Raw genomic sequence first — 144,179 nt, forward strand, 5'->3', positions numbered from 1 at the left:
CAAAACCACAAGAACACTTGTTTTTTCCCTCTGACAGTGCCCAGCTAAAGCTGGGTTACATCCAAGAGAGAATTCAGAGATGGCATTGGGGAAAATCCAGGACATCAGGATGAGGATCTGTCCCTGAAGTGTCTGAATTTTACCCGGGGAAAAATTAATTAATCGGGAAGACAAAAAAAAATGACCCAGCAAATTCCCTCTATGTGTTGTACCAATTGAAAGCAATGTTAATGTTGATTTATTGATTTGGAAAGGTACTTACATGTATAAAAGCAGCAAGGGTTCGTCTATAGCATCAATAACGTAACAGACCTGCTGCCTCTAAGCCTTTTATCAGTGAGTAAAATTCATCATGCGAGAGGGACACAAAAGGAAAAAGAAAAAGCAAAACCAAAAAACAGCAACAAAAAACCCAGGAAACTTTACTTTTCCTTTAAAAATATATATATAAATAAAAAGAGGAAATGCTGTATAACGAGCCAATTATCCCACAAAGAGCCAAGGAGTCAACTAGTTTGGGAATCAAAGCAGCGATGGGATGGAGCAGCGAGATCACAGGCACATCTGTGGCTCAGGGAGCAGTTACTTGAACAACTCCATCAATCCCTCCAATAGCCCCAGAAGCCAAAGAGAGTTTCCCCAGGGACTCATCCGAGCAGCTGAAAATAGAGAGTATTTCCCAGACATTCCCAACAGGAACAGTGGGAGCAAGGAGCAGTTTATAGGGGCGAGAGATGATGCTTTAGGGCTGGCTGAATAAAAGCATGGAGAACCTGGGAATAAACTTGGAACAGCCTTCCCCAAATCCAGGGGTTTGATGTGTGTGTTTCATGGCAGAATTTGGTTTCTGAAAAGCCCTGAAGGTCTTAGGTCAGAGTTGCTCAGCAAAAGAAGACACTTATCAGTAAGAAGAGCTTTTTGGGGCACTGGTTTAACTTAGGTAAAGCGTGATGCCAAGTGAAAAAGGGTTTCAGGAGGAAAAAGGTTGAAAGGTGTGGTCTAGACAATAGAGTAGTGAGGTGGGTTGCAAACTGGCTTAAGGAGAGAAGCCAGAGAGTGGTAGTCAATGGTGCAGAGTCCAGTTGGAGGCCAGTATCTAGTGCAGTGCCTCAGGGGTCAGTACTGGGGGCAATATTATTCAATATATTCATTAACTATTTGGACGAGGGAATTTAGTGTACTATCAGCAAGTTTGCTGATGACACTAAGCTGGGAGGAGCGGCTGACACTGGAAGCTGTGCTGCCATCAGAGACCTGGACAGGCTGGAGAGTTGGGCAGGGAATAACCTGATGAAATTTAACAGGGGAAAGTGTAGAGTCCTGCATCTGGGCAGGAACAACCCCAGGATCCAGTATAGGTTGAGAAATTACATATTAGAGAGCAGTGTAGGGGAAAGGGACCTGGGGGTCCTGAGGACAGCAGAGTGACCATGAGCCAGCACTGGGCCCTTGTGGCCAGGAAGGCCAATGGCATCCTGGGGTGTATTAGAAGGGAGGTGGTCAGTAGATCGAGAGAGGTTCTCCTGCCCCTCTACTCCACCCTGGTGAGACCCCATCTGGAATATTGCGTCCAGTTCTGGGCCCCTCAGTTCAAGAAGGACAGGGAACTGCTGGAGAGGGTCCAGCGTAGGGCAACAAAGATGCTGAAGGGAGTGGAGCACCTCCCTTATGAAGAAAGGCTGAGGGAGCTGGGGCTCTTTAGTTTGGAGAAGAGGAGACTGAGGGGTGACCTTATTAATGCTTATAAATATATAAAGAGTGAGTGCCACGAGGACAGAGCCAGGCTCTTCTCGGTGACAACCAATGGTAGGACAGGGGGTAATGGGATCAAGCTGGAACACAGGAGGTTCCACTTAAATTTGAGAAGAAACTTGTTCCTGGTGAGGGTGGCAGAGCCTGGCCCAGGCTGCCCAGGGGGGTTGTGGAGTCTCCTTCTGTGCAGACATTCCAACCCGCCTGGACACCTTCCTGTGTAACCTCATCTGGGTGTTCCTGCTCCATGGGGGGATTGCACTGGATGAGCTTTGCAGGGCCCTTCCAACCCCTGACGTACTGTGATACTCTGAAATATGCTGGATACCAAGCGCCTGGGTGGACATCCCCGGGGACAACATGGGACAGGGCTGGCCACAGTTTTTTCCCAGGTCACTGCAGCTCCTGCTTGGTGCCTTGTCCAGAAAAGATTCATCAGTGGGTCAGAGGCAGGAGAAAATCCCCTTCCACGGCAAAGGCAAACCAATAACTCCAAGGCCTGCTGTTCAGAGAGATGTGGGAATAAAGACATTTTTCAAAATAAGAAGCAGAAAATAAATAATTTTTTGTGAATCTAGCACAACCCAGGTCAAATAGCCAGGGTAGAAAGGACTTACTTGTCCAAGAAAATCTGTATAAGTTGGATCAAACTTCTCACCAGTTTTTCAAAGGAGGAAACTTTGCTTCTTGTGCAAATTCTGCCCCTGAAATTATTCCAGGCTGAAGCAACCCAGAGACAAAAGAAAAACAAGAATACCAGTCAATTTTTTCAGGCTGGACACCCCTTCTCTGCATCTCATGGACCTCCTGGATGGAGCCCCTGTGCCCCCCAAAATACACCTCTGAAGGATGGGGTACCCCATCTGCGGTGGAGAAGAGGGACATTGCTCTCTCAGCTGACAAATTATCCACAAGTTGTACAAGCCACAGAGGTTGTTTCAGTTACTAAATGATTAAAGTGTCTAAACTCTGGAGCAATGAGGATGAATATGGTTTGAAAAACGGGATATTTGGAGAGGCCTCCCCCAGCATCTCTCTGAGCCATAGGAACCCTCCGAAAGAGCCCCAGATAAGTAAGACATCATTAATAAATCAATGACAGGGAAATGAAAATGGAAGTAAATGAATCAGCGAGCTGATCGGGTCACAGATGAAAAATAGCACATCTGCTGCCGCTTTCAGTGCATTAACAAATAAGGCCACTGGCTCAGACACACTAATGCTTGGAATAATGAAGCTTCAAGACCGATTAGAGCATAAATCACATTTTTTAAAGCATAGCTGGTCCCTCCCCGACCATCGGGAGACATATTTGCTGTATCCCACGTGTTCCCGGCAGCTGCGGGCAACACCACTGCTACGTTCTGCTCCCGGTTTCTATAGGGCTGAATCCCACCAGCTGAATGCACCAAGCTGCAGCCAATCCATACGTTAAATCCTCGCCAGTGAATGCCTGCGACCTCCTACACAGACCCACTTGCCAGCTGGATGGGACCCAAGTGCATTTCCCTCTTCTTTGCCCACTTGCACTGATTTTAGGTTTTATTTGGATTGAAGACAGCAGCAACCGCAGGCTGCAAAATCATCTGCTCCATTTTATCTGCATGGATTTGGGGAAGGGAGATGGAGAGGCTTTTCCTTGGTAACATAGAAATGTGGAGAACAGGGAACAACCCCAGCATCTGGAGTATCTGTGTCCAGTTCTGGGCTCCCCACTTTAAGAAGGACAAGAAATCATTGGAGAGAGTCCATGGGAGGGACACAAAGATGCCGAGGGGTCTGGAGAGTCTTTGTGATGAGGAGACACTGAGAGAGCTGGGGCTGCTCAGCTGGAGAAGAGAAGCTGAGAGGGATCTTATTGATGCTGATAAACATCTCCAGGGTGGGTGTCAGAGGATGGACCAGACTCTGTTCAGTGGTGCCCAACGCCAGGGTGAGCGGCAACAGGCACAGACTGAAACACAGGAGGCTCCATGTGAACATGAGCAGAAACTTGTTTGCTGGGAGGTGCCAGAGCCTGGCCCAGGCTGCCCAGAGCGGGTGTGGAGTCTCCTTCTCTGAGACATTCAAACCCCCTGGACCCACCTGTGTGATCTGCTCTGTGACCCTGCGTGAGCAGGGGGGTTGCACTGGATGATCTCCAGAGGTCCCTTCAACCCCAAACACTCTGTGATTCTGTGATTAACTCACACGGTGTCCCTGGGGACCTCAGATTTGGGTGCAGGGGTACAGGGGTGTCCTTGCAGGTGGACCCACGTCACATATCACACATCACGAGCTGACACCAAACAGCGACAGCTCACAGACTCCTGCATTTTTCATCCTTCTCCCTGTTCATATATCTCCATCCCTCCGCTATGGATCACGGTGCACAGCCCAATGCAGAGCTGCAAAGCCTCTTGCTCATCCATCAGCTCCATGCTGGCTGCCCCACTGAAAACCAGCCTCTTATGGTGTTTTGGGGACACAAATCTCGAGATGTCAACACCATCCAGACACCCACAGAGGTGACCAGGAGGTCTCCCCTCCAATTGGCTCCCCAGTTTCTCCCTGTGCATCCCCATATCCTCCATCCCCTTTCCTGGACACCGCGGTCACTCACGCGTAAATGAGGAGATCTATAAGCTAATCAAGATGCTTCCCCTCCGGGCTTGATAGAGAGACAGATCGTTACTGGTGTTTCTATTTTTAAATAGACGAGAAGTGCCTGGATATTACAGCAATAGGGTCATCTGTGTCCCCAGCTTCAGAGTCATGACCCCGTTTTTCGATGATCAAGGTGCAAGAAGAGAGGCACAGCCTGTACGTGGAAATTCAGCACCCAGAATATCAGTGGGAAGAGGCAGTTTTTCAGCCCATGAGGGAAACTGGACTGGACAACCACCCAGGCTGTTAAAAGACAGAAAGGGTATAAGAGAAAAAGATAAGGCCCAGGTTCCTGGCAATAGGGACTATGGAATGGACCACCCTCCATCACAGAACCATTTTGGTTGGAAGAGACTCTCAAAGTCATCAAGTCCTACCGTTAACCCAACACTGGTACTAATCCATGTCCCTAAGAACCTCATCTACGTGTCTTTTAAACCCCTGTGGTGACTCCAGCACTGCCCTGGGCAGCCTGTTCCAATGCCCAACAGCCCTTTGGGGAAGAAAGTTTTCCTAATATCCAATCTAATCCTCCCCTGGTGCAACTTGAGGCTATTTCTTCTCATCTTAAACATGCTACTTGCGAGACCAGCACCCTCCATGCTACAACCTCCTTTCAGATAGTTGTAGAGAGCAATGAGATCTCCCCTCAGCCTCCTTTTCTCCAGGCTAAATGGACTAAAACATCCCATCTGGGGACACGCTGGGGCTGACCTCGGGTCTCATCCTGACACCGACCTCCTCCACTCAGCCCCGAGGCCAAGGAGACAGAGCATTTTTCCCCAAAATTATTATTATTCCGCAGCGGTGGCCATGCCACCTGCCCATTAAACCCAGAGCAATCAGAGCTTGTTCTTCCAGCCCCATTAAATCACATTTAAATGAGGGCAACGCTCTGTCTGGGGTCGGGGCTCTGCAGCCACACGTGGGATTATTGTATGACAAGACTCCAGAGCCATTATGATTTCCTGCGCCGCCGCTATCCAATTACTTCAGTACAAATGCCTCTCCCGCACGCTGAATTGCAACCCTTGCTCCTACCGGAAAATAATGATTCTGTGGCCTGATTGCTGCGGGCTGAAGGCAAACGGGAATTATCAATTTGCAGGAAAGGCTGGAAGGGCCAATATTGCTGTTGGATGGCGTAAGGATGCTGGGCTCGGGGTTTGCAAGGAGATGGTTTAAAATGTGGCAGTGGCAAAGAGCTGCTGGGGAATATCAGGGAGTTTCTGACCCTGGATGAAGAGGTCTGCTCTGGCTGTGAGATGCTCCATTTATTCTGGTGGCAGCTGCCTCTGTATTCATACTAAAAGGCAAAGGATCAGGCAGCTACATTCATTCATTACAAAAAAGCGTCACGAATGAGCCTGCTCGGACCGAGATTACCTGTTTGCAAGTGATATTAATCACTGAAGCAAAAACTAATTATGTGGTTCACTAGTTTTCCCTTTCCCTTTGACGGCTCCACCGTGAAACCCCCGGATCTGATGGGCAGGGAGATGCGCTGTGGCATCGCCATGGCACAAAATGCCTCCTCCTTCCAAAAAGGAAAGGTCAAAGTGATTTAAGACTTAAAAGGGGCCTACATGCATTTTTGGAGGAGAATAAGTAAAATTCATGGGGTTTTAAAGGTCACGCATCTGCCAGGGTAATGTGGATGCACTTTCACTTTGGGAAGTGTTTAAAAACACAAATTTTGACCTAAAAAGAGCACTTTGGATGTGCTTTCAAAACACATCCATCCTTTGTGTCTAGAAGACCCCTCTGCTTGGCTGGTGTGGCAGGACAGGGTGCTCACGGCGGAGCAGGGGCTGCTGGAATGGAGCCCCAGCAAAGCATTGGGAACGGGGAGAAAGCGGGGGAGAAAGGGGAAAAGGGGAAAAGGAAGAGGGGAAAATAGGAAAAGAGGAAAAGGGGAAAAGGAAAAGCGGAAAAAGGAAGGGAGAAGAGGGAAGGGAAAGGAGGGGAGGGAGGGGAGGGAGAAGAGGGAAGGGAGAAGAGGGAAGGAATAAACAGAGCAGGGGGAAAAGGAAAAAAGGGAAAGGGGAGGAAAGGGGAGGAAAGGGGAGGAAAGGGGAGGAAAGGGGAGGAAAGGGGAGGAAAGGGGAGGAAAGGGGAGGAAAGGGGAGGAAAGGGAGGAAGGAAGGAAGGAAGGAAGGAAGGAAGGAAGGAAGGAAGGAAGGAAGGAAGGAAGGGAGGGAGGAAGGAAAGGGGAGGAAGGAAAGGGAAGGGGAGGAAGGAAAGGGGAGGAAGGAAAGGGAAGGAAAGGGAAGGAAGGAAGGAAGGAAGGAAGGAAGGAAGGAAGGAAGGAAGGAAGGAAGGAAGGAAGGAAGGAGGGAGGGAAGGAGGGAGGGAAAGAGGGAGGGAAGGAGGGAGCGAAGGAGGGAAGGAAGGAAGTTTGGTTCAAACATTTTGCAATCCTGGAAACAAGGCAAGGATAGGAGCAGTGAAGGGACTGTGGGTCTGAGCAGGAGCAGCACAGCACCTCAAGTCACTGCTGAGCACTCACCAAAGAGGAGCAAACCCAGAGCATCACTGATTAAGTGGGTTAATTCCCACCCCTAAATGATTATTTTATCACCAAAGCATCTCAGCGAGGCACCGGCCCTGCCTGCTCCCCAGCCCGCCTGTGCCAGCGACAGCCTTCCCTGAAGAGCTCCCAATCTAGGTCAGAGCTGCGCTTTAAACGTCATTCAATATTAAACAAAACTAAGGCGTCACAAATAACACATCTTGGGGGGGGGTGGATCCTGCTTCTGTCCATCAGCTTTGTGGGAAAGACAGTCTTGAAAAAACATGGATAAAAGGTTCTAATGCTGCCTGGGTCTCCAGTCTGGCAGAACCCAAAGCAATAATGATCTGCCCTGAAAATATTTGATATATTACTCAACCTCATGCCTTATGATGGTGGCTTTGTGTCGATGCTGGAAAAAAACAAGAGTTAGTTTTGTGCTTGAGCTTCACGTGTTGAACAAGGGGCCAGGCTGGACGGGGCTCTGAGCAACCTGAGCTGGTGAAGATGTCCCTGCTCATGGCAGGGGTGGCACTGGATGGGCTTGGAATGTCCCTTCAATCCAAACCTTTCTATGATTTGTTAACACCAGTGCGATGGGTCTGGCTCTGCCAAACCTCCAGGCATCACAGGCGGGATGAACCCCCGTGTGTGCAGGCAGCCCATGGGATTTTGGAGGTAATGTCCATGGGGAAAAGCAGCAGTGCCCCGTATCCACAAGCAATTGCTCTGAAATAGCCATGGAGGGGCTGCTGGTGGGTGCAATCGGGGTCTCTGAGGTTGGGGTTTGCGAAGGAGATGGCGTTTGGTTCAGCTTCGCCGCTGCCTGCCCGCTCTCTTCCATCCCAGCCGCGGCAGCGCCTGTCGAAAGGGGTTTCAGACCCGATAAATCCAACCTCAATTTAGTGCCTGTTACACTCTGCAGGGAGAAGGATGCCCCTGTCCAGAAAAATGCAGTCGCTGATTTTCATCCTTTTGATTTATAGAGCTTCTAGTTGAAGAGATGTTCCTCTCCTCTCCAAACGAAGCAAACGCTGACAGCTCCATCCATCACCTGGGCTGTCAGAGGCCCAATGCTTTAAATAAGCTATTAAAGTGAGATCTAGCTGGTTAACAGTCATAACAGATCAGAAATCAGAGAGTTTACTTACTTCAGTGCCCAGTAAAATTAATTTCCTTTTAATGACCTGGGGCTGGAGGGAGAGATCGCTTCAGTCTGGGAGATGCGAAGATATTTCTGACCCCAGGGCTGGCTGGTACATCGGCTATCAGGGGAATGTGTCTTCGATACTGATGGCAAAGCCTAATTAATGGTCTCAAATGCCAACGTGCTTGGTCAGGTGAAGGAGGCAGCAGCACTTTCCCGAGTAGCCCCTGGGGACCCCTCCGTGACCCATTGGGGATGCGCTGGGATGAGAAACAGGGATAAATTGAAATGAAACTCACACAACTTCACTTTAAATAACTTCTGTTATTTGTTACCATCACTTGTTCTGCTTTTTGTTTCCCTAAAGCAGATGTTTGTTACTTATAAAATGAGCATTGCAACAGATGTTGGAGATGAAAGTTGTCTTGTATAATTAACCCATGAACTTGTTTTGGTGAGCCTTAAAATTATAGTGTTGAAAGAATTAGTGCTGTTATCCAAAGTTTATTGCATATGTACAACTAAAGAAATAAGCAGGATCTAGGTGTGATTATCTAAGGAAAAGTCCTACAGAAGATGAAAATTGAGGGTAGTAATTAATTATCTAAAAAGAAGTCTATTACTGTATGATAAAACCGTCAAAATAATAATGCAGAAGATCAATAAAGCTAATCCTATGTCAGAGCTCGAGAATTTAGAAATTGCATTATTTTGACCCTAGTGTACAATGGAGCCATTCAAAACATATTTAATTAATGAGTTATAGTACTTCTTAATTAAAAAGTAATACTATTCCTGCTGGGCTGGAACCATGGTGGGGCCAGGTCCTGCACTGCTCTGCACAGCAAAGCCCACCGCATCCTCAAAGCAAACAACAGCGGCGGCAACATAACACGTTCCTCAGCGCTTTGTTTTTCTCCCAGCAGGAAAATCCCAGCACTTTGTCTTTTTTAGTGCGCCCGGCGTCCTTGTCATCTTTTCCCTTTCGATTTCCACCAGCCCATTTCATCCCTTCCCACCCCACCATCTGTCTTGTCCACCTTCGCTCCTTAATCCAATCTCCCCACTCCTATCACCTTGCCTCTGCGCTGCTGCTGATTTATTTCGGAGCAGCCGGTTTCTGCACCAGATGGGTCAGAACACCTGCAAATTGGCTCCGATTTGATTTCTAGACATGAAAGGGGAGCTGGGGCAGGAGTTTACTGGAGGTGTCCAGCAGGAATGTCTCCATGGGCCTCACTGAGACAGACCATGAGAGGGAAATTGGAACCCCAACCATGTCCCCATGCTTTCGCTTCTGGATAATTAGCAGACACAATGCCTTGGGGGAAAACCTTTTCTAAACCCCCTGCTTGGCTTTAAGCTGACCACCAAAACAACCTGCTTGGTCTTTACAGCACTTTTTCCCCAAGCTGGCTGGTAAGCATTGGTTTCCAGCAATCAAAAAGCTGCTTTTTAGCAGCAGAGAAAGCCTGCTTGCTGCTCAGTGAATATTTAGTTCCTCCAGAGCAGCAAAACGCCATCTGAGCTGGTCCATCAGCCACAGCTACGTCAGTATGTCAGGACAGGGTTGCCACCACCCAACAGCTAAATGCACGAGTGGAGCAGAGACCTCCAAAAGCACTTACCTTTCTATCCACATAGATTTGGTTCCACGGGCTCTGTTCCCAGCCCAGCAGAAGGTGGAGGGCATGGCGCTGTAAGGTGCTGCCTCCTCCTTGGAGCACACGTGGGAGAAAGCCCTCATGTCCTCTCCCTTGGGACCTGCTGTGCTGCTGCAGGGTTGCAGGAACATGCTGCGCTGCAGAGGTGATGCTAATAATTTATTAAGCTGGGAAGGGGCTATTTTGACAACTGGTAAAGGCTGAATCATCTCCCAGTTGCTTGCTTGCATTGTCATCGGGGCACAGCTGTGCTCCTGCTCCTCCCCACACTCAAGGGGACAAGTCCACGGTGACCACAGGTGGTGGCTGAACTTTACTTTGGGTGGGATTTCTGCCTTCAGATGAATCTATGAAGCATCACTGCACTGAGTACAGACCCTGGGGAAGGACACGGCCAAGGGACCACACACTGACCCCATGGGACAAAGTACAGCCATGCCACGGCCAGGGATCATCTCTCACCCTCAAAGCAGCCTCCATCTTCAGGAAACCAACTGTGACAAAAGGCATCCAGGGCTGACACCATCAAGTGCACCAAAATCCGTTCAACCTGGAGAAGAGAAGGCTCTGGGGAGACCTTATTATGGCCTTTCAATACTTGAAAGGGGCTGGTAAGAAAAATGGGGACAGACTTTTGAGCAGGGCCTGTTGTGACAGGACAAGGGGTGATGGGTTTAAACTAAAGGAGGGATATTCAGGCTGGACATGGGGAAGAAATTGTTGGACCTGAGGGTGGTGAGAGCCTGGCCCAGGTTGGCCAGAGAGGTGGTAGATGAACCATCTCTGGAGACACCCCAGGCCAGGCTGGATGGGGCTCTGAGCAACCTGAGCTGGTGAAGATGTCCCTGCTCATGGCACGGGTGGCACTGGGGAAGATGGGAAGATCCCTTCCAACCTGAACTGTTCTGTGATTCTAAAAGCAGAGCCCATGTGGAGCTGCTCACCTCCAAGGGCTGTCCCTCCATGCAGAACAGGCTGGAACAGCAGCCGCTTCATGATCAATTGGTGTTAAACGCATAAATCATTCCTTGTGATTCTCCCTCTCGTGCGGGCAAGAGCGGTCCCAGCTCCTGCAATCCCACCAGCTTGGCCAAAGCTAACCACCATGGTCCCTGCAAAAACAAGTGGTGAAACCAAGCACTAGGAAGAATTTAGGAGGAAGGACATGGCCAGGTCTGCAGTGGTAAATTCACCCTCCCTTTGCCCCTGTCAGGAAACAACATTTGTTAATACGTGAATTGGCTCCCCCTCAGCATTAATTACACCGTCACTCGCTGCGTGTTGTCTCCGCAGTTGGTTTTGCAGTGAGCGAGGGAAGTCGCATCCTTGCCAGAATTAAACGAGACGTGGGGCCCTTGCCCACCTTGAAATGAGTTTGTAAACAGGGATATTTGCTGCCATTTGCTCTCATCCAGGTAATGCTTCTGGGCAAAGAGTCAAGCCTAGACCTGCTGTTGCACAACTTTGGTCCCTTATTAATACCTAAAAAAGCAGCTTTCCTCCATTTGCTTCCACTACTGCTTATTCCCCTCCTGCACAGGACCAATGCCATCCTCCAGATACACACAGCCAGACAAAGGAGCTTGTCAGGATTATAACTAGCCTGCAAATAAAAGAGGAAAAGGTTAATTTAATTCAGATCAGTTCCCAGATCATGTTTACAGTGCAGCCCCGGGAAGTTTCACACCAGCACGGGGAGGTGGATGTTGGGCAGCAGCACAGGACAAAGCCAGCGCTGCCAGGCTTAGTTCAAAGCAATTGCAAAAATACAGCTTGATTTACACTAGCGCTAAATCTCACTAAAGACTCGGGAACAAGTAAGATGTGAGGATAATCCAAGTCTACCAATATTTCTTGTTATAACTATGGAAATCTAATTACAGGTGATCAAAAGCATCACAGGCACCTGGACCACAGCCTTGGACCTTCTGCCAGGGGAGATGCGGAGTGAGCTGTTCTCAGGGGCTCCTTCTTGCTCTGCTGTTTGCTCTGTCAAAAAAGAAGATAACAATAATAATAATAAATAATCAAGGTCACAATGTGAGGGCAAACGGCTCCTTTTGGGCAAGGAGACAGGGCAAAGAGAGGGGTCATGTTTGGTGATGGGGAGAGCACCCAGCACCGAGGGAAGCTCAGCCAGACAGTGATGAATGGGCAAGGCAATGAAAATATACAGCCGTATTTATTACCACTGGTCATTTCTGACAGCAGAATGTTAATAAGAATACTAATAGTCAATATTTCTTCAGGAGAGGTTTCATCCATTTTTAGCAGCTTGCTGGAGCACAGTAGATGAGTTTCTTATGGGCTGTTTCTTGCGGCTGCCGACATGATGTGATGAAATCTGAGCTCCTCGAGCTACGGTACAGTGCGGCGGCACAACTTTATTGGGCTTTCAGAAATCCAATTTTACTGTGTCCAATATTGTGAGTTGATTAAACCTGATTTGAATCGACAAACGTCCAGGAGGGTGGGTGACAGCTTGCTGTGAAAGAAGGGAAGAGAGTTTAATAAACAGGCTTGGAGATAAAAATCTACTTTTATTCCAATAAAAACTCCTGTGTCAGAAAGCTGACGGTAGCGTGAAGGATAAGAGAGGGAGAGAAAGGAAAAAAAATATCAGACTTATCCAAGCCAGTGAAGACTCAAAGATACATTTCCTTCCACCTGCAAAAGCCCAGCTGGGCTCGAGAATAGGCTGTTTTTGGTTTAAGGTGATGGACCACAGGTCACCACCAATACTGTGGAAGACCCTGGGATGGAAAGAGGGAAGTGTAGTTCCCCTCTGCCCCATGTACTGCACCTTCATCCAGCCTTGCCCAGGGTTCGGATGCAGCTCTTGGGGTGCTGAGCATCAAATTTCACCTCCCAAAACCCAACTCATCTCTCACATCCTTCCTGATGTAGCTGTCTGGCATCATAAAATTGTTCATCCCCCCACCTCAAACGTTGCCCCCCTAGTCCCCAGGAGAGGACAGGGTGCCTGGCCATCCCTCAGCAACCCCTGTACCTTCGCATCAGCCTTGAAAGCCTCCAGTCAAAGAATCGCAGAACAGGTTGGGTTGAAGGCACCTTCCCAGCTCCCCCAGTGCCCCCCCTGCCATGAGCAGGGACATCTTCACCAGCTCAGGTTGCTCAGAGCCCCGTCCAGCCTGGCCTGGGATGTCTCCAGGGAAGGTTCATCCACCACCTCTCTGGCCAACCTGGGCCAGGCTCTCACCACCCTCAGTGACAACAATTTCTTCCCCGTGTCTGGCCTGAATCTCCCTCCTTTAGTTTAAAACCATCACACCTTGTCCTGTCACAACAGGCCCTGCTCAAAAGTCTGTCCCCATCTTTCTTATCAGCCCCTTTTAAGTACAGAAAGGCCACAATAAGGTCTCCCTGGAGCCTTCTCCAGCTGAACACCCCAGCTCTCTCAGCCTGTCCTCCCAGCAGAGCTGTTCCAGCCTTGGGTCATTTCTGTGTCTCCTCTGGCCCCTCTCCAGCAGGTCCATGCGTGTCCTGTGCTGAGAACCCAGAGCTGGACCAGCACTGCAGGGGGGTCTCACCAGAGCGGGGCAGAGGGGCAGAATCACCTCCCTCCACCTGCTGCCCTCGGGGCTTGGGGTGCAGCCCAAGATACAATTGGCTTCTGGGCTGCAAGCGCACGTTGCCGGCTCATGTCCAACCTTTCAACCCCCGGCACCCCCAGGTTAAACCACCTGAGCTGGGAAGATCCCCATTTGTCCTCCCCTTCCCATAAACCCAGAAATCCACCAATGCTCCAAGCATCGCCTGCATATTAACCCGCAGCAGTCACTGCGCTATAAATTCCCCGTTTCCCTCTCCGGTAGAGCTGTTCAGCACTGTCAGAGCCATATATAAAACCTTCTCCCATGATTTAGATTGTGTGAGGGGGAGATTAAACAGAAATGGAGTGCTCTGTGATAGAGTCTATTTTAACAGCTGCCCAAAAACTGCGGGGTCCAGGCGAGCCCCTGCTCTGCATCACCTTGAAAACCACTGCAAGGGTGGGATATCGGGAATATGCTGTGTCGAGCCAATTGGAACCACAGAATGCCATACCTGGAGGAGAGGACGGAGCAGATCAGAGCCCCAGCTCCTGCCAGACCCTGGTATTGAGCGGGTTTTACTGCCCTGCAAAACATATATTGTCCTGTCCTCTGCAAGCATGAGAGTCCTTTTATTATTCAGGCTGCATCCATGCCGATGGCTCTCTCCCAGGCAGCTAAAGATCACAGCCAGGGCTGCTCCAGACGGTCACTGTGACTTTTTTCATAAGGTGTATGTTATCAAAACCTACGGGCTTTTCGCAAAAGGTTTAAAAGAATTTTACAGCCAGGGAGTGCAGATATAAACTGTTATTCCCTGTCATCCTAAAGAGACGATAGGCAGATACTGATTCATTCTCCAAGATGATGCTCATGGCTGTTCGAACAAAGCAGAGTGCAAACTTCAACCAGCGCCTCCCATCAGGTCACCAAACATTTAGCTTTCCCTAGACATCCGTTTTGACATCTGGTTTGAACAGAGAGGAGGCATTTGAATGTCCCCCCCCAAATCTCCAGGATTTGGGCATCCTACACAAATCCCCCCCAGTGCATTTGCTAAGGAGGCATTTTGTGGGTATGTGGGTGTCCTGTGTCCCCGACACGTGGCAGATGGACACATCCAGCATACCCCAGCCCAGCTGCTTGCCATCCCACCTCTGCCCAGACTTTAATTAAATATAAACACTAAGTACTTCGCATCAACCAGAAAAACCCTGGTTATGTTTGGTTTCGGTCTCTTTTGGAAAAAATATTGCTGCTTTAGCGCAAGCAGATAAGGCAAAGCTCAGTATTTGCTACAAAACTTGCTTTTTGAGTGGCAGCCAGCCCTCACCATCGGCTCCCACCGTCGCTGGCTCCTCTCCAGCTGCATCTGGGCAGCTACCGAGGAAGCCAGGGCAGCATTGTGCTGCAGCTTCCCATTTCAGAAATGTTAGGTTATCACATGTATAAGCCTCCCAAACATCCATCTAGACAGTGGGTGACACCCATCACCTTTATCACCTCTGGCCGGTGAACTCACATGTCGGGCGAGGACAGGGATGCAGAGGCACAGGGACAGCTTTGCTCGGCATCCCTGGTCCCTTCCTAGCCGTAGCTTTTTAAATGTTTTGCCCTTGACAGCCAAAGCAAACTTGTGACATTATTCTGGGAGCTGGGGATCATTTACGCAGCCGTGACTCTGCGTTTGGAGAGATGTGATCCGTGCATGCACTTTTCAGTGCCACCTCCCCACCTTTCCCCTTGGCTGGATAGGACCACACACCCAAACGGGTGGACCATCCTCTGGGGAAAGAGATTACAGACATGGGCTCCATCCCAACCTCAGGCTTGTTTTATTGCCCTCGTGGCTATCATAACTCAAACATACCACAGGATCAGCCTGCCCGTCCTTTTCCATCCTCTCCCACCCATTTCCCTCAACATCACATTTTCCCTCCATCACTTCCAGCTCTCTCCCCTTCTCCCACAAAACCTGGAGCATTTCCAAAGCATCAGCCCAAGAGGTTGCCCCAATGGGTTTTGATGTGCGGGGTATTGATAAGTATCTCATTGCAACCCCTGTGAACGCAAATCCACGTCCGGGGTTCAGGGCAGTTATTGCCAGGACTTAAACCCCACAGGGATTTAAGGCAGGGTTCACTGTACATGTTCAAACCCTCCCTGTCCTGATGGGGCTGTGAAATAGGGGTAACATCCCTGTAGGCTAGAAGTATTCAAACAAACTCCAACTACCCTACAATCAAAGACTAGACAGCTTTCTTTTCCCACTAGATTATCTAGCTATTAATAAGACATTTGCAAAATCATCTGAGGAGTGCGGGGCAATAAAGGAGGAAAAAAAATCCCAAGACTTGGAAGTTGTAGCAAATAGGTGGTTCAAATTGGACTTAATAATGGACTAGAGGCAAAATTTGGGGGTTTGATAGTGAATTAGAAATAGTTGGCTGTTAAAGTCCTTCTCATTTGAGAACCAGCTCCCATCCAAACACACACAGGTTTTCCTGGGAAAGCTGCATCATTCCACCTACCAGCGGCTCCTGGTCCTCCACAGCAGCCCCAAATCCCTGCAGAAAACAGAACTTTTGCTCTATCAAAGAGAATAAAGAGAGAAAAGAGACAACTAACTCTTCTGTTGAGAAGGAGGAACTGAAAGCATCCTTGGATCCAGCATGGGTGCAGGATCATGTGGCCAAAATCCCTACCCCGGTCAGCAGCATCCCCTTGCCCCATCATCTCCTTTCCCTCCAGCATCTGACCCCCTGCCAAGTCCTGCCTGCACAGGACTTTTTAGTTTGTTCCCTTATTCCATTTTCCTGTCCCCAAACCCCTCAGGATTTTTAAGCCAAATCAAAACCCTGTTTTGGGGTTGTTTTATTTTTAATTACTCATAATTAAGTGATTCTTGGCAGGGAAGACCATGGAAACAGCATTATCCCACAGACAGGAATTCAGCTAGGAATTTCCTCTTAGCCTCCTAGCACTAAATACATCTGGAAAAATGTATAATCACTTTATTTATTACTGCAAATATTTCTTTGGAAATACATCCCTCTCGCAGCACCCCGGGGCCTTTATCACAACAGCCTCCAGCAAGACCTTGAGCTGCACCTTTGGTTCATTTTTGTTTCATTGAGCTCTACTTTTCCTCCTGCCAAAGTTACTGAGAAAAACCCTCTGGATTTCATTGTGGTTTATTTTTTGGGGGTAGTCTATTTTTCAGGGCAATGGCTGGTAGCTAGACAGCAAGAAAATAGCCTGTGTTCACACAGGGCTGTATATTGCAGGAGTTCAGCATCTGCTGAAAGCTCATGGGTTTGGGCACCATCATCATGGTGCTGCTGCTCTCCTGTGAGTTACAGTGCAGCCGCGACAAAGCCCCATCAGCCCTCGCTGTAAAAGCGAAGTGGCTTTGCCAGGGGGAGGAAAGCAATAAATCTCCAGTGAAAATATCTTCTAAGCCGAGGACCTGCTGAGCTGGGTTTGCTCGGGTGCTGCGTCTGAGTTTTGCTTCTGAGCATTGCGGTGGCTCTGGCTGAGCAACGGTGCTTGACTATAGAATCACTTTGGTTGGAAGAGACCCTCAAGATCATGGAGTCCAACCATTAACCCAGCCCTGGCACTAACCCATGTCCCTGAGAACCTCATCTATGTGTCTTTTAGACTCGTCCAGGGATGGTGACTCCAGCACTGCCCTGGGCAGCCTGTTCCAATGCCTGACAGCCCTTTCCAGGAAGAAATTGTTCCCAAGATCCAACCTCAACCTCCCCAGTGCAACTTGAGGCTGTTTCCTCTGGTCCTATTGCTTGTTACTTGGGAAAAGAGATCAACAGCCCCCTGGCTCCAAGCTCCTTTCAGGCAGTTCAGAGATCAGAAGGTCTCCCCTCAGCTCCTGTTCTCCAGCTGAACCCCCCAGGTCCCTCAGCCGCTCCCATCACACTTGTTCTCTAGACCCTTTATGGTCTTGTAGCTTCTCATATTCCTCGGCACAGAGTCTGGGGCTGCCTCTGAGGCTGGGTTCTCTCTAGGTGGGTGCAGTGATATTTGGTAACAGCATTGCGATGGGGTGCATTGAAGGGAACCAATAGCATGGGCTCGCAGCAGGTGCATCAGTCACACAACCTAAGGGCTGGTCCCTCATGGTGACTTGATCGTGCTGTGCCCCTGTAGCTCACATTGAAACTTAAACATGCCCCACTAGGAGCTTTGCAAACGAGCACAGCATACCAGGAGGGGAGAAACACAGAATCACTGAGTATCCCATGCACAAACCAATGAGTCCCCATGGACTCAAACAGCCACAAGCTTTCTCACACACTTACATTCACCTGTGGCCCCATCTGGCCTCTACACACACTACATGTTCAGCCTTAAAAATGAAAAATAACTCTAAACGTTCACCAGCAGTGCTTTTAACTGTATTCCTACCAGCAGCTTAATTCTGGCGGAGTTTACGTGACAAACATCATACACATCAATGACAGCCAAAACTGCATCCCACACCAGTCCCAGGACACATGCCAGACCCAAAGGCTGGAGATATGCAAGGAAATGGGGAAATCCAAGCTGTTCATCAGGAATCTCCTCCTGCCCTTCCTTTTTATTAAGACCTGCCCTCAGCCTTGGGTCTCCAAAGCACAAAACCCTTTGGAAGAAGTAGCATCATTTCCCCGTGCTCCAAAGGGGAAATAACCCCCAAGATCGCTCTTTTCTCACATCTCACAGCATTTTAGGAAGACCACATGGGTCTTCTGGGGCAGGTAAGAATGCAACCAGGGCTAAAACAGCCTCAACGTCACATTTCCACACTCAGGACTGTCACCCGGAGATGCTCAAAGGATGGATGGAGCAGGTTGAATAGGGTGGGCTGCTTCCCAAAACTTCAGCGCATCTCAGGAAAGCATCACCCTCCTGCCAAACCCACAAAATCAAAGAAACTGTGCTCACTTAACTCCAACATATCCCGCCAGGCTGGGTTCCTTTGAGCTCATCACAATCACAGCTTTGCACTAGAGTTGAGCTCCACTTTTCCAAATAAGCTCAAGGAAAAGCCTGTATCCAGGATTGTCAGATCTAAATATTCATAAGTCATGAGACTGGCTTCAAAGAAGTCGACAGATTTTTTAGAAGCTCACTCATACGTTGCTATTATTTAAAATTGTCCTATATTTGGCTTTCTTTTGATGTATCTTCTCTTTGGGTTTGTGTTTCTCCCTGTAACCATATGGGCTTAAAAAAAAAAGATAGCAGCAATTCTGATGCATTCACACAGCTCCAGATGTTAATCCTTAAAACAAAGCAGATAAAGAGAGGGGAAATAAGGAAAAGAAAAATCAGGGTGAAGCCACAATAGCTGGTGAGAAGCTCCAGGAATCCTCCTCTGCACCCAAAATCCTGTTCTGGTACCTGGAGCATCTTGGAAATCCCTACCCTACACTCAGGATTGGTGGCAGGGACAAAGATGTCATATGCATCAGGTATCTTATTGCTCTCCTGGATTTGCTTTTTGATTTGTTAGAAAAGCAGGAGATGGCCATAAACCTTTGCAGCACTCCCCAAATTGGAGCAATGACGGAGAGAATCCCAGCCCCTGTGCCAGGTGTCTGCCTCATCCTGCCATTGCATAGGAAAACGCTTTGCATAATCCGGTTAAATAAAATTGATGTGTTGCTCTGCACGGGGCCGGTGGGAGCACCCAGCTAATCACTGGGGAACAAAAGCTGCTGGGACTTTGATCGCCGCTGTAATATTCTCCGAGGAGCAGCTTTACCTTGTAAATCCTGGAATACATCGGTTTGATGTTATCGCTGGGGAAGAGGGAAAGAAGAAAAGAGAAAAATTGAGAAATAAAAAGCAAATAGCTGGGTGCAGAGTGCTTGTGCATTAACAGACTAGGTGAAAAAGGACATTTCTTACTGGTACCAGTTGAAGGAGCAATCAGGCATCCCTGCACATCACAGCTTCATTCACATAAGAACTGGAAGTGAAAAACCTCCTGGAGCCAAGTGGCAGCCGACATGGTGCTGCTAATAATGTCTAATTAATCGCGGATAGCAAGGAAATTCCAGACAAATAGAAAGATGGTTTAGTGTAGATCCAGGCTCAAATAAGGCAAGGTGAGTAATCATCAGGTGCCTGTTCCAGGTAGAAAACCACATGCGTTTGTGCAGGATTCTACACATAGAATAAAGAAATGCAAAAACAACAGGTTCCGCTGAGCGGTTGTGTAGGGAATAAGCAACAAAAAAAAAGCGTTGTCGTTCTTAATGAGATAATGCTCAGGTTTACTAACACTGTAAGGAATGCAGAGAGACCTCCAGGAGGGTTTTGACTTTGAACACCCTGACGTTTGAAAGCAGGAACTTCAAAATATCAATAAACACAGGCAGAGTGGCTTGTGGAGTGGTCAATACCAGACTTGGGATTGGGGGAGCTCCCTGGGGCTCAGCATAGAGCCACTGCCTGGGGACCTGCTGGTAATGAGCTGGAATCCATCAGAGCATCTCTGCTGCGTCCATCTGTATTGAGTAACGAGGAAAGCAGAAGGATTATTAGAGCAAATGGGTTTGTTCATCAGGCTGAGTGCAGTCCTGGCCATGTGGCTGATGGCAACGGGGGAATTTGGAGTGGGGGTCTGCAGGCAGGAGAACCCCAATCCCACTTGAGGAAATGACAGAGAGATGTGTCAGGGGAAGTTTAGGTTGGACATGAGGAAAAGGTTCTTCACCCAGAGGTTCTGGACACTGGAACAGGCTCCCCAGGAAGGTGTCACAGCCCCAAGCCTGACAGTGTTCAAGAAGAGACTGGACAACGTCCTCAGACACATGGTGTGAACTGTGGGGTGTCCTGTGCAGGGACAGGAGTTGGACTTGATGATCTGGAATCTTGTGTCCAGTTGTGGCCCCTCAGTTCCAGCAGGACAGGGAACTGCTGGAGAGAGTCCAGCGCAGCCACCAAGACGCTGCAGGGAGTGGAGCATCTCCCGTGTGAGGAAAGGCTGAGGGAGCTGGGGCTCTGGAGCTGGACAAGAGGACACTGAGGGGGGACTCATTCATGGGGATCAATATACAAAGGGTGAGTGTCAGGAGGATGGAGTCAGGCTCTTCTTGGTGACAATGGGAAATGGGTACAAACTGGAACACAGGAGGTTCCACGTAAATATGAGAAGAAACTTCTTCCCGGTGAGGGTGGCAGAGCCTGGCCCAGGCTGCCCAGGAGGGTTGTGGAGTCTCCTTCTGTGCAGACATTCCAACCTGCCTGGACACCTTCCTGTGTAACCTCATCTGGGTGTTCCTGCTCCATGGGGGGATTGCACTGGATGAGCTTTCCAGCTTTCCCTTCCAAGCCCTGAGATTCTGGGATTCTGTGATCCTGGTGGGTCCCTTCCAACTCAGGACATTCTATAATTCTATGGTTGAGTTCACATCAGCAAAACCAGTAACCCTCATTACTTACCAGCTGCTCGGAGCCTTGCAGGTAGGAACAGGTGGTTGCAGGGGTGGGATGTGATCTTACATCTCTGTATCCCACTGAGGAGCTCAGCAGGAAAGTACATGCACAGATCCAATAATGACAATTGAAAAAGCGCAGAAAAGCACAAAAATAACTTTAAGGCCAGAGAAAAATACCATGTAGAAAGGCTCATAAGGATCTAACAAAGCTCGCAAACAAAGACGAGGTGTGATCTCGGGGGAGATGCATTGGTGAGACACAAGCTCAAAGCAGGCTGGCATCCTGGGTTTTGATCCCTCGTGTCTCAGACCCATGGATCGACGGTGTCCACTGAGCCCCAAGCCCTCCTGGGCCGAGCTCACAAGTGGTGCCCCAAGAAGGGAGATTTGGGGATCACCATTGCAGCAGGAGTGGGCAGCATCGTAGGTAGCACAGGCTCTCAGCCCCTATCTCCTCCTCCACCTCCTTTTGGACAAAACAGCACGCTGGTTTTGGGGTGAAACTGGTAGATCACCAGAAATCAACAGAGCAATTGCTTCAGGGTGGTGATGCTTCGGGTTTTTTACCATGCAGGGGCTCAGGATAAGAGGCAGCTCAGCTTTGGTGCATAATCTTGTCAAAAAGAACAGAAACCCAGTGGAAACTGCTGATTCTAGTGAAAAAAGAAAATCAAACCACCAAACAGAAACAAACCAAAAAAACCCCAACAAGCAAAAAGAACCACCTTAAATCTCAACCTTTGAGACACGAGCCACCCTGTAATACCCCAGTACAGCTTCAGCAGCAGGTGAAGACGTGAGAGTTCAACCCTCATCACCTCCCTCTTGAAAGAAGAAGAGTTTTTACAAGCCCTGGGGCTGGAAAACGCTGGTTAGTGCTGCTCCATGCTCTGCAGACAGGGGTCCCAAAGGAAAATTGTGCATCGGACGAGGCTGCTGGAGCAAAGCCTGGGCTACAGCATCCATCAGCTGTTCGTGTTTCCCACTGTGAATTTATTCTTTGCTTCACAACATTTGAGAAATCCATCAATACGAGCATGTCTGCAGTTCAGAAGGGCAGGACCCAGCTGCTTTCATCCTTGCTTGTAGAGCACAGGAGATGCAGAGGAATGGGGCTGCCGTACACAAAGTGACATTAAGGGTGCTTTATCCTCCCAGCCACGCTTCAGAGAACTCCTGCCAAACCCCCACATACCTGTTTGCAAAAGCTTCCCTTAAAAAACAAAAACTGAACAAAAACGCCCCTACAAGCAGATCCAGAGAAGCACAGCGCAGTGTTTTTACCGACCTCTGCAAAGGGACATTGATCTACATTTGCTGAGATGAGGATCCAGGGCCCTATTTCCTCACAGGCTCTGTGTTTATTAATTGCAGACCTTGAATACAAAGTATGCCAAGTCTTTCCAATCTGCAAACAGTGTCTGGGTTCTCTTCCCAGCCAGCCCGGCATCGTGAATCACTTAAAAATCTTCAGGCTTTCGAGGATACTTGTGTTGTATTTGCTGGCACTGGTGATGTTTCCAGTAAGCACAACCAGAATGGAGTCAGTGACCTGAACCTTTGAATCTTTCTGGAAATATCGCCTTAAAGATGGTTTCAGTATTTTAATTTATTTGGCTGTTTGAGATAAAGTTTAAAACACAGAGTTTCTGCAGAACAAACCGTCCCCATCGCTTCTGTTTGGAAGCTGATGGAAGGGCGATGGTGCACATTGCAGTTTACTCCGTCCAAACTGGTTGAAGTTTTCTGAGTGGGGAAAACTTTATCCAGACCAGGTGTATCTCTATTTAAAGTAACTACAGCAGCAGAACCTTGAGTTTGTGAGCAAAGACCAACACCAAATTACCTTTCCTGGAAACTAAATGAGACAATGCTTAGGATGAAGGCAAGAAAGTTGTTTATCTTAAATACAATACACTTCCACTGAGACTATAGATGCTGCCTCTTGACTGTAGGGCTATGAATTATTTACATTTTAATAAAAAAATCTCCTCTGCCTGCAAATTCTATCCATGTGAAAAAGCAAAGGGGTTTGGATATTTGTGCTCTTCCATACACTGGAAGGCTCTGCAGAGAGCTGATGGTGTGCTCTTTGTGGCCTGATGGCTTGCAGTGAGTCCACCCTATGTGGGACACACCAGAGCTACTGCTGCTGGGTTGCACCACGCACGGACAGACCAAACCTGAAGCTTCTCAGCTTCCCTGGATGTTCCTTGTCTGTCCTGACACATCAAAGTCAGGCTGCACATGAGGAAGAAATGGTGAGAGCCTGGCCCAGGTTGGCCTGAGAGGTGGTGGATGAACCATCTCTGGAGACATCCCAGGCCAGGCTGGACGGGGCTCTGAGCAACCTGAGCTGGTGGAGATGTCCCTGCTCATGGTGAGCACTGGGGGAGACGGGAAGACCCCTTCCAACCCAAACTATTGTGTGATTCCATGAAGTCCGTGAAGCATTTGCCACACACATGCCGCTCCCTGACTGGGGAACCTCACCTTGGGTAGGAGAACAGGCATCCACCTTCGCTGATGCTGCCCACACAGCTCAGGAGCCTGCAGATCACCACAGCAAAGAACATCTGGCAAACGTGTGCTGGGAAGGACAGAATTCTCCTTGTACATCGGGGACAGCCTGTAAAACTCACCATTTTCTTCACTGGAGGCTCCTGGCTGTCTAGACATGTTCGATTACATGCACTCAAATCCCCAGCTGCTCCTGATCTGGCTTGAAGTCGCCCTCCTGGCTCTTTTCCCACAGAGGGGGTGACTGTCCCCAGCCAAGGGAAAGGCTGGATGATCTGGACATGTAGGGTCTGGCCAGGGACTGGGGTGGTGTATCCTGATGGGAACGGAGGGTGAAAACAAATCTTACCAGAGGGACAGGAGTCCTGGGGGCTCACAAAGGGTGAAGGAATAAGAGAGACATGAAGGAAGGGGAACATTTATTTTCTGCTTGCAGGGAGAGGGGATAAAACCCTTTAGTCAAAAGCCAAATTTTTGTCAGAAAACCCTCAAATCTTTGTTTCACCCCCCCCCACGCAGGGCTGGGTAGCCCTGTAATGTCTATTTGTTAGATAGGAAAAGGGAAATGAAATATGTCCAACACAAGGGTAGAGCAGAGGAAAGCCTCAAGTCAGACCTGTTGACTTGCTGCCTTCCCCCAGCCTGTTCACTTTGATTGAACAGACAGGAATAAAGAGGAGAGGGGATGCGCCACAGACCTGAGATTAGCCAGATGTTCCTCATTGCTGAGCTGGATATGTGGTCTTTGCTCGACAAGCAATTTGGCCCAAATCCCACCTCACCCCCAAAGCTGAGGCCAAGCCCCTGCTCCTCCCCTTACTGACACACCTGGCTGTGCAGCTGTTCTGCAGAACCACAGCTGGATTCCAGCTGCCTGGGGCACACCTCCCTCACCTTCACACGGTGATGCACACAAGAACCACAGAGAAACCATCTGTGATGAAACGCACCAGCATAGACCTTCTCCCTCTCTACAACTGCATGAAAGGAGGTTGGAGCCAGTGGGGGTCGGGCTCTGCTCCCAAGGAACAAGTGACAGGATGAAAGGAAACAGAATCACACAGAATCCCAGAATGTCAGGAGTTGGAAGGGATCTCAAAAGCTCATCCAGTGCAATCCCCTCATGGAGCAGGAACACCCAGATGAGGTTACACAGGAAGGTGTCCAGGCGAGTTGGAATGTCTGCAGAGAAGGAGACTCCACAACCCCCTGGGCAGCCTGGGCCAGGCTCTGCCACCCTCACCAGGAACAAGTTTCTTCTTATATTTAAGTAGAAACTCTTGTGTTCCAGTTTGCACCCATTACCCCTTGTCCTACCATTGGTTGTCACCGAGAAGAGCCTGGCTCCATCCTCCTGACGCTCACCCTTTCCATATTGATCCCCAGGAATGAGTCCCCCCTCAGTGTCCTCTTGTCCAGCTCCAGAGCCCCAGCTCCCTCAGCCTTTCCTCACACGGGAGATGCTCCACTCCCTGCAGCATCTTTGTTGCCTCAAGTTGCGCCAGGGGAGGTTTAGATTGGATCTTGGGAACAATTTCTTCCCTAAAGGGCTGTCAGGCATTGGAACAGGCTGCCCAGGGCAGTGGTGGAGTCACCATCCCTGGAGGGGTTGAATAGATGAGGTTCTTAGGACACAGGTTAGGTGTGGACTTGGCAGTGCTGGGTTAACAGTCGGACTCTACCATCTTAAAGATCATTTCCAACCGATTCCAGGATTCCACACCAGGCAGCACCAGCCCTTCTCTGATCTGTGGGCTCCACCTGCCCCACACCAGCACAGCCCCATCCACCCTCTGCCGTTCAACCGAGGAGCTGGGGTCGCTCCTTTGGAAGGGGCAGCACCAATCTCCAGAGCTTCACTGGATTCCAAGTTTAGTTTGAGACCAAAGTACAGGATTCTTCCCTTCTCTGCCTCCCACTAATGTCTTTGCAGGAGACAATTTCCAGCAGAAGCAGCAAATTTCCCCCTCAGTTCAAAGGCCAGGGCCCTGTAACCTGCTGTAGGTAGAGCTTTAAGAATACAGCATCTAAGGCAAATACTCCACAAAATGTATTTCTATATGTACGTAATTACATACATGCCTGTACATAATTTTAAGCAACTGGGGGTTCTACTGAATTCCTTTCTGCTGTTAAGCGTTTCCTCATCTCCAGCCTGTCTCCAGACAACGGTTTTCAGTGAAAAGAAACATCAGGCTCAGACACTCCTGTGTCAAACTTGTGTCTGCCTTAGTTTTACATGAAAGAGATTTCTTAAGTTCTTCCTAAAAATACACATCCATACCTTGAAAAGGGAAGAGAAAAAACCTGGGAACCTCTCGCAAAGATCATTTTCCAGCAGTAACAGCTGCAGTAACTAAGAAGTGAAGTTTTGCAGCCAGGTAACAGAGGCAGGAACATATAGACCCACTATGCAAAATCCACACCAAAAATACCCCAACCAACCACCACCAAAAAAACCACTTGTGGAGCATCTTCCCTGTAAGGTGTTTAACACTCTTCAATTAGAAGGACACCCGATAACCAGCTGGCAGACAATCACATCTAGAAAAAGTTGCAGATATCCTCATTTCCCTTCCCTATGCTCATGCAAACATGTTTTTTCCCTACTTAACGTTCATTTAGACAATTCATTTTAGCTTTTTCTCAAAAAAACCTAAGCTTATGTACTCCCAGGAGCTGCATACAAAAAGGGCTGAATACACAGATGCAAACAAAACACTGAATTACCATTATGGAAATTAATTGTAAGAGTCACAAAGCGTATTATTCCTGGAAATTGCTTTTATTTAGCAATTATGTTAACACCGCAAGAAGGCAGCTGGCACCAAAAACAAGCAGTTGCATTTAGAAATCGGAGTGAATTAACTGGAGTTGAATACACCTGAATACACTCCACTACCTTGAATCCTCAAAGACTTGGGGTTTTGTTTGCCGAGTAAAAGAAAGGGGATAAAAGTATAGGAGAAACCGCTTATTTTTGAAGTTATTTATATGTTGTTGCAAATCAAAGTTAAATCCTGACAACCAACCAGCATGTAAAAAAAACTGAAGGAGTCGGTGACAATACTGAGATAATATTTTAATTTCTTTAAGGTTTTTTTTCCTGTAAAATGGCTTGTACTTCCACAGGTACAACAGCAAAGAAACTATTTCAGTCCATTTCACACGGTGAATATAGCCAGAAGTTTTATACCAACAGCTGCTAACACTGTTTGAAGGTAAACATGACTTTGTCATACTCGCTGCTCCTATGGTTGTGTCACAATCAGCAGCTTTCCTGGGGCTCTGCGCTCTGTATTGAATCCAAGAGGAACGCGATACGTGTCCCTCGGCACTGCGACACAAACACAAGGGACCTCAGGTGACTCGAAGACTCGTTTGCCCACCAGGAAATAAAAACGCCTCATCCCACGGAAACCTCGACAGCCACCGGTTTGAGCTGCAGTTCGGTTGTTCCAAGCAACTTGTGGTTTTGTTCTGCTGCCAATAAATGGAAACTCCAGACAGAAGGTGAAGTTCTGTGTTTGCCACCTGCTGCGGTCGACTCTGCTGTTCTGGCAAGACCAAAGGTTGTGCTGCGGGCGCTAGGATGGGGTTTGCACAGAACTGCTGTGATTTCAGCCTAGAAATAACCCCCCTCCACCCTTCACCCCCCCCAAAAATCAGCCTTAGCTTAAGTTTTTCCTTTTAATTCACAACATCAAGTGCAAAGACTCATGAGGAGCGCTCATTAAAAAATAAACAGAATGAGAAACACCTGTAGAAGACATTTGCAACTCTGATTTATATTTTCCTTGAAGAGATAAGCAAGCCTGAAGGTTTAATTCTCTTCCTTGCTTTCTTTCCGAGTTATGCTTACTTGTTTACCTGCAGCCACGTGGATCAATAGAAAATGAGGGGAGCCAAGAGCTCCCAAGAGGCTGAAAAATGAGTGGAGGAGGAGGAGGAATCCTTGGCCAGATGCTGCAGAATCGCTGGGCCGTCCACACCGATCCAGCTCGAGAGCTGAACTGATTTCTGTTCCTACCCATTCCTATCAACAGCTCTACCTGTCGATTCCACTTCGCATCCAAAAGGCAGCACGTTAACAACAGTCTTGGGGAAAAACAAGACACAACCACCCGTGGCAGAACGTTCCTTTACAGAGAACAGACAAGCACAGCTCGTTTCTACAACGTATCTGCAGCTCGACTTTAAGCAACGGCAAAGCCAGGTCAGTTTTCCTACCGCACTAAAACCCCATATTTAAGTGCCTCTATCAGTTCTCACAACAGCCAGATCACCACCAACAGTTCTCCGACCCCAGAAAAGTGTCAAGACTATGAGCTGGATGGACAGAAACACGACCATCTTGGAGAAGCTTCCTCCACTTCCAGAAGAATAAAACATAAAATAAAATAGTGAGCAAAACCAGCTACTGCAACAGCCCTGAAGGCAGAGTGACCACAGTTGAAACCCACAGTTTCGTTTGGGTGGTGCGTGGAGTTGACAAATAAATCACATTTCTGAAACGTAGGATTAAAACGCAGCATCACGTCAACTCTTTCATACAACCTGGACCACGATTCAAAAGAAGAGCAACGCTCAGTCATCTATTGAGACCTCAGCGCTCTGCCATAGAAGCCGCTAGAAGAACGGAAAATGTTATAGCTCCCATGTACGTGGATACGATCAGACTCAAAAATGCTTGTAGCTCTAAGCTGGTTTTGAAGCATTCAAATAGAATCAGTAGTAACAGGTGAAAACAAGAATCCTTACAGAACGCAGTGCCAGCATTTGAAATGGTGTGCAAAAAAATATCACAGCACTGAAATAATGAGAGAGAAGCTTTCAAAGCAAAGTTTGAGGGTGGTTCTCAAGTTTACTTGCTCCAAACAGAACCAATCTTATTTATCCAGAAAGTACTTTCTCCTACTGAGTTACCAGATGTGTGTTTACAACGAGGGGAGGAAAAAAGGGCTAAGCAACCAAATGGTCCATTATTTCATAAAAAGCAGCATATATGGCAGTAACAATTGAGAAAAATCATGCTAGAAACTCTTCAGCCTTCCCAGTAAATCCAGCTCTGAGGGACTCGCCATCAATTTGAACAGCGGTTAATGGCAAAGTACCTGGATTCATGCAAAGAACCTGTGGAAGTTTGTTTCCCAGATAAGAGTTTTCCTCCCTGCGGTATTTCTTGTGTTATACAGAATTGCCAACAGTGAAACAACAACAACAACAATCTTGCTTAAAGCCCGATATTCTCAAATAATTCAGCCTGAATTCCCCAAGGAACGTTTCCTGGAAGAGCGTTTTCACGGCACCTCTTGTGAGAAACAACGTGGAGTATCTCACCGAGTCCAATGAGAGCGAGGTGGAGGCGAGAACGCCTCTCACTGATGAGGTATATGCTAAATAGAAGTAACGCTGTGGTATGTATAATATACGGGACCTGAGGAGCTCGTACTGAACATCGACAAGGAAGAGGCACCGTCACGTTCACCACAAAAACCAGGACAAGGAAGCGAAGGCCAAGGGCGTTTCTTCCCAGTCCGGTTGGGCCGCCGTTCTTGGTGAAGATGAACCACAAAGTTGTCTTGTGGGAGGATTTAGAATATGGAATGACAAGAGGATCTCATTGCAAAGGCACTAGGAAGAAGCATATAGGTTTAGGTTAACAAGATTCATCCTATTTCCGATCACTAAGTGGGAGAAGAAACTGCAAAGGTTGGGATTTTCTGAGAAAATGCTGCAGTTTTCTTTTAAGCAGCAAAATAAAGCTATTTTCAAATTATTAAAATGCTGAACATCCATACAGCAGAATTATATTAAAAACAGCAGCAGACAAAAGTACATCCCATCACCATTGGCAAGGGACATGTAAAATGTTTATAAGGTTAACTATAAAACAATTTTACAATCAAAATATGAACAGGCCAATTCAAGTATATATATACAGAATATATTAAAATCATATAAATTATATATTTATACAAAGGGCACAAATATAGCAAAAAAGCTATAGTTGATTCAACAGAACTGAGCTTGAATGATCAAATTCATCTAGAGATGTTATGAGTTTCTCCCAAATTCCTTCTTTTTAAACCTGGACAGATTGATACCTCAGATACCAAGAGCACAGGAAGCAAAATAACAAAACACACAACCCATAAATCAAAGAGTTATTTTGTATGAAATGAAACTAACAGTGGGCAGGGCACATCTCATATGAAATTCTGATTTAATTATTTCCATCGTAAACATGGATCAGCTCTCTTAGAAAGTCAGGAATTTCAAGTGATCCGCTTCAGATGTACCACCCTGGTGCATATATTTGATTACATTTGAATGTTGTTTGATTTGCAAACATTTAGGAAAAAAAAAATGGATACAAACACATCTCAATCTGCAAAAAAAAAGGTGACAGATGGCAGCAAGTTGAAAACTGAACAAAAATACTCGGCTGAACTAGAAATGATGCTCTCCTTACAGCATTTTGGCTAGTAAGTGAGCTTAATAACTTATTTCAAATGCTTTTTTATTTCAAAATATAACAGCATATAACCACAAGCCGCTGAAGTACTTGAGAATCTACACAGTCCCATCCATAGGCTTATATTTAAACCCGACCTAAGTGCTTGCCTGAATTCAGGTCTATGTTAATAAGTTCTGTATAAGTTGTACCTAAACCTTCCCTCTTGCTGCGGGACCACCCCTTCATTAATGAGGTTTTTAAAGGCTCATTACATCTCAATTAACCCAATGGTCCTGGGCGTGCAAGGAGCGGTTATGGCAAGCTAAGTTAAGCAGAAATTAAAAGGCCAGACTACACATATACAGAACACTGGCTTAAAAACCAGAACCAAGGATGTGAAAAAGTAAAGCAGTTTGAACAGATGCAGGTTAAATGGGGGAAAAAAGTAAAGAAAGAAAAAAAATCAGCCATATACCATACATAATGAGCAGTGGATATCTGTTACACTGAAAGGAAATCAATGCAAACAGGATTTCCTCAGTTTCAAGTAATCCTTGATGCCTTTTTGGCCAGCTGTGTTACACTATAATAGATATTTTAATAGCTTTTATACTCTACAATTTAGGCAGCTAATTTTTCTCTTACATATCCAATTATCTCTAGTGAACATTCACCTATAGTTCTCCACGTATTCTATATTAGCTCCTTGAAAAACTATTCAAGTTCAATTATATTGCAAATTAAAGACAGTTACATTCTGTATGTTCCTTCTAGATTTGAAAAATAGGTTTTAAAGGCTTGTCAAAGTTTAGAAGAAAAAACCTTTCCATTAAAAAATCTTAGCTTAAAAAAAGCATTAAGACACCTTTTTTTTCTGATCCAGGGTACTAAGAAAAAGATTACAAATATACTACAATTTGACCAAGAAGACTTCATGAATATGCTGCTTTTGAGCATGCAACACCGATATCTGTCAAGTTCCAGGTATCAATGTATCCCAATTCCACCACAGTCCATCACCATTTCCTCGTGAGATGTGTCCCCCATCCCCACCCTACCACCCTATCAATAACCATTATAAAAAAGGTAAAATCTAGAGTTAGTGGCAGAATCTTCACAGTAAATCATGAAAGAAAATGTTGTTGTGATCGTCAGTCAATCGGCCCCTGAAAAATCAGCTTGATGCAGTTGTGTTCCCCGGACAGTTGCGTTGCACAAAAAGGGCAGGCGGCGTGAAATGCGTGGGTACCGTGGGGCAGCGGGATCTGAGACCAGTATTTCGCAGACTTCTCTGAGCACACGTGTCCACAGGGGGTGAAAGCATGAGTGGGAGGCCCAGCATCCACGTAAAAACCCGCTTCACAACCCAGCCACAGAGGCACGTAGGGGCCAACGGTTCTGCACATGGGACACTCCCGCTCGTTGGCTTCCGTGTCGCTGCGGTGTCCCCAGTTGTGGTAGCCGTGGACATGGCCGCAGCTGAGGTACGCCCAAGGCTGCTTCTCTTCCACCACATCTTTACGGTTGATGCTGGGAAAAGCTAAAGTGTTTAAGCCGACGGGACACTGCGGCCTGGCGGCGTTTATCTCCTGTCGCAGGGCTTCGATGTGTTTCTGAGTCGGGGCGTGGAACAGTCCGTCCGCCGTTCTCCACAGGAGGGTGGCTCCGCACAGGTCGATGAGAGAACCATCCTGGAGGACATTGGTCTCATTTTCTACCTGGTGGTGGAACGCAGAAGGAGTTAAGCCCGAGAGCTTTTACAGACAACTGAGTTAGTTCTGTGAACCTGCCACCTGCCTCACCAAATTGTTATCCTCCCTGGCACGCTACTGACTTTTCACAGAATCCCAGAATGGAAGGGGTTGTGGAAGGGACCTGGAAAGCTCATCCAGTGCAATCCCCCCATGGAGCAGGAACACCCAGATGAGGTTACACAGGAAGGTGTCCAGGCGGGTTGGAATGTCTGCAGAGGAGACTCCACAACCTTGCTGGGCAGCCTGGGCCAGGCTCTGCCACCCTCACCAGGAACAAGTTTCTTCTCACATTTAAGTGGAATCTCTTGTGTTCCAGTTTGCACCCATTACCCCTTGTCCTACCGTTAGTTGTCACTAAGAAGAGCCTGGCTCCATCCTCCTGACACTCACCCTTTCCATATTGATCCCCATGAATGAATCCCCCCTCAGTGTCCTCTTGTCCAGCTCCAGAGCCCCAGCTCCCTCAGCCTTTCCTCACACGGGAGATGCTCCACTCCCTTCAGCATCTTGGTGGCTGCGCTGGACTCTCTCCAGCAGTTCCCTGTCCTGCTGGAACTGAGGGGCCACAACTGGACACAAGATTCCAGGTGTGGTCTCCCCAGGGCAGAGCAGAGGGGCAGGAGAACCTCTCTGACCTACTGACCACCCCCTTCTAACCCACCCCAGGTACCATTGGCTTCCTGGCCACAAGGGCCCAGTGCTGGCTCGTGGTCATCCTGCTGTCCCCATGACCCCCAGGTCCCTTTCCCCTACACTGCTCTCTAATAGGTCATTCCCCAACTTATACTGGAACCTGGGGTTGTTCATGCCAAGATTCAAGACTCTACACTTGCCCTTGTTATATTTCATTAAATTTTTCCCCACCCAGCTCTCTGGATGGCAGCACAGCTTCCAGTGTCAGCCACTCCTCCCAGCTCGGTGTCATCACCAAACTTGCTGACAGTCACTCTATTCCCTCATCCAAGTCATTGACGAATATATTGAATAACACCGGCCCCAGCACTGCCCCCTGAGGCACTGCACTGGATACAGGCCTTAACTGGACTCTGCCCCATTGACCACGACTCTTTGGCTTCTTCCCTTCAGCCCGTTCGCAGTCCACCTCTTATTGTTTCCTTGTGGCCCACCCATTTGTTTGAACCCATTTCTGGTTTCTTATCCTACATTTAAGATTATATTTATATATATATCTCAACCTGTGCTTGTACAGGAGGTCCTAAATCTGCAACTGTTACCTGCTACGACAATACTAATTATGATATAGTTTTCCTCCCTGAATTGATTACTAATGTAGTATCTTGCCCAAAAAATTAACTTCTCAAATACCCTGTACCACTGAGTGCCCTATTTTTATCTGTCAAATATTAATTCTCTATGTGGCTCTGTCATGTTTAAGGTAATATTTGCTGAAATATTCTATCAAGACTGAAGAGGAAACTTGCCATTCCTTAAGGGCTGTATTAGCTCTCCTGGAATTTGACTGGCAGAGGCTGTTCACACAGCAAAAGACCCTTTGGGACTAAAAAAAGACCCTTTTGGACTAAAAAATGATCCTTTAGAACTAAAAACATTTTCAAGGGATTATGCCAAACACATGTAGTACTTTCCTGAAATACTCTTATTTTAATGTCACAAACATATAAGCAACTTGTGCTACTGCTACCAGTTCGGTAGTGATGAATACCTATTGAAAACGTTCTTTATGAAATCAAAGAGGAAAACAGATGTACTGCCTGGCTTTATACATAGAAAATGCATAAAGAATACCACTAAGGCAAAACAAATACCCTAAACATTAAGTAGGTCACATGAAACCATCATGTGTGTTTAAGAATACTATGAATGACAACCAGTTTGGCATCTACATTTTAATCTAGTTTAAATTCACAGATTAATCGTGGATCATCCTTGCTCGAAACACCTAGATGGTACAATACAGACCACAGATAAGAGGTCACCAATGTTAAGTGCTTCCAGCAGAAAAATCCAGAGGTTGAAGAACAGATGAGAAAAGCTGTGATTTGATGCACTTTTCAGATAATTCCTTCAAAAACAGCAAAGCAGAAGCCGTCTCATATGCAATGTGTTCAATTCATTATACAGCATGCATTTGGTTTTATGAACCCAATCAACGAATACTGATCACATCACACCAGTGTGCCATGTAATTTTATTTAAATGAGAATTCAAGTCATTTTGGAGGCAGAGAAGGGAATTTATTTGTTTTAGCGTTGCCTTTCTTTAGCAGCACTACGAAGGTGCTTTACTAACCACGTACAAAGGGCGCGATTGCAACATCATCTGTCCCATCCCTGGGGCGATGTTTGCCTGCCTCCATTAAAGTGAGAAAGCAATTTCTGTACTGAAAGCAAAACAAAACAATCCAACTCCATTTTCCCAACTCCTTTAAATACTCGGTTTTCTGCCCCTTCAGTGCGAGTGCGTGGGATTCCTCTAACAACCAACCAAGCTAATGGGCATTCAGTTTTGGCACTGAGAGGACGTTCCCCTCACCATGCACACTTTCTTAGTCTTCAACCTCTAGCAGATGGATGATAAAGTTATAAAAGAGGCACCTTCAGCTCCTGTGAACATCCTCTACCTTCCTGAACCCTAACAAAGAAGGAAGAGGTGAACCATGAAGGTTTTTCCAGGCAGTAGAGCGTTCTAACGTACCCAGGGGCAAGGAGGACTTCCGACTGGAAATATGGTTGTCTCTATATTTCGCTGGGCTATTTCTATATGTTCGTGCTAGATTTGTTTCCTTTGAAGGCAGAGGAAAACAAAGGATGAGCAACAATAGCTTTCTCCTTCCTTGGTACCACAGAGCTTGGGAAGGGGAAAAAACAAGGGCTCTAGGGGAATTCTCTCATGGAACCTCTCTCCTGCCACAGGTCTCTTTTGATAAAGGCAAAGGCCATCCTGCTCCACAGGAGAAAACAGAAATATACTTAGCAGGGCTTCTCTTCGTAGTGGCCGGTAAATGGGACAGAAGCGGCTTTATCCAAACTGGTGGACTCTTACAAAAGTACCACAAAAGCCAGTTCCCTACGCACCAACTCCAACATGTCCCCATGTCCCAGGAGAACATTCCAGAGATGGAGTGTATTTAGTTTCTATATCCTATGCTGTTTCAGTTGGAAAAGTGACATTAGCAGAAAACACAAGTGTTGTCCTCTCTAAGCAGAAACAGAATAGCAGCACAGAATTCACTGGAACACACAGGTATTTAGATTATTTCAGTGCCTGCTATTTAGGGACCACGCTATTACCCCACAGCCACTCCACGACTGCATCCCTTCAGGCCAGGAAAACGAGCACCCCTTCACAGAACCACAGAATGTGAGGGATTGGAAGGGCCCTGGAAAGCTCATCCAGTGCAATCCCCCCATGGAGCAGGAACACCCAGATGAGGTTACACAGGAAGGTGTCCAGGCGGGTTGGAATGTCTGCAGAGAAGGAGACTCCACAACTCCCCTGGGCAGCCTGGGCCAGGCTCTGACACCCTCACCAGGAACAAGTTTCTTCTCAAATTTAAGTGGAACCTCCTGTGTTCCAGTTTGAAACCATTACCCCTTGTCCCATCATTGGCTGTCACCGAGAAGAGCCTGGCTCCATCCTCCTGACACTCACCCTTTCCATATTGATCCCCAGGAATGAGTCCCCCCTCAGTGTCCTCTTGTCCAGCCCCAGAGCCCCAGCTTCCTCAGCCTTTCCTCACACGGGAGATGCTCCACTCCCTTCAGCATCTTGGTGGCTGCGCTGGACTCTCTGCAGCAGTTCCCTGTCCTGCTGGAACTGAGGGGCCACAACTGGACACAATATTCCAGGTGTGGTCTCCCCAGGGCAGAGCAGAGGGGCAGGAGAACCTCTCTGACCTACTGACCACCCCCTTCTAACTCACCCCAGGTACCATTGGCTTCCTGGCCACAAGGGCCCAGTGCTGGCTCATGTTCACCCTGCTGTCTCCAGGACCCCCAGGTCCCTTTCCCCTACACTGCTCTCTAATAGGTCATTCCCCAGCTTATACTGGAACCTGGGGTTGTTCCTGCCCAGATACAAGACTTTACACTTGCCCTTGTTATATTTCATTAAATTTTTCCCTACCCAACTCTCCAGCCATTCCTTGTTTTCTTTTAATTACCAGCTCCTTCCAACTCACCAGTTTCCCCCTTTGTTGAGCAGATCTGGTTTCCCGGAGCGTGTACACATCGCCACAGACTGAGATCTCCCGCCAGACTCCAGGTTTGGACTCCTCGGTGAAGCCTCCTTTCGGATGCATGACCAGCACCCCATTAGTTGTCAATCCATCCATGTGGCCATCAGGATTTTTCCATTTTGCCGCTTTTTCCTGCATGTGACAACCACCCCAGGAAAGAAACACTTTGTCTAGAAGTACACGGGCTAAGGTTTTACACACTCAAGTTTTACTAGTGTTGTCTAAACCATATTCTGTCACTGGCTGGCACTGCTTAGACATAGATTTACAAAAAACCAACATTTTTAAGAATACCTTGTGCCAAGGTGGTAATATCTTTTGCTCATGCATCTTGAATTACTATTCAATCTTAAATATTATTATTTTTAACTCAGTTGAGTGCCTTTGACTGCAGGTTAAGGGCACAGAGGTGAGGCACATACTCCTAAACACCACACTGGAATGTCATGACAACAGGCACATCTTATTCCATAATGCTGCTCCATGGTCTTCAGCAGAACAGCAACAGCAGCTTATTCACAATGAGTGTGATGAACACACCAAACAAACCTAAAGAAGATCCACTAACAGTTACTAGAGTAGAGCTGCATTGTTAAAGGCAATTACGACCATGAGTCCATGCTGGTAATAAATCAGGCACATAAAACTACTTAACACTGCAGCTGGTACGCTGGAGCAATAAAAGTCTAATGACAGTATAAGGTATCAACTAGTAGAAGGAAATTTTGGGGCTTGAAAATAGTGGAGAGTAAAAAAGAGAGTTTGCTCAGACATAATTATTAGTAGTACTTACACCAAGAAATATATTTTTAGACGAGTCAAATCCAGCTGCAAAAATCCTTGCGGTATATGGTGGGCTCCTGTCACAAACAATCCTGCACGCAAAACGGGAAATGGTGCTTTGCGTAATCTGGGTTTCATCGTTATTTTGAGTTCCAGAAATCGTATCTGTTACTACAAAGTCTATGGGGCTTTCTGTCGACCTCCCAACCTGCAAAAACATGAAAAGATAATGGGATAATTAGAGAAAGCCATAGAAATATCAAGCATTAAGGACACAATTTTACCAAGGTAATGTCGATGGCGTCGGTAAAATACTACCTATTGAATTTTTGGATGGCAAGATGCAACTAGAGACTGGTCTGTATTTTCACATTTGTCCTCGGCAGAAACACATCTCTGACACTGCAAGGTAAGTTTTCACTTACTACAACTGCTGTATATGCTGCAATGAATTGTTTGCTGGAGTACTGTCAACAGTACGAAACTATTAATACTATCACCTTGGTTATTTCATAAACTAACTGCAGCAAATTACTCACCACTATATTCCATCAATTAAAAAAATCCTAGCTTGAAATGCCAAGTTTTATTCACATTTCTAGTTCCAAGTTAATTTGCCATGGAAATAAAGGACTTTTTTTTAGAACCAGAAGTGGGTTATTTTGGTACATCTTAACAAAAAGCTGCCCACCTTCCTGCTTGCAGAATTTGTAGTTCCAGAATAAAACAGTTTTCAGGTAAAACCCACAATATGATGAAATTTATTCCTAATCATGCACATGCATAACTAAAAAAAGGTTAAAACTTTCTTCAGCAGAAATAAGACACAGCTGAACAGTAGACAATATTTTTCTGTATGGACATCTGTACATTTTAATCTGAAAACTGGAAACATCTAGGCATCTGGAACAGAAAATCTCATTGCAAACATTAGTTTTATAGACACACTGATCAAACAGAAGAAAATTAAGAATATTCTTCACATGCAACTACCTTGAATATCAAGAATCTACACTTATAGGAATAATCTCCTTGCTAAACATCATCTCATCGTCCTCCCAGAAGTTACACTCTGCTTTGCTTCTTGCTCTTCAAAACCATGTGTGGTTCTATCATGAACAAACATCTCTGCAAACTGAATTTGCTGTGAAGAAACGTTATTCGAGAGCTGGAAAGTGACATTTTTAATACTTAACCCTTGTCACAAATGAAGCGATAGCAACAGTGCAGGGATTTCTCCCATACTTCTGCTTTCAGTTCTACTTTGCAGCATTAAATTCAACCATACGCCAAAATTCATGTATTCAGAGACACATCCACTTATTTTCTCCATCTCATGGTTCTCAACCCCTGGATGGAACAGGATGAACTTGCCACAGAAGCAGCATCAAGGAAATACTGAAAAAGCACTTCAATTTTTCATAGAAAGTAAAGTGACTACTAGAACACCCAAGAGACTGAGTTCAGAAACTATTTATCATGGGATATTACTGATTTATATAACTTGACAAGCTGAAGCTAAAGCTTAGAAAGCTACATTCCTCTTCTTTTTACAGTTTATTCCTAACAGGGTTCTATGTCCCACCCAATACAAGTCCTGCTGACAGCACCAAGCAGCACGAGGGACCTGATTCATAACTTTGGACCATTCTCCATCCGCACGTGAAGTCTCTTAAAGGATAATCAATAATGAACACGAAAGAAATCTGTTCACAATCAGTTTCTGCCTGTTGCAGTCTCTCACCTAGATCATTCTCAAAGCTTTTAGATGCAATTAGAGATAAACCTGCCATATTTTCCCTCAACGGATGAAAAAACACACAAGTGTTTGCTCACAATCGTCTTCACATCATAGCAATCAGTCAACATGAAATACAAATATGTCTGGATATAAGCATGAAAAGCACAGAACCCCAGAATGTCAGGGGTTGGAAGGGACCTGGAAAGCTCATCCAGTGCAATCCCCCCATGGAGCAGGAACACCCAGATGAGGTTACACAGGAAGGTGTCCAGGCAGGTTGGAATGTCTGCACAGAAGGAGACTCCACAACGTCCCTGGGCAGCCTGGGCCAGGCTCTGACACCCTCACCAGGAACAAGTTTCTTCTCATATTTAAGTGGAACCTCCTGTGTTCCAGTTTGTACCCATTATCCCTTGTCCCATCATTGGTTGTCACCGAGAAGAGCCTGGCTCCATCCTCCTGACACTCACCCTTTCCATATTGATCCCCATGAATGAGTCACCCCTCAGTGTCCTCTTGTCCAGCTCCAGAGCCCCAGCTCCCTCAGCCTTTCCTCACACGGGAGATGCTCCACTCCCTCCAGCATCTTGGTGGCTGCGCTGGACTCTCTCCAGCAGTTCCCTGTCCTGCTGGAACTGAGGGGCCACAACTGGACACAAGATTCCAGGTGTGGTCTCCCCAGGGCAGAGCAGAGGGGCAGGAGAACCTCTCTGACCTACTGACCACCCCCTTCTAACCCACCCCACGTACCATTGGCTTCCTGGCCACAAGGGCCCAGTGCTGGCTCATGGTCACCCTGCTGTCCCCAGGACCCCCAGGTCCCTTTCCCCTAAATTGCTCTCTAATAGGTCATTCCCCAACTTATACCGGAACCTGGGATTGTTCCTGCCCAGATTCAAGACTCTACACTTGTCCTTGTTATATTTCATTAAATTTTTCCCTGCCCAACTCTCCATCCTGTCCAGGTCTTTGATGGCAGCACAGCTTCCAGTGTCATCCACTCCTCCCAGCTTGGTGTCACCAGCAAACCTGCTGATAGTACACTCCATTCCCTCATCCAAATCATTGATGAGGGAATCATCAAGCCATATACTAAGCTTTTATTTGGTTTTAATGTCTCTGAACTTGCATATGATATTTTAAGCAATTATTTATATATGTAATTTTGTAATTTGTGTCACAAGTATTTCTACACAATACCAATTATTTTAAGTATTTGGTTTTCCTTTTTCTCTGCCTCTTGAAAAAGCCTTTTAGAGGACCAGACTCATGTATTGTGCTACATTTCAACACTGGAAATTCTTCGAAGAAGTGGCCTTGAAAACATGGCAATTTCCTCATGCTCTGTAGCAATTAAAATGCTGGGTTTGCCATCACCAGAAAAGTCCCTCAGGAAGAAATGAAGAACTTTCTATTATCATATCTGTGTCATATTCTATATAATTTCACTAAGTTGCTTCCAATAGCAAACCATAAATCTTCCAACTGATTAGTAAGACAGGTTCTGTTGTCTACACTAGAGGTTATTGTTAAAGGCTGTGTAGAAGCCGGGCAGTCAATCCATTTGCTGGTGTGTACTGTCAATCAAAGAAATGCTATCAAAAATGCTCACTCCTGAGACAAAGCAAAACCCAGACAACCTGCCAGCAGATAATTTAACAGCTGCAGATCCTTGAACTTCAACACAATTTCACTCTGATGGTAGGGAGGATTGGACCATGCTGTTCTTTAGAAATGCACCCGCTTCTTGTATAAACTTGTATTGATTTAGGGTATTTAGGGTTCCTTGTTGCAGTACGAAAAGGTATAATCAAGCCATTCCCGTCTAATCAAACCATGAAGGAACAGTTCTACTCCAACTGATGCAGCATGAACACAATAGTTACAATACTCTGAAGAAAATCATTTTGAACAGCACCTAGATTTTGGGAGATGCCATATAGAACACATTAGTACATTGTTATTGTTATTGCATGAAGAAAACTGATGTGGGTGTCACTAAGACAAATGTACATTTTTAAACAAATTTCACTATAGAATTACATTTAAAAACTCAAAAACCAAACTGCACACAATGCAGCAGAACAATAGTTCAATAAGTACAGTGGGAATAAATTAAAAAAATACTCAATGTTGTCTAAGGAAAAAAAAACCAAACTGGTAGAAGAACAGGAGATAGAGCTACTTCCACATGAAAATTCATCCTGCATCTACTGAACATGTATATAAATCTGCATGGGGGAGTGGGCAGTGCACGTGCATGGTGCTCTGAACCACTTAACTACATGAATAAATTTCATTTTATTATGGAAAATGTCAAGAAAATGGGTATTTAGATAGCCCCAACACTGTTCTTCAATGCCTTCTTCCATATGCGCCTCACTTCAAGAAGCAGCACGAGGAGATGACACTTTTTGGGTTATACTCTTGGAAAGCATAAACCAAGAAGCTATTCTGGATTTGCCGTCTTCAAAATTTTCCTGTTTGTTTCTGGAAAACTGCAGAACACGAGTCACAAACATCACACCTCTCCCATTTTCCATTGAAGAAAAGGACTGACACTAGACTCGCACAGAAAAAGGTGACAGCTTTTCGGTGAGCTGTGGATCTCCATTTTCACAAGAAATCAGCTCTAAGCCTATGGATTCAGTCCTCACAGGTTACAAATGGTACCCTGACCCACAAAACAAAAACCTCTGGCATCCCTTTTCCCTATTTTGGCCCTTTTTCTCTTTTCAGGTCCCACTGATTAAGGTGTTACTACCAACTGTCGTTCTAAGCTTCTCACATTCTTTACTATGGTTACTTTAGTGAATTTGTGTAGTGTTACTATCCCGTTTCATGGGGTGGTGAGGAAGATTGAGACTAAAAAAATAAAGGCAAGCTAAGTGATGTACCCAAGATAACACATGTTATCAGTAGCCAAGGCGGGGCCTGAAACCTCAAGATAATCCTGTGGTCCAGGCCTTATCCATCCCTTTTCAAATTCCACATCTTCGCCAGCGTTCTACAAGAGTCAGGAAAACACATTTGAAAACAAAACAAACTCCAAGGACTGTCTGTTTGAGCAATGCCTGATCAACAGTCAGGTTTTATTGTGTGGATCAATAAAGACAATGTGGAATTTGCCATCAGGTACCACAGGGCAGCACAAACCAGCCTTCAAGTAACTCTTCTCTGACGGCCAGCAATCAGATTATTGAGAATAATTAAAACCTAATGGCTTATCTAAATAATGGAAATTTCTAGCATGACTTGAGCAGTAAAATATTGTCACAGCCTGCAAGACTATGATTCCTTTTCCTTTACCCATTCTCACGGCTATCAGCCTCTCCAGGCCAATGCTTGCAGTGCAGTTCTCAAAAGACACAGAGTGAGAATACAAACCAGGACACAGAGCTTGAGGTGATGCTGAGACCAAGTCACAGCATGACCACCTACACAGAAGAAACAGACTGCACCAAAGAGAGGAATTTTAACACCACAAAAGCCTTAACCTCTACACATCAGCCGTTTCAGGGGGCACCAGAAGAACTGAGAAACTTTATCAACAACACGATACAGCTAAAAATATTTTATTGGTATTAGAATAGAATTACAGAATGATTTGGGTTGGAAGGGACCTTCCCAGCTCATCCAGTGCTCACCATGAGCAGGGACATCTTGACCAGCTCAGGTTGCTCAGAGCCCCGTCCAGCCTGGCCTGGGATGTCTCCAGGGATGGTTCAGCCACCACCTCTCTGGCCAACCTGGGCCGGGCTTTCACCACCCTCAGGGCCGATAATTGTACAAGATGTGCCCAGTCAGGGTGAGGCAGCCGTGGAGATGAATCATATCAGACTCTTCTCAGAGGTGAAGAGACAGATATTCCCACAGCAGAAATGGTCAGATCTCTCGCTAAACTCTGCGTGTCTTGGAAACCATCTAGTTTGACCACAGAATCATTTCAGTTGGAAGACACCCTCAAGATCGAGTCAAATCATAACCTCACTCTAGCACTAAAGCAGTTACAAGCCAAACCAGTCACTATCTACAAACGTATGGCAGAGAATTGTCTGAACCATACACGGCCTCTCATGGGTAAAGTAGCACATGGGCCAAAATTAGGGCTTTTGTGACATTTCACCTGACATCTGAGAGCTGCTGGGGGGGAAAAGGAACGGTCGGTGCTTGTACAGCAGCACAAGAGATTAGACTGGAGATTAGAAACCAATTCTTTGCAGAGAGAGTGTCAGGCATTGGAATGGCTGCCCAGGGAGGTGCTGGACTCACTGGCCCTGGAGGTTTTTAAAGTGAGGTTGGACATGGCACTTAGTGCCATGATCTAGTCAATGGACTGGAGTTGGACCAAGGGTTGGACTTGATGATCTCTGAGGTCTTTTCCAGCCCAGTCAATTCTGTGATGTGCAGCCCAGCACCAGCAGGTCTCTGTACTACCTGGTGCAAATTCCTCCTCTGTTGAGCATCACCGGATCTCTAAGGGGAGCAGGGGAAGATCTGCTCTTAGCTGGGCTGTGCTAAGCTTAACCAGCTCATTCCTCACTGAGCCAAACCCCTGCTTTAGATCCAAAGCATCTTTAATTAGCTCCCTTAACCTACTGCCTTAGACAATGGTCACTTGAAGCTTGGTCTGTGTAAAACTGCTTTAAAACTGCTTTGCCTGTGCTAGATCTCTTCACCTCGGGCTGCTAGATTTCACTGGAGTGACAGCTAAGCACTCCAGCGTACCTAATTCTTCATCAATACCCTCCGAAATAAAAGCTGTAACCACCACTAGCACATTATGCAATCAAGAAAAGAGCTGTCTATACAATACGACCAAAGTAGCAGCTGTTCTGCTTTATTCATTTTTCAGTGTATACAAGAAGTGGAAAAATTCCAGCTTTCAGATTTTTTTCCCCCCCAAATTTACATACAGAAGCGGCTTCACTAGAGCTACTCAAGGCACAAAAGCATCTTGCAGAGAGAAACAAGTATCACGCAGTAACTAAAAAGGATGGGTTATATTTTTTCCTTTTACTAGTTAACATAGAAAAACCTCTTTCAATTCACTCTGGCTGTGTTCTCCCTTTCTAACTATCTATTCACGCAGCATTACATGAGCCAGACTGCTTTTAATCAATTCCTATTTGGACCTAAACTGTTCCAAAGTCACACTAGGAAAAATAGTATATAGAGCAAAAAACCCCAGAATCTACATGAGGCAACAACATTTTCATTTTGACAGAGCCATTTCCTCTTCTGTCAACACCACTCAACTGCTGACCCTTCTAAATATGAAAAGAGGGATAACAACTCATTATAAGATGCTCTAATTATAGAGGTCGCTGACAAGACAGACCCAATTAGTCTAGACTGGAAAAGGTTGTGTGCATTTGTTTTGCTCTGAGCTTGAGGTTTAAGATAGTACAGAATTTTTGCTCTCTTATTACATATATATAAAAATAACCATCGCACAAGAAAACAACTTAAGTTACCAGAACACTTGATGATGCTGAAAAACACAAATGTATATATGGGAGAGTGAAAACACATTGGATAGAAGGTAGCTTAAAGAAACCCGGCACAGTCCCCTACGCCATTCGATATATTTGCACACTCTTCAGGATCAGTTTTATCGTTCTGTCACCAGTTTGTCTCCTTCAGTGCACAGTTCCCTTCCCCATCCCATGTCCTACTCCCACCCATTTCCTTTTGACTCCAGCTACTTGATTAACTGGAGGATGAGGGTATATTCTTGTGCTTATTCATGAATTCAAACAGACCACACATCCTTTTCTGGTACTATTAGTACAGTTGCTACACTGTCCTTGCAGAAAAAGCAGAGTACAGTGAAAGCAATAAGGTAGGAAGGATATTAACAGACACTGGCTTGAAAAGAGCAAACGATGCAAAATATCAAAGTGTTCCCATATTAATGAAACAGAGTTCAACTACGAGTATTCCACAGATCACAGAGAACATCCAGAAGAATATAAGGCAGAACTGTGTGGTTCCATATGTTGCTTTAAAAATACAATAATTTTTAAAAGCATGTATTGCATTGAGCCTTACCTGAAACATGTCTGTATCTTTATCATGAGTGTACTCCACTACAACAGTCTGATTTCTGGATAATGTGTAAGAGATACTGTGCTGACCTTTACAGCTGATCGCCTGTTGAATAAAAAAATATGGCTATTATACACAAAAATATTATAATCAAATTCACTTCACTCTATAAACACCTTTACTATGATCAGGAAAAGCAGTGTATCGTAACATTTTATTACAAGGCTGGCTAAACACATACAATAGGATTTTTCGGTTTCAGTGGAAAACCCCATGCTCTTCTTAGTTTAGAAGCACTCAATACCAACCATTTTCATAGCTTTAGACTAAAAACACATGGTTTTCTCTCTGAAATTATATTAAATTCCTAACCCTCATTGGGACTCCTATGTCAGGAAAGACTTGGGGTTTAGGGTTCTTTGGTTTATTTACTTGTTTTTAAAGCAAGTGAGCGGTACAAGTGAATTACAGTTGAAAATGCCAGGATTTCAGGGGTATCGTTAAAGCAGATTTCATCAGAAAGAGCCCAGCAATTTGACATAAATCGTGATGAAAAACCAACACTTTCAACTTGTTTTTTCTTATTACAGGGTAATTCTTACTACCTATCCCAGAAAACTGATCTCTATAGATACGGATATAGCATCAAACGGTCCCAACGCAGAAAGAAACAGTGAGAAACCTTTTTCCTTGATGAATAAACGCAAAGAACAGTTGCCACAGCAAAGAGCTGTAAAAAGAGGCAGGACTCAGCGATCCCCTCACAACCCCCAAGGCTCAACGCACAAATTCTTCATGGTACCGATGATCCTTTCTTAAGCTTAGACTTAACACTCACTTTGAATCATTAAGTGATGTCAAAGTGAAATTGTGTTATCTATACAATGGAAATGCACTTGCAAAAGCTTCAGGACAGAGGGGAACAAGCTGAAAAACTCAATCTATTGGCTAACAGGGAAATAGATGTAAATATGAGATCCATATAGCCACACACAATTATGAAACGTAATGACGGTTATTGCTCAGAGAACACTTCGCAGACACTGAAGTGTTGAATTAATAAGTTAATTAAAGCTTTCTCCAGTTTTCTGCTAAGGCGGGTAATTTTATAGAAAAGGTTCTCAGTAGCTCCATTCCAAAATTCACAGATAGGGATGATTAAACTAAGCAACTAAATCTTTTCTACTCATTCGTCTCTCACAGAAGTCTAAATGATCCCAAAGCTACAGATCGATTATTTAACAAATCACTAAAATCTTACTAAATGTTGGAGGTATTAGAAACATCTACACACATACTAAAAGCCTCCTAAGTGTTCACAAAAGTATTCCACACAGAATTATTGATAATAACATGATGGAAAAGCTGTTTTTTGTAAACCTCATGCATTTATAGCAAAAGATTAGAGACCATTGCTGAAAGCTCTTAGCAGCTCCAACACCTGCTGAAGATTTAGGCTTAGGTGATAATACCTGGAGGCAAAGGCTTGGGCAAGATGACCTTTCCCAGTTCTTTTCACAAAACTTTAAGCTATTAAGTCTAATTTCCCTGATTTTGTTCCAACTGTTGCAACAACAGTTGAGAAGTGAGGTTAATGTATTTGTTAATCATCGGTACATAGACTCTATATTTCCCAATTTGAATATATACATTAATGTGACAGCACCAATCACCAGCAGACGGGTAAAATTCCCCAGCACGGATACATGTCCTAAGCTCTGCTCTTGTCAGACAAGATACTGGAGCAAATAGAAGCTTTGGGGAGACCAAGAAATGAGAATTTCAAGGTCCGATGGAAAAAGCAAGAGAGGAAATGTAGGAACTTCCAGAGTTACTTAGTGAGGTCATGTCCTACACCTACAGAACTTAGGAATTATTATATTAACATATCTAAGCCCTATCAGGCTGACCAAGGTCAGCATCTCCTCTGAAATATTAGGGTAGGACAACCTTTTTCTGTGTTCATCCTATTCCCTTCCCCGTCCTATTCCCTTCCTCTTTGTTTTCCACTATTCAAATCCAGTTATTTACAGTGTGAAATGCCTCATTTAATTTCCTGGAACTGTGTAATCATTATTTTCCCAAAGCTAAGAACAATGAGAAATGTTTCAACTTGTGTGGTTTCACAGTCTACTCATCACCAACACAGTTGCTCTGAATCGAAGACATTTTACAGGCATTTTAATTGCCGGTCTCCAAGCAATTGGCCATTTCCAAGTCAAAAAAAAAAAAAATCAAAGTAGTATGTCAGGAACTATGCAAAACAGAAGAACTATGAACTATTCACAATGAATCATATAATCACAGACTCCCAGAAAGTGAGGGATTGGAAGGGACCTGGAAAGCTCATCCAGTGCAATCCCCCCATGGAGCAGGAACACCCAGATGAGGTTACACAGGAAGGTGTCCAGGCGGGTTGGAATGTCTGCACAGAAGGAGACTCCACAACCTCCCTGGGCAGCCTGGGCCAGGCTCTGCCACCCTCACCGGGAAGAAGTTTCTTCTCAAATTTAAGTGGAACCTGTTATGTTACAGTTTGAACCCACTGCCGCTTGTCCTACCATTGGTTGTCACCGAGAAGAGCCTGGCTCCATCCTCCTGACACTCACCTTTTATATATTTGTAAACATTAATAAGGTCCCCCCTCAGTGTCCTCTTGTCCAGCTCCAGAGCCCCAGCTCCCTCAGCCTTTCCTCACACGGGAGATGCTCCACTCCCTTCAGCATCTTGGTGGCTGCGCTGGACTCTCTCCAGCACTTCCCTGTCCTGCTGGAACTGAGGGGCCACAACTGGACACAAGATTCCAGGTGTGGTCTCCCCAGGGCAGAGCAGAGGGGCAGGAGAACCTCTCTGACCTACTGACCACCCCCTTCTAACCCACCCCAGGTACCATTGGCTTCCTGGCCACAAGGGCACAGTGCCGGCTCATGGTCATCCTGCTGTCCCCCAGGACCCCCAGGTCCCCTTCCCCTACACTGCTCTCTAATGGATCATTCCCCAGCTTATACTGGAACCTGGGATAGTGAAAGGTAAATACCTTAATAAACATTGTTGTAAGTGGAATGCAGCCAAAGTCAAAAATCATTAAGGACTTGACAGCTTAAGGTGCTACAGAACCTTATTACTACAAATCCCAAAAAGGTCTGGAGATCAATTGCCCCAACCCCATTCTAATTCTCATTGGTTTGTAGCAATTAAAATAATGAGGTTGCCTTTTTACTATTTTTAGCGTTCAGATTTCTAGACTTCGTTTTCTGCCAGGACGCTTTTCCCCCCCCGAGAAAACACTGATGCTGTCACACAATGGCACTGGCTCTCACACGACGCACGGCAGCACCACGAGTTCTAATGGATGGCTTCAGAATTTCAGGCTGGACACCATGAATTCCACCTTCCAAGCAGGAACTAAACCATGAAAGAACAAAAATTGGCCACTGAAACTTACTTGTATCTCCCCACCAAGGCTGCCGAGACTCACCAGAGCAATAATGAGCATTTTCAAAGCCCAGAGTCCACTGAAGTTTTGAGTGTGTGGGTCAACATCAGTTTAATTTGAGAGCGGTTTCCACATGACTGTTAGGTTTTTACAAGTTTAATAAAAATCAGCAATTGAACACGGGGAAAAAAAGCCTAAATTAGTTCCCAACAGAAACAAATGCTGGAAAAACCTCTCTAATGTATATAGCTTGAGCCTGCCAAACAAATAGGAAACATGTGGCTCCAGCCCATCCATAGCATATGGCATCTCTTGGCCAGTCGGAATGCTGGTGGGAGATACAGGCTGGATTGACCCAGCAGTTTGTTTTATATGGTTAATTGGCTCAAGCTGTGGAAGCCAAGTAATTCCCTTTGGAGGAAACAGATAGCAAAGTGGAGACCGAGAAAAACCCTGTGGAGGAATAGAGAGAACAAACAACAGCAGGAAGAAATATCTCCAGAATAATTCCACTGCTAGTTACTCTGTGTCCACATTGGGACTGAGGGATTTTTAGAAGTCCCAATGCCAAATGAAAGCAACAAGGGAAGCCTGAGGTACAATATTCCCCTTGGCATGAAGGGACACATTTCCCCAGCGTCTTTCCACGACAGAGCTCGTTCGCACAGTAATCCATCCACTTCCAAAGGATGACCATGAGCCAGCACTGGGCCCTTGTGGCCAGGAAGCCAATGGTACCTGGGGTGGGTTAGAAGGGGGTGGTCAGTAGGTCAGAGAGGTTCTCCTGCCCCTCTGCTCTGCCCTGGGGAGACCACACCTGGAATCTTGTGTCCAGTTGTGGCCCCTCAGTTCCAGCAGGACAGGGAACTGCTGGAGAGAGTCCAGCGCAGCCACCAAGATGCTGAAGGGAGTGGAGCATCTCCCGTGTGAGGAAAGGCTGAGGGAGCTGGGGCTCTGGAGCTGGACAAGAGGACACTGAGGGGGGACTCATTCGTGGGGATCAATATGGAAAGGGGGAGTGTCAGGAGGATGGAGCCAGGCTCTTCTCGGAGACAACCAATGACAGGACAAGGGGCAGTGGGTACAAACTGGAACACAAAAGGTTTTACTTACATTTGAGAAGAAATTTCTTCCTAGTGAGGGTGGCAGAACACTGGCCCAGGCTGCCCAGGGGGGTTGTGGAGTCTCCTTCTCTGCAGACATTCCAACCCGCCTGGACACCTTCCTGTGTAACCTCATCTGGGTGTTCCTGCTCCATGGGGGATTGCACTGGATGAGCTTTCCGGGTCCCTTCCAACCCATGACATTCTGGGATTCTGTGACTTTCAAGTCACAGGACAGCATGCACGCTCCAAGCCTCACTACAGGTTGAACCAGTTGACCTTAGCAGGAAGGCTCCACTCCTCTCCTCCCCAGCACTCAAAGTACATACTACAGCTCCGCACCTCCAGCCTTGAAATTTGTGTTCCAGTGATTTAGGATCATCAAAACTGCCATATGTTCTCAGGGACTGCAAGGAGCTGCATCTGAGAAGCCCCACTATACCACCCCCACACTAACAAGGCCTAAGCAATGTGTTGGGTTTTTTTAAAACTTTGCTAGTAGCTCACTTTCAGTTCCATCCTTCCTGCTGGCTGGAATTACACACAGCCTTGGTTTTTCCCCTGCCTACTTACACACACTTTTCATTCTTGCTCCTTTCTCTCCATTTTGAGAACAACTCATTCCAGCATTCTGCACACACAATCAAAGCAGCAGCTGAAGGCTACAGCTTATAAATCTGGCGGGTCTCGGAGGAACAAAAATCAAACAGAACCTGCTTTCCCAGCAGCAACGCTGCAACTCGGCAGCCCCTGGAACAGCCCTGCCCACCTGAATTATTTGCTCTGGAAAGGTAACTGATATCAGTTTTACCACCGTTTCAACAAGTGACAAAGTAGAATTCCCTCACTCCACATATAAAAACACCTTGCAGGTAAGGGGAATAAGAATGAAAAGTGTGCGTAAGAAGGCAGGGGAAAAACCATGCTCAACAGATGCTTTGGATCTAAAGCGGGGGTTTGGCTCAGTGAGGAATGAGCTGGTTAAGCTTAGCACAGCCCAGCTAAGAGCAGATCTTCTCCTGTTCCCCTTAGAGATCCAGTGATGCTCAAGAGAGGAGGAATTTGCACCAGGTAGTACAGAGACCGGCTGGTGCTGGGCTGCACATCTCTTGTGCTGCTGTACAAGCACCGCCCATTCTTTTTCCCCCCAGCAGCTCTCAGGTGTCTGGGGAAATGCCACAAAAGCCCTAATTTTGGGCCATGTACTAATTCACCTGTGAGATGCTACATATGGTTTCAGCAATTCTCTGCCATACATCTGTAGATATGCAACTGGTTTGGCTTGTAACAGGTTTAACGCTAGAGTGAGGTTATGTTTGGACGCAACCTCGAGGGTGTCTTCCAACTGAAATGAATCTGTGGTCAAACTAGATGGTTTCTGAGACACGCAGAGTTTAGCGAGAGATCACACAATCCCAGAATGTCAGGGGTTGGAAGGGACCTGGAAAGCTCATCCAGTGCAATCCCCCCATGGAGCAGGAACACCCAGATGAGGTTACACAGGAAGGTGTCCAGGCGGGTTGGAATGTCTGCACAGAAGGAGACTCCACAACCTCCCTGGGCAGCCTGGGCCAGTGTTCTGGCACCCTCACCAGGAACAAGTTTCTTCTCATATTTAAGTGGAACCTCTTGTGTTCCAGTTTGAACCCATTATCCCTTGTCCTACCACTGGTTGTCACCGAGAAGAGCCTGGCTCCATCCTCCTGACACTCACCCTTTCCATATTGACCCCCACGAATGAGTTCCTCCTCAGTGTCCTCTTGTCCAGCTCCAGAGCCCCAGCTCCCTCAGCCTTTCCTCACACGGGAGATGCTCCACTCCCTTCAGCATCTTGGTGGCTGCGCTGGACTCTCTCCAGCAGTTCCCTGTCCTGCTGGAACTGAGGGGCCACAGCTGGACACAAGATTCCAGGTGTGGTCTCCCCAGGGCAGAGCAGAGGGGCAGGAGAACCTCTCTGACCTACTGACCACCCCCTTCTAACCCACCCCAGGTACCATTGGCTTCCTGGCCACAAGGGCCCAGTGCTGGCTCATGGTCACCCTGCTGTCCCCAGGACCTCCAGGTCCATTTCCCCTATGCTGCTCTCTAATAGGTCATTCCCCAACTTATACTGGAACCTGGGGTTGTTCCTGCCCAGATTCAAGACTCTACACTTGCCCTTGTTACATTTCACTAAATTTCTCCCTGCCCAGCTCTCCAGCCTGTCCAGGTCTCTGGATGGCAGCATAGCCTCTGGCATGTCAGCCACTCCTCCAACCATTTCCGCCATGGGTCACTCTCTGGGAATGTCTCAGTCTCTTCACCTCTGAGAAGAGTCTGGTATGATTCCTCTCCATGGCTGCCTCACCCTGACTGGGCACATCTTGTACAGTTGTTGTCCCTGAGGCTGGTGAGAGCCTGGCCCAGGTTGGCCAGAGAGGTGGTAGATAAGAATACACAACACTTTCTTTAAAAACAAACAAACAAACAAAAAAACCCACCAACAACAATGATTCTTAGCACTCTGCTTTTTTAGAGAAGATGCAGAAAAAGAACAGCATGCAAAACTTAAATAAATGCCACGTCTTCAGCAGACTGGACATGGGCAGCACAGGCGGCTCTGGCCTGGAAACCAACAGAAAGGTCAGTACGGCTGAAAAACTGGAACACTTTCCTCTTGCACAATGACAGATTTGTGTCAAATATCTCCAGAAAAGCCTTTTTATCAACCAATAAACCACAAGGAGGCAAAACAGTAGCAGACCACCCCTTCTGCAGGAACATACGAAGTCTGTAAAATAACCCCACCTAAGATGGTTACACCAGTGCTGGATTTCTCCAAGTGCAACAAGAAAACCCAAGTTTTCCTTGCACTACTTTTTTATGGGCTATTCTTTGAGATCTCTAAAAGCTCCCGGACATACTGATGAACTAGTGGATATTCTTCAAATTTGTCTTCTCTAATAGGCATGCCACTGTTTCAACCAACAACAGACACAATAGCATAGCAAACATTCTGGCTTAAGGATCAAACCCAAAGAAAGGCTTGCAAAGCACATGTTGTTTCTTTTTCCCCTCCCCAAAAATTCTACTAATTGTTTTAGTAAGAGATTCTCCATTTATCTACTGCACAGATTCACATCGACCCTCAGCCAGATGTTTCCTATCGAGGAGCATCCTTTGCTCTCTCCTGCACAAAGCTGCTCATTTCCCTCAGTCATCTTCAGCCCAAGAGTTCGAGAACAGGGCACGACTACATTAACTTAACACTATGAGGTCAAACCTTCCATGTAGGAGCGTGTCAATGAATTGGAGAAGCAGATCCCCAAATTCGCACAGCCCTTAGGCTGCCGCTTCCAAGGCTTGCAGGTTTAATCCGCTTCTAGAAATTGAGATTTAGCTGCTTTCTTCTGGTGTGCAATGTTTCCAAGAAAAAGAAAGCTCTGCATTTGGAAATCTAAGCTTCACAGTTCACTTGTGCCTAGCTAGCTCCCCAAAGATCATGAGACGGATTAAACATCATTATGGTACCAACTCTCCTGCCCTATAGCAGAAGCAAAGGCTAAAATCCATTAAGAAAAAGAGGCAGATGTCTCACAGGAAGGGCTGCTCCTAGAATCGGAGTTTTAGTTTAGTTAATTAGGTTGGATTAGGACAATAAAATGATTTATGGGAACACTTTGGTTTTCTTTGTCGGTAGTCAGGCTGACCGACACTGCGCTGACGTGTTTAAAATTAATGACAGCAGTGCCTTCATGAGTTAAATGCTTTTCTTACTTGGCTGCCGGCCTTCCATTTCTTTTACAAAAAGAGAACACAAGCAACACTCAAGGACGTCAGACAAAAGGTCTTGCAACTTAAGAGAAAAAGGGAGCTTTAGCTAGCAAGGACAGAATACTTTTGAAGCAAAGAACACATCACATTTCCACAGGATTTTTGGCCAGACCGCCAGAGCCAGCAGACATGAGGTTACTGTGAGAAAACACACCAAAAGCTCATGATCATGACACCGATGTTTTGCCCACATCAGAAAAATATGCCCACTTAGCAAGTTTCCCCGTGAAATTATGACAAATGTCAATTCATATAACGTTAACTAAATGCTGTTTGCAATTTCCCTCTGCCTCCACTTAAACTCAACAGTAATCGTCCGGAATTACTGCTTCTGTAACACTAGATTTCAATAACACTGAAAATTCACACTGACCTCTGGCTACTAATACCGCTATTATATATAATTTTCCTCTAGCCTGTTGCAAAGAAAATAAAGAGACATTATCAATGGGTTTCATGTCCCTGCAGGAGGGGCCGAAATAACCGTACCAAGCAGAATCACAGGCCCAGCTGTTGAAAACATCTGCATCTGCTTCCTGCCCCGCTCCCTACAAACCCAGTGTTCTTCCTTCCTTTCCTTACAAACAAGTGGAACATTAGAGCTGCAACACCATCTCTGCACGCATCTTTTGAATACCAATGCTAAGACCTTGCCCGTCTCTAATATTTCAGCTGTCAATGTCCTCTCGACAACTAAACGAGTGTTAGGAAATGGTCAAAAAAGGCCAAAGTTGGCAAACACAGATAAAAGAATATGCCACCGTAAATAAATTAAGTTTTGTACACAGCACTTGGGTATTTCTGACAACAAATTTTGATGCATATACTGAACTGCCCACAGGCAAATGATTTCTTCTTCTCCAGTGCACGGTAAACAGAATAAAGCAATGCTCGCCCTCTGAAAAACACCAATTAACTGCAAAAACACTACAAATTCCTTACTGGCTTCACGCAGTTTAGTTCATTCGTTAAATGACGCAAGCACTAACAGACTGGGGAAAGTCAAAAACGCACAATATTTGGATAATAGATACCTGACATTTAAAGAAACAGTTTAAAACTCTCTATGTGTGGCACTGCCTGCAATCCCAGTCCCAACAATTGAGTTTGTGTGTGAAACCTGCAATCCACCTTTCTTCAATTCGCCAGCTGCAAATCACCTCCCTTGAAACTCATGGTACCTGGGCTCTATACAGAAGAATAACATCAGCAAATAGCCTGATTTATTTACACTTCAAACTTTTATGGCTTTCAAGGCATCCATGAGTTTGTTCTTATGTTCCCTTTCATGCTGGGCTTGGAGATTTGAGGGGGAAGGGACAGAAGGGACACCACATTTGTCTCTCGCGTACATCAAAGCCATCTGCTCCAAGCGCACATGTGGGGTTGTGTGCTACTACTGCAGCAATTGGCCATTTATCAACTCAATAGGCAGATGTTAAACGATTTTCTCCATTTGCTGGATTGGTGATGCTGTGCAATTTTAGACAGGCGGCCAATGCAGCACACGCCGCCCTTTCTGCACGAGATGCCTCCAAACACACCATTCCCATCATTGTTTTGGTTCCTGCAACAAGTAAGGAGGCAACAATTTAAAATATTTCTAGATAAGCTACTGTAAAGCTGGGTCAGGACTGACAGACACTTGACTACATGCTGTTATTCCAGGGAATAACATAGAGTTACTCCTACAAAAGCAAATATTCAAAACACATCTTCAAAACGCATAATGGGTGTTGACTGAATTGCACAGATTCGAGTTAGGGGGCCCAAACCAGCAATGTTGCAGCCACTAGACTCAAGTCCTACCTTTATACTCAGTACTCCTGACCAGCTCTGATAAAGAAACCCATGCTGTTGCATTTCATAATTCAAGGTGTTAAAAGCAGCTTGAAATACATGGCAGTTTATACTAATGGACAGCTAATATGATACAGTAGCTTGGGAATTGCTTTGTAAATCACAAACTTTTGGTGGTTGTGAATCGCATTCTGTGATTCTGTGAACACTTTACCCCCCTAACCAGTGAATCATTTTCCTTCCAATCTCACCTTTTAGCTTTTCTACCCCTTTAAACCTTCATTTTCCCTTTCCTTTTTCTTCCATCCGCATTCAGTAATGTTACGCTTTCGTCCATCTTCTAATTTAAGTCTGTAGCTTTCCTCTTACAGTCAGCTTGCTGAATTTCTTGCTAAAGCCAGAGACAGCTCAGAGGCATCACATAAAACTGCAGCAGATCCATCAACTGCCCACAGCATCCATCCTTTACCCCAAAATCCAGAATGCTCCTTTGGGCAAATTACTGCCTGCACATCACTGCTGCACTTTCTATTGCAACTGTGCTGAGGACACATTTCACCTGCTTTGGAAGCCCAGGAGACGTTTATGTTTATCACTGTCCTGTACTGAGTTTCATCTGTTTGATCCATAACATTAACTGGGTTTTGAACGATTGTTTCAGACAGCTGGTACATTCACATTCCTCTCAATTTTGCAGTTTGGGTATCGGTAGCCAACAATAATTTATTCGGACTTTGTAAAGTCGTATACAACTTCTCATTTACTCCACCAGTCTTCCCTTGTCATTATCTCAAATGATCACTACAGAGTGTAGACAGATCCACTCACTGCTATTACAGCTTAGATTTCCATGTACCTGTCAATACTGATTACAACAGAATGATTAAGATACTTTTTGGAAGACACATCTGTTCGTGTTTCAGCATCAACCCACCACGCACTCATATCACCATCTAACAGAAAAACGCATATGGGCATGAATTTTCCGAGTGCTTTTGCAGAGTATTTTATATTGAACACATTCCTGCCAGGATGCTGCTTTGGAATAAGACCTCTTGCAATCCAAGATCCTCTATGTGCAAAAAGCAGGGAAGAAAATAAGAGATAAGCAATTGAGCTCTGCTGGTCCTGGTCACGCTGCTAGGACTTACTACCTTCATATAATAGAGCTGGTTCTCCCCATCTCTGCAGTAAGGAAGCCTAATAAACCTCCTCGATAAAAGCAAGAGAAGCTGAAGAGACTAGCAGGCTACTAAAAGAGACTTTGCACAAACTTCTGACCCCAAAACTCCTGGCATTAGTTCCCTAAGGGTAGGATTTCTCTGGAAGACGATGAGCCCATACATTTAAACATAAAGGCATAAATACCATTTTGCCACTGCAGCTGGAGCACACCCCCGAAAACTCTTGATACACCCACAAAAATATCAGTAATTAGTGAAGGATGCAACAGCGTTTGTAGCTGAACGCTGTCGCGCCAACAGTCTACGATTCATTTATATACATCAGGAACAAAAGCAGCAGATGCCTGGCTACGCTTGCATACTTGGATATGCCAAGCACACAAAATAGCCATGAATTAGAATCCTTAACTAAAAACCAGACCAAAAAATACAGTGATAAAGTCCCCTCAAGGGCTTCTATCAATACACAGACTGAAAGATTTGTACACTCGGCGTGTCAGCAGCGAACGCTTCTGTGAATCAAAGCACCCGGGAGCACCAATCCACGCCGCCTGCCAAAGGAGAGCACGTAATAACAAGATGAGAAGCTGCATATCATTCAGTAGCTTCCAGAAGCCATAAACTCAATCTGACACAAATCAATTTTACATTAAGACAGTCAAAGACTCTCCAGACAGTTACCTTAACAGACCTGTTAAGAAGCTCCACAAAAATCGCTGAAGAGCAAAGAAATAAAAGATGTGAACTTCCTCTTGCCAAAAAGCTGTTTAGTGCTTATAGGAAGCAGATACATTTTTATAAAGCCCAACAAAGGGTAGAAGTTGCTTTCTAGACTGCACAACATACAGCGTTGTCCTGCTAGAAAGCACACTTTGATAGAACAAAACCCAAAGCAAACAGATTCTTTTCTATTGATCTGAGATTCCTACAGAAATCCCAACAAGTCACCACAACAAACTGGACTGGGTAGTATTTTCCTTCATGGAGACTACCAACAAAAATAATTCCTGCAGAATAGCTCAACGGGTTCTTGAACCAAGTTAGACAAACATTACTAACAGTAGGTCTCGGAGGAAAAGCGAGTTAAGCCCAGCTTTTGAATAAGCATCATTTTGGGGGCAGAAGGCCCAGCAGGGTAAGTCTGTAGGATCTGTGTTCTCCATGGATAAAGGTGGTAGGTGACCAGCAGACTCTTTGTACGCTGATACTCAAGTAGAGGGAATAGCATGCAAGTTAACAGCACACATCTCACATGTGGAAAATGATCACTTTTGAGTCCTGTGAGTCCACAGTAAACAAAAGTACTTCTAATTATTCCACTCATCACTTACACAAATAACCAAGCGTCTTCCTGTGTAAAGTTCAGAGCTTCCTTAAATTCCTTATACACAACTTAGTATAATTTAAAAACACACACACACTTTGCTTAAACTCGGAGCTACTTAAGCGATTTAAGTCAACAAGATAAACAGCAGTCAAAATGCAATCCTGATTTACGCTGCTGCACCGGAGTTGAAAAATCAACTTGTGAACAAGTGGGAAGCGAGGAGCTTTCTGCATGACACGTGCCTTTGCCAAGCTCGTTTGGAAACACATCTCGCTGTAACCCCTCCAGTGCCGCCTCTGAATCCGTACAGAACTGAAAACAAGTCTGGCCCTGATTCCTAAGATTTGGTTTCTTTAAAAAAACAGCTAGGGAAAAGAAGCAAGCCATGTGTTTGTGCAGGAGATGGCACGGCTCTGCCTCCCCATCCCGCAAACTGAGAAGGACAGCGAGAAAGCAACAAGTACATATCCCATTTTCAGGCACCCATCGGAACTAAAACAAGGTGTTAACAACCAAATTCGGTATTCATTTATCAGAACGTTTTGTCCCCGGCTGTCGCTACAGAGTTTTTAACAGTACAAGTAAACAGCCAGGTTCACAAAATACATTTGATACTAGCACAGGGATGTTCGAGCTGAAAGCCACGTATCTGAGTGCAGCATCTGTCTATTCAGTAACTTCACTGTGGATCACCAGATGGGGAAAATTCAATATCAACGGTACGTTACAGAGTAAAGCACATATACAAGAACTGTCTGAGACCACTTAAGCTAAAATAGCAGAGTAGGGGAAAGGGACCTGGGCACAGCAGGATGACCATGAGCCAGCACTGGGCCCTTGTGGCCAGGAAGCCAATGGTACCTGGGGTGGGTTAGAAGGGGGTGGTCAGTAGGTCAGAGAGGTTCTCCTGCCCCTCTGCTCTGCCCTGGGGAGACCACACCTGGAATCTTGTGTCCAGTTGTGGCCCCTCAGCTCCAGCAGGACGGGGAACTGCTGGAGAGAGTCCAGCGCAGCCACCAAGATGCTGAAGGGAGTGGAGCATCTCCCGTGTGAGGAAAGGCTGAGGAAGCTGGGGCTCTGGAGCTGGACAAGAGGACACTGAGGGGGGACTCGTTCATGGGGATCAATATGGAAAGGGGGAGTGTCAGGAGGATGGAGCCAGGCTCTTCTCGGTGACAACCAGTGATAGGACAAGGGGTAATGGGTTCAAACTGGAACACAAGAGGTTCCACTTAAATATGAGAAGAAACTTGTTCCTGGTGAGGGTGGCAGAGCCTGGCCCAGGCTGCCCAGGGAGGTTGTGGAGTCTCCTTCTCTGCAGACATTCCAACCCGCTTGGACACCTTCCTGTGTAACCTCATCTGGGTGTTCCTGCTCCATGGGGGGATTGCACTGGGTGAGCTTTCCAGGACCCTTCAACCCCTGACATTCTGTGGTTCTGTGAAATACGGGTTGTGTTTATCTCTAAATAGTTTGATACCAGAGTGGAGCCGAAGAGACCTTCAATAGGTCAGTCCAGCACAGTCACTGCTGCAAACACAGCACATCCCCAGCCCCCAGAGCACAGGGCTCTACCTACCTGATCATTTAGCTAAATTTTAAGAGCCAGAGTATGAAAGGGTGAGCACAGGGCAATTAACACCCAGGAAAATGCAAGACATTTGACAGAGTAGCCACATGTGTTTCACTTCAAGCAGATAAAGACCACCACAGCCCATTACTATTCTGAGATGGCAGCAAAATCCCTCCCCTCTATAGCTTTGGAATGGAATAAATTTTGCTTCCTCTCAATTGTAGTGAAGGATATTGTGCGGCACAATCCCCAGTGTTCACAGAAAGCAATTAGAGGATTAGTCGCCTCTATTGGTCTCAGTTCCTGTTATTATCATTGTGTTCTCAAATTCAACTCTTCTGTCATTTCCCTGTAAGATTGATTCAGGCAGGGAGGAGGACGGAAAATTTATGTCCCTAAAATTTAAATCTATAATGCCAGCTTGAAAATTCAAGCCACAAAGATTCGTTTTAAAATATACAATACTGGAATTTGGTTTTAGGAGGCGTTGCTAGATGCACTCAAACCCAGAAGTTACCACTTATCTCTTCTGCAGTTTATTAAAATTTAAAGCAAGCTTTACAGGGAACTTGCTTTATATTCACGTGTAATCTTAGATAGGAGAACGCCATGCACTTCATACAAGATGATTTTACCACTGATATGACCTGTTTCTCTCTCAAACACATGGGCTCACTCAAAAATAAGCAAGGCAGAACTCCAACCTACATTAACACATATTTTTCCCCTATGTACCTTTAGTAATAAGCCCCAAATCTAAACATATGGTCAAAAAGATACAGAATAAGACTAAAGTTGCAGTAGCAAAAGTACAGGATACTTCACTATTTCTATGAGAAGTACAGACTAGTGGCCAGTGATGTATGGGATATGGGATTTGGGGTTTTATATTGAACGAAACAAACGCCGAGGAACAATATTCAACAATGATACAATGCAATTAGCAGGCTCACAGCATAAATAAAACATAGTTTTAATTAGGGCTATAGCATATCAAGTGCTTCTGAGGGTAAAGCAGTCTATGTTTATGTGGAGAATACAGAAGGCGTATAAAATTATATACTAGAAAACGCACTTCAAGTACCTTCCCCCTCACCCCCAGCATGCCTGGGTACAAGTCCTTTACATAAAAATTAATCATGTTTCCCAGTATTAAGCGATTTAAATAATGTGTTTAACTCTGTGTCTTAAACTACTAGATTTCTTCAATCAGATTCTTAAACCAGGTTTTAATAAGTGGCCTCAAGTTGCACCAGGAGCGGTTTAGATTGAATCTTGGGAATAATTTCTTCCCCAAAGGGCTGTGGGGCATTGGAACAGGCTGCCCAGGGCAGTGCTGGAGTCACCATCCCTAAAGGGGTTTAAAAGGCATTTAGACAAGGTTCTTAGGGACATGGGTTAGTACCAGAGTTAGGTTATGGTTGGACTCGATGATCCTGAGAGTCTCTTCCAACTGAAATGATTCTAAGTTGAACAATGTTTGCTTTGAACTTCTTCTAGAGCTTGAAATCTCATTCAGTCTTGTGACAGTTGAGCATTTCACAATCAGTACTATCAGGTTGCTAATAATAAAGATGACAAATGAGTTCAACACTATTGCTTACATTTAAGAACTCATAAATTTACATATATGTTTGAGAGTTTTAATAGAAATAAATTTATATGTTTCAAACTTCCTCATTCTCTGCAATTGTGTTTCACAGAATCACGGAATGTCAGGGGTTGGAAGGGACCTGGAAAGCTCATCCAGTGCAATCCCCCCATGGAGCAGGAACACCCAGATGAGGTTACACACGAAGGTGTCCAGGCGGGTTGGAATGTCTGCACAGAAGGAGACTCCACAACCTCCCTGGGCAGCCTGGGCCAGGCTCTGCCACCCTCACCAGGAACAAGTTTCTTCTCAAATTTAAGTGGAACCTCCTATGTTCCAGTTTGAACCCATTGCCCCTTGTCCTATCACTGGTTGTCACCAAGAAGAACCCGGCTCCATCCTCCTGACACCCTTTCCATACTGATAACCATTAATAAGGTCACCCCTCAGTCTCCTCCAAGCTCTAGAGCCCCAGCTCCCTCAGCCTTTCCTCACACGGGAGATGCTCCACTTTGTCCCAAGTTGAATGGGTTTGACATCTGGCGAACCATCCCTTGTTTTCCCTGCAGGCAGCTGGAAACCACCAGTTAAAGAGTATTAGCACAGACACTTTGCATCCAGCTGAAGAGGTGACTGGTCACTCACTAGCTCTTTGCAGCCCATGAGCACAGATCTTGCAAAGGGAACTGGTCAGATCCACAGGCTGAGGCAGCCAAGATCCATCAAATTGGAAATTAAAAAGCCCCCGTTGCCACTTTCCAGAGATCTGCCACATAAAAGCATCCCTAGAATCATCTAAATCATTTGCACTCTCCTGTTTTTCTGCATCCACCTTCACCTCCAGACTTATCTGTCCTTTATGTTCTCTACACCAAATATCTAATAACTGCTGTTCCATGATTTGAAAAGTGTATATCACATAATATATTATATATATATATATATAAATACAACTGAAAATATTGAAACCACATGGCTTTAGGTCAAATGTTAGTCAAATTCCACTCTTGAATGATGCTGCATGTAGTGTAAATAAATGGTTTATAATCGATGTAAATTTTGGTTTATAGCTTCTGCCATCACTTGAAATCCCTGTGTTATCCCTACTCATAACCAGCTTAACAGTCAGAGGGCAAATCTCTTGAGTGAAAATAATTTCATATCAGTTGCCACATACAAAAACTAAAGGACCAAAATGAGATACTTTGATAAAAGATGTCAAATTCCACTTCTGGAATATCTGGATGGTATCCAAAGGAATACTTGGGACACTGAATGTACAAGCAGCAAGTGAAGTCAACTGCATATAAGTAGAAAGCAGCTATAGGGACTCCTTGGAGCCAATTCCATCTACATATATCAGATTATCTAATACAGGCAGCAGGAGAAAAATCATTATTAGGTTTTTTAAAAATATAAAATAAAGAGCAGTGACCGTGAAGATCGACTTGCGAAACCCGATCAGCCACCACTCCGCCAAGGTAAAAAAGCAATTTAAGAATAGTTAATGTGGGGATCTGAGCTGAAACCAATTCTTTCACAAGGTATGAAATGTAAAGCTACAAAAACCAGCGGGAAGCCTCATTAATGACTACAGATGAAAATCACAATCCAGATCAAATGCCTGTGCTGGTTTTGGCTGGGATAGAGTTAATTTTATTGGCAGTAGTTAGTAGTTGACCAGAAGGACAGTCCATACCATACGACATCAGGCTCAGCATATATTTCAAGGGAAGACTGAGGAAGGGGGGGATGTTTGGAACATTGCATTATTTATTAAGCTGTCTTTATGTTAACCCATGAGTTTTGGGGTTTTTTTCCCCCCACTTTTCCCCTTCTGATTCTCTCCCCCATCCCACTGGGAGGGTGGGAGTGAGTGAGTGGCTGCGTGGGGTTTAGTTGCCAACTGGGGTTAAACCACAACAACGCCAGACCAAAAATAGGTAATTAAGAACTTGGGTAACAATAAAAAACCGAATAAAAGAATATAATCTCTTCAAAGTCAACGTGACTGAAGAACGTATTCAAATTTCGCATTTAATATAATTGTAACTGAAAAAAGCTTATCAGTCTCTGTAACGCCCACCCGACAAGCCAGTACAGATTCACTGATCCTTAGAAACAAGAACTAAACAACAGCGTATTGTTGCAGAAACACAGACCACACAGAGCGCAATGCCAACATGCAAATTCTTTTTATGTACAGACTGTACACAAATAGTTATCTTAAAGAATTACTTTCCAAAACTGGAGCAGAACTCCTATTCAGCTCTATAAAGATGGAAGGAAGGGCTTGAATCTGTCTCAATAACTGAATGTACTCACCACCTGCAACGTGACTTCCAACAATTTACTGTCTCAGCATGTCCTGTCCTATCAAAACATTTTTACATTGACACTCCCATGCTTTATTAATTGTCAGGGATAATGTTGTTCATTCATTAACAAAAAGCTTTGTGAGGTGGTAAGTAGAAAACAGTTCACAACTAAAGGGTTTTTTTCTGCTACATTAATCTACCCTACTACATCAACCACTGTTATTAGTAGTAGTATCATCATAGCTATTATTATATAATAAGTAATTTAGAACATCTTTTATCAAAGTATGTCATTTTGGTCCTTTAGTTTTTGTATGTGGCAACTGATATGAAATTATTTTCATTCAAGAGATTTGCCCTCTGACTGTTAAGCTGGTTATGAGTAGGGATAACACAGGGATTTCAAGTGATGGCAGAAGCTATAAACCAAAATTTACATCGAGTATAAACCACTTATTTACACTACCTACAGTATCATTCAAAATTTACAATACTGCAGAACACAAACTTCAGTTTGAGGAGTTTTTTGGTACTGGATTTTGTTACTGATCCCCTCTAGCAGTAACAAATCATCTCTTCAATCTCTACTCAAAGCTGGATGGCATCTGCTTCACCTAACGAAGCACCAGAAACAAAACCCCCGGCAGCTGGGAGGGTTTTCCACACCCATGAAGACACACAACATGATGTGCTGGAGCTACAAATCACAGATGGCCAATAACGCATCTTCCTTTCATCTGCCAAGACTAATGTGTCCCAGGTTTTCTACCCACATTATATACTCAGACACTGCTTTCTCTCAAGATGCACTATCATTTTCTACATCTAAAAAATGAAAAAAACAGAGTCTCCATTTTGGAATTTAATCAAAAACAGCCCTAATTTGTTTTTTACAACATCCATTACCATCCACATCCAGGTTCATGCACTGCAAACAGCGGCTGCCGTAACACACAAGAACGTTTTCCATCATTCAAGACACTGTAGTTACTGAGACACAATTTACCTCACCCCCCTGCCCTGACTTTAAAGAAAACAGAATAGCCAAATACACTTGTGCACTTCATATTAATTCCACTTTAATTCAGAGTTTTTCAAATCTTAATGATCATTTATCTATCAGCTCCAACTTGCCCCCCATATCAGCCATCTTCCGATTTCATTTGGTTTTAAAGCGTACCACCTTTGGGTAAGATATTTCAATCTGCTCCAGGACAATGTAATTTTGTCAAGATATTAAAAATCACCTTTCTTAATAGCTTGTTAGAACTGTTGACTGTTCTCTTGCAAAGCTTCCCATTTGAGTTGGTTTGGCTTCAGCTTCTGGCTCTCGTTATTGATTCTCCTTTTAGTTTCCCGTATTTTCAAGGCGGCGGGACACACACTAACAGCTCGGTAGCCTTTGAGAAACAAGACAGACTGTTCCTTCAAGGAGCTTCAGCATTCAAGGAGCAGCAAATTCAATTTGCTGAGCAGTTGCTGCAGTTCAGAAGCAAATTTGTGAGCCGCTTTCTGCCATGGAAATGGCAGTTTCTCAAGTGAGTAACCTGGAGAATAGCTGGTTTACACTGCCACTTTTCATTTGATGTTATACGAGTCAGAGTCTCTTTATTTCCTCCTCCACATCATTTTTGGAACTCCTGTTTGTATCCTCTCTGGTTTTTCAAAACGCTTCCGAAAACCTGACAGAACCACACATGGGATTTCATTATGCAGCCTCATCACCATACGATGCTACAATTCTCTTCCTCCTACTACTTATCCAAGCCAAGAACTCTATTCCTCCTATAACTGTAGAAAAACTCTCATTTCCAAGATACAGACCCTGTTGCAAGAGCTACAGACCCTGATGTAAACCCCGAAATCTGGAGCTTCACTGGGATTTTGGTTCTAGTTGGATTACAAATCACATGCTTTGTTAAAAGCCAATATCACCAAGCCATTCAGACAACTCTACGCAGCCATCTTTATTTTATTTACCCTTCTAGCAGATGAACTGCTAAGAATTTTGTCCATTTATTTGTTAATTTATTCTATTTCATTTTTAATTTATAATTTAATTTAATGTTAATTTAATATATTATTTTATTTTTTATTTTATTTTTAAAGTTCATTGGGTTTTTGTTTCTTTCTTTTTTGATAAGGTTGGTTTTGCTTGTGGTTTTTTCGTTCTTCAGTTTGGGGTTTTTTTGCAGGGAAGGGCTGATGCTTTTTTATCCAACAATTTTCTTTAATATGATGCATTTAATGCAGCGAATTGTTCACCCCTATGGAATGCCATTAGTAACCAGCTCAATCTGCGCTTCCCAAATAATTTCTTGGGGTTCAAATGCACTAATAGCCAGCTGATAACGGTTAAGATAATACCACACAGCGCTCCTTCCAATCTCTCTCTTACTGACTTATCAGAATACCATTAACTTCAAAAAACTTAAAGAAAAAGGATACTATAATATCCAAATCATCACCAACAGGCTGTTTTATTACACCGTCCTTGTACACAACTCTCCCTTCACAGCACCACACAATACTGGGGGACACCAGCAGTTGTTTTATCCCTCCCAGTTAAAACCAATAAGCTGCCTCACACTCACCATAGTAACAGCACAGTTGGACAGGTATTGCCCAGCAGCTGAACCACAATAACTTGCTTAGAATTCTATGTAACAGGGTATCGATACAGCTCATTAGACAATCTCGCATGCTGAGGTCCTGTATTAATCATTAGATTATTGACAAAAGCACGATATCCACAGCCCTGTGTTCTCCAGCACCACATTCCCATCCTGCACACAGTTATGTCACTAATCATCCAGTTTACCTTTTCACGCTCTCAGCAGAACATTAATACTCTTCAGCAATTCCCCACTGCTCTAATACCAGTAATCAATTACCAAGCTCTAATACCAGTAATCAATTATTACCAAGCCGGTGTGTGCTCTCACCCTCTCTCTCTTCGGCCACTTAGAGCTCTTGGAAACACACCCATTCAAAAGTGGGTTTTGGCTTTTTCCTGGTACGTAGTCAAACCAGGACTCACTTTATAACCCTCCAGTGAACAGTCACATGCTGTTCTGCTTTTCTCCCCAAATACAGGCAATAAATGTGTGTGAACAGGAATGAAGAGGTGCTGTGCAAGCTTTATCATGCCCACCCACCTTTGGAAAGGAAACAGCCAGGCTGTCTCGTGTTCCTAATGAACTTCAAGAACATCGCACAGAATCAACTGGGTTGGAAATGACCTCAGAGATCATCAAGTCCAACCCTTAATCTCATTACATTAACTAGAGGAAAGATACCATAAGGGGTCCCCCACGGGTAAGTTGTTGAGAAATACCACACTCCCCCTTCCAACTTCCCATATGCTTTCTGAAAGTGTCCTTTATTAAATCAGCATTTCATTGAATCCTCAGCAAGTTACAGAAGTGCCAGAGAATGTTTCTTCTCAAACAATGACTTAGAGATTCCTTTCATTGTTATGTAGGCAAGCAAGGAATTTCTATGGACTGGAACCTGCTGAATGAGTTTCTCACATCTACTCTTAACACACCACACACTGTTCTCCTGGGTGCTCTAAATTGCCTTTCACCCAGATGACAATCCCACTTGCAAAAAAATCAGGGTCACCCTTCATATAGCCCTGTCTTCCATTTGGACAGACCTCCCCATATCACCTTATTTCTAAAAATAAACGTAACAATAGTCATTCATTTTCCAGGCATAGCCAGAGTACTATGAATTGAGGATAGTTACTTACGCACATTCTTTTTAAAAGAGTATAGACATTCCCTTAAGGAGCTACAACTGTATGTATAAACTATCCCTTTCCCATCAAATGTATGTGTAAACTATTCCCTTCCCCTGACTTGCACTCAACCCTGAAATGCTGGCAAAGATATCACCATATACACTATGGAAAAAGAACCATGTCCTGCTAGAATACATAACAAGAAAAGGGTATTTCATTGTTTAAAAAAAATAATATTCTAGTATGAACTATATGGAATTTAATGATTTAAAGCATCTTCAAATATCACGTGCCCAACATGCACATTCTTACGCAGTGTAAATAGAAGCATCATTCAGTTTGTGTCCATAAACCAATGCATCCTTATTACAGCCTTGTGCTGACACTCAAAATTCAGAGTTGATGGTTAAATTTGTCAAATGAAAGAAGCTTTAAGGGTTATGGAAAAGACAAAACACTACCTGAAAAGGAGGATTCTCCTATGACACAGAACTATCAGCCTGGAAGGTCTGAAGTATCACACTTGTCCTCCGGGTTGATTATCAAACCTACAACTTCAGGAAAGCCTGCTTAAATACACACTACCCCATCATGAAATTGTTGTTCTAAGGTTTTTAAGAGCTAAAAGTATTATATTAAGTGCCTCAAGCAATATCAGAAGTACACCAGTTTAAAGCCATTTCAGAGACGGGATATTCACCATCTTCAGCTGACAGTGGTGGATGAGCTGATGCAGCAAACCAGTGGATATTTTTGCGATGTTGCTATCAAATAAGTAGGTTTAAATACGAGAAAGTCCGTGAGCACTCGCACAGGTTGTCCTGTTGCTACAAGAACAGCAAAAAAGGTGGTTATAAGTTCCATCTGCAGGTATGAAACGCTACACACCACAATATTTGTTGTGCCTGCTGAATGCAGAACTTCACCGCGCCGGGAAACAGCAGCAGCTAAAGAGGAGCCACTTTAATGAAGCCCCATGGGAGTACAGAGATAAAGATAATTGCAGCTTTGTTTCCCCGCACAACCACCTGACCAACTTCTGTTAGGAAGTTCAAACACAACTGCACAAATTAACGCAAGATTTCTTTCGTTTTCTTTTTTGTTATGGAAAAAAACATTCACAGAACAACATACTTAAGTTGTAACAACAGACACACATTCCTGCTGGAGGGAAAACAAAAGCTGAGTTGTTACTATGAAGCTTCTCCAGTGCAAATGCTATGGGAAAAAAAGAGCAGAAATTGTGTCCAGATTTGGAAAGACTCGTTTTATTTGTGACACCAGGAGCTCACAAATCCCTGTTCTGCCACTAGAGAGATGACTGACACTTTCTGCTCAGACTCGCTTCCAAGCCAAATAATAGTTTAGAGGAAATGACAGCTCTGAAGGAACAGCATGTATCCTGCATTTTTCCCTTCAGTAGCAAAAGGCCTCAATACCAAGGCAAATATAAAAACAGCAGACGAGTTGGAAGTCAACTGTAACGTGTAATTTTTAATGCTTGCCTCCGTACATCTCACTTAGCAAGACCTAAGTACTGATTTTCAGCATGAAATGGTAAAATGAAGATATAATCTAGTGTAACTAATATACTAATTATAGAAGCATGTTTATTAGTCCAAGATTACCCTTCACAGAAACATGAACAAACAGTGATGAAATAAAATCCTACAATTTCTTGCTTCGCAAAGCTAAAACCTATTTATCCATGAAGATTCAAAACTAGGATTCAATGAAGATTTTAGGCTTTAAGCCAGAACCCGCAGTGTTCTGAACGCTTTTCATGAACACAGGCGTTGAAAACAAATGAAGAGAACAATTTGTAGTTCTACATTTTAGATTATTAAGCATCTTTTCAAGATCTAATGTTACACGTGAACATTCTGTCAACACAGCCCTTTCCTCTCTGTTGCTACGTGGCCACAATTTGCATTAAGAGACAAAACAAGTTGCTCATTTTGCCAACTCAAGAGAACAAACATTAAAATCAAATGCTACCGATGTGGAGTGATGGATCGACACAGTGCAAGTGTTAGTGGGACAAATGAAAACTGGGACATGTCAAACCTCACAATTCCTGAGCATCCTGGACTATTTTTACTGTATGTATTCCAGTAGGAACAAGGCTCTACAACAGCAGCGAGTGCTAAGCACAGTGCATATATGTTTTATATATTAAATGCAAAATGAGGGGGAAAATTGGCTTGGAAAAGAAAACCATGAGTGCAGTTTGAACATTTTTCTTTCTGAAAGGAAAACGTTCAGCAGTGTTTTTTCCTAAAAAGATCAGAAAAGGCATCTCATTGACACCCATCATTGACAAAAGAACACTGAGTAGAGTAGGAGCACGAGATGGGTTATTACCAGGGAATGGGAGCGGGGAGGTGTGTTGGGAGGAAAAATAACTGCAGAAGGGCTTTAACCCATCCTTTCAAACCAATTCATTAAATCAAGTGCCCTCTTTGTGCTATGCATTATATTTATTCTCTTAAGATGCACGGGAGATTATGTATGAGGTAAAAAACAAGACAAACCAAAAGCTTCTTTCTCAGTTTATTTCCCCATTATATGTCATCTTCTTCTAAAAAGTTATTACAACACATTCTTCCAGAGCTATGTCACAGCCAGATCCTATAGGTCAATTATTTAAGAGTTTAATGCAACACCTCCCCAATTTTATATGCTTTAAATCTTGGCAAAATTAGGAACTGACTCCCAACCCAGCAACTTCGCAGCAATTCACCCAAAACATCACATCAGAGAGCAAATCTTCCCCCTGTTTACACATCCACCCAACAAATTGCCTACTAGACAAGAACACAAGTTGCCCCAGACAGGTATCAATCTTAGTTTCGGCCAAAAGCACTTCAATATAACCACATTCCCTATTTTAAAAGGCAAGGTGTTTTCCCTTAGCGTGAAGTGAAACATACACTCAGTGTAACAAACTATTAATAGAATTACTACAGCGAGGCACAATCATAAATTGCAATAATGCAGCACTGACAATGCCGAGGTATTCGGTACATTTTTGGCCTTTCCGCAATTGTTTGCTGTTGATGGAGTCTGCTAATGTAACTTTGTCAACGATGACTTTTATTCCACCAGTCTGTGTAAAAGAGCATCCAAACACCACACTGGCTACAGTTCATAGGTGCTAAATAAACAGATTGAAATGCATCTGCAATGCTTCATGAAGAAAGGCTGCAAGTTTCTTTTAACACTATATATTTTAGTAACAAGAGGGATGTGGTATCTAGACTAATACACTAAAATAAAACCGTCCAAAATAGAGAAAGTAGCAAAACATTGTGTCAAATCAATGTGAAGGCTTTGGCTGGCCATTGAAATGAGACTGTGAATCCTCAATATTTTAATAAGGAGGTTTCATTTTAAAGAAACTTTTTATCTTCACTGGCCTTCAAATACATGTGGCTACACAATAGCTAAAGTTATACAAGTGATACAGAAGAGACATTATGTACCTGTAACAAGTTTTAAGTGCTCTCTCCTTCCTGTTAATCAAGCCTGAGAAACATGAGACTGAAGGGAATCCTGAAACACTGAATGAGCTGATCAGACAGAATCGAGGCATCTGTGGTTTATAAACTTTTACTAGTACTGATAACTCCATTCACAAGTTGGCAAGTGAAAGCCAAGAAAGTGCTGCCTTTAAGACAGCATTCAGGGCTAATAAAGCCAGCCCTAAATATGAGCAGAGCTCTGGACAATTAACAGATTATTTTGGGTATGACATTTCCTTGCAGAAAGCTTCCTTGACTTCAAAACAAAGAACATCTAAACCTTGGCAGGCATACTGAAAAAATGACTCAGCAGGCACTCCTTCAGCTTTTGGCTGAAAATTTATTGAAGGTCAACAGATTAGAGAAGGTTCCAAAAATGACAAACATCCACTGCACCCAGAACTTGCTAGAGTTCCTTCAGAAGTCATCTTCAGCTGATCTACATCAGTCATTAAGATACTCCACAACTTCCCTGGGCAGCCTGGGCCAGGCTCTGCCACCCCCACCATGAACAAGTTTCTTCTCAAATTTAAGTAGAACCACTTGTGTTCCAGTTTGAACCCACTGCCTCTGGTCCTATCACTGGTTGTCACCCAGAAGAGCCTGGCTCCATCCTCCTGACACTCACTCTTTCCATATTGATCCCCAGGAATGAGTCCCCCCTCAGTCTCCTCTTGTCCAGCTCCAGAGCCCCAGCTCCCTCAGCCTTTCCTCACACGGGAGATGCTCCACTCCCTTCAGCATCTTGGTGGCTGCGCTGGACTCTCTCCAGCAGTTCCCTGTCCTGCTGGAACTGAGGGGCCACAACTGGACACAAGATTCCAGGTGTGGTCTCCCCAGGGCAGAGCAGAGGGGCAGGAGAACCTCTCTGACCTACTGACCACCCCCTTCTAACCCACCCCAGCTACCACTGGCCTTCCTGGCCACAAGGGCCCAGTGCTGGCTCACGGTCACCCTGCTGTCCCCAGGACCCACAGGTCCCTTTCCCCTACACTGGGGCCACATTTTTTCATCTTAGCAAGTACATCTTCATCTGGAGAGAAGAGGAGATTGCAGGGAGGGGAATCCCTCCCTGAAATGATGGACTCAAGGGATACAATGCCACTGCTTCACCACCATCGCACAGATGTCGACTTTCCAATGCATTATCTAGTGTTCCATATCAAGAGTTCACAAAATGAGGAAAACTGGAGCTACAGCAAATAGCAGACAGGAGAGCAGGAAGCATGTAGATCCTGGTATAGAGGGAGATTTAATCTTAGAGCACGAAGGATTAGAAATAAAGCTTGGATTTGACAGAGGTTTGCAAGGGAGGTGCAGCCTGATCTGTCAGGATTTGTGGATGTTCCTCACACCCACTCTCCGGGAAAAAGCCTCCTGAACTTAGTCTGGAATGAAATAGCCCAGCAAACAGGAAGAACATTCTGCCAAAGGATTTTAATAATGGACTGTAAAGACGTACTTGTCCAGCATCCAATACTGGAACAAAGTACAAGGTATAGAACATATACTCCTGTTTAGACTTATTGCATTAACTCGGTACCCAAATTGTACTGCAACAAGTTTTATATCCACTCATCTAAAGCTATGAATTCTCTCTCTAAAAAATCCAGTATCCTTTAAATAGTGATTGGAAAGCCTTTTTTCCCCAATCCCTAAAATATTTGCATGGCAAAAGCCATAAAACTAGATTGGAAAAATATCTGTAAAACATACATTTCATCATCTGAACATGTACATTGGATATGTATTGGACAAAAAAACAACTGGAAAAGCTCTGAATTAATGAATGGAGCTACCTTAACTCCTGTTGAGGGTTTGGATTGCAGGGTGACAATAAAACCCTGGTAGATGTATTGTTAACCTCTGTTAACCTCCTCTTCCCCTTTTTGCCCCTCTCTCTCCCCTCTTCCCACTCAGCACAGGCAATCGGGAGGGACAGAAGGACAGAGAGAAGAGAGCTGGAAAAATTAAAAACGTTTTACTAATGCTACTGATTAAAATAGAGAAAATAATACAAAATATACAAAACCAATCTTGAAAGTCTCAGCAACTGCAGAGCCGGCAGCCGAAGTCCTGGACTGGACTCTGCAGCCAACCAGAGCTGGAGTCAGTCTCTCACTGGCCTCAGTTGGCAGGGACGACTTGCAAGGTCCTCTCCTAATGTCACCATAAGGAAAAGGGACGAGATCCTCGTGATCTCCCACTTTTATATGAAGTATCACGTGAATGGGATGTTATATATAGTTGGCCGGTTTCTTAGTCACCTGTTTCTCGTTGCCTCTCTCACGAGATGTCCATCCATGCTTATCAATAACTTCACATTCCATTGCTATGTCTACCAAAACATGTATCTGGTTATCCAGGAAAATGCAGCTGATATGAAGCTTTAGCTGACAGGCAAATTCACTAGAAGAGAAACTTGTTCTTTAACAAAACCAGGACAACTCCATAGCCTGATCTTTTCACAATCTACTTGAGACCTTGGGTAAATTCACATATACCGAGGAAGTCAAACAGATATTCTTTTTTCCTTTATGAAATAATTTTCTATTATTTCCAGAAAAAAAATAAAAGTTTCCTCAGGAAGAGCCCTGGTTTTATACACATCACATAATGACACAGTAACATCCTCAACTCCAGCACTATCTGCTACTGGAGTACAAAGATACTAAGATATTAGACAACACTAAATAACCAAGATATTTTTAACCAAGAAAACTAGAGTTAGACCTTCCCAGTAACAGTCAAGATCATAACGGAGTGATATTTTAAGTTATTTAACACTGGCTGCCTCTTCAACAAAACTGCAAACATTTGTGTTTTGACTTGGAGTTGAGTTGTCACACTCAAGCAGCAACAGAGGCAATTTCTGTGACACAACACCAAACAGTAAGATGTGAGAAAGCTTTGAGGGGGAGGGACGAGTCAGGAGGAACACTTAAAGCTATTAGAATTTCCCAATCCAGCTTTCCAAGGGCAGTTTTTTGCATTTGGAGCAAAATCGGAGCAGCTGCCCATGCTGAAGAGAGGTCAGTTCTGTTCCTGCCTCCCACCTGGACCACCAAAGCGCTGACCTCCAGGAACACAACATCCTCTGGTGGGCTGAAGCAGAGAGAAGATGGTGTAGAAAACCAAACGGTAGCATAAGAAAACAGGGAGGAGTGAAAAACTTCTACCCGTCTCACACAGTGGTCTATCGTCTGAAGTTTACAATAGTAAATGGCATTATATGATGGGCAGCAGTCAGTAACCCACAAAGACCCTCTAAAGCTCCTGTCAAATCTCCTTTCAGTTTTTGTGGGTTTGGCAGCCGCTGTCCTATTCAATATTTCCTCCAAAATTGCTTTATAGAGAACTTAAAATTAGTAAGGTTTGCATATATAAAGTGCAGTAGCATCAAATGTACAAACTAGAAAAATCAATCCATGATTGTTGAAGATCTTTTGACCATTCACACACTTTTTTTTTGCATTCATGCAGTACAAATAAGTTTTGTTTTAATAACATTCCCCAAGCACTCTAATACCTCCAGTACAGAAAACACATCCCTCCCTCACCTTCTCTCAATCACATCATCTCCTTTCATAGAATCATTTCAGTTGGAAGACGCCCTCAGGATCATTGAGTCCAACCATAACCCAACTCTGGCACTAACCCATGTCCCTAAGAACCTCATCTAAATGCCTTTTAAACCCCTCCAGGGATGGTGACTCCACCACCACCCTGGGCAGCCTGTTCCAATGACCAACAACCCTTGCTGTGAAGAATTTTTTCCTAATTTCCAATCTAAACCTCCCCTGGCGCAACTTGAGGCCGCTTCCTCTTGTCCTATCACTTGCTACTTAGGAGAAGAGACCAACCTCTTTCATGCTACGTACACCCTCCAGCATCGACATATTTCAGCCATAAAGCTGTATTATGCTGGTGACATGTAACTAAAGACAAGTCTTAAGAGTTGAACCATTCCTTAGGAATGGTCTAGTCATCTTAAAACAAGAGACAGACAAGAGGTCTTAACACAGCCAGGAGAATATCACCAAACCTTTGGTCATTTGTGGTAGAGATGGGGAGATGCTGGGCCTGAGAATTTAGCCCTGTCATTATGAGAAGACAGCACAACTCATTCAAGAAGACACATAACTTAAGGAAGGAAAAGGTGGAATAAAGTCATTCAGCTGAAATTAAGAAGGAGCACTGTCTGGAGATAGGAACAGCAGGTCAAATCCCCAGAGGCTGTAACTGCTACCCAAAGAATAGTTTCTTTACAGAATTCCTGAAAGAGGCAGAGAACAAGCAATTTGCTACAGGTTCAGAAACAACCTGATCACCCACAACATAAACATCTACGCTCTGGTTCAACAAGGTCCTAATTCTTGAAAGAAACCCTACAAAAGAAAGCACCTCTTCAGCTAAACTTAAGTGAGATTTGAGATTAACAAACAACAAAACCAGAAGTTTGCCTTGCTGCAGAACAAGCATAGAATGTGGTTTATATCACCAGCAAAGCTTCATGTTCTTTTCAGATTCCGCTGCTCAAGAACAAGACCCCTGACTGAATGTGAGCAGAACTGGTTTAGACATAAGAGCTACTCAATCTACAAATGGGGAGTGCTTTGCCATCCAAGTCTCCAGTGAGTTAAGACAGAGAAATAGAATTGCACAGCTACAGGTAACTCACAACAGGCTCTGGAACTGAAGTTTTTGTCTCACGGGAGCCACAAAAGAAATATAAATAGGTCAAACCTACATTTGCTTCTCACAGAATCCCAGAATATGAGGGGTTGGAAGGGCCCTGGAAAGCTCATCCAGTGCAATCCCCCCATGGAGCAGGAACACCCAGATGAGGTTACACAGGAAGGTGTCCAGGCAGGTTGGAATGTCTGCACAGAAGGAGACTCCACAACCTCCCTGGGCAGCCTGGGCCAGGCTCTGACACCCTCACCGGGAAGAAGTTTCTTCTCAAATTTAAGTGGAACCTGTTATGTTACAGTTTGAACCCACTGCCGCTTGTCCTACCATTGGTTGTCACCGAGAAGAGCCTGGCTCCATCCTCCTGACACTCACCTTTTATATATTTGTAAACATTAATAAGATCGCCTCTCAGTCTCCTCTTGTCCAGCTCCAGAGCCCCAGCTTCCTCAGCCTTTCCTCACACGGGAGATGCTCCACTCCCTTCAGCATCTTGGTGGCTGCGCTGGACTCTCTCCAGCACTTCCCTGTCCTGCTGGAACTGAGGGGCCACAACTGGACACGATATTCCAGGTGTGGTCTCCCCAGGGCAGAGCAGAGGGGCAGGAGAACCTCTCTGACCTACTGACCACCCCCTTCTAACCCACCCCAGGTACCATTGGCTTCCTGGCCACAAGGGCCCAGTGCTGGCTCATGGTCATCCTGCTGTCCTCCAGGACCCCCAGGTCCCTTTCCCCTACACTGCTCTCCAACAGGTCATTCCCCAACTTATACTGGAACCTGAGGTTGTTCCTGCCCACATGCAATACTTTACACTTGCCCTTGTTATATTTCATTAAATTTCTCCCCGCACAACTCTCCGGCCTGCCCAGGTCTCTGGATGGCAGCACAGCTTCCAGTGTCAGCCACTCCTCCCAGCCTGGGTTAGGGCAAAAGAGAAAGAAAAATATGTCTCAGTAACTTAAACTTAGAAAACAGGAATGGTTCCCAGAGAAAACTCTGGAACCACAGAAGTGGTAGTTGTGAAGATCCAAGGCTGAAAGCACAACACTTGAGATAATCCCAGCCCTAGACAGATCACTGTTAAGACATTGGTCCCTTTCCCGTGAGCAACCAAATGCCAGGCCAGTGGTCACTGGAGTGAGTGCTCCAGGGGGAATGAATATACAAATCTGACTTCAGTGTGCCAAATCCACAGTTTTTCAGCTTGACAGGGACTGATATCAACAGAGGAGAAAGCATCCATCATTCCCTGACTGTGAACTCAGCGTAGGAGAGACAACTCTGAGCTCAGACCAATATGATGCTGAAAGAAACCCAAGCAAGTTGGCAGAGCTGGGCCTTTAATGAGCTTCCTCAAGTCAAAGCGATAGGCATCTACTGTTCCTGAACTCAGAAGGCCAAAGCATATATTATCACATGCATTATCTCACATCCAGCATCTGCAGAGTCCAGAACTTCCTGAAGTACCGGCAGAATCACTATGGACAAGAGACATATTTAGAATTTAAAGACAAGTCTGTACACAACACACACAGTCCTGCATGGAGGTCACATAAGTACAAGCTCTGATGTAGACCCAATGGCTAGACAAGCTTGTTTTCATGGAAGGACAGCTCATGAGATGATCAAAAAAAGAAGATAATAATCCTGTAGAAACAAAGCCACAGTGCTACAGAGTTCCAAATTGTTCTTATGACCACCAAGCACAGATAACACTCAAGAGCTTGGAGGATTCAGCAAGTGCAGCATCACCATAAGCACTTTGCTGGGGATACATCCCTTCAAAAGAGATTATCCTGATAAAGTGCTCCCTGTTTTCTTTTAAAATCTTTGAGGTTTTTGGTGTTGCGTAGGAGCAAACCAACAGGATCCCAAAACAAAGCAGTGCTGCATCTAAAAGAAAGGATAAATACGTCTCAGACAAGAGACCTACAAACGGTGGGAAGAAGAATCTTCTAGTCTCACAAGTCAGGCACCGCTCTACTCCCTCACTAAATGAACAATTACTCATTTTACAGATGTAGTCATAAAAGCCTCCCAAAAAGAGAAATATTTAGATTTTGTTCTTCCCATCAACAAAATCTCAAAGCACTCTGGAAAATAAGTATTTTCTAATTTGTAAAACAGGAATAGCAGCTGTTTGTTTCTTTGAAAAGTTACTGTTGGCCCATGAAGCTTGAATCGCTTTCCATGTTTGCAAAATAATTGCCCCTCGCAACAAAGCCTTAGAGCACAGGAGTCTCATCGACTCTTTGATGCCGTTCCAACTCCTCTGTTCCAGAAAAGCTGTTCCATACTGCTCTGAGTATATGCTACCTGCTTTTTCCAAAACACAGCATTCCATCCACTTAAGACAATGGTTTTTTGGACGTTAATGAAGTATGTGCTTCTGCTGTTATCTCAAACTAGTTGCCTGCTCCTCTTGTCATCACACTTTTGAGGATGAAACAACCTATATACACATAATTAGCAACAAATTCCATTTCATTGAAAGAGGGTAACTCAAGAATAAGATGCACGCTGCCTTTCATCTCTTATTAGTGCCATAACATCTGTCTTTAGTTCTGTGGTACAAGATTCAGTCGAGGACAGGCCGTGTCACATGTGCTATAAAACTACATTCTATACAGCCTAGAATCCAACTGTCTCTGTCTATAGGGGCTTCAAAGCTCAAAGCTAACGTCAAAGTCATACTTCAGACTTGCATAAAGCACCCACTGTGAGAGAGATGATGAACCATGGTTCCAAAATGGCAGCTGGGAATTTCTGTTTTATAGATGCAAACACTCCCAGGTTCTTCTAGCAGTTGTACACAAGCCCCTGTAGTTATCATGCTGTTCCTAGTTGTGCTGCCACTCAAAAACCTGGAGCACAACAGCAGATTGGCATCACTTTTTAATATTCTAGGGAAGCTCTTCTTCTCACTTAGTGATGCTAACTTGCAATGATGCGTTATCCTCAAGGTCCAAAGGCAGTACCACCAAATGGACAGAAATATCATGCTCAATCTTTGCAGCTTCACAAAATCACAGAAAGTCAGGGGCTGGAAGAGACCTGGAAAGCTCATCCAGTGCAATCCCCCCATGGAGCAGGAACACTCAGATGAGGTTACACAGGAAGGTGTCCAGGCGGGTTGGAATGTTTGCAGAGAAGGAGACTCCACAACCTCCCTGGGCAGCCTGGGCCAGGCTCTGACACACTCACCAGAAACAAGTTTCTTCTCACATTTAAATGGAACCTCCTGTGTTCCAGTTTGAACCCATTATCCCTTGTCCTATCATTGGTTGTCACCGAGAAGAGCCTGGCTCCATCCTCCTGACACTCACCCTTTCCATATTGATCACCATGAATGAGTCCCCCCTCAGTGTCCTCTTGTCCAGCTCCAGAGCCCCAGCTCCCTCAGCCTTTCCTCACACGGGAGATGCTCCACTCCCTGCAGCATCTTGGTGGCTGCGCTGGACTCTCTCCAGCAGTTCCCTGTCCTGCTGGAACTGAGGGGCCACAACTGGACACAATATTCCCGGTGTGGTCTCCCCAGGGCAGAGTAGAGGGGCAGGAGAACCTCTCTGACCTACTGACCACCCCCTTCTAACCCACCCCAGGTACCTTTGGCCTTCCTGGCCACCAGGGCCCAGTGCTGGCTCATGGTCAACTGAAACCAGTTTGGGGTTTTCTCCTCGGAAGCTCAGACCAGCCCAGCTTGCAGGAGACGTGCACTTCTAAGACCAGATCCATTCCAGCCAATTAAGAATCTAATTAGAGTAAAAGTGTAAGTGTAAGAGGACAGAGCTTTACCACTACAGTAGGTGGTCTAAAATTTCCACTCTAAATCCCAAGGAATGGTCGGGAAACAGGTAGAAACCAGACAAACTAGAATGAGTTAGTTTTAAACAAGTTGTTCTACCTGAAGCTAAAGCAGTGAAATTGTAATCTTGCAGTGAAACAAGTGGCTCTGCTGCCTGCAGCACAAATCCTACTCATATTAATACCTTTTCCAGTGGTTAGAACAATTGAGGACATCCCCCGATGGGCAAGGTGTGCAGTGTCTGACCTTACACTCCAGCATTTGAAACTCAGTTGAGATACTGCCTCTACTTTACTCGGCTCTCCATTTCCACAAGACTGAACTCCTCCAGGTTATTTCTGACAGGGTAAAGGAAGCTGAGAGCTGATAGATTTGTGCACCAAATCCTCCTGAGTTGCTTAACGTTAGTCCTGGTGCTCGCTGCACCTTCCTCTGCTTTCAAAGGGCACCCAAATTCAAGTAGAATCTGCCCTGAATATCGATTTACAGCAGATGTGGTTTAAACATGAGCATGAAAACAAAAAACATTAACTCATAAAAAAAATAACTGTTGTCGTCTTCAGCAATTTTTAATTCCCCTTCCTTCACTAAACATCTGGATTTTGTCAGAAAACATTGTAAAGTGATTTTCCAAAACCTTTTGCTCAATAGGTCCCAAAAGCTTAGGAAGGAGAGCTGCGCAGTAACAGTTGTCATTTATTAAGCCCCACTCATGAAATTGGTCTAACAATTTTCTTCTGGTCTAATGGCTTCCTACTGTTTGTGAGGGCAAGGCGACAGGGACTTTGCATGTTAAAATGATGCTCATTTAATAGAAGAAAAGGACACTCTACACTGAGGAAACCATTATTCAAGTAGATTCAGTCTGATGAGCCAACAAAAAGCTGTCTGTGCAGAACCCAGGACTCTCAAGGTACCTGTGTGATTAAGTTACTTCAGAACAAATTAGTGCTCCATGAACTGATCACACTGTAAGTAAGCCCAGTAGGAAAGAAAGAAGCCACTGACAGACACAGAACCGTCCTGATGGCAGCTGAGCTCTCCAGCTTTCATCCACAAACACCAAAAACCCGCCAGTTCCAAAAGGATCTCTGGTCTTTTTACTCAAAATTCACAAAGTATGTCAAAGCAGACGCAGTATCTACAGCAGACAACTAATCACAAGAATCCTACACTTTCATTTTCTCTCGTCACTCAAAGCACAAATTGCAGCTTTCTCCCCGACCTAATAATTATTCCTGTGGCTGCATTTTGTTCTTCTCCAGTAGCAGCATGAAACTCGATTTGAGCTGCAGGAACTCAGGTGGTGACTACACAGGCTGCTGTTGTGATAGCACAAAGCAGAAGCCGATGCGGCAGGTAATTGGACTTGAAGCTGGAAAGATCTTCCCCAGCCAGCTTGAATCATAGGGGAGAAAATAGATTGTCTTTATCTACCACAGGTTACTAAAGGAAAACTTTGATACCAAGACAGACAGACATAATAAGTACCAAGACATACCCCTATAAAAAGGTACCAAAGGGGGGTGGGTTTTGTACTCTGCAGCAATTCAAAAGACATTTGCAATCTTCAGTATTAGGAATACAAGTGTTTATGTATCGCTTGCCAGAAAGGAATACTTTCAGTGCTTACTACTTGTATTCTCTTGCTCACTGAGCCAATACTTTGGGAGGTCTCAAATACTGTACTTGCTGTCACAATAGACTTCATTCATGCTTCCAGAGTAGCCTTAGAGCATCCTAAAGGGTCAACATCAAGAACTGGTGCTTCCTAATGCATGCGAAGCTCCTTCATTCTAACCATCACACCAACTGAAATAATTCTAAAGCATCAGAAAACAAAGAAAACTAAATGCATACAAACCCAGAGTCATGGGAGGTGAGATGACATGAGTGCTCAGTACCACCAGTAACCTCATTGTTAACACCAGCTGCCAGCAACCCCCTCATCTGGAACTGGGGAGCTCCAACTATTAACAACCTCAAACAAGGAGATAGTGATGGCTATGGAGAGGGAGGAACAGGAATGAAAATCCACCTGTGTGGGCAAGTGTAGAGTCTTACATCTCAGCAGGAGCAACCCCAGGTTCCAGAATAAATTGGAGAATGACCTGTTGGCGAGCAGTGTAGGGGAAAGGGACCTGGGGGTCCTGGGGACAGCAGGGTGACCATGAGCCAGAACTGGGCCCTTGTGGCCAGGAAGCCAATGGGACCTGGGCTGGGTTAGAAGGGGGTGGTCAGTAGGTCAGAGAAGTTCTCCTGCCCCTCTGCTCTGCCCTGGGGAGACCACACCTGGAATATTGTGTCCAGTTGTGGCCCCTCAGCTCCAGCAGGACAGGGAACTGCTGGAGAGAGTCCAGCGCAGCCACCAAGATGCTGGAGGGAGTGGAGCATCTCCTGTGTGAGGAAAGCTGAGGGAGTGTCAGGAGGATGGAGCCAGGCTCTTCTTGGTGACAACCAATGGTAGGACAAGGGATAATGGATTCAAACTGGAACACAGGAGGTTCCACTTAAATTTGAGGAGAAACTTGTTCCTGGTGAGGGTGTCAGAGCCTGGCCCAGGCTGCCCAGGGGGGTTGTGGAGTCTCCTTCTGTGCAGACATTCCAACCCGCCTGGACACCTTCCTGTGTAACCTCATCTGGGTGTTCCTGCTCCATGGGGGGATTGCACTGGATGAGCTTTCCAGGTCCCTTCCAATCCCTAACACTCTGTAATTCTGTAATCAGCAATCTTAATTATGTGATGATGAGCTAGTAGCAAACTTAGACCTAAGGGTTTGGTAGGCAGAGGAAGGTTTTCTAGATATTATGATCAGGACTGACGACAGTTTTTCTCCTCACTATGAGACCCAAGCCAACACAAGGAATGGCCTCTCTGGAATGTGGTGGTTTTGAAACAAACTCTCTAGTCTTCCAAATGGAATTGTTAAAATCTTGAGTAAGGCTTATAAGTTGTTAAGGAAGAGTATCACACTTCCCCCCTCCCAACCCAAGATATCAAGATATTTACGCACACACGTACAAGAGATATCCGAAGAGTTTTCATTTTGCTTTCTCACAGTAACACCAATTTTGAAAACACTGGGAAGAAGTCTTAGACAAGTAGTCTGAGTTGTGTAAAACAAGGCACACTAGAAAATTCCTGGAATAGTGCATACACATAGAGTTAGTAAAACAGGTTTTAAAGTGTATAATGTTGAAGAGATGCACACATTTTAACAATACTCTGAAAAAGCTTGAGACTTACGCAGTGCTTTCCCCACAAATATACCCTCAGAACAACAAATAATTCTATGTTTTCTTCGGCATCTCCGGAAGGCAGAATGGCAAAAAACAAGCACTCCAGTGGAAAGAACAAAAGGCACTGATTCCTATGCAATTAGCTTAGCTAAATTTACTACTGAAACCATTCTACTTCAGCTGCCCTTGACACCTGCGTAGCAGGGACAATGGAACATGACAAGCATCCTCTTAGGATCTATTGCAGTTTTCAGGCTGACACATTGACTGAAAATTGGTGGCAGTTACAGTTCTTGAGCTGCTGCATTAATGGAATTAGCACAAAACCAGCTTATTCCAGCATCCGTGCCACAGGGGAGACAAAACGAATAGAGCCAGTCAGTGCTTTACCCACCTCTGCTAAATTCCCCACCCAAAACACATCAGTACGCTGAAAATACCATTTCTTTCTACTCGAAGATCCTGTTTACACAGTGGCAGACAAGTCAAACAAAACAGAACTGGCACCTGTAAAGTTAGAAGGATGGAAAGAGAGGAAACTTGTTAATATCCCACGTAGCACAAGTTCCCACTGTTTCATCATCCTTAAGTAAGAGTTAAATTGAAAGGCTGAGAAGCAGAACAAAACTTGTGAGGTCAAGTTGCACGTTATTTTCTAAGAACAAAGCAGCTCACTCTTTTCTCTATTAGTCTACATTTCTGGATGCAGAAGCCGTTCCTAGTAAAACACATTTAGGCTCTGGTGTTTAAGATGCCAGAAAAGCCGACAAAAGCATCTTCAAATGTAAACGTGCTTTCTGTGCATTGAAAACTGAAATCCACCACATCACTGTTTGGCACATGGCCACCAGCCCTGCCCCAGACAACAGGATAAATACACAAAAGCTCTTTTATAAGGGTTCAGAGAAAGTGCAAAAGAATCTATTCAACCCGACGTAGCTACCTGAAGCCAAGTCCTCAGAGGATGGGCTCTAATGTCTCAGACCCACTGCTATCTTTGTAAAGGCACCAATTTGTACAGCACACATATTTTATCTGCACTACAATAACAAAGCGGATGAACATTAACCAGATACCTTGCCGTGGCTGCCAGGTGTTTAAATATTTTACAAGGCGAATGCTGAAATATTATCTGCAGTCCAAATGCTTAAGATTATCCAGTGAGAACATGTGGATATTTCCATGAGCTACCTAAAACATTTCGTTTGTTACATTTTAAGCAACAGACCAGAGTTATCAACATACAAACATATACCACAGCCCTTTGATTTTGAAGGTTGATTTCATCAAGAAGGCTGAGCTCACAAATCCTTTCATTTTGAGAATACAAACACTAAAAAATACTTACAGAAACTTTTGGATTAAAATATTTACCTGTGCTAGACACACCCTTTATATCTCTAAAAAAACCCAAGCCCTGATATTGTGTATTTTGATAAATTTAGTTCTACACTGTGTACTGTATATACTATATACTGTGTACTGGGCTTGTTTAGTCTGGAGAAGAGGAGGCTTAGAACTGAGCTCAGCACTCTCTAGAACTACCTGAAGGGCAGTTCTAGCCAGGTGGGGATTGGGCTCTTCTCCCAGGCAGTCAGCAATAGGACAAGGGGCCATGGGCTTCAACTCTGCCAGGGGAAATTTAAGCTGGTGATTAGAAAGCAATTCTGTGCAGAGAGAGTGGTCAGGCATTGGAATGGCTGCCCAGGGAGGTGCTGGACTCATCGGCCCTGGAGGTTTTTAAACTGAGATTGGACATGGCACTTAGTGCCATGATCTAGTCAATGGACTGGAGTTGGACCAAGGGTTGGACTGGATGATCGCTGAGGTCTTTTCCAACCCAGTCCATTCTGTGATTGTGTACATATTATAAAACAATCCTATACTATGTATTAAACAATGCTCTTATCTCAGCCTAAGTTAGACGACACATTTCTGAGAATGGTCTGTGTTCTCTCCATCCCTTGAGATGCATTTTGGTAAAAGTGATGAACCCCTCTTACAAACCACTCACTTTCCTGAGCATCACCACACAAAACCCCTTCCAGTTTTGCCACAATTCTGCTTGCTTTTTGCCTCTAGGAAAAAGTGTTTGAGATAAGATATAGGATGACTTTTTCCAGATTGAAATATGCTCCACTAGCAGAAATTCAACCTAGACAGTTCTATACATTAACATATTATGTCAATATATTTACTGCTTCTCCTCCAGAAATTACTGTGCTAATATATGTTTTACCTCCTTCACCTACACTAGACTTCAAGTGAAAACACATACAAAATCATTATTAGCAATAAAAATGAACAGCCCATGGGGATCACTAAGGTTTTACATCATGTCAGCTATCACCCTGAGACATACCAATCTTATATTGTGGCGAGAAAGCCATTTAAATACTTCTTGAATTTGCATCACACGACTACTCTATGGGTCAGATAAAACTATCAGCATTGACAAAATCAGCTGTCTGAACAAGCGCAGAAAGGTCAGGTTATCTCATACCTGGAGTCAGAGACTATTTTAAACAGGTAAACGGATTAACGAGATATATATCCCTAGAAAGAAAATTCACACGGACTTTTCATTGAAACAAATATATCTGCTCACCACAGAATGACCCAGCAGCATGGGAAATGAGCAGTAATAAGCGAGTTGTTCTCCACCCAGAATCATTAAAAACCAGGGTTTGCCCCACATACCTTGGATGCTTGGGGAGTAGAAATCACATGAACAGTGCTGGGTTTAACTCCATTTGCCTTCGGTCGCTTATAAAGCGCGAATCTGCTTTTCCTGCGTCCTCTGTCACCGTTAGGGAGGGAGCCATTATACCTAGAAAGAAACAAAACGGGTTGGGATAAAACACCACCAGTTTGCGATACAGAAAAGGAGAGCGGCAATTTGGTCACGATATCCTGATGCATGGCAAAAATATAACACAATCACAGTAAGTTTTGTTGCTTGAATTATGAGAATTCAAACATTTTTTGTGATCGATGGTTGAAATTTTAGCTATCAATGAGGCCATCAACTGCAAAGAAAATACTGAGATGTTCAGCCACAGAAATACGTCTTCACCTCTAGAATTAAAGGGATTTGGAGGAAAAAATCCTAAGTCTTCTCTGTGATTTCAGAACATGAGGAGATTTTTACCATCCCCACAGCTCATGCAGGAATGGAGAAGAGGAAGAAAGAGGTGATCTGGAAAACCAAGTAATTTAGAGGCAAGTAAAACTAAGTGAAAGGGAATTTTAACCTATTCACAAAGAGGTTTTTTTTCAACTGGCAGTTGGTTTTTTGTTTTTCTTTTTTTTTAAAAAAAAATCTCTAATCCTAAAGGCCTCATCTATTATTAAGGGAAAAGGATGCAAGTGTTTTTAATTAATGTGACTATATCTGAAGCCTCGCTAATGACTTCCTTTATCAGGTGTAACACAATAGCCTTTGACAGTTCTTTCATCTCTCTGAGGACAAAAACCCAAAGGATTAACTGTTCAGAGAAGTCTGAAGCCTCAAGGGGACATCGCTCCTTCCCCAGGGAATTTCCCCAACTGGAAACGGTTTAGCAATGCATAAGCATTCAATTCATCACCACCCTAACCCGAAGATTTAGGACAAGTAGATGCTTCTCATTGCAGCGCTGTCACCTGTAACGTTCCTGATAACTCTCAACTGGTCCATGAAGATCTCTTGGGGCTTTACTTCCCTGCAGAGATGCCTCTTTCATTTCTGATCCTCAGAGATTTCAGACTTTCGCCTGAAGAACTGCAGCTGTTATCCCACTTATAAATCTCAGTTGTCTTACTGGCGAGCTCTATTCTACCCTGATCACACGTTTCCCTCTCCTACAGTCTTTGTGATTAAAAGCAAGTATCGCGGTCAGGAAAGGAGTCGGAAAAGAAGAAAGAGGAAGATTTAAAGGTAATTAACATCCTGCAAAGCAAAGGGGGTAAAAAAATAACTTAGGAGAACTCATTTTCTCTTTAGAGATACACTTGGAGGTTGTTCAGCTCTACATCCACCACACCATCTGCAGTCCAAACCCATTTGTTTGTAGTGCCGGAGAAGGGCTGTAACAGCAGTTCTATGGCAATTGCTGACTAAGAAAAGCAATTCAGTAACCCAGAGTTTGTTTTCTCTTATCATTACACTCCATGTATGTATCTAACTATTTTGTGTAACAGGTAAATGGACTTGGAGAGCCTTCTATCCTTTTGCCAATGAGCATTGGATGAAAGCAGCCAGTCTCATCGCCAAGGCTGTGACAAACTTAAGTGCTCTACAACATAAAAACAGACTTTTAAAATATACATTTAACGCATGATGCTAGAGACACATAATAAGAGCTTTTCAGCTGGGCTACAACTGAACTCATTCTCTCATTCTCATTTTTGTAGGAAATTCTACTGTATTTTTCTGGACTATTAAAAGAGATTCCCCAACACAGCAGAAAAACAACACGAGAAATCACTTATTTCATGCCAGGTGTATTTGTATCTGGAAACTTGTTATTAACCCTACACAAGCAGCGCTCAGTTAACACAGCAGATCCTCATCATAAGAGACCAATTCCTAGAAAGATATATCAATACAATCCACAGGCAACTCAAATACCAGCCTTTAAAATAGGAACGATTTGATTCTCCAGCTTGAATCTTTGTAGATATATCCCCACGCTTTCTTTCAAAGACACCGTATCACTATGAATATGCCAGCAAGTTTTAACTTGCCTGAAGACAACATTCTTTCTACAAGCATTTTGATCTGAAAACGTGAGAAAGCAATAACTCCTTCAGAAATAATATGTAAGTACTATAATCTCTATTTGTGTATTTGTGTAACTGTTAAGCAGGACTGAATTTAAGTAGTTCCACTGGAAGTTAAAGCAGGCAAGCAGGGTTATTTTGTTTGCTTTTTTCCATGTTCATAAAACAACTGTAATTGGGAAAGGCTACTTGATTTAATTTCAGATCTATGTGGGATTTAATTATCTTTATATATATTAAAAAAAAAGACAGAAGCAAGCCGTTCCAAGTTAAAAGGCCTTTTGGAAACTTCAAATAGGAAAAAAATACAAGCGAATCGAAAGCTTAATTCATTCATCCTGATCAGCACCGACAAGTTTTCATGAAGGTTTTCTTTGTGCCAATTTCTAAGTTTCCTTTTCACCAAAGGGCAGGAAGAATTGAGTGGTAGTTTTATTATTTGTTATGCTTTAATTATAGACCTGCCAGTGTTGTTTTTATTTGACACTGGTAAAAAAAAAAAAGCTAGGATAGTTCTGTATGTGTTTGTCGAGGGTTTAGATTGTGGGGTTACAATAAAACCCTGGCAGATGCATTGTTAACCTCCTCCTTCCCCTTTCAGCCCTCCCTTTCCCCCTTCCCACTCAGCACAGGCGATCAGGAGGGAAAGAAGGACAGAGAGAAGAGAGTTGGAAAAATTAACAATGTTTTATTAATGCTACTAATAAGAATAGAGAAAATAATACAAAATATGCAAAACCAATCTTGAAAGTCTCAGCAACTGCAGAGCCGGCAGCCGAAGTCCTGGACTGGACTCTGCAGCCAACCGGAGCTGGATTCAGTCTCTCACTGGCCTCAGTTCACAGGGACAACTCACAAGGTCCTCTCCTAATGTTGCCATAAGGAAAAGGGATGAGATCCTCATGATCTCCCACTTTTATATGAAGTATTCACGTGAATGGGATGTTATACACAGTTGGTCGGTTTCTTGGTCACCTGTTTCTCATTGCCCCTCTGGCGAGATGTCCATCCATGCTTATCAATAACTTCACATTCCATTGCTATGTTTACCAAAACATGTATCTGCTTCTCCAAGAAAATGCAGCTAATATGAAGCTTTAGCTGACAGGCACAATTCAGTGAAACAGAAACTTGTTCTTTAACAAAACCAGGACAGTGTTTTACAAGAAAAAAGAGTGGCAGAACTCGCCTCCTTCCTCTCCAGAGCCAGCAGACACCTTCATTTTTTCTAAACCAGGACTCTCGACTTGTTCACCACAACCCAGCCACGGCGCTGGGCCCACACCTTCCCTCGCCACCACCTCCACAATCCACATACCAAACCAGCCGACATTAACGCCGTGAGATCTTGTCGGAACGCGAGGAGACTCCAAGTTTCCCCACAGCCAACAAGAGCTTCGTAAATAGAACTGAAACTCCCTGTTGATTCTTCTCACAGGGTCTCTCCACGAGCATCAGCCTGTTTCTCTTCTCCCTTCACCCTTCAAAAAGCTCCTGATGCACCTTAGAGACCAGCACGTTGACTTTTCCCTCCGCAAGACGGGCAACGCCAAAGACAACCTGCAGCTGGGACTCCACATCCAAAAGCCCAGAGCAAACATAAAACAAATGACAATATGAGACAAAATGAGCATTTCTGAGGCTGTCCTGCTCACATGCAGATCTACAGGGCGCTCCTGAACTTCTCCAGATGTTCCAAAACAGACTAACACAAGTGTTAAAAGCAGCCCTATACTTTTTCCAAATGCTTCTCAGTGACAGCAATACCAGGAACAAGCAGCATTATGAAACCTCGTGGGATAATTATCTCTGTTGATAGCGCTATTCCTTGCAAATAAGGGAGTGGTGCTGGCATAGGCTGTGGGCATCATAATTACCAAAGCCAGTTTCCTACATATTTACATCAAACAGACGAGGACTTTGGTATACAATGACATGCAAACTCCAATTAAGTTTTTCCCATGGTTGGGATATTTAATGAGAACATCTCTGCGTGGATTCATTGCTGTCTGGAGAGCAAGACCACACACACTCCCTCCCACAGTCCGAACACCGTGGTGAGTTCCTAACTTCTACAAGTCTTGTAGGAACTTATTTGACTACTACAGAGATCAACAAGTTTTGAGTCTCTTGGGGGACAGCTCATTACACCAACTAGTTTGTTTTTTAAAGGCAACAGGCTCAGCCAACGGCAAAGAGTAAACAAGAGCTTTGTGATTTAGGACAAGAGCTCCCAAAATCTTGATCTGCACCTAGAAAAGTTCGACTTCAACACTCAGGGAAGCCATCCCCAAAATTATCTAATAGCTACCAGACACAGAAGTTGCTGCATATAACAAAATATTTCATTCATTCATTTATATATTTAACAATGCTTTGAAAATACAAACTATCATAAAACTTGAATGCTTCTCCACATTTAGGCACCTACCTCCTAAAAGACCAAGCACTGACCAAGTCAAACTTTCACAGGTAATACTTCCACTAGACAAAAAGGAGTAACTTCACTCTCCTCACCTACTCCTAATTGTCCTACTGCACATCTTATCATTTTTAGATGTGAACTGTCCCATTCTAGAGTCACCTTTAAAGAGATGACATTACCACAGCTCTAATGGGCGAGAGAAAGCACATTTTTGCTCTAAATAACAACGCTGCCCAAGAATTAGCAACAGCTTTCACTGTGACGTCAGACTTGAATGATTTTTCCTTTCAAGTACATTCCAATTCCGTGTTTGGTATCATATAGTAGTATATATTCAGCATATGGTAAAAACTCAGTGCGTGTTTATGCCATATTTTCACCATCACTGAACTAGTGTGGGCCAACACAGTTGCCAAAAGCACTGGTCTCACCTTTAATTTGCTGGTTTGTTCCTGCTGCTTCTCCTCCTGGTTCACATGAAGTGGAAACCAAACCAGATTTATGCTTTTAAATTTAGTTTTAAACCACATCAATTCCTTGCTCTGTAGTTCACTGCAAAGCCACAGAAGCACTTATATCAGCAACAACGGAGAAATGGCACGGAGGGCAGGAGAGATTCATTTGGAAATATTGTAAGTCTACAGTTATTATGACATTTACAACATTAAAATTCTAAAGATAACATTATTCACCATCGCAATATCCGACCCCTGAGCTTTTCATGACTCTGTGCTGAAGTCCCGAGTTACGGGAAAACCTCTTCTGCTATTATCCAACATTCACAGCATCCAACATTCACCTCCGTGAACACTGATTAAAAGGAAAAAAAGCCACATGCTAGCTTAAAAACAAACAGAAAGCTTCAACATGTTTAATGCTGAAAACAAAATAAGTGAGCTTGTGTCTCGTTTTACATAATATTACTGCCAAGAAGGACAGGGAACTGCTGGAGAGAGTCCAGCGCAGGGCAATGAAGATGCTGAAGGGAGTGGAGCATCTCCCGTGTGAGGAAAGGCTGAGGGAGCTGGGGCTCTGGAGCTGGACAAGAGGACACTGAGGGGGGACTCGTTCATGGGGATCAATATGGAAAGCGTAAGTGTCAGGAGGATGGAGCCAGGCTCTTCTCAGTGACAACCAGTGGTAGGACAAGGGGTAATGGGTTCAAACTGGAACACAGGAGGTTCCACTTAAATTTGAGAAGAAACTTCTTCCCAGTGAGGGTAACAGAACACTGGCCCAGGCTGCCCAGGGGGGTTGTGGAGTCTCCTTCTGTGCAGACATTCCAACCCGCCTGGACACCTTCCTGTGTAACCTCATCTGGGTGTTCCTGCTCCATGGGGGGATTGCACTGGATGAGCTTTCCAGGTCCCTTCAACCCCTCACATTCTGTGATCCTGTGAATGTTTCATATTTTTATTATTATATTTTTTCATATTTTTATTCCGGATATATTATTCTGTATCAGACCTTTGTAAAACAAGCAGTTGCTGCCTGTCAGTTATCTGATAATTTCAGTAAAATAGGACAGTGAAGTTGTTCTCAAGCTTAATCTCATTGGGAAGCGCTGTCAAATAGGAAGAGCAAAGGTAAGTTGTACTTCTGTACCAACAGGATAGCACTGGTTTACTTTTCTCCTTTGAACTCTATTCTCTGGTACTGTGTATTAAAGACACTAACTCAAAAACTCGTTCTTCAGAGGTAGCTTAACAAGAAGGTTCCTTTCTGCCTTCCAAAGATGCACTTTCCGCATCGCAGGTACCTCTGGCAAAGCGCACAGTTGCAGATCACAGAACGATCGAAACCAGAGCTTGATGGAACTTCAAAGTCGCCCAGCCCACCCTCAACTCAAAGGCTCGATCCAGTCCATCCACAACATTCCTGTTTCAGTTAGTCTGGAAAATCCAGGCCTCCCCACCTTGTTTCAACATCTTTAGAGTTAAAACTCTCCCCAGGCACGTAGCAAGGGATATTCAGGTCAAAGCAAGTACCCCGCACTTCCTGCCGAAGCCATCAAAGAACCCAAAAAACCTGTTCTCTTCTCCTGTTCACAGCAGGTTCATGTGCTAGAAGATTTGATTCCCATCTGATTTTTCTTTCCAAAAGAAAGCATTTAAAGAAGTTATAGCAGCAAACTACAGTAGCTTTAAATTGAGTTTTGGTATTATAGTAGCTGTGACAATGAGTAACTTGTGCGTAAGCAAAGGGCTTCCATCCTTTGAGTAACAAGAGCCATTGACCCAAGACCTTTGGTTTATGCAACCTTGGAGGAAGCCCTGAACGACAGACACCATCCCACATCAGACTCTGCTTGCTAAGACATCTCTGGAGGCGTAAATGCTTCCTCAGCACCACCACGAGTGCAGTTCAACAACGCAAATCTTCCTGCAGAGCAAGAAAATCCAAACCAGCAAGTTCCAAAGTCCCAAATAATCTCATCACTTTCCCCTATTAAAAGCAATGGTTTATGCATCTGTGAACTTGATTATCCCTGAGAAACGTATGTTGGAGTGGCTAAATGTGGCTATAACCAGCTTTTTTTCTCAGAGGCAAGTGTTTGTTCTTAAAACTTGCATCTGAGCAGTCATGTCACTCCCATCAAACACCGCAGAAAGCATTCCCTTCTTAAATACTTTTGGAATACTCGTTAGCATAGCGATCCATCCTGTATGCTCACCACAAACCTCCTGTTCCCCAGCACCAAAGTTTGGCACAGCCTGCCTAGTTTACTGCTACCTGTGTAGTCCTAGAGCCTCCAAAGAGCCTTCAGTAAACTGCAGTCTGAAACGAGAACCCCTAGAGTTATTAGGCATATAGTTAGTATAGCTATTAGAACCTCTAGAGTTATTAGAACCCCTGGAGTTATTAGGCATATAGTTAGTATAGCTATTAGAACCTCTAGAGTTATTAGAACCCCTAGAGTTATTAGGCATATAGTTAGTATAGCTATTAGAACCTCTAGAGTTATTAGAACCCCTAGAGTTATTAGGCATATAGTTAGTATAGCTATTAGAACCCCTAGAGTTATTAGAACCCCTAGAGTTATTAGAACCCCTAGAGTTATTAGAACCCCTAGAGTTATTAGAACCCCTAGAGTTATTAGAACCCCTAGAGTTATTAGAACCCCTAGAGTTATTAGAACCCCTAGAGTTATTAGACATATAGTTAGTATAGCTATTAGAACCTCCAGAGTTATTAGAACCCCTAGAGTTATTAGAACCCCTAGAGTTATTAGAACCCCCAGAGTTATTAGAACCCCCAGAGTTATTAGAACCCCCAGAGTTATTAGAACCCCCAGAGTTATTAGACATATAGTTAGTATAGCTATTAGAACCCCCAGAGTTATTAGAACCCCCAGAGTTATTAGAACCCCCAGAGTTATTAGAACCCCCAGAGTTATTAGAACCCCCAGAGTTATAGTTTTAGTTATTATTACAAGTTGCTCCTAATTGCTCCTGCTACCATTAGGAAGCTAGCAATCAGCTTGACCAAAAGCTGTATATGACAGTTATGGTGGTTTTCTGTTCAAATACAGATCTTTCTGATCAGAATCGCAAGTATGGATTAGCTGAATACATGGCTACGAGGTTATGCACGTACAACAGATAAGCTAGAACCTATGTCCCTCCTTCAGGAGGTACATACATTAAATAGAACCTTATCTAGTGACAACACTGTGAGAAATCACAGGTGAAGGAGCTGGGGCTCTGCAGGGTGACTTTGCTTCTCCCTTGGTGTTCTGGGACACAACTCCTTGCTCTTCTGGTTCACAAGTTCCTGATTGATGGGAAAAAGCTCATTCCTGGCTGCTACGGCCTCTTCTCATTGTCTCCCAAGCGATGAAAGGATCTGGCGAGCTACAGTTCAGATTAAATCCCAGGCTGCTTATCAGACTATTCCACTCCACAGTCAGCAGAATTACACACTGTTACAATAACTGCAATATAATAGTCGGAAAAAAATAATCAAGTTTGGTTTAAGGGGAATATTTATAGAAAACACAGCTGATTAATCCTCATGCATGTTTAGCTTACATAATATAGGCAACTCAAGACAACATATACCTGCTCTATTATACATTAAGTATTTAAGCCACAGCTTAATGTTAAATACTTTAACCACTCGTAACAGCCAGGAGAACAGTTTTGGTTCATGTAAACTACCTGATATTTCTTCTGGGGCAAGAGGAATTTACTATGGCAAACTCTTATAATTCTCTTTGAGCATATTTTTCTTAGCAAGTGGCTTGTTACTTGCCCCAGATTATTCTTCTGGAAAATAATTTACTTCTGCTTTCATGAAATCCAAGACAGCAGACCCTCGCCACCACTTTTCAGAGTTCTAAGTTTCAATTGGCATTGTAACATTAGTATAATTAAAGAAATTCAAGATCGTCAACAGTGTGTGTTAATGACAACATGGCAATGGGTATTTAAAGAGGCGGTAATGGAAGATATTTGCTGCATAGGCTTCTGCAAGACAACTATATAAGCAGCACAAAGAGTTTGATTAAAAGCTAATACCTTAATAGAGCCTAAAGGAACATGCTGGTGCAAACTACTGGAGCATCAGGATGAGCTTCAATTAAAGTAGTCAAATAACCTGACAGCTCCAAACAACTTAATAGCTGAAAACCTGCATAGACAGCCCAGTTACACACTACAACCAGAGAAAGGAATTATTATAATCTCACCTACGACGTAGATTTCTTAGAAGCCATTCATAACCATGACACTACTAGAGAAAAAGAGCAGCTACATTTAATAGGAACCACCCCCCACCAAAATCCCACATTTAAGATACCATTATAACAATTCCAATATAAGTAATATGCCAGAAGAGCATTAGAATGCAAGGGGTTTTCCTTTTAGGAAGCAAAGGGTAAGGGAATCTGTTCTTTCACATAACGACTTCCTTAACAAACCTTATTTCCAACATTTTACTGCTCCCCCAGTGTTCATTTAACAAGGCGGCAATTTTATTCAGTGCTTTCAGCCCATGTCCAAAGCTGTCACCTAAAACCATTCACCACTGCATAAAACCAACAGCAAAATACAGGGTATAAACTAATCAAGGTCATTTCAAAGCACGCTTTTTATTCCAGCTAAAAGAGCAGAAGAAGTGGGCAAAGCACTATGTTTAGAGAATCCTCCTTCCAACCCTAAATCTCTCGTACTATAAAGGAAATGCTATTCATCCGAGATCTATAATCTAGCCAAGCACCACTGAATTGTTTGATACAGCGTTTTGTTGAACTAAATACAGATCTATATGATAGAAAGCAAGATCTAGCTGTTACTACACTCAAAACAAGTCAGATAAACACAAAATCCCATTCAAAGTGCTAACGCACAGCTGGGTTCTGATGCAAAGAGAAAGAAGTGAAGGAAAAAGACAGTATGTCCAAAACAGAGGCTTAGGATCCACATACTTCTGTTTGGAAACAACTTACAGACTTCTCTTAAATATCAAATTAAAAAAAGGCTGCAAGTTTCAAAATTAAGACAAATTAGACTTCATATAACACAGAGACAATACATACCAAACATGATTCCAACCTATTTCTGCTCCATATGTGCTTGAAGGTGCAAAGGCAAGGAATGAATAGTAATAACACAATGTTACATCTGAAACAGCACAGCATTAAACATTACAGAGAAACTACATTTGATTCAAAGGACGATTTGGGCCATTTAAAAAAAATGCGCCATTTGGATAATCCATTTCCTAAGCAATCAATTGCTTTCCCTAAAACATTATCAAGGACTATTTGACAGTTCACATTTTCGTAACAAAAAGTGATAGCTTTCTTATAACTACAGTTATCCTCCAAATACAAGCAGTTGTGATATCATTTTTCTCCTTCCAAAGACAAGAAATTCCAGAATGTCCATTAGTTACAGCTTTTTCAAACATTCAGGCATGACAAGAATCTTCTTATGTTCTTTCCAGTATCATTTAGCGCAGCGGAAGAGATAAAATTTGCATCTATTTTGCAAATATAGGTGATCTCACAGGCAGTGTACTGAATAGAAAGTAAAACACTCCCGTACTGCATCCCAACCTCCACCTATATGTCAAATCCTATCAATTTTAACATCCCTTTTGGTTTCCCAGGGAAAAGAGCCTTTCAAATGCACAGCTCCCCGTTCATCCCAACTGCTTAACAGAATCACAAGTGTTACCCTCAGAAACAGAAAATAAAGAATCGTATTTCCTTCTTTGCAGCACTCAAGTACTATTGCCTCTCTTGCTCAGTATCACCGGCACTACATTACCATCAATTGTTACAGTGGGATGAGCAGTCCAAAGCAAGATAACCCACTGCACAGCCTGCTGCAAGCAGGTTTAGAGCAGGTAAAAAAACCCACAACACCACACGTGCACGACCAAACCCACACAAAACCAAAGAATCCAGAATGTCAGAGGTTGGAAGGGACCTGGAAAGCTCATCCCGTGCAATCCCCCCATGGAGCAGGAACACCCAGATGAGGTTACACAGGAAGGTGTCCAGGTGGGTTGGAATGTCTGCAGAGAAGGAGACTCCACAACCCCCCTGGGCAGCCTGGGCCAGGCTCTGACACCCTCACCAGGAACAAGCTGCTTCTCATATTTAAGTGGAACCTCCTGTGTCCCAGTTTGTACCCATTGCCCCTTGTCCTGTCATTGGTTGTCACCCAGAAGAGCCTGGCTCCATCCTCCTGACACTCACCCTTTCCATATTGATCCCCAGGAATGAGTCCCCCCTCAGTGTCCTCTTGTCCAGCTCCAGAGCCCCAGCTCCCTCAGCCTTTCCTCACACGGGAGATGCTCCACTCCCTGCAGCATCTTGGTGGCTGCGCTGGACTCTCTCCAGCAGTTCCCTGTCCTGCTGGAACTGAGGGGCCACAACTGGACACAAGATTCCAGGTGTGGTCTCCCCAGGGCAGAGCAGAGGGGCAGGAGAACCTCTCTGACCTACTGACCACCCCCTTCTAACCCACCCCAGGTACCATTGGCCTTCCTGGCCACAAGGGCCCAGTGCTGGCTCATGGTCACCCTGCTGTCCCCCAGAACCCCCCGGTGAATTACCTTTCTACCTTGTAGCACCAAGTAAAATCTAGAGACAGAAATTTCCCAGCTAGAAATTATCATATAGGGCAGGTGCACTACAACCTAGTTGGACCAGATGTACCAACCTGGCTGAGATCACTCAGTAGTTACATTTAGCATGCAGCACTCACTGCCAGTTACTGTCAGAGTTTCCTGCTTTTAATCCTTCTCCAAATAAATATAAAGAAAAAAAGGAGCATTCTGTGAGGCAGATGTAGAAATAAAACCAGTGAGAGCTAAAGAAGACAGAAGCCTGTTCTTTGGTAACAACCGTGTTATGCGCCCTAAAAAAACATACAGGATCAATTATTTGTCATACTCAGTTTTAAAGAACTACCCGAAACCTGATCAGTGTGTGTACCATCAGTGCACAAGCATCACAGCACAGCCAAAGCTGTGGGTTTTGTTTAAAAAAGTCTTAATAAGACAGAAATTAACAGTGCAGCAATGCAGAAAACCAGACCTCAATATATCTTCTTCAGGCTTAAAACACCCTGACAACTTACTAATTCACAGCAACCCTGGGTGTTTGCTTTTATCATAATCTATAACAAAGTTAATCAGTCACCTCTAGCCAGGAAAACATTTGGCAAGGCTGTTAAATGTTTACTGCTGATCAGCAAAACTAATTCTGATCTCTATAGCTTTTATGACAGCAAAGTGTTTCAGTTTCACACTTCTACCCACAACATTTTAAGATTTTTCTTCCCATAAGAGGACTTCCCAAAATATTACATCAAATAAGCATTGACTCCTTACAGGTCTCAGAACACCATCATTAATACTTAAGAATTACGAAGTATCTGCATGCACTTACTAAGGATGAATCCCAGAATGTCAGGGGTTGGAAGGGCCCTGGAAAGCTCATCCAGTGCAATCCCCCCATGGAGCAGGAACACCCAGATGAGGTTACACAGGAAGGTGTCCAGGCGGGTTGGAATGTCTGCAGAGAAGGAGACTCCACAACCTCCCTGGGCAGCCTGGGCCAGGCTCTGACACCCTCACCAGGAACAAGTTTCTTCTCATATTTCAGTGGAACCTCCTGTGTTCCAGTTTGAACCCATTGCCCCTTGTCCTATCACTGGTTGTCACCCAGAAGAGCCTGGCTCCATCCTCCTGACACTCCCCCTTTCCATATTGATCCCCAGGAATGAGTCCCCCCTCAGTGTCCTCTTGTCCAGCTCCAGAGCCCCAGCTCCCTCAGCCTTTCCTCACACGGGAGATGCTCCACTCCCTGCAGCATCTTGGTGGCTGCGCTGGACTCTCTCCAGCAGTTCCCTGTCCTGCTGGAACTGAGGGGCCACAAGTGGACACAAGATTCCAGGTGTGGTCTCCCCAGGGCAGAGCAGAGGGGCAGGAGAACCTCTCTGACCTACTGACCACCCCCTTCTAACCCACCCCAGGTACCATTGGCTTCCTGGCCGCAAGGGCCCAGTGCTGGCTCATGGTCAGGGTCATGGTCAGCCACAGAAGTGATGTACTCCTCAAGCTTTTAATTTCCAGATGCTCAGAGATTCTGATCTCAATCAAATGGATTTTGCACCACCATTGTCCCCAGATGGGAAGGCAGTGATGAGGCAAAACGTGGGTTTATGCAAAATAACTACGCAAGACTGTTTATACACAGATGGAACCACTGAAACCCTAAAGCCACGCTGAAGGCTCCATAGCAGCCAAGTTTCTTGGAGGACCAAAATTTACACTTCGCTTATTTGCAGTGCTAATTCAGCTTGCCCACTTCTGATTACTTACTCTACAAGCTGAAGTCTCATAAAATTTGTGTTTGTACATTCCAACAGATATTAAGTAATGTGCACAAGTGGCACAATGGTTTGTAGAACAGAAAACAAGTTTAAAACCACACATAGTTCTCCCTCAATTTTTTTTCCTTTGGAAATCCACCTCTTTTTCTTCGCCAAAACCCACAAAGACAAACTATTACTATTTTTGTTCACCAGCTTTCAAAAAAAACACCCAAGCCACCCCATATGTTTCTCTCTTTTTTTTCATTTTTAAAGGCGAGGATGCCCTATGGGGCAAACTAGATCAAGAAAACAGAGCAACTGTTTAAAGCAATGTTTCCCAAAGCACAGGCTATAATTCCAGGATTTAGAAATAGCATTTGCAAGCCAAATGATAAGTCAGCTGCAGAAATAAAGCTTGTGAACCCAAGACTGAAATTGGAAGTGGGTTCCCCAGCAAAGCACATCTGAGAAGAGCTAGTTTAGATACATAGAAATCAAGAGATGGATTACAGCTGGCAGGCTCATGAGATTCCCTTTTGCCCTCAAGTTTTTATACTTGACGTCACTCTCCATAAGGGCACCTTGGCCATCAGAACGCTGTTTGCAACTGAATAGGGGAGTAGTGCGATAGTAAGAAAACTTGCATCTCACACCCCTGCCAGTGCATGAGAATGAACAAGTATAAATAATCTCATTTTTACGTGGGTATTGCAGATACCTACATTCTTACCTCTTCTCCCTTGCCCAGCTAAAGATACTGCATGTGCATTTTGGAATACAAGCAGTACATTCCCTTGCTTCTCTGTCAATACTGTGGCATTATACCTTTAAGAATATTTGCAGAGGTCTCCCACAACTTTCCTCCTACCGCCCTATCAAAAGCAGAGGAAAGGGCTATCGTATTGGCTTCTATTACATAGAAATCTCTCAGGCAAGAAATGCCATTGCTCTACCACCTCTGAGTAGCACGAGATAAGAATTATGTACAGAAACACACCCCAGTCTCTTTAAATATCTTAATCCATAAACCTCAAAAAGAAGCCTTCTGTAACTGCCCATAATAATGGAACAACCCTGAAATCCACTAGAGAGACATTCGCATCTGGGCAAATCCCAAATGAATTTCTCCTTTCAGAGTTTCAGCCAAGGACAAAAGTCCTCAACTAAGCTATTTTACAACCACTTGGAAAAGGAGACTTTTCACATGCAGATAATTTCATGTTCATGTGGAGTAACACAGAGTAATAGTCTTCGTTCTGAACTGTGCTCATACATGAGCAGCAAAAGCATGAGGCTGCTACACTACATGGGATACTTACTTGCAATTCCCAAAATTAAAGTTTCAGGTTCAAAATGCTTTCAAAAAGCTGAATTTCCAAAATAAGCAGATACTGAGCTAATTCTTCAGGGCCATACTTTTTAGTGAAAGAGGAGAGATGAACAGATCCAAAGCAAAAGTACACATCACCATGAGATATGTACTCTCCTCCAAGCTCCAGAGCCCCAGCTCCCTCAGCCTTTCCTCAAAGGGAGATGCTCCACTCCCTTCAGCATCTTCAGCATCCTGCTATACCATTTAATTTTGACAACACTTGTCAAACTCTGTACATCAAACAAGACTCTTTTCTCCAAAAACAGGCAACAGCGTATGTAAAACTTAGGAGTAGAAGAAGGAAGAAATGAAAGATTATTGCTAACCAGACCACTCTTTAGACTTAGTAATGAATAAACATGGGAAGTTATTATAATTTCAGTAAACAAAAGCCTGCTTACAGTCACTTGCATAGGCTTCAATTAGTTCACACACAAGAATGGTAGTGGAGGGAGAACATCACTTTGCACATCTGTTTTTAATTAATGACTTGTTATTTTTACAAATGAATACACTTACTTTCTGGACATTAAAGAGCATCATCCATGCTTACCTACCAATAAGATGGTTTACTCAACTAAGGGTTTTGCTGCCTTGCCTTATGCATGACAAACCGATCTTTAATGCATTTCTCTAACCCTAGATAGCACAAAGCATCACACTTTTACCACCTGACATATTCATAACGATTTTCATCAGTTCATAAAACTGTGACAGCTGTTTTTTCTCAACTGCCATCTCTGCCCAAAACTTACAAATCAGCCCATATTCTTCTTGTCTTTGGTCTGAATAGAGTCTGCAACTGGAATTCAGCCAACCCCAAATCTAGTTCCTTCCTGCCTGCACCAGCTATGAAATGCCCAGAGGAGAAAGAGCAAATCACTTTTGCCACAGAAAGATCCGCTTACCCTTTAACAAAGCATTATTTTACAATTGTTCTCTCTATGCCGAGGGATTTCCAGTAGGTAAAGCCTTAATATAAACCAGTCTCCTCCAAGAGGTTTAAAGTACAAAGTAGCAATATACGATCAGAGGCCAATTCCTGAATTGAATTTAAAGTCACATTGAACGTAATGAACTAGGAGGGTACGCTGAGCTTGACTTAGCCCCTGCTAATCACTTAAACCCTAGCTTAAGTGCTCACAGAGGGAACTGCGCTTGATATTTTCTAGTCTTCCTGCATTCTTACATGGAAAGGTATTTGCTATATTACACCAGCCTCTGCATGCTGGAAACTCAAAACTTGCAATAAAACTAGATATATAGCACTTGAATATTGCAGCTGGAAGTGCGATTGTGCAACCAAAGAGATAAGGCAGAGCTGAGCCAGCAACGTAACCAAGTATTTTGTGCTTGAACATGGAAAGTAAGGCACAAAACAGGAGTCAAAAGTTAAGGCTTTTTTTGCTCTGACAGCAAGCAGACTGTGAAAAAACTGCAAAAAAATGGCATATTTATCTCTCAAAGGTAACAGGAGGTACGTATTTTGCGGTTTTGGGAAAGCCCTGTTAAAGTCTTTCAATGGGTGCAGAGGCTCACTACCTAAGAGAGTTCTTTAAGGAAATGCTTTTGGAATTATGGAAAGAACTTTTGGTGCACATGCCTAAAAACAAACGAGCAGCTTGCGGTCTCCATCCCGGCACCTTCAGCAAGACATCCTACCTAAGGAAAATCTCACCACAGTCAAGAAGCCAAAAGCATTTCAGCTTCCACAGTCACTGCCCACCAAGCTCCTGTGGCCTCCAGGGACGCCGGTACCAACCCAAGAGCAGCTGGCTGCCCAAGGCTGTTCAAAGGCATCTCTTGTGCTTCGGGCTTTTCATTAGTCCAGTGAAGACCAAATAAACCAAAAGATGTGTAAAACAAACAAGCAAGACTGATCTCTTCAGCTATCACCAAAGTGCCTTCTCCAGATTTAGCTCTGATGGAAGAAGTTCCTCAGCTGTTCATATCAACCAAAGCTTGGCTCCTCACAGATCTGTTCTAGGACCAATTTGTTCCATTTGCCTCAATTTCTGGTAATTTCTTGGTGAAAACCACCAAAGTACTAACAGCTCATTCAATTAAATCTTCCGACAGAATCAGATTAGGGAAGACTTCTACAAAGAAATCCTCCATCTCTCCTACTGTTCTGCCAGAGGGGCTACAGACCTGCAGTGAGGTGTAACCTTCAGACCACACCTGGAATATCGTGTCCAGTTGTGGCCCCTCAGTTCCAGCAGGACAGGGAACTGCTGGAGAGAGTCCAGCACAGCCACCAAGATGCTGAAGGGAGTGGAGCATCTCCCGTGTGAGGAAAGGCTGAGGGAGCTGGGGCTCTGGAGCTGGACAAGAGGACACTGAGGGGGGACTCATTAATGTTTACAGATATATAAAGGATGAGTGTCAGGAGGATGGAGCCAGGCTCTTCTCAGTGACACCCAATGATAGGACAAGGGACAATGGGTACGAACTGGAACACAGGAGGTTCCACTTAAATATGAGAAGAAACTTGTTCCTGGCGAGGGTGGCAGAGCCTGGCCCAGGCTGCCCAGGGGGGTTGTGGAGTCTCCTTCTGTGTAGACATTCCAACCCACCTGGACACCTTCCTGTGTAACCTCATCTGGGTGTTCCTGCTCCATGGGGGGATTGCACTGGATGAGCTTTCCAGGTCCCTTCCAATCCCAACTATTCTGTGATCCTGTGAACCTCTCCCACCACACACATGTTCCTAGAACAGCACTTCTGCCCACAGGCTCTGACTAAAGGCCACACACTAAACTCCTGAATTCCCTGATACACTGGGAAAACATTCCAGCAAATTTTAAGATTCAAAGTGGGCCTTAGACATCTGCTAGCAGAAAGGTTAGGACAGCTACAAGGTCACGAATCCTATCTAGTTTGAAACACTTCTCTCCAATGCCAAAATGATTTTTGAATTCAACGATTAAGTTTCACAGCTGTTTGCTCTCAGAGGGCAAGCACGGACTAGGAAGAAGGCAAGCTGAAAGTACAGCAACATTCTGCTTTATTAGTCAACGTTCCGTTAAAAAACACAGTTATCTTTGAGATGCTGAACACAGGATGTGCAGGGAAGCAGAACCGTACAGCTCTTAGTACCTTTCAACAGCTTGGTCTTTCCTACAAAAGGACGACATATGCACGCTCCTCCTGTTTCAAAGGCTTTGACTCCACCATTACTAAATCAGACATCCACAATCAAAATAAAGTCATGCTGCTGCACGTGAAGAAATACAGCTGTGCTTATATCAGAGTTTCAGCCCATTAACTCCTGTGTCCAGACTAAACAGTCCTTTCACTCTTCCTAAAGGCACGTTCTAGAGAGTTTGCACATTTGGTCTCTAGTTTATTTGTAATACACAAGAGGAGATTTAAGCTTTTATATGCTTCAATTTGTTTAGTTTACTTTCATACAGTGACTAATCGCCTTCACAGTCAAAACCACTTTGTCTTTATGCATGACATTCACATGCCTTAAGAAGATGCACCTCCTAAGTTTGAAGCCTACCTGTTTAAGTGTTATTAAAGCCTAAAGTTTTGAGAATAAAATTATTTCATGACAGCTTATGAACTTAATGGATTCTAAAATTAAGACAGCATCCATATTTGAGGATGAAGAGTAATATGAAAGCCTACTAAACGCATCACTATAGTAGAAAACAAAGGTTGCCTTCCAAAAGTGTGTGTTAGAAAGACCACGCCAAGACTTCGCCCTTGTCCTCAATTCCTTGAATGTAAAGAGGAAAAAGGTGAATTTTGCAACAACAGGGATCAGTTAACATTAAAACACTCAAGAAGGGGATCATGTTTCTTGGCCTTCTCCTTTTAACATACTGTGTGTCAAGTGCCTCTAACTCTTTTTGCCTGTCCCCATTCCTTTGGGGCAGCAGCACAGTAAATAAGTTAGCACTTGTTTTGCTGTGCAACTGGGTGCTTCTGACTCAGTTTAATAAAATTAGTCACTACAGAGTAATGTCGCTATATCATAGTTAACATAAGCAATAAATATGACAGATGAACATTAGGTCTTTATTACCAAATACTTCATAAGGGCCCGTGTGGTCTTCATATCGTTCCCTAGCACAGGAAGCCGCCTGCTACATTAAATTAGGAACAGTCCAGCATCTAGTTCATCCTCCTTGACTCATTGCTAGTTTTATCTATGGTGAGGCCACAATATGCAGTGTGCCTAAGTCCAATATTAAAGATGGGGAAAAAACAAACAAACAAATGAAACCACTTAAAGCAAATCACTTCCAGAAGCACCAACCAGGGCTGGTTTGCTTTCCCTCCCTATGGGAGAAAGAAACTGCTGTTGATAGAAGCACAGCTAACAGGTCCTTCAGCAGTCAGCACCTTCATATCCTGCCTAAGCAAATTCAGCTCAGCTCAAAACCACTTTGCTTTTAATACAACAAACTCTTCAGCGCTGTAGATGTTGTCTGTATCCATTTTCACAACTGCTGTTTATAATCACTTTTGTCTACACCGCATTTCTGTTGTGAAACAGCGAAAAGCTTTTAGCCAAATTACACTTTCTTCAGCAGGAGCTGCTTCTATGAAGCTGCATGGACCATTCTGACTGACCCTACAGGACTTCATCATCTAGCCTTGGAAGAACTGAAAACATCAGCGCAAAACAGCTGATACTTGCTTTTACAGCTCAGAAGCTCCCTGTGTTTAGGAATAGAAGTTATACAAATCAGAACGAATAAAAGCAACATCTAGACAATGCAAGGCCAGCGTCACCAGTTTCACATATCATGCATAAGCCAAGTATATTGAAATGCCGTGTCCCGCTCTAACAAGACTGAATGTCTATATCGCAACTGTTGAAGATCTGCTGTGCAAAGATCATTTTCTTGTACCTTAACCTCTATGAACTCTAGCCAACAAGTGCTGTTTGTGGGAAGGGCAGCAGAAAGTTGTTTATTTTGAAGAGTCAGTCAAACCCAAAGCCAGCCCTGCTCAGCTATTCCCCCCACACACCCACAGCACGTTCACCTGCTGCTATGGAAGCCCCTTCTGCTCTTGCCTGTACTATTCCCTTAATATGAGGACCGAGACCTATTCTAAGCCACTGAGTAATAGGATTAAAACAGTCTAATCCCACATGTTACTTACAGTTTGCCTGAGAAGTTACAAATCAGTCCCCCAAAGTATGTGAATGATGCTATAACCTCAAGACCCAGTACTAAACAGCAGATGCCTAAAATATAAGAGGCAAAGGTAAGGAAGGCATAAAATTCTGAAGTGCATCCTGTCAAGAGGGAAACAAGTCATCTAAAAGAAAAGCTGGACCCCTCCAACAGTGTTAGCATGTGCAGGTGATAGAAGTGAAAAATGCAACGACACCATTTAGTGATGTATTTATGAAACAAACTGAGCAGCTTTGCCTTATAAGTCTGTGGAAGCGGGCATGCTCTCTATGCCAGCATCCCCACTCCTGTCTCTCAAGGCTTAAGCTTGTGACAAGTCATATAGAGCTTTTCTGTGGTGACCTTGGGACAGAGTGAGAATAAACATATTTCTTGATAAAAGGAAAAGCATCCTTGGTACAAATGAGATTTAGAGCATCAGTACAAGCACAAAGTACACCTGGAAACCAACTAGAGTTTCTGCTTCAAGCTGGGAGCTCAGACAGAATCCTCCTCTACTTTGCTTGCTTTGCCAACTAGAGGAAAACAAGCCACAAGTAAAACCGTGCGGAACAAGCAAACAACTCTAGTGACACCATGAGAAGCGCTTCTACTAAACACAAAGACTGTGCAACACACTAGAGGAGTCTCCTTTTGAACGTTTCACGCCTATACTCATCATGGATACTCAAGAGGAATTCAGAACCAAAACATGCGTAGACAACAGCAAGAAGACAAACAAGACAACTGCTGGTTCAGGCTACCTAAACAGCTGTTGCCTACAGGCGTGTCTGTAGTGGTTTGCAAACAGTTGTAAAACTTCTCTGCTGGTCCTCTGAACTAATAAACTACCTTCAGCAAGGTGCGTTGGCTCAGGCACAGTGCCAGCTTCTCATTAGCTTAAAGGAAAAGAAGGTTGCATCTTAAAGTATTGTGTTGATACGTGCTATTGCTATTGAGGAATAAGGGCAGAGCGAGTTAGAGAGCAGTATGAACTCCATTAAAAAAATTGAGTAAAAACCAGACATAATTTAGTTTGAACTGGATAATAAAAAGTTCCTGACTTGTTAGGAAAAAATCTGTTCTCAAGCAACCTTGTAATCACAGTTGAAAAACAGCCTGCTGTTAAGACGGAGCATCAAACGGCTTAAGCAAGATGCTGCTTTCAGCAGCAACAACAACCACAATCTTAATAGCCTAGAAAGCAATTTCTAGTTTTATATGCATATTTTTAAGTAGAGTCAAGTGGACTCTCACAGCATCTACTCATTTATAAATTTCAACTGAGAATGGAAAACTATGCCTCCCTAATTATGCCAAGATTGGAAAGGAGCAGCTATTCGGTTCTACAAGGGAAGTGCATCAGTCAAAGGCAACAGTGTCTTACATTTCTCGGACTTGTTTACTCAGAGTATACAGTTCCTTTTCCATATTTTAAGACAAAAAATTCATCTTCCACTTGGACACGTGCAACTCACTGCCTGTACATGCCAAAGGGATTACAGCTTAACTTCCAGAATGCACTCAGTTTCCTTTCTGTAACAAACATTAAACATGCAGATGTTTGACGCTTTGATTTGCTTCAACAAATACAGATTTTGGCTTCTAGAGCTTGAAGTTTCTGCTTTCTGATTTTACATTGGTATCGAGATGCTGTGAATAAAGCCCACAGCTGGATACAAATCTGTACTCTGAGACAGCCAAAAGTACTCCAAGGAATAGGTTAGTTGCAGAAAACCAACTCGGGTATGTTTTCTTTCTTAGCTTAAATGAAGCAAAACCATTTCTCTGTGCTGCCATTCACAAGCTTTCACTGAAAAAAAAATCTTTCCTCAAATATAACCCTTTCTACTATTTTTTTTTCTTACACTGCAGTTAATGTTCTATTCAGCCACAATACTTTTGGTGTTTGATTAATATACTTGCAAGCTCTGAACTGGCACTGATCACATATTCTCAATACTCAGCACATGAGATCCATCATAAACTAAGCACAAGACATAAAGGTCTCCAAGAAGCCACTGTCAATATCAAATAAAAGAATAAATCAAGTTTCTCCAGAACAGCAGCCTTCAAGCTATGACTATTGAAGCAAATGATTCTCAGAGAGAATCATGACCTTGAATGTATTTAACGGGTGGTACCATTATTTGCTATAGACACTCCTTTAAATAAAGCCTGAAGTCCATTTTTAAATAAGGCTCAAAAGCAGAACTCAAGTCATCTGAGCAGTTTCACCAATATATCTACACCATACAGGGCACAAAAATCACAGAATCATTAAACGAAGCTTCAACTTGATATCAAACAACGTAAGTGCGACATAAGTTGACAGTTTAATGTAATAATCGGGACGACCCTCCTGCAGCATTTGGTCCATAAACAGAATAAACAGCTATCAAGGATAAGCAGAGAGACCATAGCACATCTGCATTTGCCAACACTACTGAAAAACTGCATCAGCTTCTTCCTGAACTGCACAGCAAGACATTAACAAACGAGTTCCATGAAGAGCCAGACAGGTAAGTTAAAAACTGGAAATGTGCTTAAAAGGGGGGAAACACTTCAGGAACTTTATTTAGCCCATCAAGGAAGCAGGAGTTAAGGAGCAACTTTGATTCATCACAGAAATGAGAAGCAGGTGTCTAAAAATGCTGAAAAAAAACATGTCCAAAATCTAAATTTGCTCCAAGTATAAAGTGGTCTATCAATCAGAACAGCTTCTCAGAGGTTACTATAGAGTTTCCCACTATAAACACAGGCGGTGGGTTGACTCTGCCCACCAAAGCTGCTCCATCACTCCCCTCCTCAGCTCAATAGGGTGGAGAAAATATAACAAAAGGCTCATGGGTCAAGATACATACATGGAGATCACCCAGCAATTACCATCACAGGCAAAACAGGCTTGACTTGGGAAAATTATCTTATTACCAGAGTAGCATCGTGAGCAAAAAACAAATCTTAGTAAGAAATACTACACTTACATGCAACACACCTATTAGAAACCCCCTCCCAAACTCCTTAGAATTGGTTGTAATGCACCACTTTGAAAGCATGTAATGTCAGGTATAAAATCCTTTCATCGCTAGAGATCTCAGCCATTGACTAAAACTTATGTTGCTTTGGTATTCCTCCTTCTACCGACAAAATTCTCATCAAGTTTCTGAGAAGTTAAACCTGCATTGTGCAGTCCCAAAGGAAGAGATTGAATAGCCCACAGTTTTCACTGAAAAACAAAATAAATTCTTCAAAATGTGATCTGAGTTGCGGGGGAAGGGGGTAGTGGGAGGATGAGGACAGGACATACGGCTCAAGACACCAACCAGGTACAAGTCCAGCAGAGGTTACTGGCAAAACCCACTAACACCATGACATTCTATTCAATATCACCTTCAAAACTCCCTCCAGCCCCGTGTTCCAGGAAAAATATAATGGGGCATTACTTTGATAGGACTTCAAATATAGTTTTTTTTTTTGCTTTTCCTTTTTCAATTAAAAAAAATAGAATATGAACATTTCTGCTTCACCAAGAAATCCACAGCCTTTTGTGAACAGATGATGCTCCGAGCAGATGCGCACAAGCAGATTCACAGTCAAGCAGATGATCTGTTCTTTACCAGCCATCTTGACCTGTCTGGCTTGATCTACATAAACTGTTTTTATTCACTACAACATTGATTATGTAAACCTCGACAAAAATCTTAACCAAACACGCGCTTCCACATCGTTGACAGAAAATATGTAACAGACTACTGAGAGGAGGTTATTAGAAATGTATTTGCTGCAATGACTGACTTCGGGTGCCTCAGGCTTTACCCTTTGATCACATTAACGCGCAGACAAGCGATCACAACTATTGCGAGACAATACAGGAACATGTTCTGGTGGGAGAACTACCTACTGCCAAAAGAACGCCTTCCCTTTGATTTAAAGGCCACGTATACAATGACCCTACTTTAATCCTGCTAAAACAGAGTAAGAGCGAAAAAGAAGGGGAAAGTTTTGTCATCTTAAAAGCAGGACTCTCAGCAGTTCGCCAGGTGCGCCAATTCCTTTGTTCATCATCCTTTTCACCACCTAATTCAAAAGTCTCACAGCTCGAGACAGGAGTTATTCATCAACATCACAATCAACGCTCTTTTTCTTTCCCCTAAAACCACACACGTCTGAAAAGAGCTTTAAAACAATATCTGGCTGCGATGGCACTCTATCCATTTGAATCAAGCAGTTGGTAACCAGAGCTGCGACGCTTCTGCTGGTCCACAGGTCTCAGTGTCGCTATGGGGAGGAGAGCAGATTTACACTGTCTTATTTAAATGGAACTTCAGATTACAAGATGCTAATACAAAACAGGTATTAAGAATATTTGTTTTTAGAATACTGAACAGATGCTTAAGCTGTTCCAAGAGCTCCTAGTCACAAATGTTGAGTCACCAAAGAAAAAGAGAGATATGTCTGTATTATTTATGGCACTACATGCAACATTAAAGACGTCTCTGATTGGAAATGCAGTAAGCAACTCCTAAAGCGTCAAATGGATCGTAAACCCCCCATCTTCAGTCCAAAAACAGAAAAATGTAGTTACTGAAGTCATGGCATTTCCTGGGCTGCTTCTGTCACGTCTACCTATTTCTACATCCCATCCACCACAGTGTGTCAATACGCTGTGTCAGCCACTGCCCTATTGTCTCAGTGCAGCCTATAGACACGTCCAATTCAGCTGCCAGTTTGCAGAATTCTCGCTCCTAATTGTACTACAAGGGCAAGAGGATTTGTTTGCTTTTTTAGTACGTGTAACACCCAGAAGATACAACCTCAGTAGTTTTAGAGAACAGCTGATACTCAAATAAAACTAAACTCAGCCTTAGAAAGTTTATTTACATTTTATTGGCATGTTTCAATACACAGCAGCGAAGATCAAGGCCTTTGGCAGGACCAATAAGCTGCGATCAATGCATTTCCATATTAAAGGAAAAGCACACCAGACTTTGCTAGGTTAAGATCAGAGCCAAAACATCTCATACTTCTGTACTTTCAACTGCTGCTAAAAATAGTAAAACAACAGAAAGGAAAATGCTTCCAGCTGTGCACAAAAAGCCTCTGCAGCAAAACATCAATTTACGCACTCTAATTTTATTAAAGATTCAACATTATACTACGGCTTTATTGTCATGGACAGTGCTGCACAGCTGAGGTTACCCTCCATTTCCACAACTGAAAAAGCAAGAATGTTTCTTTATTAAATTTAGCTTGATATGGATATTTCTCCCGAATCGAGTTACTCGACTTAAATTCATGTCTTTCAAGTGCCACGCTCATGGTAAGAGCTGCATTTTATTCCATGGTAACTGTATCTTGACCTAGTCTCGTGATATGAAACATTTAGCATCCGCTAAGGAAAAAAGGTTCACCATTGGACACAGGAGTACCCAGTCTCGACTGTTGTTTTTATTTGCTCCCAGCGATTCAAACAGAGTTGAACACAGTTCTTTATGAAACAACTCCACCAAAACAAAACAAATAAAAACCCTAACAAAGGAGAATAAGGTTTTCTACGACCTTGCAGTAAATATGTAACAGATTCTGGGGGAGGCTGAATAACACAGCAAGGCTGTAACTGTTCTGCCTCACGGCTGGCTTGAAACCTTCCTATTCTACTTATTACTAAAAATTATTCAATTAACCATACGTTTCTCCATATTAAACTATCAAAATTAAGCATCTCTTAGAAGGTTCACAAGGGCTCTCAGCAAGCACAGCTTAGACGCGTCTCCCTCATCTGCTTCTACTGCGTTCAGCAGAAAGGCTTCCAGCTTTAACAGCAGGGCAAGAACATAATACCAAGAGGATTACTTGAAGATCTGCACCAAGCTGAGAAAATAAACATTTGCACTACGAATCTGAATATACGCGCTTCACTCTCCCAACCCACCCCCCCCCGGCTTTCCTCCCAATTCCAAAGTCATCTCCCCTGCAGCCCGTCCCTGGGAGCGGGGGAGAAGCCGAGAGGGGGAACCCGGCAACCGGCTGCGGGGATGAGCGCGGCCGCTCCGCACCGGGGGAGGGACGGGACCGGGGTCCCAACCCCGCGCAAAGTTTCTCTCCAACCCGCCGCCGCAGGCCCCGGTGCCCCCGACATCCCTCCCTCCCCGCTCCGAACCACCGGAGCCGCAGCTCCCCCGGCGGGGACGGGACATGCGGCCGCCCCCTCCCCCCCACCTCCTGGCGGGGAAAGGCGGGAAGCACCGCGTCCCCCCCAACCCACCGCTCCCTCACCGCGGGTCTCGCTTCTCGCTTCCCCGCCGCCCCACGGCCGGTCCCCGCCACCCGCCCCGGAGCCCGTCCGCAGCGCTCACCCCAGCACCACCAGCTCCCCGTACTTGACGGGCTCCTTGTTAGGCGCGCAGTGCTCCTCCTGGCTGGGGGAAAACATGGGGGCCGCCGCGAAGTACACCCGGGGCCGCCGCTACAGTCCCATCCGCCGCCGGGGAGCCGGTCCCGAGCGGGCTCCGCGCTGCGCCCCGCACCGAACCCCGCACTGAGCCGCCGGCCGCCCGACAACGGCCACTACACCCGGGGGGGGGGACGGGGGGCGGAGCGCCGAGGGGGACGTACCAAGTCGCCGCGGCAGGGGGTGGGAGGAGCAAAGCGGACCCGCCCCTCACCCCCGCCCCCCCCCTCTCCCATTCACCGCCTGCGGAGGGGGCGCGCCGCGGCGCCCCGCCCCTTTCTTCGCACCCTGCCCCCCCCCTCACCACCCGCGAGTGGTACGGCCTCGCTGTGTTATGTAAACATAGAGTAAAGGGGACGGGGCCGCTCTTAAAGGGGCCGCGCTCTGGCGGGAGGAGCGGGGTGGGGGGCACTGGCTCACAGTGTGGGGTTCTAGATCACCTCCTGCCCCTGGCTGGTGCCTGGATGCCGGGCGGGGGTCTTTAGACCCACACTTGCCTGGAGGCCTGGTTCTAGATCACCTGGGGCTGGGCTACCTCCTGTCTGGACTGCAGGTGCTAGATCAGCTGAGGGTTCTAGATCACCTCAGGGTTCTGGATCATCTTCAGGGATTTGGTCACCTCCTGTTTGGGAGGGTGGTTCTGGGCTACCTGTGGATGGGATGGGGCTCTAGATCACCTCCGTGTGGTTCTAGATCACTGCAGTGCTCTGGATTCCCTTCAGAGAGCTCCTGTGTCACCTCCTGCCCCAGAAAGCGGGGCGGGGGCAGGCCACCACCTGCCTCCTACACCTTCCCCGCAGTCTCCAGCGTGGTGGTCTTGAGTAGCCACCATCACCTTAAATTAGAAAAAAAAAGTAGATTCAGACTAGATATAAGGAAGAAATTTTTTATGATGAAGGTATTGAGAGCCTGGTCTATGTTGGCCAGAGAGGTGGTGGATGAACCATCCCTGGAGACATCCCAGGCCAGGCTGGACAGGGCTCTGAGCAACCTGAGCTGGTGAAGATGTCTCTGCTCATGGCAGGGGGAGAACTGGATGAGCTTTAGCAGTCCCTTCAACCCAAACTATTCTATGATTCTGCACTTGTGGCCAAGGAATGACTTCCCTCCAATCTCTCATCCCTAGATGAGGAAGAAGCTGTGGAGCCCATCTTCTGGACTCTTCTCTCCATTGTCTTTCTCTGAGGCTGCAAAAATATCCTGTCTTCCCCCCGTCCCGTCACCTTTGCTCTTCAGGAAGAGCTTTACAAAGCCAGCGCTTTTCAATGCTCTGACTCATCTCTCCAGGCACAACTGCTGCCTCGAGCATTACAGGTCTGCTCCAAAGCTGAGCTGGGGCTGCTTTATTCCTTCCAAAGGCTTACTTTCCAATAAAAAAGAAGGAAAAAGTCATGAATGAAAGCAGGTGACCACACTATTCCCAAGCCCGTGTCACCTCCTTGAACACCCACAGCCGGCAATGCTCAAGCGCAAACGCATTTTCACTCCATTGCTGACAGATTTAGGCGAAATAAGTCATTAAATCAAAATATCAGTGGGCAGACAGGCGTCCCGGGGGCACCTGCCCAGACACCAAGGTCTCGTGCAATGCAAAACTGGGCTAAAAAGGCATCAGGGTGCAAAAAAAACCCTGAACTTTTGACAGTGACTTCCAAAGACTTTCCCGCCCAGCCCATCACTGCCTCAGCATCTCCCTCAACACTCGAAGATTCATTTCCATTCATCTTGATACCCAATGCAAGCACAAAACCAATGAGATTAGCTTGACATCAATCTGCATCGAGGATGGAAATTCTCATTAGCTGCTATTTGAGGTGTCCAACCTGGGAGCCTGTTAACGAAGAGAAAGGTAATTGCAGTAGCCACGCTGCTCCTGGCCTTCACCAAAAAGCATCCCCTGGGCTGGCACAGTCAGACTCGGGATCGAGTCCTGTTCCTTCTGCTGAAAGCTTTCGCTCTGCCTGAAATTGTATTTAGCTATTAATTTTCCCGATAATGTTATTTTTCTGTCGTTTCTGGTGAAGAGGTGAAATGGAAAAACCCAGTCAATCTCGTAGGGCTGCAAAACGGAGATCTTCCCAGGGGCAGTGTGAAGAAGACAAGATTTTATTAAAGACAGAGAGCTGAATTATTACAGATTTATCTTCTTTATTGCCTTAACAAAATAGAAAAGAAAGCCGGGCTGTAAGTCACTGTCAAAGAAAACAAATAGGGCTCCGAAAACAGTGTGAAAAACAAAGCTCCTGGCTTCATCCTCTTCAACTTCTCCCATTTCTCCCCCCCGAAAGCAAGACCTTTGCAGCAGCTTGGCTTTCGCACGGCATAAACAAATTTTAATGCTCTTCCAAAAACACTCCCAAACAGCTCAACTCAGCCAGGCTTCCCATAAGGAGCTGGATTTACAGCATCTTCTGCTGCTCCCCTAGCCCCTCATGGGGGACAAGGAAAGACCTTGACGATCTGATTTTTCCCCTTTTACCCACTTTCTCATTTTCTAACACTACACTTTTTGGAGAACATGGAAAAACTGCATAGAGCCTTGTGCACGAGGCTCAGAACTGCAAGGTTCCGCACCCTTTTGCTGGGCCGGCGCATTTTTATGTTCAGCATGTGAACCAGCTCATTTGCTGTATTTAAATACAGAAGTGCAGAAATAATTGTTAACTGCAGAAAATGCACTGGTTTGCATTGCTTAAGAAAATTATTAACTACAGAAAACACACCAGTTTGCATTGGTGAAAAATAAAAGTGCAGGCCAGGAAAAAAGAGCCCAGTGGGATTGACAGGGGGATATTTGCACCTGATGCATTAGTAGCAGGTGGATTAGCTGCAATGGGTTGAGGAGGAACCCCCCACTACATACCTTTGGGGGAGATGATGAGACAACACTTGCCACTTGGGTTCGTGCATTCTTTTTTCTCCTTGGAGATGTATTTCACCTGTATATGTGTGGTCTCTTCATTCTGCATGTCCCCGTGGGTTATTTCAGGCTGACAAGTGAAGAAGGATGCTCAACCCCAGTCCCATGGGCTGTTTTAAGGGCTGCTGGGTCTTTTCTTCCCAAATCGTAGGTTTTCTTGTTCAAGTTTCCAAGGACCTGTTGCTCCTAGCACTGGAAACCTGCTTTTAATTTTGAAATCCCTATTTTTTGACTAACGAAGCAGAGCATGGAGCAGCTTTGCCATGCACCACACGGCTCCCCATCCCACAGAAATCGCAGCCCCAAATCCCAGCACCGCTATTTCCTCCAGCTCCAAAAATTGCTTTTGCAACTGATGCAAGCAACCCTTGGCTGGCATTTTTCCCTAAATCCATTGCAATAATTGTGAAAAGTACCCACAGCTGCATTCTGCTATTTTTCAGCTCAAAATGCCTTGCGGTCTCGAATTGGGGGTGGCTCAGCATGGCTTTTCAGGGGGATGAAGAGAGGTTTGCTTGTTTCCCCTTGGAAGTGGGAATCGCAGATAACTTGTTAGAGTTCCTCCCCGACATCGGAGTTTACTCCCAGGTTTAGCACAAGCAGCTGCTTGGCTGGAAGGAAAAATATCCAGCCAAGCCAGAAGAGCATTAAAATCAACGTTAAAAAAAACCCAACAAATCCCAAACACAGAGAAATAGTACGTGCCCATTTATTTTTAAAATGTAATGAAAAGTTATTTTAAATGCAGGAAGATTAATAAGCCTCTAATTCAGCAAAGTACTTACAGATGTGCTCCACTCTAAGTAAGTACTTTGGCACTTTTATGAATCAAGGTCTAGGGACCGGGCTTCAAATATAAAGAAACTATTGAAAGATGCAAATAACCTTCACATCGTATCTGTGGCTTATGCTGCGCATGAAGATCACAGTACGTGGGATCAACACATAAACAGAATCACAGAATCCCAGAATGTCAGGGGTTGGAAAGGCCCTGGAAAGCTCATCCAGTGCAATCCCCCCATGGAGCAGGAACACCCAGATGAGGTTACACAGGAAGGTGTCCAGGCGGGTTGGAATGTCTGCACAGAAGGAGACTCCACAACCCCCCTGGGCAGCCTGGGCCAATGTTCTGTCACCCTTACTGAGAAGAAGTTTCTTCTCATATTTAAGTGGAACGTCCTGTGTTCCAGTTTGTACCCATTGCCCCTTGTCCTGTCATTGGTTGTCACCGAGAAGAGCCTGGCTCCATCCTCCTGACACTCACCCTTTATATATCTGTAAACATTAATGAGGTCCCCCCTCAGTGTCCTCTTGTCCAGCTCCAGAGCCCCAGCTCCCTCAGCCTTTCCTCACACGGGAGATGCTCCACTCCCTTCAGCATCTTGGTGGCTGCGCTGGACTCTCTCCAGCAGTTCCCTGTCCTGCTGGAACTGAGGGGCCACAACTGGACACAAGATTCCAGGTGTGGTCTCCCCAGGGCAGAGCAGAGGGGCAGGAGAACCTCTCTGACCTACTGACCACCCCCTTCTAACCCACCCCAGGTACCATTGGCTTCCTGGCCACAAGGGCCCAGTGCTGGCTCATGGTCACCCTGCTGTCCCCAGGACCCCCAGGTCCCTTTCCCTTACATTGCTCTCTAATAGATCATTCCCCAACAGGGATAAAGTTTTCCATTCCCAGCTCTATATTGTTGCTGTTCATAGAAATGTTTCCAGGAGGGGGATCAGGTTTATGTTCAGGCATTGGTGCAGATTCTTGGAACTGGGGAAGTTGATCTCTGGGGTCAGAGCTGCCTGGCTTTGATGCTCCAGAGTGGGGAATAAACCCCAAGAAAGGAGAAAAGTTGCTTCAGCTCCAAGGTTGAGATCAACCAGGCATCGAATGGTTGGGTGCAGACGTCTCAGGCTGGAAAATCTCCAGCTCATAGGTGACAGAGGCTCTTGAGCAGCCACCCAAGGGAAGCAGCAGAAGGAAGTGCTGCGGGTGTTTTAAAATTAGATTTGATAAATATACTACAGGAGAAATATTACATGATAGTTCACACTGATGCAATACTCAGCTTAGGATATTTCAGGGCTCCTTTCAGTCCTGTGTATCAAAGAGGTTCAGTGCCTGACACATATTAGGCTAAAACATATTTGCTTTTTCTCACATTTGGGAAACTATGTGCTTTGGACCTGCTATTGTCTTAATTTTTCACCATGCCATGTAATGGTCTGGATTCACAGTAACACCTAAGATTTAGAGAGGAGAATTAACATTAAAAAATAAATGGAAGAGCTGAAAGGATAAAATACTTTCAAGTATCACGGCAGCAGCTTAAAGATATGTTACAGGCTCCAGCTTAACCTGTAACACCCTGTAATAAAGACCCTAAAGGATTTTTAAAAGCAGAGTAGTGTGAAAGGCTATTCGGATCAAACAAACAAACAAAAAGATAGCCATCAGAAGGCTACGTCTAAATGATTAAAACAAACTACAGCACAAACACTGGCAAATAGAAAACCACAATAAGGCAAGTGGAAAAGATTTTGCGGAACAGTTTGCCAGAGGCATAAAAACACACGTAAAAACACAGCAGAGACAGAAAGTCTAACAGGGACTCGCTGGGGCCAGCAAGCAGTGCAAGTGTGAAAGAAGTCTTGGGTGAAATAAAACCCTGATGGGTCGGGTAAATGGTCCCCTTGTGTGTCTGGAGACTCCCACAGCAAAACCCTCTTCATCAGGAATGGGTCTGGCCAGTTTCTTAATTGCAAGTGTTGCCACACAGAGATTTTGGAATAAATGGGTAACTTGAGAGAGGAGCAAACGGCCAGGGTGAGATGTCACTGGCCCAAGACTTGTAAAGAGATTCAAATATGATTATATGAATAATTAACAGTATTTGTCTGCAGCGGATGGGAAATGGCAAACTTGACACCGGTTCCTGAAGAGGCGAGCTTAAGAGCTGTGACCCAGTCTGACCTGCACTAGGCAATTTAGTAGAAAATATGATCAAGTATAGGTAAATATGGATAAATATGGATGTATTTGGCAGATCTGATATACCTGGGCAATGGGGTTTTTGCAGAAAGAAGTCACAGTTTCTAATGCATTCACATCCTTTGAAGCAGTCAATGAATATGATGGAGAATGTGATTGAATGCGTGTCACCTACCTGGGGTTCACAAAAGCTTTGCCACTGCAAAAGCTGCTAAAGCCATAAGACTAGGATGAGATAAAGAAAGGGCTTCCTGGATTAGCAGAAACCAAAGGCTGGAAATAGGTTCTCATTTTCAGTGAGGGGAGAAGCCGTTGTTGAGGTTTTGTGGTGCTGTGGGGCCCTGGCCAGGCAGCTGACTCATAATGGGAAAGTTCGCTGAGGAGCCAAAAACATTAAGCTGACTGCAAAGAGTTACAGAAGGACCCAGCAAAAAAAAAGTCCAAGTACATAAGAGAAGATGACCTTAGCCATATCTGTCTAATGACTGGCTCTAATTGAGCCATTATCATTTGAGAGAAAGACATCCTGAGGTTTTACAGTCTCTATAGGTCCTTCTCTTGAAAGAGCCGCTCGGGGATCAACACAAGTCTAAAAGACAAATAAAATGTACCAAGAAGCTTCTGTACATCTTTTCCAATGATGGGGGTTATTCTAGGTGAACAGTCTGTATGCCTTTTCCTACTGGGCCCCCCATAGCTCACCCATCCTACCTGGAGCACCGGCACTGTGCACCTTCTTCGCAGTTTTCCTCCTGAGGGACTTTTGATAGCTGAAAGGGAATAAACACCTTTTGTACCTGTCTTCCAAAACCTGTATCACTTTTCTTGTCCTCTCCCTGCAGCCCAGAGCCGAATCCCCTTTCAAATCAGCACATCCCTCTTCATGAGCTGCTCGCTCCTGCCCCAGTTGCTCAGCTGGGAATGGATTTTCTTCCTCCAAGATGTTGCTCCTTTTTGCTTTTAAATTTCTTCTCCATTTGAAACTTAACACCAACACAGTGGTGGGAGGTAGAGGATGGGGACAGTTCCTTTATAATTTAGTTACACCTAATTTAGGGGAATTCTGATAATCTAACCTTCATCCCAGCAGACAAAGCTGGTGAGATTGGTGCCCTGGGCTTGGCCCACATTATCCTACTACAGGAACCATCCCTGGCAATGATGCTTCCCATGCTCCAGGAGAGCAGCTTCGGGAGCAGATGGCTGGGTCCACATCCACAAAGAGATATTCAGCTATCCCATAAATCAAACAGACTTCCCCCATCAAACATCATGAGAACACCCAAATCATTGCAGGATATAAGGTGGGAGAGGAGCTCTGCTCTTCAAGAGCTGAGGCTCTGGCGAAGCTCAGGTGTGTGTGGTCTCAGCCTGGTTTATTTTACACCAGCTCCTGTTGCAAGGGCTCGTCAGCTAATTGCACTGATCCCTGTATGTGCTGAAAGCCTCATCTAGCGCTTTTTCAAAATTATTATTAATCAAGGAATCTGCTTTTCAGGGGATTCTTGAGTAGTGCTGGAGTGATGGGACCTCCGCTATTTCAGCACCGTGAACCTCAGACCCGAAACTTTCCCAATTTACAGGCTTTGAAGTACTTCACCCACCAGCAAAGCATGAACACCCACAAAGCCACTTAAAATTAAACAGCATTTACATGTATTATGCTACAGAGAATGAAATGCATTTTAGAAATTATTGCGTATTAGAAAAAAGAGATGCCCCCCTGGCTCCTGTTCATCCAGCAGATAATCATTAGGTTACAGAAACATCCTCCACATCTCCAGCGTGGTCCCTCAACTCCACAGCCAAAAACCCCCCCCAAACTCCTCAGCACTGCCTTTCGCAATCTTTGCAGCACTGATACATGCATACGGTTTTAGAAGAGAAGAAAAACACCGTTTCGCTAAGGACTATAGGGGCTGCGGTTAATAACTACTTGGGAGTTCAGACTCCACCGGCGGTTAAGACCTAACAATTAATCAGTTTGCACCTCTGTGTCTTGTTAGGGTAAAGAGGTGCCAGGTCATATCTGAATATGTTAAAAGCAGCACTTGGCCTTCAAAGTATATACATCAGTAAAGCCTTATAACTACCTCCTAGCATTTGACATTCTTTTCATTACTATAATTTACTAAGTGCATTGCCAGGTGCTCCTGGCAGGATTCCAGGCTGCCTTCAGCCAGGCAATGGATAAACTCAGAAAAAAAGGCTGTCGCTACCCCCAAAACCTTGAAATCTGAGCAAGAAGGGGGGAAAAAAAGAAAGAAAAAAAGGGAAAATAAGAAAATAAACATCCCACCAAAAAACAAAAGGCCACCAGCTGGGTGCAGATGTCAGGAAGATGCAGCAAAAGGAATAACGTCCTGTTAAACCATCGTGCAACTACGGTTCCCGAAACCCAGAGTCCTGCCTTCCTCCTGGTCGTGGGAGCTTTCCCACTTATAGATGGTTATAGATGGTCGCTTCGCCTACGCCTGCTCGGCATGGGTAATTAATAAGTCGTTAGCTTGGTAAGCTGAAAGGCTCACTATTGTCAGGATTGGCTGAGATGCTGCTCGAGTTGTCGTTATTATGGGCTCTTTAGCAGATGGATGTTCAAAACTGTATTTCGCTGCAATAAGGTAATAGCTGAGAAATGCAATTCTGGTAGCCCCGTGATTGCTACTGCCTTTCGGTGGAGTCGTTAGGAGATGAAGATGCCTTGTACCTCGTCAGATAATGCCTTTCCTTAACAAAGGAGCTGAGTTATCTTAGAAGAGGTTGAGAGCTCCTCGCCTTTCAGAGAGGGAAAAGGGACTGTTATGTGTTGCTGAGATGTACCAGTTATATTAAATTAGGGAAGATTTTGTATGGAAACACTAGAAGAAGCTATGAAAAGATTGCGAGACATGTTTTTGTGCAAAAAGAGCACACGTATACCTGCTATTGCTATTAAGAGAGAGAAGATGAATGAAAAAAAGCCTTTGAGCTGAAAGAAAATCAACATGAATTCATTACTAAGTGTTAGCAATCATACATATAGCATACATCCAACTACAGCAATGGAAAATACTTTCTTGAAGGAATAGAAAGAACAGGAAACCACTTGCTAATAAAATTTACCATCTGCCTTCTGGAATGTAGGACTCCTTGGTTCAGATGTTTTAGTCAAACCAAAGCAGCCAGGAAGGCAAAAGCAACCTTGTAAATCCACATCTGAATAATAAGGAACTGTAGGGCTGGTGGCAAAAGCTCATTGACTTGATAGATGAAGGAGAGGGTCTAATGACTTTTGCTCTCCAAAGGGTGAAAGTAATGTGGGGTGGCCCTGTGGCTACATTTCCAACCCCCTACCAAGCTGATTATACAACAAACATCCCAAACCTGCTCTGAGAAAAAGACACGTACCGTTTTCTTCTCCGCAGGCCGTTAAACCCGCCGATTTCCAGGCACTTGGTGAAGCCAACGGTAGGAACACGCTGACATCTTTACAAGGAAGAACAGGATGTGACAGCCCTGTGTGTGAGCAGGAGATATTTGGTGTTTTGTTAGTCTGGTTTTTGGGAACAGATGGGAGCGGAGCCATAGGAAGCCTCGTCGTTCAACTTCCCCAACTCATTAGCGAGGCCCCTACACAGCGAAACCCTCCCCTTGTCCCATCTGCAGCAGCCAAAACCTCGATGACCTCCAAACCCACCACCTGGGACCCCCAACCCCTCCATCACCGCTTATAAATCTTTACATTTGAAATGCGCTGCCGATCGATGATTTCAGGATGCAAATGGAGCATATGGAGACCATAGCAAGCAAAACAAAGGCAGAAGCCACGGGCCATTTCCATGATCAGAAAGAGAAAGAGTTTCTAGTTATGCAAAGGTCATTGTCTAAGCATGGTCATACATCTAAATATTTTAGTGTCCGTGTGCCTGGATCCTCCCAGAATGTTTGTGTATAGGGGGGTAAATGCAGTGGTTTAGTTAGATAAGGGAACACAGAAGAAGTGCAGATGTCTCTGTCTCATGAGATCTTTAAAGCAAACTCAAGCGTCATGGGGGTTCACTTTTTTTCCCCCTATAGTTATTTATATATACATATAGTTATTATTTTTTTCCCCTATAGTTATCTATTATTATTTTTTCCCCTTATAGTTACGTGTTCATGCTTTGACTCCTGGTTACTCCACACAGTTTCCAGCATGAAGTCAGCATAAACATTCCTACCTCCCCAAATCCGCTGTGTGCAGCACTGAGGGATGCAGCGATGGCAGCTCGGTGCTGCGGGGTGTCACCTCCACCCCGGTGACCCCGCCACCTCCTCTGTGCCCACAGGGCATGGCTGGCACCATCATGGCAAAGGAGACAAAGTCTGACTTTCTTTTTGTTTTCCCCTCCTCCTCTTTGTGAATGTGTAACAGTGAGAAGGGACATTGTCCGCAGGTCCGTGGGAAGCACAAAGGGGTGGCTGTGCTGACCTCCTTATAAAAATTCAAGGCTGTCCTCATTTTTCCTGGAGGTTTTGAGCGGTTTGCACACACGTATCTTTGTTTTACACCCATCCCTGCCCCCGCAACCCCAGCGCTGCCCTGTCCAAAAGCCTCCAGTTCCAGCCCAGTCCTGTTGCCCACACAGAAACCAGCAAATTCTGACATACCCGGTTAGAACTTGGACAATTAGGGAGAAATGCTGAAAATTCCTTCTTGGAGAAAACGCTGCTTTTCTTCCTTGTGATGCTGCCAGTTCAAAACTTCAGTGCAGCTCAGTTTCTAGTGCTGGCAACTCGACTTTTTCCCAAAATCAAGCCCTTGAAGCTTCTCTGGCCATTTCCCCACCGCTGCAAGCGCAGGGAAGGGTGAGATGCTGGGATCCTCAGGAAACTACTTTATATGTGTAATTTGGGGATTTTCATCTAAATATCTTCTCTGTGACCACTGAGGTCCCTGGCTGGAGTCTGTGATTTTTAAAAAGGATTAACGCTGTGGCAACCTTCATCCAGATGCCCCCAAAAAAGGTTTTGACCTGGTTGTGTGCTGAGCACTTTGCCCTCCTAAATTCTAATTCAAATCCCTTTTGCTTTTCTATTTCCAGCCTTTTTTTTTCCCCCTTTCATGCATTTAAATGCTGCACTCTCTGCAGGAATAAACAAATTCTTAAAGAGCTTTCAGTTTAACAACCTGACAATTTATATTATACTTTTGGGGGGAGGATTGGTGCCCATGGTCATTTAGGGGAATTCAGCAAAGCCTGAGCTCAACATCATATCCAGATTGACACGGGGTTGTTCTTCCTCTGTTCACCTCTGAAAATTTGGGATTTAAGGAATATTTGGGACTGAACAGTTACACCATTGGTGAATACAGGGGATGTTCTGGGTTTCTTCCCTTAGCCACAAGCAGGATTAAGACCAGAGAGCTCCTTCCTGTCAAAAACAAGGAGAATCATCTTGTCATAAGCTATTAATATGGAGCTGCATTGGCACTTGGCAGCAAACCACCAAGCCCACAAAGTTGTGTTTAATTTGCTGTTAGAGGACAGACTGAATCTTCTTCACTCAATTATACTGAGACGATATTTCAGCACCGAGCCCTGGAAAAATGCCACCGCTCGCTTATGACAGCCCCACCGCTCCAACTTGGGGTTGCTGGTGTTGTCCATCCTCTGCTCCTCAAAAGGGAGTTTCAAGAGCTCCTGCGTGTCTAGATGGCCCATGTGCAATGAATCCAGAAGGTTCTTCACCCCTCACCTCCACCCCACCAGCCCCAAGAGCCAGCCCGAGCCCTGGCACCCATCTCATTTTGACCCTATGTGCATGCCCGAATAGCAAGAACAACCAGAAATAACCCCATGTTTCCCTCAGAAAAAGAGCCAGGGTGGATTTTTGACTTTCAACAGGGTTTCTTTGCCATCCCAGCCCTCAGGTTCCCATGCAGGCTGGGCTTTGCCTGGTGCCTTCCTGCCTTCCCCAGCTCCCCACCGGACATGAAGCCTTCCCCTCGTCATCCAGGATGTCGGTTTCTATTTTTACTCAAATCCCTTTAACTTCTTGACATTTTTAAGGCAGCAACCTGGAGGAAATAGATTATCCCACCGGGGGTACTGTGTGACTCCAGCCCTTGGTTAAGAAGATAGAACTTCTTTTCAGGGTTCATCGCATTCCTGAACTGGCTACAACTTCTAACTCACAAAATAGGGAATACAATGCCCATAAGCTTTTATTCAGTAAAACTTCATTATTAGCCATCATATCCTTCATGTAGATGGGGAACAACAAGGAACAGCTCTCATTTTAATATGTACAGCCTGGGAGACAGCGACAGCCTTTTATCTCAGCTCGTTGAGTATCTCTTGGCTTGCTCAAGTCCCATTAGAGTTAGGAAGCTGGTTAGCTGCCTCCGTAGACAATTTCTGTTGCATGGTGACATGAAAAACAGGACACAAGGATGCACTGTGGTCTTTTACAAACTGCGACAACTGAAGCAGGGATCGCTGCTGGTATTAGTTTTGTCCTACAGACACTGTGTAGAGTATGAGCCTGATATTTCCTTCTTTTTGTTGTGCAACTGCAGAGCTTAATACTGCTTTTTTTTTTTTTTTGGCCTATTTTGAACAAAATTGCTGTTAGGTCCCATTTTTCCTTTGTTTCCAGAACACAGGGATGTGCAAAACAACCACCGCCTTAGGAGTATTTCAAGGCAGCAAGAGGAGAAACTCCAGAGTGGCTCTGGGGAGAACGCTCCCACGTTCCTGAGATTCCTCTTCCAACGCTCCACAGACAGACTCGCAGTTCTATTTGCAAAAACTGGGAAAGCTTCCAAATTTCAGCCTGCAAAGCCTTCCACTAAAAAAAATTAAAAATAAATATAAAAATACACATAGGAAAGCTACATTTCCCCCTACCACAGAGCAAGAGACCCTTGCAAGCAATGAAGCCCCTGCAGATGCGCCCCCATGAAGCACAGTGTGCTACAAGTGTTCACTGCCGATGCGTCGCTTCCCAGCAAACATGTGGGGCCCAAGATTTCAATTTACAAGCACAGCTCTGGGTTGTGTCTCCAAGGATAACCTGCTCTTCATCTGCAGGAAAATTCAAGACGGGAATAAACAGCGCTTGCTGGGAACAGGGTCCCTTGGCTGAGCTCTGGCACTGCTTTTTCTTGTGTCTTGATGCCTCCAGCACAGAGCAGCAGCTGAATCCCATGCAACCGGATAACAGACTCTTGTATTCACCCCCAGTTTTCCAGCAAGTGGAAAAAAAATGAGGAAAAAAGAAATGTGTCTACTTGGCGAGTGTTGGACACGTGTAACCCCTCACAGCTGCAGCCAAGCCAATGTGGGCAAGCACTTCCCTGCGAGGTTTGATGCCTTGATGTGAACACTTGGACTGATGTGAGCAGTGGCTGAGGAACTCCTGCTACTGGCAGCATTTTGCAACAGGGGCTCAGGGCTTTATAGCAGAGATTTGACTTTTGTTCCTTCATGTTTTATCATCCTGCTGGAGCTCAGAGAAAACATTGACCTTGAAAGCATGGTTACCCTTCTATCCAAGTTCTCCACTTTGTCTTGGTCAGTTACTGTTAGTGACACCAACAGAAGAGAAATAAAACCTTGAACTAATGGATATTACATTGTTTTAACCTAACTGGGCACATCCTGAGCACTTGTTCTGCTGGCCAGACAGATGGGTGAATTCTACCTTTCCATATTTTATCTACTGGAGCCATGTGCTTTCAGACCCAGGGGGGACAACTCCCTGACCTAAGCAAGGCAGATGGGTAGAACCGATGGACAACCTGTGTTTCAAAGATAGAACAGTTAGAGAGGAGTTTGGCCAGGGCCAGAGTCATCTGGGTCTGTCTGTTGGGCTGCACAGCCTCACTGTGTATAAGCAATTAACACTGGTGCACAGAGGGCTGACAGACCTTGTTTTGCAAATGCTGAAGTGTTGACACTTCACACCAAGGTGCATCTTGTGTTACTGGCAAAGAAGAAAACCCTCTGTTAAATTCACAGGGTTTTCCTGTCAGACATCCCCATGGCTCTAACTCAGCCCAGCATTGATGCCCATGCTCATATCTGCAGTGGAGTGCATTCATCTAGTTGTCAATAATCACAGAATCACAGGGTGGTTGGTGTTGAAGGGACCTCTGTAGATCCCCCAGTGCAACCCCCCTGCTCACGCAGGGTCACAGAGCAGATCACACAGGTGGGTCCAGGGGGTTTGAATGTCTCAGAGCAGGAGACTCCACACCCGCTCTGGGCAGCCTGGGCCAGGCTCTGGCACCTCCCAGCAAACAAGTTTCTGCTCATGTTCAGATGGACCCTCCTGTGTTTCAGTCTGTGCCCGTTGCCCCTCACCCTGGTGTTGGGCACCACTGAACAGAGTCTGGTCCATCCTCTTTGTACCCACCCTTGAGATATTGATCAGCATCAATAAGATCCCTCTCAGCTTCTCCAATATAGTCTGCTTGCAGAAAATCAAAGGAAGGGAAAGGGAGGACAGGCCTGGCTGAGGTGAGCTGGGTGAGGCTGGACTTGGTGGGTCACAGGAAAGACCAATGTCCATACCTGACTCTGGCAGCGCCCAAACCTGACACATCTCAGTCCAAATGCTGATATTGTTACGAGATTCTCTGAGCAGCTCAGACCCACAACACAATCAGGAAGTGACATGAAAAAACAATGTTTTCCTGCCCTTTGCCTCTTCTCCAGCCTCTGTACACCCAAATCTCTGTTGTGTCCAGAGCTGGTACCCAGGCATCAACCTACTAAAAACTGAAGTGCTCCCATCACCCCTTGGTTACCATCTTCACATGCAGATTATGTGGAAAGGGTGAAGGCAGGTACTTAAAGGTCCCCCAACCACCGATGTGCCCATTTCCTGCAGGAAAACCTCTGTGCCTTGGAAAAATCTCCCCTCCTGGGTGCACATTTTGCTTTTGCTTTGAATTTGAGCTGCCTGACAAACAGCACGCTGGGTCCCACCCCCACCTTCCGAGCAAAATCCCCGCCGCCGCGCTTGCACGTTGCAGCCAAGCCCTGCTGAAGATGTTATCAGGAAAGGGAATTATTTGCTACTGGAGAATGTACTTGTGCCTCGCAGCTATTCGGCTGCACAAATATGTGGAGTGTTGCTGATAATTCACCAAGGGAAGTCTGGAAAATGGATTCTGCAATGAGATAATTCCGCTTGTAGACTTTTATTTTATATATTTCTGTTTCCTTCCTCCTTTTCCGCTCCCCCCACCATTTCCATTTCCATCTAAATGGGACCTTTGTTTTTTTCTGAGTCAATATTTAGTCACTTGTTCCTCTCAAGCCTCCTGGCTCAGTTTCTCAGAGCAAAGCATTCCCAGGGGAGAGCCAGGACTGATCAGGCGAGATGCTGGATCTGGTGCCACACAGCTCCTCCAAGTATTTGTGGTTCGCACTTGCAATGACTTTTGCATATGGATTTGTAATTAAGGCACCTAGAAATAAATCCCATACCCCACATCCCATATGCTGATAGCCATGCTAATTGATATTACAAAAATCCAGGGCTGAGCCCACCTTTAACAGTGATTTGCATCAATGTCATGGGCAGACTGAAAGTTCACACAACTTCATCTAGAGAGATACTTTCCAAAGAGCCTTCTCAAACAAGGGTGTGTTTCCAGCTAATCTTTTTAGATCCTCTCCCTTGCAAAAATTTGCATTAACTCTAGGAACAGACAAGGAAACCTGACCATTAACAGATTGATTTCCATTGAGGTATCAGCTGCTCTTTGTCCAGCTATTGTTAGACCAGCCGATGGTGCTCGATTGATTTACAAGGCTCCAGCACTTGTGGCCATTGCTTTTTCTTGCTTTTTGCATTGGAGGTACAGGTATATATGTGTTTTCTTCTGGGCTTGTCTATATGCAAAAGTACTACAGTCTTATCTGCAAGCTGAGCTACACCAGCTAGATCACAAAGCTTGCTGTTATTTTAATACAAGACCATGTCACATCATATGCTCTGAACTGGATTTAATTTATGTTTGTAAATAAGTAGAAATATTAAGTAGGAAACAAACAAACAAACAGGATCTTTTTAGGCTTGCATAAAACATCTGCACAAACCTGCGCTGAAATAAATACAGGTTGGGTTACAACCTAGGAACATAGTAGTTTTTCTAACCAGAGACCCAATCATAGTTTTTCAGTTCCACCATGTGGAGAAGCCTGTAAGGTGGAGGCATCAGACTGATTTCACCAATTCACATGGATTTGGGGGGTTTGTTTGCCTTGCTCCAAGCCTGTTCTACCTTTGCTCACATCAGCTGCAAATGGGACTTGGCTCTGTGGCAGGAAACAATTTCCTAGGGAGCAGCAATGGCCAAAAAGGCAGGGATGCAGAGTTGGGTGCATCTCTTGGGTGAAAACAAGATTTCAGCCACCATCTCAGTGCCCTGCCTGCGTTGCTCAGCAGAAGCGTCCTCACCTTATGAATTGATGGGAAAATAGAAATACTGGAGGGGTTTATGCAGAAAAATAGATTTGGCTTCGGTGTGAGAACACCAAGAGCTGTCCAGGCTACAGATGGTCCTATCTGTATGTATCAGCCCACACAAGCACCAGGGTGGAGATGGGCTTCACTGTGACCAGAAAAGAGCAGGGGAGAGCTTGTGAAGAGAAAGGGAGGGGAAGTGCTGCCAGACACACACAAGGAGCCCTTGGGTGCAGGCTATGTGTGATGGTGGCCAAGGAGCTGAGGTTGACCTGTGAGGTGTTAGATCACAGCATCATAGAATGGTTTAGGTTGGAAGAATCTTTAAGGTTCATCTAGTCCAACCCCCGTGCCATGGACAGGTACACCTTCCACTAGATCATGTTGCTCAAAGCCCTGTCCAACCTGATCTTGAACACTTCGAGGGCTGCGACATCCACAGCTTCTCTGGACAGCATGTTCTACTGTCTCACCATTCTTGTTGTAAAAAAGTTCTTCCTTATATCTGATCTAAATCTAAGGTCTTTTAGTTTACAACCATTATCCCTTGTCCTGTCACTACAGGCCTTGATAGAAAGCTTCTCTCTTTCTTCTTAGCCCCCTTTATGTATAGAAAGTTCACAATAAGGTCTCCTCTTCTCTTCTGCAGGCTGAACAACCCCAACTCTCTCAGCCTTTCCTCACATCAGAGCTGTTCCATCCCTCTGATCATCTTCATGGCCTCCTTTGGACTCACTCCAACAGGTCCATGTCTCACTCATGTTGGTGACCCCAGAGCTGAACCAGCACTAAAGGGGCATCTCACCAGAGCAGAGCAGAGGGGCAGAATCGCCTCCCTTGACCTGCTGGTCACTCTTCTTCTGAAGCAGCCCAGGATATAGTTGTCTTTCTGGGGTGAGCGCAAATTGCTGGGTCCTGTTGAGCTTCTCATCAACCAGCACCCCCAAGTCCTTCTCCTTAGGGCTACTCTCAATCCTTTCATCCCCTAGTCTGTACTGATACTGAGGATTGCCTCCGTCCAGGTGCAGGACCTTCCACTTGGCCTTGTTGAACCTCGTGAGGTTCACATGGGCCCACAAGTCCCTCTGAGTGACATCTCCTCCCTCAAGTGTATCAACTGCACCACTCAGCTTGATGTCATCTGGAAACTTGCTGAGGGTACACTTGATCCCACTGTCTGTGACATCAATAAAGATATTGAACAGCACCGGTCCCAATACAGTCCTTTGAGGAACACCACCAAATGATGTCCAGTTGGACACTGAACTGTTGACTGCAGCTCTTGGGATGCAGCCATCCAGCCAATTCCATCACCTAGTGAAGAGATGAATTTGCACTGGTAGATGACTGTTGGAGACAAGGTTTGAGCAAAAGCCCTGATATCTCCTGCGTAAATAGCTGGTGGAAAGAGGATTTTCCAGACGTGCTCTGCACTGCTGTGCCAGCCCCTTCCACCCACCCACCCCTCAGAGGGAAGGGACATAGACACCCACCTCTCTTGTACCCCGCTTCCCTCTGTGAATTCCTCTCTGATGACCAACACCAGCAGAACAATGCCTTCTTCTGCCTCTTTTCAGCATGGCCACCTTTCCTTGGAATATCAGCATTCTTCAAAGTGAAATACAAGAAAAAACATCCCTACACCCTCTTGATATGCGATATGTAGCGGACCAAAGTGAGATGTGCCCATTTCCTTCAGCTGAGCTCTTCCAAGGATACACATGGGTACCCACACAGCTTTATAGACACACATATTTAATTCTGACCAAAGTAACTTGAATCCAAGTGATGTGATTTGAAAACATTAGGTTGGCACTTGTCTCTAAACCCCTTCTGCTTCCTCAGCCATTGACCGCAGCAGGATGATTTTGCAGCCGGGCTCAGTGTAATTCTTCTACCTGACGTCTTGAAACCACGCAGAGATTGAATTATATAACAATACTGTTTAAGCACTAGCAAAATGCACAATTTGATTAATCTTAGCAATGCGCTGACTCTGAGATCTAAAAAAGACAGCCACGTGCATTTTAACAAAGTTAAAGCCCAAAGCTTTTCATTTCATCCTAATGGATAGCAAAGGTTGTTCTCCATTTGATAAATGACGGCAGCACTGCTGCATTTGTCTTCTGGCTGGCAGTGCTGGATTCCTCTGAAGTTCGTGTTAATGAGATTCCTCCTACCACAGGAACGAAATCCTCCAGTGAGGCACAGGCATTGGATTTATCATGAAGTGTACCTGTTCTGCATGCACACAACTGGATAAATGCAACGTCCCATCTCACTGGCGAGGTGCCCACAGCAACTACGTACTGGTGGAATGACGTTGTCCGTGACATAAATCCCAAGCGGTGGGAACTAACTCTGCAACTAGACACATTTCTTCTCCCCATGACTCAACTGAGCAACATTTTTCAGAAGGAATATGTATCAGCAAAGAATTAAAGGGTAGAGTATATATTTCCCCCTTGGGAAAAAATGCTTAAAATAAAGCTATCGCTGGAATCCTGGAGGGCTGGTGTTTATTTTACTTGCAAAACCACTCAGCCACATCCAGAAGCCACGGAGTTCCCAAGCTGGACTGTAAATTAGCAGAGATACGTGCATGAGCTTAACGTGTCTCTTGTGTCTTGCACGGTGAGAGGTGGATGAATTAAAGCTATAGGAGATGTAGGACCTTTCTTCCAAAATAACGTATAAAGGGGGGAAGAATGAGACCAGACAGCAGTCAGAAGAGTGAGATCCTGCTGCAGAGAAGGACGTGGTAGGAAGCTCAGGGAGCATGTACATGTGATTTAAAATCCCCAGAAGAGCAAACACTGTGACAGCCCTCCTCCTTCTCCTTCTCCTTCTCCTTCTCCTTCTCCTTCTCCTTCTCCTTCTCCTTCTCCTTCTCCTTCTCCTTCTCCTTCTCCTTCTCCTTCTCCTCCTCCTCCTCCTCCTCCTCCTTCTCCTTCTCCTTCTCCTTCTTCTTTCTCCTTTCCCTCCCTCTTCTCCTTCTTCTCCTTCTCCTTCTCCTTCTCCTTCTCCTTCTCCTTCTCCTTCTCCTTCTCCTTCTCCTTCTCCTTCTCCTTCTCCTTCTCCTTCTCCTTCTCCTTCTCCTTCTCCTTCTCCTTCTCCTTCTCCTTCTTTCTCCTCCTCCTCCTCCTCCTCCTCCTGTTCCAGGACCCTAGCAAACTATCAGGGAGGCGGTAGGAGGAAAAGCCCAGGAGACAACATCTCCAGAGAAGAAATCCTAGCTGCAGCATCAGCTGCCAAACTGGGCATGACTAACTTGATCCCTTGTCCCAGCTCTTTAACCCAACACTGTGGGGTTTGAGGGCTGTTCCAGCAAGGAAACAAACTTTCCCAAAGACATGTTGCTTCTCCACAAGCATCCACAGATCTCTGGTTTCTTGGGCACTCAAACATCCACATACATAATCCCTTCTTTGAGATGGAGACATCCACCTATAGTTTGGCTCTGGAGACCCCTATTTTTTCCACTTGTCTCCTTCTGCAAAGGCAAGACAGTCCTTAGCACTGATGAGTGACTTGAAGTGATTGGGAATGCTTCAAACACAGGGATTTGTCCTTAAATGACATAACCCATTAACAAGTGCAGATTAACACTATTAACAGGAGATCTGAGGGAGAAGGTGGCTTCAATTTTCATACAAGTGACACATAACTGAGTACCAGAAATTTAATATACGGATAAAAGTCCTTCAAATCCAACCTTATCAACTGCAATTGTTCAAGTACAGACCAAGCCCCTCAAAATCCTGAGACTGGCACTGAAAAAGTCAGCAGACTACACAAAGCATTCCTTAGGGTTGTTGGTTTTTTTAAATTTGGCATTGGCATTTTGAGATTTCATATTCTAAAACTGCTCAGTACCCACAAATGAACTTTACTTTTAAATAACCTATTCAGGGCTGTTTTGCAGGTAGTGGAGGAACTGAGTTAGGTAAGAACCTGTGGGCAACCTGTTGCTCAGGTACCCAAAAGGCTTTATTTTAATGTATCAGATAGCACCTGCATTGTTCTCCCTAACCCGGACAGCTTGTGGGCAGCGAGAGGTGCTGAGGAGTCACCCAGGCACTGGCCAAGCAACATGACCCATGTGCGACCATCATCTTTGGAGACCATCCCTTACGGCATAGGACCTATAATACATGAGAGAGGCACAACACAGCCAGCACATGCGCCACCAAGGAGCAGGAGTGGTGTTAAAATGGATATGCCAGGGGAGGTTTAGGTTGGACATTAGGAAAAGGTTCTTCACCCAGAGGTGCTGGACACTGAACAGGCTCCCCAGGGAGGTGTCACAGCCCCAAGCCTGACAGTGTTCAAGAAGAGACTGGATGACACACTCAGACACATGATGTGAACTGTGGGGTTGTCCTGTGCAAGGACAGGAGTTGGACTTGATGATTCTTTTGGTTCTCTTCCAACTCAGGACATTCTATGATGCTATGATTCTATGATCCTGCTCTCTTTGCATCTGCCTTTTCACCATGTGCATCACCACCAGCATCTTTCTAGGCCCCTTGTACAGAGACAGGATCACAACAAAGGCCTGGCGCTGCCTTGAATGGTCACACACAACTGCAAAACCCCATGACTTCAATCCCAGTGCATCCCTGGTCTAGATGATGGCCAACACAGGGCTGAACATTGCCCCAGGGGATCATACAAACCCCTTGGCCCCAAAATTAAAGGGCAGCAACTGTGCTCAGAGCTGACACATGATGAGCCATGCTGACCACCAAGCCCTTCCCATGCCAGGCAGCAGACGTGCACACACAACAGTTCCTTTCATCCTGATCTCCAAAAGCTATCTGCTTTTGGGCAGCCACACAGCCCTTTCTGTCCGCATGACTTCGCTACCCCCTCTGTGCCCCTAGACAGGCAAAGAAATCGCTGTAGTAAAATTTAAAGACCTGCCAGAATCCAAAACTCCTACTTATTAGACATAATCATAATCCTATAATGACAATATAGTACATTATAATTTGCAAGACAGGGGGAAATCTTGACATAAATTGCTTGCCTCGCTGATTCACCAACCTGAGTGCAATTATGGCACATCAGTTAATGTGGCATAGATACTTTATGTGCAAGTTGAAAAGGAAGAGGCCTTGGCATGAGTTTCACTGCCCTCGCCTATGGTGCAGGACCCACCTGAGCAAATCTCTGCACCCATCAGCCTCAGCCCATCATGCCTGGAGTCCTTATTTCCACCCCAAAAATGCAAAATGTCCCATTCACGGGCCAGGACTCACCTCTCCAAATAAAAGGAGCCAGAAATCAACCTGCGCTGCAAAGACTCCACAGCCTAAGCAAACCAAGGGACCAGTTTGGGGTCAGAAATGTGCGTTTTGGTGCACACTCTCTGACCGAATTGCTGCCGCCGCTGGGTCGCTCCAGGGACAGGCTGCAGCCAGGCAAAAGCTCGCTCCAGGTGCTGCAATGCTGCGGCAAGGGCTGTCAGGGCTGCTGGAGATTTTAAGCATTAAAAGACAAATAAGATTTACTGGAAGTTGCTGCAGCTTCAGCAATGCTGAATTACAGGGCTCCCTCCGCACTGAATGCAGATGCTGCTATAGGAACTGAATCTATTTCTTGGGCAGGGGGCTCCTTCAACCCCCCAGCAGACATCTCCATATTTCCTACGCTGGCACTTTGTCTCCATCCTAGGCTCTGCTAATAAAACATAAAGCTGTGTTTAAATATGAAGCTGTGACAGTCCTCGGGACTCGTTAAAGGTTATCACGGCTGAATTACTCATCCCGGAGGGGAAGGCAGAGGGAAGCAGCTGACTCACATCACAGCAACACGGAGAGGGGCCGGCGAGACCGGAGCCCTGATTTTCCCCCGGCATGGGGCTGCTATATGATCACAGGTCAAGATTTTCCTCCATAACTGCTCTTTTTCCTGACTACTCTCCCCAAATGAAGCTCTGACAAGCACGAGAGGAGGCTTAAATTCCCGTATGCATGTGTGTGCATGTACCTGCACGGGGACCTGCCTGCTTTTCCAGCTGAATATATGAGATCTCTGGCAGCCTCCCCATGCATCGTGTAGCCCAGGGGGTCTAAGCCTCTTTCCAAAACTTCCCCCACATGCTGCACATCCCATCCTTACCCCAGCTCATTTCCTGCTCTTTACTAAGGGAAAAGCCAGCTGACAAGCATGTATATAAATCACCCCAGAGCCATGAAGGCTCTCATCACAGCTAGAAACCCCTGGTCACCCTAAAGGACGTGCCAGAGCCGTCTCCCCGCCCTGGGCAGGCTCAGCCCCACTCCTGGTGTGGTCTGGGGGAGTCTTGGCTCTGCTGCACAATGGAGAGGGCAGGCTGCAGGCATGCTGCAAGAAAAGGTCATTTCTTGGCATGGCACAGCATCAGATCTATGTTTTATGCCTTCTGACAGCATTAGCCAGAGCATCCAGATGTCCAAGATATCTCTGGATGAACAGACCCATAAAGCTGAGCGATTCTTTCTTGGTTTAGGGCCTGGGCAGGGTGTAAAAGCAGGCCCCTGGAAGCTGCTTTTACTCAAGCCTGACCTTTCAACCTTGATTACTTTATAGCGGCCATTTAAAAACATCCACCATGTTCATGTAAACACCACGGGTGGCACCTCCTGGGACCAGAATTGCTGTGGGAGAGCTGGGAGAGGGCTGCAGAAAAGTTGCTTCTTGATTTACCCATGAAATGCAACAAACCCCTCTCCCAGCAAAGCAGCCGTTCCTTTTTTCTCCAGCCGTCTGTGTTATTTTTGTGTCATGTTGCTAGTTAAAAATACCCCTTGCCAGTAAGAACGGAGTTATTTGGGGCACCCTTGTTTATCTTTCTTTGGAAAGAGCACACAGAGCTGTCAGCTGCCTCCTTCCTCCTAAAAATCATCTTCTGCAAAAAAAAACATTGATCTTGTGCCTGGTCCATGGCTCCGGAGAGATGCTTGTGGCCATGATGGGCTTTCAGCCAGGCGTGATGTCACTAGTGACAAAGAAGGACGTAAGTGGCTATCAGATATAGGGAGATCTCCCCAGTCTCTTTCCTGAACATCCAAGTCACAGAATCACAGAATCACAGGGTGGTTGGGGCTGAAGGGACCTCTGTAGATCCCCCAGTGCAACCCTCCTGCTCACGCAGGGTCACAGAGCAGATCACACAGGTGGGTCCAGGGGGTTTGAATGTCTCAGAGCAGGAGACTCCACACCCGCTCTGGGCAGCCTGGGCCAGGCTCTGGCACCTCCCAGCAAACAAGTTTCTGCTCATGTTCACATGGACCCTCCTGTGTTTCAGTCTGTGCACGTTGCCCCTCACCCTGGCGCTGGGCACCATTGAACAGAGTCTGGTCCATCCTCCGACACCCACCCTGAGATATTGATCCCATTGATCAGATCCCTCTCAGCTTCTCTTCTCCAGCTGAACAGCCCCAGCTCTCTCAGTGTCTCCTCATTAGAAAGACGCTCCAGACCCCTCAGCATCTTTGTGTCCCTCCCATGGACTCTCTCCAGTAATTTTTTGTCCTTCTTAAACTGAGGAGCCCAGAACTGGACACAGATACTCTGGATTTGGCCTCACCAGGACAGAGTAGAGGGGGAGGACAATCTATGGCTTTGGAAGGGGTTCCTACAAGCATGTCCCTGCCTGTGGGAGAAACAAAATGATCTGGACATCACAGCAAGGGTACCAGGAGAATTTTGCTTGCTCAGCATCTCCGTGGCACCAGATTTCCTGAAGACCCCAGGAGCTGCAGCAGGAAGCCAATAATTACCATAAACAATTTGTTGGTGAAGCTGGAGCTGGCCCTGGAGCCAGCACAGACCCAGTGCTCCCCATGCCCATGCAGCCAACACCTCAGAGGGAGAAGCAAGATGACAAGATGAGAAGGGTCCTCCCGACCCCTTGCCATGGGTGTGTGGGGAGGGGGTGCCCAGGAAACCCTAAATCCCTTCAAGGCCCTGAGCAAAAAATAATTTGAAAGAGCAGTTCATTAGCAACTGCAACTGATCACTAATTGCGGCCAGGGATTATCACCCCAACGCTGCTCGTGCAAACAGCATCCTGTAACTCATTACATCGGGCAAAATTATCTCCCCAGCTCCTTGGCAACCTTTCATTGTTTTTATTTACTACAGGGCATTTGAAGACCTGAAAGCATTCCTGGGGAAACTGTAGCACCCTGTGCTCAGCGGTGCCGTGTCCTCATCCATGAATCAGGCCTTTTTGCCCTCTGACGTATTGCTTATTTTTTTCCAGGCTAAAGTAATCAGGGAGTAAAAGCCTGGAATCCAACCACAGGGAGCGCAAAAATATTTAAGCAAGCTGGTTTAAATCAGGGCTTTGACTTACTTTTGTAACGTCCTCTTTGGTCAAGGCTTGAATGTGCTGTTGCATCTTGAAGCAGAAAGCAAAGGATGGATTTGCTCCCTCTGCTCTAAGGGCGCATGTGGAGGCTGTTGGATATTCCAGAAAGAAGGGAATTTATTTAATCCTCTTTTTTTTTAATTGTGGGGTTTTTTTTAATTATTAACCTGCACAGGGGATTTTGATCCAGCCTTTAGTCAGCCAGGCTCCCATCGCTCATCTCCCTCCATCCTGCAGCTGCCGCCGCACACGATGGTGCAGAGGAAACGATGGAGCACCAGAGGTGACACTGACCCTCCCAATGACTCCTCTTGCTTCATTTCTGGGTTTTTCATTCTGCCTCCAGGCACCCAGAGAAGCCACATCGCTCTATTTCCCACCCGTCCTGCCTCTTGGCAACCTCTGGACACATGGCAAAGCCAAGCCTTGCACCCAACGAGGGCTGGAGCAGCCTGGTGTCCCTTCTTTCCAAGGTAAATAATGACTTTGATTAGGAACTGTGTCTAATTAACCATGTGGAGCTGATTACTCAGCTGACTGTCAAAAGCCTTTTTGCTCCAGTTTCGAGTTTTCCCAACTTGACCCTGCATCTGCCCCGTACGCGTTTGTGCAGACCTTGAAGCTCGAGGAAATAAGAGTCACACCGGGTCCTTCAGGTTGGCCTCAAGCCATGACATCTTTTTGAGAGAGGTGTGTAAAACCTCTCCTGCAGAGGACTGCCAGCCTCCTGGAGAGGAGATTATTGTCATCCTCATTTGAATTTTAAAAAGCAAACAAGCTCTGTTGTTTCAGACATTGCATTTATACGCGCGGCGGTAAATAATGCAAGGTTTGCTCTTTTTATCAGCTTGCTCGGCAAATCAATTGGAGGACTCGAAAACGTATTGTCATCACAAACGAATGAATTCATTAATGCCCATTGTTTGCCTTCATGTTTTAATCGAATGCAAAGCAAATATGCATCCAAGGAGTGTTTGCTGAGACAGTCAGCCCGAGTCAGGCAGGACTGAGATCTCCTGCCGGGTTTAATTTACCTGGAAGGAAGAGGAGACAGACATGAGGAGGTGGCAAGACCTCAGTGAGGATGACTGGCAAGTTTGGGGCTTTAATCTCCTACGCCTATCCCAAGGGAAAGAAATTAGTCTTTTGGATGTGCTATCTGAGACCCCAGCTCCTTGAGAGGCATCTCAGGAGCAGAGGGATGTGTCCAGCTGAACTTTCACCTCTTGCAAAACCTGTTATCTCACTGCTGGGAGAGATTTCATCCTGTTTAAAGCCTCTGCACAAAGCACTACATGTGCAAACTGTGTTTCTTTAAATACTCAGCGCACCCCCTGACAGCCCTCGCTGTATTCCCTTTCCGTGAATCACCGAGACCCAGCCAGAGCAGCTGCACTGGTGGTTAGATGTGTTCAGCAAATATGTTCTTTGGCACCAAGCTGAGCGGTTTCTTCACAGCACTTTTGATGTGCAAAAGGGGAAAGATGCAAAGCGTCAGCTCCCTTGCCATCACACGGCTTCGGGAGCGGTACCTCGTGGTCCCATCCAGCCCCATGATGCTGCAGGCAGTGATGCAGCGGATAATACCGGGATGTTTGTGTGTTCCCCTCCTTGAGGAGACCCCTATTCCAGGCTTTGGAGAGCAGGATCAGATCCAGACATGATGCATGATTCAGCTTTTGTGCCCATCTCCACGCTCCGTGGCTCCTCCTGGGACTTTGACAGCAAGAACGAGGGAAATTCATGACATTTGCCAGATATCCAGGTACCGGTGACCACAGCTGGCTGGAAGGCATTGCAGATATGCCTCTTAATAGACTTAAAATCTTAATAGAGTTGCTTTCTCCCCAATTATTCAGCAGCAGAAATGTCCCTTCTGCCATCCCCATGGTAAGTCATCTTGGCACGGCCCCTATGCTGTTACGTAGGGATTAATCTGGCCCCATATACTGCCTGCCTCAAACTGAGCTGCCGCCAAAACCAAGCTCATTTGCACATATTTATCGTCAGAAAAAAATAGCCGCTCGCTGATCCAGAACATTCATCTCTAAATATTTACAAAGCATTATTTATCTGAACGAAAGAGACATTTTTCCACTCAACAAACCAGGCATATGGTAGCGGCGTGCGATAGGAGATGAATTGTGCCGAGTAATTCTAAACAGATTTAATGCCAGCAATAATTATTTTTAATCAGACAGAAAGTTCCCTGGGTGATAACCGAACATCTAGCATTTTAAAGTAATTGCATCAGCCCGCATTGTTGGATACTATTTGTTCAAATATGTTTGTTGTGCCTTTTGATACTTCAGAGCAACTTCAACCCCGCTTTCCACCTCCCTTGGGGATTAAAAAAAAGGAGGGGAAAAAAACACAAACCATAGCCCTCTGTCATTTATTTCAAGCATGTCTTTTAATTACAACACTGCATTTAGATAGTGTACAAAATATTCCGGGCTGGATGCCTATTTAACAGACTCCCTGGTTGCTGCTTGAAGCTGCTCGGCAGAACACTGTGAATCATTATAAAATCTCCCACTTCATTACGTACCAAGGAAAATGGAGAACAAAATGTACTGACAGAAAATGTTTAAGGAAGAATGAGACAGGAGGAGGGATTTTGCCAGGCTTTTCATTTTTCAGAGGGGTTTGATAGATGCTACAGATGGAGCCAGCAGGTTCCCAGCCCCAGATCGCTCTCCCCTGCACTGCAGGTCAAGGTGCTTTGTGTAACCCCCCTGTCCTCACACCGACACGCCACAAAGCTCAGAAATACCCTTCCAAGGGCTCCGAGCTCCATGTATTTGGGTTTTCTTGTAATGCTAGGAGAGCACACCTGGAGAATGTATAGAAACCTTTGCCGTCTCTTGCAGACAAATCATAGAATCACAGAATGGTTTGGGTTGAAGGGACCTTCAAAGGTCCCCCAGTGCCACCCCTGCCATGAGCAGGGACATCTTCACCAGCTCAGGTTGCTCAGAGTCCCATCCAACCTCAGTTTCAGCTGGGATAGAGTTAATTCTCTTCCTAGTAACCGGTGTAGTGCTGTGTTTTGGATTTAGGGTGAGAACAGTGTTGATAACACACTGATGTTTTAAGCTGTTGCTGAGCAGCACTTACACCAAGTCAAGGACTTTTCAGCTTCTCATTCTGCTCTGCCAGCAAGGAGGCTGGGGGTGCACAAGAAGTTGGGAGGGGACACGGGTGGGACAGCTGCCCTCAGCTAACCAGAGGGATATTCCATACCATATGACATCACGCTCAGTATATAAACTAGGGGGAAAGTTAACCAGGGGGCTGCTGCACGGGGACAGGCTGGGCACTGGTCAGTGGGTGGAGAGTGATTGTATTGTGCAGCATTTGTTTCGTATATTCTTTTATCATCATCATCATCATTACTAATAATATTATTATTTTCTCTTCCTTTTCTGTCCTATTAATACTGTTTTTATCTCAACCCACGAGTTTTACCTTTTTTCCCAATTCTCTTCCCCATCCCACCACAGGCAGAGTGAGTGAACAGCTGCGTGGTGTTCAGCTGCCTGCTGGGTTATACCACAACAAACCTTGAATGTTTCCAGGGATGGGGCATCTAACATCTCTCTGGGCAACGCGGTTAATTCATTTTTAATGATGGTTTTATGCTCTCTGCTTGTCACCTCCCAATTTTATCTGTGGGGGAAGAGAGGAGGTGTTTGGCAGCGGAGCCTGTGTCCCTCTGACCCCATGGCACATCACCTTGATTTGTCACACCCACACCCAGGGAGGGGACAGCAGAGCCATGCTCTTGCACAGGGACCAGTGCCTTTCCCCATAGCCTTGGGACCATAACCACATTTGGGACCTTACTGGAGCCCCAGGCTGGCTGGCACGGCTATAGCCGGGCAGTCTGAACTCCCTCACCTCTTGTTTTCAGCTGGGGAGGTGAGGAGGGATGGCAATGCAATGCCAAGGATGGGCTGAGCTGGAAACACAATCTCTCCGCCAGACGGGGGAAAAGGAACAAGATCCAGGGAGGTGAGCAAAGCACACAAATAAGGCTAATGGCATATTAATGAAAAATAAGATCTACCTAGGAACGGTTCGTCCATCTGGCAAATAAGCTCCTGTAACAAGCTTACGTGCTGCCCTTACCTGGGCTCTTTGTTAAGTGCGGGAGGGTGCAGCAGCTCCTGGACCATCCCTGATGGTGCTGAGCTCAGGGATGGTCCCCTGCCACCAGGAGAAGAGCAAATCCCCATGATCAGCCCCCAAAAGCAACATCTCAGAAAAGATTAAGTTGTATTTCTGGCAGGACTCAGCGTTTCCAAGTCCCCTACAATTACAGTGACAATTACAGGGCTGCTAATTGCTGTAGTCAGTAGTCAGGAAAGCAGCGGAGGGTCTGCTGCTATTTAAGGGTTTATTCATGTAGTTTCTAGCTCAAGGGAATTTCGATTCCTGCTGAAGGATGTAACCAACACTGGGACCCCAGTGCCTAAACCTGCACAGACACACTGCAAAGGGTAGTTCTGGCCCTGACAAATCCACAGTGACAATCAAAGGTGCAAGAGACATGAGGAAAAGCAGCATGGAGAATGCACGGGACAGCTTTCCATTTCTGGTCCACAGGAATACGAGTCCAAAAGGAAAATGCTTTGGGCCTGATCTACTCAGAGATGCTCAGGGCATCAGTCTCCTTGTCCCAGAGAAAACTTATCCAGGAGTATCACGAACATCCACATCACCTGGGGACATTTGGCTGGAGATGTGTCTCAAAGCCTAATATATCTTCCAGGAGAGTAGAGCAGTTCAGGAAATACTTTGCAGCCTCACTTGAGGGATCCAACACAGATCCCATAAAGACAAGTCCACTCCATTCGCCCCCAAGGCTCTTCTCATGTCTGTTAACGTGGTTCTGATAAACCAAAGGAGGTGACTACCAAAACCAGGAACACGGCTAATGAGAAACAGGCTCTTCATCTTCAGTTGCCAGACTGGTAACAAAAACCATCTTACACTGTGAAAACTATCCCCTGCACGTGAAAATTGCTCTAACCTGCTTCTAAATGTGTTGGACATCTCTGGTTGTCCAACTGTTGGCGTTTTAAAAAAAATAAATGGGTTTTTGCTTACACCCCTGGAGCCTTTGCACTAGACTGAGCTCAAACACAGTAGGAAGTAGGAACATCAAGTACATCAACTAGGAAGGTCAAGGGGAATCATCTTTTGCCTCTGAAGTGATATCATCAGGTTGAGAAGGTCTAGGGCTTGAGGTTTAATAGTCAAGACTATTTTAGGCAGGAAAGAAACAACTGCTTCATCCCAAGGACTTTGCCAAACGCAGGGAGATGACTCTTGTTCTCCACCTTGACACTGGGGTGCACCTGGGGAGAATTTTGGGAGGTGCTGAGAGGAACTTCCCATGCAGCCTTGGGTTTGACCATAAATACACCCAGGAGGGACTCACCTGCCCACATCAGCCCCAGCAGGACACAAGGCACAAGACCTGCCAAAAGCCTCAACCAACTCTACATTGACCTTGACTTCCAAACAAACCTCAGCCCCCCAGAGCCTGATGGTGGGTTTGTCATGTTCCTGAGCAGCCGGGCTAAACCTTGTGGTGATGCATAGATTTACTAGCACAGAGGCAAAATGATCACTCTTTATTGCCAGCATCAAAGCCGTGTTTGTTTCCAACACGCAGCGTTATCAGCGATTCATTATCCCTCCTGCCCACCCAGCCTCCTCGTCCTGCCGTAATAAGACGAGTGGCAGAAGTCAAAGGCATCATTGTGGGAAAAGCTCTGAGGAACTGTTCATCAAGCTTGCCCTTTTATAATGAGAGCCATCTAATTTACATACTCATTTAACGCTATGTTCTATGTCTTACAGCACATTCCAGGTACCTTCTTCCTTTATCTGAAACCCAGCCCGTTTACAAAAATCATGTTTCTCTTAAATCATAATTAGGTCACTGTGACCCCACATGAGCTTTAGCAAACCCTTTTGCGCCCAAACAGCACAGCCTCCCAAACGCTTTATCCAAACACCCTCATCACAAGGTTAAGCATATTCCAGTCCAATGAATTAACAAATCTGCAAGCTTCGTCTGACTAACAAAACTGAAATGCCTAGGGAAAAGAAATAGGGAAATTATTCCTAGATCTGTTCCTGCTGTGGAACAAACACCCTTTCCCCCCGAGGTAGCCTCTCACACTTCCCTCACATGACCCTTTCCAAAATCCCAAATGTGGCTGGGAGCCCGCAAACCTCCCTGCAAGAGCCCATCCCAAAAAGCACCAAGAGGACTTTATGATTCAACCATCTGGAGGCTCCCAGCTTGCTGGAAATATTCAGATTAACTGGGGGGGAAAACAAAGCAAAAACCAGTCAGTTTTGCCCATTTCTGGATTGCTGTTTTATAAAGCATTAATGCAATACTGTGGTTCCCATAACGGAAGAAGTACACGGCAGCTCAGAGCGGTTTTGCCGTGGCCACGCTCCCCCTTCTCTAAGGCAGAGCTGAGCGTCTCCCACCGCCAGCATCCTTCATCCCGGTCCCTCCAAGCCCCCGCTGCCTCCTGTCTCCCCGGGGCACAGCGTCACACAACCCGCAGCGCTGCTTGCCCCACTTCTGCAATACCCACACCGCTCCAAACCCTCCAGTCCATGCCTGCCTCCCCAGTTGAAGCTGTGCTGGTTTTATCACCCTCTGCATGCTCCTAAAAAACAGCCCTGGGACCCCCCAGTGTTGCCAGGGCACGGCTCAGCTCCCCAGCCCAGCTCAGGCATGACGCACACCCGACCCGTGCACGGGCTCATTAACTCTGTTGAGCACTTGGGGACTAATAACAGCATTTCTGCTATCGCTTCTGCTCATCAGCACAGCACACAGGCAAGATCATTTGCAGTGGCTTTGCATTGCTGCCCCTGGAAAGCTCGTCCAGTGCAATCCCCCCATGGAGCAGGAACACCCAGATGAGGTTACACAGGAAGGTGTCCAGGCGGGTTGGAATGTCTGCAGAGAAGGAGACTCCACAAACCCCCTGGGCAGCCTGGGCCAGGCTCTGACACCCTCACTGAGGAGTTTCTTCTCAGATTTAAGTGGAACCTCCCGTGTCCCAGTTTGTAACCATTGCCCCTTTGACTTATCACTGGTTGTCACCAGAAGAGCCTGGCTCCATCCTCCTGACACTCACTCTTTCCATATTGATCCCCAGGAATGAGTCCCCCCTCAGTCTCCTCTTGTCCAGCTCCAGAGCCCCAGCTCCCTCAGCCTTTCCTCACATGGGAGATGCTCCACTCCCTGCAGCATCTTGGTGGCTGCGCTGGACTCTCTCCAGCAGTTCCCTGTCCTGCTGGAACTGAGGGGCCACAGCTGGACACAAGATTCCAGGTGTGGTCTCCCCAGGGCAGAGCAGAGGGGCAGGAGAACCTCTCTGACCTACTGACCACCCCCTTCTAACCCACCCCAGGTACCATTGGCTTCCTGGCCACAAGGGCCCAGTGCTGGCTCATGGTCACCCTGCTGTCCCCAGGACCCCCAGGTCCCTTTCCCCTGCACTGTTCTCTAATGACATCCATGCAGCATGGTGCAAGAAGGCATTTTCAGATATTGCAAATCTGGTTGTTTTTTTTTTTTTTGCAAATAGCACGCTGTAAGCATGGAAAATAAAAATAAAAATCAGGTGGTGCTATTAATAGTCATTATTAATATTACCATGAGCTCAGGGTCACCAGGACACTGTGGATGCTCACGATAATACACACCAAAAGGGATTTCCCAGCTCAGCCCCCAGTTTGCTGCCAGTAGAAACAGCCCTGTCAGATCTTTCATCAATTTAACAAGCTCTGCCTCAAAATTAGTTCTGAGGTCTTTCACCCCCAGCAATCTTATTAGCCCCGGTTGTCCAGAATCCTGTAACCGTGCGCTGATCTCCTCTTAGATTTATTCCTGCCCAGTTCAGAGCGATTTGTTTTTCTGCTGACATTGCCCTTCGAGTTAAATCAGTTTGCTTCCCTCCCTGGTGTTTACATTCCCGCTGTATTTATAGACAGGAATCACGTCCTCTCCCAACCTCCTTGGCCAAACACAGAGGATATTTTTCATCTCCTTGCCCAAAATAGGCCCCTTTCCCCCTGCCCTCCCCAGCAACGCTTTGCTGCACCTGCTGCGATTTAAACTCAGTCTTTTTGGAGCACAGACCAGAACTTCATGGCGCATTCCCAAAGAGGTTTCCCTGACGTTTTGCAGGGCACTTAAATATTTCCTCATCTCTGTTAGATGACTTTAGAATCACATTTTGCTTTTCCCCAGCAGCATCACATACAAGTTGCACATGGTGAATGCACTGAAGTCTTTCTCCTCCTTTTAATTTGCACTCATGAGCCCCGAGTGTAGCAGAAAATCCGCTTCCCTCCTCAAACACTTGAGCTCACCCTTAGCAATATGGCATTTTCCCCTATTTTATATCGCCTCTAACCCATCCCCTTGCTTTCCAAGCCCTTTCCCAACCCACAATACAAACAGTGACCCTTAAGCCGCACTGTAACCTACTCTTGGCACACAGCCACACACACAGCTGCTGTATTTTCCTTGCCTAGAAGGTCTGCTCCCTTTCAAAGGAAGAAATCAGGTGATGGGGGTTTGGCCTGTTGTCATCTATGGCAAAACCCACGCCACCCTGCATCCCATTTTCTAGTACCTGCTGAGAGCCAGCAAGAAGAAACACGAGGAAGAGCATCATGATACAGGGCTGTCGGGCCAGGGGTTTAATTTTCATATCGCTCATTAACTCGCCCAGAAGCAAGCTTGCTGCCCACACTTCATAACTTCTGTTATTTCCTCCTTCCCCTTTCATCCCAAGGCCTCCCAGCCTCGGGAAAATAAAATCATCTTGATGACTAGCTCTTTCTTTCCCCCTTTTCATGTATTTTCTGTTCTCCAGTCAGATGATACCACCTCTGACTTCTCTATCCACAAAGGGCTACCTTAAGTATTTGATGTAAACGCTGCAGGGAGAAATACTCACTCCATTCCGGGTTATTATCTCACCAGAATACCATATATTATCTAGCAATCTCCAGCTGAGCAG

The 144,179-nt window shown here is 45.0% G+C and overlaps 1 protein-coding gene across 1 annotated transcript; it reads right to left on the reverse strand.

Annotated features, from left to right (window-relative positions):
• Positions 1-30,814: 30,814 nt before the first annotated feature.
• On the reverse strand, positions 30,815-110,470 carry PELI2 (pellino E3 ubiquitin protein ligase family member 2). Its single transcript, XM_080344893.1, has 6 exons — positions 110,301-110,470; positions 84,112-84,241; positions 44,258-44,359; positions 36,473-36,670; positions 35,623-35,811; positions 30,815-31,424 (listed from the first exon to the last, which is right to left on the reverse strand). Exons 1-6 carry the CDS (start codon positions 110,375-110,377, stop codon positions 30,858-30,860), a joined length of 1,263 nt encoding a protein of 420 aa, XP_080201019.1. The 5' UTR covers positions 110,378-110,470; the 3' UTR covers positions 30,815-30,857.
• Between the last annotated feature and the right edge of the window lie 33,709 nt (positions 110,471-144,179).

This window comes from Nesoenas mayeri, assembly GCF_963082525.1.
Source record: "Nesoenas mayeri genome assembly, chromosome: 5".
NCBI lineage: Eukaryota > Metazoa > Chordata > Aves > Columbiformes > Columbidae > Nesoenas > Nesoenas mayeri.

What these genes read in the sequence shown, in the direction of transcription:
- PELI2 (XM_080344893.1), bottom strand. Translation starts at nt 110,377, where the DNA reads ATGTTTTCCCCCAGCCAGGAGGAGCACTGCGCGCCTAACAAGGAGCCC. An exon ending in CTAAAAATATATTTCTTGGT is followed by an intron (nt 35,812 to 36,472) that starts GTAAGTACTACT and finishes TGTCACATGCAG; the next exon opens with GAAAAAGCGGCAAAATGGAA. An exon ending in CTCAACAAAGGGGGAAACTG is followed by an intron (nt 31,425 to 35,622) that starts GTGAGTTGGAAG and finishes TTCCACCACCAG; the next exon opens with GTAGAAAATGAGACCAATGT.